General features: G+C 44.8%; 1 protein-coding gene across 1 annotated transcript; it reads right to left on the bottom strand.

The window, feature by feature from the left end:
* Positions 1–42,281: 42,281 nt before the first annotated feature.
* On the bottom strand, positions 42,282–84,404 carry Wdr11 (WD repeat domain 11). The gene is made up of 29 exons (XM_051145404.1): positions 84,218–84,404; positions 83,181–83,292; positions 81,583–81,736; positions 80,202–80,375; positions 77,493–77,679; positions 75,459–75,624; positions 74,751–74,865; positions 73,658–73,853; positions 73,322–73,425; positions 69,467–69,643; positions 68,508–68,592; positions 63,093–63,199; positions 60,353–60,428; positions 57,053–57,161; positions 55,779–55,903; positions 55,331–55,478; positions 51,574–51,680; positions 51,141–51,255; positions 50,587–50,758; positions 49,827–49,935; positions 48,904–48,966; positions 47,852–47,917; positions 47,077–47,254; positions 46,582–46,677; positions 45,937–46,102; positions 45,371–45,468; positions 44,892–45,037; positions 44,134–44,213; positions 42,282–42,639 (listed from the first exon to the last, which is right to left on the bottom strand). The coding sequence occupies exons 1-29, from the start codon at positions 84,301–84,303 to the stop codon at positions 42,482–42,484; spliced, it is 3,675 nt and encodes a 1,224-aa protein (XP_051001361.1). The 5' UTR covers positions 84,304–84,404; the 3' UTR covers positions 42,282–42,481.
* Positions 84,405–141,009: the final 56,605 nt, after the last annotated feature.

The raw sequence follows: 141,009 nt of genomic DNA, 5'->3' as shown, positions 1-141,009 counted from the left end.
AAAAGACTTTGATGTCCCTTTGAAAAATATTTGGTACTGTGACTTCATGGTATTTAGTGTCCTTCTACACACACCCCCCCCACTCGGCCCTCCCCACAACCCCCTCCCATCCCCAGCCTCCAGCTTGATGAACTGCCTGTCAGGCCCATGACCATCACACATAATAAAATATAGCCATCATCAACAAACCTCTCTCCAACGTCCTCCCCTCCCCCAACAACTACGTCAGAACTGGAGGCAGAGTGGCCCACAATGTAAAGTGAAAATGCCGATCAAGATAACCAAACAAGATAAAGGAAAACAGCCTTGTAAACTTTCTCCAAAGCAAAGCTAAAGAGAAGGGGTGCAAGTGCAGGAGGAGGGTGGGGCCGAGGTCATATGGACTGGGCTGCTGGCCAGTCCAAATAGCCTGGGCTAGGAGGGCAAGGCTTGCCAGGGGGTTGCGAAACAGAACAATGCAACAGCCAGGTCAAGAAGAACAGCAGAGAGTGTTGGTCCCAGAATGGATTCAAGCCTTCCTTCCTGGTGTTCCAGTTTTCATTCAAACGTTCTGTGGATAAGGGGGAAGACTTAAGAGGAACAGAGCCGGAAAGTGTTTGGCTGCAGGCCTACAGTGGGTGGGTCAGATGAATGTGACGTGACTGAGACAGGTCAGGGAGCAGGTAAGGTGACTGCATAGACTGTATAGACTGGCGGCTACGTCTAGCCTGCTTGTATTTCAGTGTGTCTGGGCCTCTTCCTCAGCTGGCCTAACTCTTACCTTCATGTGAGGCCTTGTGGTAGGTTTTTCCTCAGTGATGGACAAATCCAATGTCCACTGATGTCAGGGGGACAGAGAATGTGCACGCAGGCTACTCCAGCACCCCAGCTAGAAAAAAAACAGCAGAATCTACACAAGACACCCTGAGACCAGGTTCTTAGCACAAAGGAGATTTATTTGCCCCAGAGGAACAAAGCTCAGGGGATAAGAAACAAAACCAGGAGACAGAGGATGAAGGAGAAGAGAGAAGGAAAAAGGCAGAGGGGGAAGAGATTATTTGTCTCAGAAAGACAGAGGATTGCCACTGGATAGAGAAGAGACAGATGTGGTCCATAGGCAGGCTATACAGAAAAAAAGGGAAACCCTGTGTTAGGTAGAGTTTGTTTGTGTTGACTGGGCGTGAGAGCCAAAGGGGACCAAAGGGAGCTTTTGATTGCTGGACTTCAATACTTTGATAGCTGGACCTTGGTGGTCAACCTCAGGAGGAGAAAGTGGCCAAATAAGGGAACAGCTCTTGGTGGCTAGCTAGAGGAATGTAATCTAACAGTTTTTATGAAGAAGAGGGAGTGGGGGAAGGACCAGGCCTGCCAGAGAGCCATATTTGCCATGCTTGGGCCTGCTGCAGCCCTACAAGAGCAGCAGATGAGGGTTCTGCAGATGAGGGAAAAGCAGGAGAGGCTTTGGGGAGGAGGTGAGATTTCCACAGACTCTGAAGACTCAGTAGGGGTTTGACAGCTAGAGGAGAGGAGCCAGAATTAACTGAGGAAGAAAGAAGAACAAATGGACATGTTTAGAAGCAGGCTGTTGGCCTATTCTGGAAGAAGCCATGGACACCCTGGACTCCTCATGGGAAGGTATGAGGGATGAACAGGGCAGGCTGGGACTGTGGCTAGGGAGAGATAAGCCTGCAAAGTAGCTGACGACTCTAGACTCAATCCTGCCAGTACTGTGGGGTCTTCCTTGGCACTCAGATGAGAGTGAATGCCCTTACTGATGGTTCCAGGCTTTGGGCCCCTTCTCCCCCTATTAGGGCACTTCTTACTCTACAGCACAGTGCCTTGCAGTCTTCCCTATGTGACCACGAGCCCCTGAGAGTTTTGATCACTAATCTAACATGCTAAATCCAGAGCACAGTAGGCCTTCAAGGTGCAGGATGAGTAAAGTTATTAATATGTTTGTGGCAACAAACTGAAGAGCTATAAGATCTATAGCAGATGAGAGAAAGCTTGGAGTCAAAGCTTAGCCCTTAGGTCTGAGGGTAGACCAGGAAGCCATGGTCCAGGGTCAGACAGTGAGGGCTTAGGTTTTGTTGGATGTGAATACAAAAGGATGAGGGGGAGGGTTCAGGAATGGGGCTTGGGGAGAGCTATGACAGTGCCCAAATAGTTCAGGCATGATGGTGACAGATGCTCACAGGGAAGGGGTAAGAGCCTTGGACTTGAAATTGCTGCATTCAAATGATTCGTGCCTCTCCTAATAGATCCCTAGTAGAAACCTAGCCCAGAGCTGCACTCATTGTGCAGAGAGTGCACACAGAAAGCCTAGAGCAGAGCTGAAAGGTAGCCTGTTTGGGGGAGAAGGAACATGAGACACTAAATCTAAACCCTTTTCCTGTGATCTCCATCTTCCTTCCCCATCGCAACAGAAATGTCTTTGGACTCACAGTGAGGCAGCCAATGCTCCCCTGACCTTGTTCCTAAAGCAGCATAAATCAGGAGCTCATTAGAGATGTCAAAGTTGCCCTTTCCAAGTACATTGGGAAACAGCCCCGTCACCAGAAACCTTGAGCTTTGTGTCCCTTTGTGATGAACAGCCCATCCTTCTACGGCCCTGTGAGTTAGCTCTTTTGCACTGATGCCCACTGTCCAGTGTGTGAGCATCATACAAATCATTGTCTGCTTGTGAGTTGGAGCTGCTGGGGAGGGACTGTCGGAGCTTAAGCAGAGGAGTCGATCCTAACTGCTTTAGAGATGGCAGGGGAACAGAAGATGACAGGCAGACGAGACAAGGATAGGGCTGGGATGGAGGGGGGGAAGCGAAGGCAGAGGTTATAAACTGGGACAAGTTGGTCTCAACCTGAGCCTGGGAAAAGAGTGGGACTGAATGTGGGCATCATGAACTGTGTGGGACACACTTGGTTATTGCTAGGACTTCTACCTGGAGACCTGGTGTTCTTAAGAGGTGGGTGGAGAGGGAATGAAGGTCTTGGCTAAGATTTCTCCATATAGCTCAGAAGGCACACAGGAAAGACACACAGATGGTCAATGATGCAGGAGACATTTGTCAACATTCATTAAAGACAGTAAGTCAATCAAAACTATGTAGATTATAGCTTTTCACATCCACTGTGTGGTTAAAAAATTCAAAGCAGGTATTGCGAAGGATGCAGGGGAACTCTCAGTGCTGGGTGCTATAGGAAATGGTACCCTCCCTCCAGAAAACATCCTTGTCACTTTCTCAAAATACCATCGGTAGACTAATCACAGGACCCAGCCACTCCATGTACAGGCACGTTCCCAAGAAAAATGAAAGCAAGTATCCACACAAAATATCATGCACAGATGCTCACAGGAGCCTTATTCATAATAGCCCCATCACAGAAATAACCCAAACGTCCAATCAGCTAATGGGTTAATTAAAAAGTGGTCTGTCCCTTTGGCATCATGTGATTCAACCACTAGAATAAATGATGTGCTGATAAATGTCAGCACATTAGCATTGGAAACACTGCGCCATGTGGAAGAAGCCAGGCAAGTGGCCATGTGCTACATGATTCAATTGATATGGAAATGTCTAAAATAGGCAAATCCATAGAGACAGAAGGACTAGTGGTTGCTTAAACCTGAGAGGCAGCATTATGAGTGAAGGGTGAATATGGCAGTTATTAGTGATTGTTCCTAACAGAGTCTAAGCTCTGGGCATGCCCGGGAGATGGTTTCTAGTGGGTTAAATGAGGAAGACCTCAATACGGGCAGCATAGGCAGCACGTTTCATGGGCTAGCATCCCAGACTACATAAAAGGGAGAGAGAGCTGAGCACCCGCCCTCTCCGTTCTCTGAGCATGAGTACAGTGAAAGCAGCTGCCTTGTGCTCCTGGGTCACCACAGTGTGTGGTACGCTCAGACTGAGCCAAAATTGGCCCTTCTTCCTTTAAGCTGCTCCTTGTTAGATATATTGTCACAACAACAAGAAGGAAAGCTAATACAGTGTTTCTTTGGGGTTGTAAATATGTTCACCACACTGACTGGCTGCAGAGATCCTCGCACAGCTCTGTGAGTGGTCTGGAAACCCTGCACAAGAGCATAGACTAGAATGAATTCCACACTGTGTGTTGTTATCCAAGAAAGCAGTGTTTAAAAGCATCACGCCACAGAGACCAAAAACCCATGATTTAGCAGGATTTTTCCAACTCTAAACACATGCCACCTTCTCGGTTATATCAGACCCACAATGATGAAGGGCAGGAGACCCTCCTGGGAGTGTGTAAATATATAGGTTCAGTTGAGATAGGTGGGATTCAAGATTTATGCCCTTAGCAGGCTTTCCAAATGAGTAGAGAAAGGATAGTCTGGGGCGCAGGTGGGAAAACATGGCTGCTCTGCACAGCTCTTAAGCATCTCAGAGTCCCAGCTGGGCATTCATGAGTTTAGAGGAAGTAGCTGCTTTGGAGCCCGGATGTTCTCTATAGGGCATTCTATAGTCTTTTGAGATATGTATAGAGCAATGCTTCTCAACCTTCCTAATGCTACGGCCCTTTAATGTCAGTCCCTCATGTTATGGCTACCCCAACCATAACAGTATTTTTGTGGTTACTTCGTAACTGTAATTTTGTTAGTGTTATTAGTACTAATATAATTATCTGTGTTTTCTGATGGTCTTAGGCAAGCCATGTCAATGGGTCATTTGACCCCCTAAAGGGGTCTTGCCCCCGCAGGGTTGAAAATGGCTGGTATAGAATAAAAGGGGGAGAGAACCACAGAGGGAGGATGCTAGGGTGGAAAGTGGGCTAGAGACCATCCGAGGGAGGGTGCATATGTGGAGAAGAACGCAAAAGCCTTGTGGAAACGCCTCAAAAGAAGAGAGAATAAACACTCCTACAGTAGCTGAGCCGTCCACCTACACTGGGTTTGCAGGGTACCTTGCTTTATTGTGGAGTGTAATCCTTGAGAGAAAGAGTACACCGGTGAACCTGAGGTAACTTCGGCTCTCTGGGGCTTCTTTAATCTCAACAAGCTTGGAATTCACCCAGCGCTAGAGGTTAAGTTTCAGTCTTTTTGTGCTGTTACATCTTTGTTCCCTCTCCATTCTCCTTGAAGTGGAAATGATTGATGCTTAAGTAACTTCGCCTGTTGAGTAATATTTATTCAGACTCCAGGAGAACAAGATAGGGCTTAAAAACAGAGGTGAAAATTTTCCCCTTTGAACGGCTCAAGTTGAGCCTTTGAAAGTCAAGTGTATTCCCAGTTGCGCAGTATAATAAAGATGGAGGAGCCAGCAGGCGAGAGGTCTCCCGCAGATGATCGATGTACATTGGTTAAGTAGGGGCTCAAACAGTCTCCTGAAGCCACCTGAGCTGAAGCCCCTGGCTATAAATATTGACTGAGTCCTGGATGGTTCTCAGAATATCTCACGTCTTTGGCTGAGCCTTTCAAAGCCAGGAACTGGAGGGCTTGGTAAACACGCTTTTAAAGCCCCGAGAAACGACCCTTGGCTTCTAAACTCTCTTTAGATAACACCAGACCTCCTTCCTCGGAGTGAAGTGAAAACCGGCCAGGAAATTAAAGTGCCCTCAACACCAGTGGTGATGCGATTGTCCCCTTGTGCGTGCATGGACCCTTCACAATTGTCAGCTCAAGTCTCCTATGTGCTAGTGGCCAGGACTCAAACCATAGAAATAGCACAGGACAGCATCGTTGGATTTCCAAGTCTGTATGTGTACACAAGCATTCACAGGAGACTGAGTATGTAGAAGGCAGAGAACACGTTGTATGCCATCTGTCACCATCTACTTTTTATTCCCTTCTGGTTTTTTTTCTTTCTGAGGCAAGGTGTCCCATCAGCCTGGAGCTCACCAATTAACCTGGATGGACAGCCTAGTGAGCCCTGTACCTACCTGTATCTACCACGCCCGTAATAGGATTATAAGTGTGCGCGCCTGTGTTAAGCTGTTTTAGGTGGCCTCTGGGCACACTCAGATCCCCGTGCTTGCACAACAAGTGCATAACTAGATGATCCCTCATCTCTGCCTGGCCTTAAGATCTATAGTTGCCCGCACAATGTCAGGGTGAAGTCATCTTTGCTAAGACACCCCGACCAGCTGCTTGGGTAATCAGTGAAACTGAACGCTGAAGATGAAGTACAGAAAGGAAACAGGAGAAGTTAGGGTTTCCTTCTGTCTTGGATGGTCTGTTATCACCAAGCATTTGCCTTGTGGGGAGGCAGCCCTCTCCTCTGATGGGGCATGTGGTGTGGAAGGAAGAGACAGAATCTTCCTGTGTACCCCACCCTTCCCTCACCCATGCCTCTTTCCCTAGCCCACAAAGGAAGAAAAGACCACCTGTACTGAAAGGACCACCCACTCTCTGCCATCTGTGCCAGTGCATTAGGCCCAGTGAAAGAGGGAAGGAAGCTGAGAAACTTGTCCAGAGCCTCCAAATGATGCAGGCAGAGTCGACGACCACACTCTGCCAAGCCAGGGTAAACAAGTCCTTAATAGTTCCTGCCTCACAAATATGTCTGTCAGATATTGGGCCAGAAGGCTGAAGATGATGCTCCAACATTATAGAGAGTTTTGGGTGACTGCTCAGGCAGCAAACTGTCTCTGCCATCTTCTCATTCGGAAAGCTAATAACCTGCACTCCTGGCACACTCATATCATCAATTTTATTCCTTCTCAAGCCTCTGATGGGATTTAAGACCAGATAGTTTAGTTTTACAATTAAGCTTAGTTGTTTTGGGGTTAAGATGTTTTTAGGTCTAGATAGATGCTTTAAGTTGATAATGACAAGATATGATAGATATTGATTTACATTCAGAATTTTAAACTCACTAAGATAGGAAAGATGTTTTCTTCAAGGCTGTCAAATACAAATAGTCAAAACACTAAGAATGTAACATTTATATAATTCCTGATTGTGCCATGGTTCTTCTTTCTATAAGGAGTTTATTGTGCATATGTGTAATAATGTAAGTGTATATGTAAAAATAAAATATATTTAAAATAGAGCTTCTACATGAAGACTTCAGTGTTGAGTAGTCTGGGCAATGCTAAGCAGAAGGACGTGGGGCCCATGAGCATGAGATACACACTTCCCTGAAACATGTTCTGCCCTTTTATACATGTATAGTTCTGTCTCTCCCGCAACTGCACCCTTTTCCTTTCTATGTTTTTAATAAGATGCTCTTTGAAAACTATCCCAACCATTCATTTGGAGCTAAACAATAAGGAATTTTTCTCTTTCCTTGGGCATGTGACATCAGCAGAACAGAAGAGACATTTCTTAGAAGCTAAAAGCAAGATAAGAGGTGGCCAGATCCATCCACAAGCCATCAGTTTCTGGCTCCCCATCCTCCACCACCCGCTTCAGATAGGTTTTCTTTAATATTGAATCATAGTTCAAGTAGTGTACAGCCTACACTAAGATGTGCACATCTCATAGAATAGTCAGCTGCAGCCACCAATGGCTTTCAGTACATTGAGACGGTTGTGAAACCATTATTCCTATCTGACTTCGAACACTTCCATTGCCCTCGGAGGAAGTCCCTGCCCTTGTCCCACAGTCCCTCCACTCCCTGTAGCTCCCAGCATCTCAGCTATCCATTAATACCCCCCCGGTCTCTCTGGACTGACATCCAAGGCATTCAATACAGCTAGAGCTGTGCGGTATGAGCAATTTTTGGCTGATTCCTTGCACTCACACCTTCAAGGTTCTTTCATGGCATAACAGTATCAATATGACACGTTACTTGATGGCTAAATAACATGTCATTAATCGGGCGATAGACATGTGTGCCTTTCCTACTTTACGGATGATTGTCAATATTACTACTATTAGTGTCAGTGTGTGGCTCTCTGTGACATTTTTATTACAGAATTTTCATGGCACTCCTTAAAGCATACAAGTTATGAGCAGACAAGATGCAAAAATGTAGAGCTGAGCAAGTCCGATCAAGGGCCGCGGAGATACAGCTCAGTTAGTGAAGTGGCTGCTGGGCAAGCCTGAGGGCCTGAGTTTGGTTCCCAGAGCCCACATAATAATCAAGGGGAGGTGGTAGGTATTGGCAATCCTAGGGCTGGGTAAGTAGAGGCTGGCAGATCCCTGGGGCTCCCTGGCCAACCTGCCAAGCTTAATTAGCAAGCTTCAAGTCCCAGTGAAAGGCTCTGTCTTAGGAGTCTAGGTGAGGGCAGTGGGGTGGCTCAGTGGGTAAAGACACTTTGCGAAGGCTGAGAACCTGAATTCAATGCCCAGGAATCACATGGTAGAAGGAGAAAACCAGCGCCTTCAAGTTGTCCTCTGACCCCCACATATGTACATGGAAAGCATGCACCCATACACACCTATAACTACGAACAAACAAATACAGTAAAAATGAAGAATCCTTTCTCTCAAAAAGAATTTATCGTTCTCTCAAAAATCAATCAATCAATCAATCAATCAATCAATCAATCAATAAGCACGTTGGAGAGAAGGCTCAGTGGTTAGGAGCATGTACTACTCTTGTAGAGGGCTCAAGTTCAGTTCCTAGCACCCACATCAGGGAGCTCACAGTTGCCTACAGTTCCAGCCCCAGTGAGATCCATTGCCTCCTGCATTCATGGGTACCTGCATTCAAGTGTATATAATGAAATACAAACACACAAATACATAAATAAATATATTTAAATAAAATAATAAATCTTTAAAAAAGAAAGAAAGAAAGAAAGAAAGAAAGAAAGAAAGAAAGAAAGAAAGAAAGAAGAAGAAGAAGAAAGAAAGAAAGAAAGAAAGAAAGAAAGAAAGAAAGAAAGAAAGAAAAGACCACACGTCTTGCAGGTGGCAGGACCAGGGTTCTGTCTGAACTCTGTCTCCATTTTGGGAGGAAGGAAAGTCAATGTGCCCTGAGATGTCTGTCAATGATTTCTGTATTGGTCAGAACTTGCAAGGTTATGCTGCAGTAACAAAAATCCCCTGTCTTATTTGTTGCAACAGCAGTTTCAGTTTTGTTCACCTTCCAAGCTGCAAGGTGGCTACGTTCCTTTTGTCCTTTCACTCTGAGATACATGTTGAGGGATCACCTCCTGTTTTCTGCAGAGATGAAAAAAAAAAGTAAAAACACAAGAAGTGCAGCCCACCCACATAACTACACTCGGAACTGCCAAGACATGGCTTCTGCGAGATCCGTTCTCCTGCCATTGGCCTAAGCAAGTCACATGGCCACATGCAAACAGGACAAAGATGTGTGCTTGACATCCCATCTCAGGAATGTGGGTAGGTGCACGGAAGGACATAGATGAAAACACTAATACTATCAGACACAGCCTCAAGAATCCATGAGCCTTGGCTTTCTGCAAAGCTTTTTCTATTTCATAATCTTCCCCCCCCCCCAAACACTACAAATGCCCTGCAATTTCCTTGGGTAGGAGAAATGAGTAGGAAAGACCAGGGTCAATGACAGAAAAAATGCTAATGACAGTAGCATTAAGAAAAATTGCATAGAGGAGAAAAATCTGCTCATTACTTGGGGATGTGAGGGAACTGATCTAGTCAAGGACACTGGAGGAGCCCGAGCATCATGGCTGCCAAGCTAGGGAGAGCTGACTGTGCCCTGCCTTCCTTCCTGGGCCCACTACAATGCCTGGCTGTGAGTCAGCATCAGCAACTGGGTCCTCATGCAGCCGTCCAGCATAAGTATGTGAAAGTATCCACTGTTAGGAAGGCAGGAGTCTATCCTCTGGAGCTTCAGGGAGGCAGGGGAGGAGGCAGGGCTTGCAAGAGATGGTGTCAGATTTGGCGTTGCAGGGAGGTACACAATTACACCTCTGCTGTCCAGGACCTGCCAGTCTCCAGTTATGTACCCATGTTTTCATTTGTCACATGGGTGCAGTGCAGCATAATGGTTCACATGGGTCCTGTTAGGGTGTGGTTAGATAGCAGGTGGCGGGGAGCGTGCCTTTCAAAGATGCCCACGTAGAATTCTCACAGTCTCACAATATGGAAGGTGTGGCCTCCCGTAGCAAGCAGGACTTAGCAGATGGGATTAAGGCTTTTATTCTGGAAAAATTATGCTGATGGGCCCCATTTCATCACAGTAGCCCTCAAAGAAAAAGACGTGAGTCAGATGCAGAGGTCAGAGCGACTAGAGGAAGAGACTGTGAACCAAGGGAGGCATCCAGCTTTCTAGATAGCAGAGAAGAAAAGACACACCCTCCCAGAGCATAACCCTGCTAACTCCTCTGCCTTCTCTCCCATTCAGAAGCCATGCAGACCTGGCCACAGTTTGACGTCAATATTCCTGACCTCCAGAACCATCGGACAGTAAACTATTGCTATCTTGGATGCGTGACATTTGTGGTGATTTGTATTACATCAGCAACAGAAACCTAACGCACAGCTTGACATGAGGTCAGGTCAGCATGAGATGCCAGAGAAACGCAGGGTGCTGCTGACAGAAATGAAGCATTGGCTAGGCTCAGAGGCCAGTGGGGAAGGTGGGTGTGTCAGAGTACACCCCAACAGCTAAGTTCTGTGGATGCACCTCCATCCTAGGCCTCAAAGGTTAGTAAAATCCACAAGCAATTGATTGCTAATAGTCACTGTTCTAGCCTGTACTGGTCCCCCAACACAGCACAGAAACGCTACATTCTGTCTGTCCCCTCTCCTCCATCACTAAGGCTTTGGCTCTGCCTGGCTGTTCTCGGTCCTGGCATCATATGAAGCCCACTTAGCAAGCCTTTAACAATGTCTTTCCATGACTGGCCCCATCCTCAGAGAGTCAGTTTGGTCTGCAGTGTAGCCCAGATCCCAACATCTTTAAGTACCCTTTCTAGAAGCATTCAAGTATCCCAGTGTCTTTCCAGGGCTGGGTACACTAGTACGAGAGCCCTGAGACTACACTGGGCTATGAGAGAGGTCTCTCCTCATGGACAGCTCTCTCGGTTTCTCCTTTCTTCCTGCCTCTGTAGCCTGGCTGACGTCAGCCTTGCCCACTAAGCCAGGTCCTCCCAGACAGGCCGACTCAGCCATAAGGTTTAATTCAAAGGCTTCCCCCCCCCTTTGTTATTTTCAAATGTTCAAGGCCATGAATGTGAGAGAACATTCTCAGCCCATGGCCTACACATCGGTAAGAGAGGAGAGATTTTCTCTATGTCCTCACTCTAGGACACAGTTTTATGGCCACAGCGGCAGCTTGGGACTGTCCCTCCCCTGCACATGCATATGCTGGCACAGCCACTATGACAGCACACAGTATTCTCTTCCTCCGTGGACACTGTTCAATCCAAATTCAAGGCCAGTGACTTTGCTCTGCTGAACTCTTTGTGTGACTGCTCCTTTCTGGGACCAGATGGTAAGAAGTAAAAAATCCAGATGATCTCAGGTAATGCAGGCTTGGGCAGGTACCGGCACATGACTCGCCAGCATGGGCCACTTCCTCGAAGGAACCAGCAGAGCTTGCCAGGGCCTCAGTGGTTCACCTGCACTCTATACAGTCCTGTTTCTCACCTGCACATTTGATGCTGCCGTGTGCTGGGAAGCCTCTGAGCTGGCCTGCCTGGCCTCCTGCCAGGAATGTTAGGAAGGCCCAAGCTGAAGGCTTGCTCAGAACCTAGAGAGGACTGGTTCGGCTCCTCTAGGGTCCTCCCAGGCCTGAGTTTGAGTAGAAGGGTGCCTCCTCTGGCAGTGCTGCCCTGGCAGTGTTCGCTCAGGCCAGGAAACTCCATAACATGACATATCTTGCATGGCTCCTGCTTCAGTGGCCCTCGCACAGGCCTGGTGGTGACCACATTTGCAGTAAGTGCTTTTGTGCTACAAGCCATCACCGGGCCTTGAATTGCATCTTGAGTAACAAGGCCTGTTTCCAGCTGGCCCCAGACCTCAGGTCAAAGCTGCCTGGGTCTTTATGACAAGATAGAGTATTCTAGATGGAATTGCCCCAGAGGCTTCTGGGCCAAAGACAGTGTGTGGTATCACCCCCATGGCTGTGACTGGAAAATGAGGATGGCATTGCAAAAAAAGTCATCATCACTCTTATTCTAGTCATTTCCTACTCTAGCCTGAAACCGCAAACGCCCCTTACAGGATTGACCTGTGACTCCCAGAGTTAACAAGGATGGCCACCAGGGCCACAGTCCAGCTCTGAGCTCCCGCTTCCCATCCCAGTCCCTGCATCCAATTCCAGCCCAGGACCCAGGGAACTCTGTCATTACGGAGACCCAGCTGGGCCGTGAGCCCCTGTGAACCACCCCCATCTTTAGCTAGAATCAGGGGTAGGCATTTATTGTGGGGGGAACAGGTCCATGTGAGTGCTTTGTGGGTCTTGGAACCTTCTTTTGGCAAGCCCAGCCCTTGTTCTGTCAGATGGATTCAAACACATTTCAAGATCGGCAAGGTGGCTCGGCGGATAAAGGTACCTGCCGCCAAGTCTCACACCTGAAGTTCAAGCCCCAAGACCCACAGGGTGGAAAGAGAAAAGTGGAGCCCACACACTGTCCTCTGACCTTTAATATGCATGCTGTGGCATATGCTTGCGTGCACATACACATGTACACGCACACTATAAATATGTAATAAAAAATTAAAATTCATTCCAGGTAATACCGGAACACCCTTTTCCTCAGCTGACCACAAACTTGCCATGCATCCAAGGATAACCTTGAACTCCAGATCATCTTCTGCACCCCTCAAATGCTGGGATCACAGGCCTGCAACCCCACACTGGCTCTGCACTTTTATAATACAGATGAAGTATGTGGGTTAACCCTAAGGCAGAAAACACTGAATTAAAAATGATTTCCATTCAGTTAGGAGTTTTCATTACTTGCCTCTGAGAAAGAATGGCATGTCCTTACCCCCTCTGGAGGGCCCAGAGTCCCACCCCAGCCTGTGCTCACCAAGCTGACTGTGGACAGGTGGGGTTCCTACAGGGAGAAAGCCCTTCCCTTTGCTCCTATTAGCGTTGTAAGTCATTGGCCAGCTAATGGCCTCTCGTTTTTGCTTTCAGGATCCTTCCTCCCAGTTTCCTCCTGTACAGGTGGAAAAGGGGTGGCTTCACCTTCAGGGTAGGGTAATATACCTTAGGCAGTCCCTGACAGCCCATGCTTTAAGCCATCAGGAAGTCACAAGTTCCCACAAGTCAGTTCAAGGATTTGTTCTTTTCCTAGAGAGGGGCCCTCTAGGTGTGATTGTGCAATTTTGTCTCTGATATTGCACAAGTCCAAAGCCCTTTTCAGGGGCCCATAGGAGCCCTCACCTCTCTGGATAAGGCTCCTGTCTGCTGCTGGCAGCTGCAATGAGATAACTCTAGTCCCAGGTGCCCCCCATCCTGCTGGGTACCCTTGAAGTATACCTGCAGCCCTCAGTGCTGACCTGGGCTGGGCGCAGCAGGTGCCGCAGCCTCTGGCACCTACCACTGCTCTGCAGCATTCTTGTGTGTGCACCTACTCTCCCAGCTAGCCCAGACAGGCGGCTGCCCTACCTGGAGCTGCTGTGTCCTATTAGCAGAAGCAAGGAAAGTGAGTAGCTTGGGCCTCTCTTCTCCTGGGCTGGGCCTGTTTGCACGCAGCTTCATGTAAGCGTCCGCATGTTAACATGTGCCGCGTGTTAACAAGTACAGCTGGGCGCTGCTGAACTCTTTGGCAGTCAGGCCCCTCATGCCCAACGAGCATGAGGTATAGCCACCGAGACAGTGTGAGGAGGGGAGCTAATTAAGTTGTAAGCAGCCCAGCCCCAGCCGCATTAGAATAGTGCTCTTTGATCCTAGCATCCCCTCAAGCACTCAGAGAAAGGAGAAAAGGGGAGGAGAGGATTGAGAAGTTGACCAGGACTTCCCTGGTGAATTTCCACATAACTCACCCACACCGTGTTGGAAGATCAGCCTCCTTGGAGAGAATTTAAAAGTGTGCCCAATTCTGCCCTGTGCCTAGGAGCTCCAGTGTCCCCCAGGCCAAAGGAAGCTGACTTTCTCTTAGTGCCTCAAGGAATACTCTGCCAACAGTGATTTGGGGAGGCCACCCTGCCCCTGTCCATAACGATGCTTTTCTCCCTAGCCAAATTCATTGATGCTGCAATCTAGCAGTACTCTGGGCACTTATCTCTGTGTTAAAACATTCCAAGCATGAGGCTTTGCCATCAAAGACAGTGGAAAGTGCTGTACTCTGATGTCCAATCTGGGCCCTAAATGCTGTACCCTGACTTGTGTGCGTGCGCATGTGTTTGCGGGCGCATGACCATGTATAGGTGTGTGTACATGTGTGCGTGTGTCTGTAGAGGCCAGAGGACAACCTCAGCTGTGGTTCGTCATAACCCATCCTGCTTTGTGAGACAGAATCTCTCACTTTTCCCTGCAGCCCACCAATTTGGCTAGGCTGGCTAGCCAGCAAGCCCCAGGGATTACCTTCTTTGCCCCTTTAGAGCTGGGTTTATAGGTGTACCTCCACATTCAACTACTTTATTTTTAAACACAGGAACTGGGCATTGAACGCTTAGGCCCTTGTGCTGGCAAGGCAAGTGCTTGGCTTCCTGAGCTGTCTCCTAGTCCCACAAACTGAACTCTTTAAAGCCAATAATCGATCTTAACGTTTAGATCCGACCTTCCAATGTGACACAGGCTAGGAAGCCCCAATAGCGTAGCTGGTCAGAGAGGCAATGTGGCTCAGTGGAGCCAGCACGCCAGCCTGTGCCTTCCACAGCTCGGCTTTTAAATAGCAGCCTAGAAGGAAAACAGCCCAGCCTCATACTGCAGAGGCTGAGACAAGGGAATGACGCCATTGGGAAAGGAGTAGAGCTGGAACTCAGCTCCCATAAACATCTTTGGCCATGTTTGTTTGTCTGTTTGTTTATTTACTATTAGAAAGCACAGGTTGTGTGTAGAACACTGCACTGCTACAAAGCAAATTATAGGCAGCAAAGCACGTCTCCTGCCTACAAGCCAATGTCTGCCGAGTTCATCCCACACAGCACTGGGCCTTGCTGACAACGGACCAGGCTCTGGGCAAAGTACATGCTCTCACAGAGAGCGCACTCCCCAGACAGCCTCATTGCCAAAGAGCGGCCATGGTTTTTTTTCCCCCTCAGGCATTGAAGAAAACCAGATAATATTAGGCTCAATCCAGCTTAGACAGAGGCTTATTTCTTTTAAAAACAGAGAAGGAGACAGACAAAAATTCCTGCCTGAATCTGTTAGCTACGGCCTTGTGGCCAAATCTCAGGAATCCTGGCCTGGCTGAGAAGACGAAGACCTCAGCACTTCTGGACAAGAAGGAGCTGAGCCAGAGGCTCCACCTCACATCCCTGGTCCCAGAACAGCAGCATGATGAGTCAGAGGGAACAAGCTCTCCAGAGCATTCTGAGAAGCAAGGGGATCTGGAGACTTCTCTTTTTTCTATTTTTGTTATTATTACATAGAGTTTTAATAATTCAGTAGTTGGGCTGGGAATACAGAATACAGAGATATGAAATTGCAAAGTTTGATGCCAGTGCATCTCAAAACGAGGTGGATGGCACCTTAGGAATGGCACAAAAGACTGTCTTACGACCTCCACACCTCCACACACACACAAACACACAGAGGCATGCACACACATGTTAGACTAGACCTGTCATACAGTAAGCGTCCTGAAAATATTTGGTATAAAAATAACTTTTTCAAGCTGGACGGTGGTGGCACACATCTTTAATCCCAGCACTCAGGAGGCAGAGGCAAGCAGATCACTGTGAGTTCGAGGCCAGCCTGGTCTACAAAATGAGTCCAGGACAGCGAAGGCTGCACAGAGAAACCCTGTCTCGAAGAACCAAAAAGCAAACAAACAAACAACTCCCCCAAACCTTTTTCTAGTTATAAAAGGGAATCTCAATGGAAACAAATTTTGCAAATACAAGTGAGTAAAGGGACACAGTTGAATTCACCTGCCGTTGCAATTTGTGGACATGGTACCTTATTAAAATATGTCTTCCAGAATCTACCCAGAAGCTGAGTGTGTCTGTATTGCATATCCTAAATAAGATCTTTTTTATTCACAAGGAAGTGGAACTGTGTGTGAAATAGTTTGTACAGTCACGCCTCAGTATTCACTGGCATCTAATTTGCATATGATCTGCATACACCTTCCCATGCCCTATAAATTATCTCTATATTGCTTATAATAACTAATGCAATATAAATGCTAAAGAGATACTACATTGTATTATTTAGAAAATAACAAGAAAATGGTAAGTGCATATGTTCAATACAGATGCAAAAGTTTGTGGTTTTTTTTTTCAAAATGTTTGTATACATGATGTGTACATATGTATGTGTGAGGGCTGGCATGTATGCCACAGTGCTGCTCCTTTTCTTCCACTTTATTTTTTTTTACAGTGTGTGTGTGTGTGTGTGTGTGTGTGTGTGTGTGTGTGTGTGTGTGTGTGTCACAGTATACATGTGGAGGTCAGAGGACAACTTCTGGAAGTTGGTTCTCTCCTGCCACCATGTGGGTTCCAGGGATTGAACTCAGGTCATCACACTTGGCAGCTAGCAGCTTTACCCACTGAGCCATCTCGCCAGCCCAAGGATTCCTCTTTACTGTCTACTGTTATGTATGCTGGGCTTGCTGGCTCAGGGGTTTGCAGGGATTCTCCTGTCTCCACATCTTATCCTGCTGTGGTATCGCAAGCGGGTGCTTCTGTCCCTGCCTTTATGTGGGCTCTAGGAATTCGAACACACTCAGGCCCTCATGCTTGTGTGGAAAATGTTTGACCTGGAGTGATCAGTGCACAAAGGCAGGAGTGGCGCACGGGCAATATTTTCATCTCACAGTAGTTTGTATTAGTAAATATTCATCAATGTGTTCTTCTTATGGCTGCAGTAGTGTTTCATTGTGCTATAGGCAGCTCCTTCCTCAGCAGTGTCCTCCTATATAATTAGCTCATTTAGGTGCAGTTTACCCGCCCCACCCTCAAGAAGGAAGGACAGCTTCCACCCTGAGGTTTCTTCTCTTTCCCCCAAATACCCATGCGGTTGATCCTCACTGTTTGTAGAGTCCATGTTTGCTAATTCATTTACTCCCTATAATTTATTTGCAGCCTTAAAACTATGACGCCTTCATAGTCAATAGCACTTAAGTGCAAAGCAATGGGAACTCTGGGCCACCAGCACACACATAGCTGGCGGAGCCTCACTGAAGTGACCCCCAGTCCTCTCGCTGCAGCCGTCACACTGCCCACAGGTTTCCTTTCACACTCTAGCTGGAGATATACTTCTTGCATTTTTCACTGGCAGATCCACAGTTGAGAACGCCTGCCCCTACCCTGCCCCCAGCCCCACACGCCTAGAGGGCTTTCTAATGTTCCTGGGTTAAAAAAAAAAAAAAGCTCTGATGTGTCTTACAGTAAAAAACGCGTATATTAGATCAGCTTTGTTCAGGCACGAGTTGTAATGCCGCTGGCTTGAGTTCAGTGTCCATGAAATGGTGTGTATTAAATATGATGCCTTTCAGCAAAGGTGCAAACCTGTGTATTCATCAGTGGACAAAAGTGTGAGGGCAGAGCTCACAGGAACCTCCGGCCCCATGCCTCTGCCAGGAGCGATGGCCTGCCTTTGCTAATAGCTCTCAGGGTAACTGTACTCAACGTAACTGTTCTGTCACAGGCGATGTGCCCACCGCTGAGACTGTACTTGCAAGCTTTCTTTGAGCCCAAGTTCTGGTCAGTGAAATGGACAGAGAATAAGCCCTTTGCTTTCTTTCTCCCTAACTCACCCAAAGCCATACACCATAGCCAAGATTCTCCATGAGCCAGTTAGGGTTCAAAGTGCCTCCTGCAGCGACCCGTCTTTACCGGCCAATATCTCAGTATAGGATTGGTCTGTTTCGGGGAGCTTTCCTGGCCCCCTTTGTTTTACTGCTAATAAAAGTGTTATGGGTTGATATTGTTTTTCAGAGTAGAACCACTGAGTAAGTAACTAAAAGGCAGCAGACAAAAACCTTGTTGCTTTTATTTGTCTGCGCTCTGAACTTAACAGGTGGACATACTCCCACACCGATAACACAGACTCATCTCAGGATCAGTGTCAGATGTGGGCTTAGCTCATTAGATGCTCCCTGCATGACCATGGTCCTAAAATCACCAACAGGCCCCAGAGGAAACAATAGTTACAAAGACCAAGTAGCTAGTGTGTCCAAAGGAAGCATCATTCACTGAGTTTCTATTTAGACCTAAGAATCTATTTTCCCTAAAGCAGATAAAAGAGAAGAAACGCCATCCTCCAGTGAGGTCGTGTCTCATAGCTGGACCACCAAAGGATGTTCAGCAAAGACAGGCCACCCTGCCTGCCAGTGTGAAGAATCTGCCAGCTCTAGCCCGTGGCTGACGCAGAGTTCCTTAAGAATCAGGGTTAACTGCAGTAACTAACATATTCTGAAGCCTCAGGGCCTAAGCGTAACAAAGGCTTATTCTATGCCCACTGTGAGTCGGTCAGGGATGCAGGACAGCACAAGGCTTAAGTTCCATAAGCTATATAGCCACTTACCAATAGATGGGAGCTAGCGGCAGCTCTTGTGTCTTAGAGCTGAGTTCTCTGGAATGTATGGCTCCGTGACTACCACGAGAGGGAAAGAGTGCCTGGATATCCCACCCCAACCTGGAGTTATGTTTCAACCTGGAAGTTAGCTATATCACTTCCTCTCCCGGCTTGTTGTCAGATCCAGTCAAAATGGCCCCACCCATCTCCCAAGAGGCCTGGGAATATAGGGATATCAAACATGATATTGGTTAGTAAGAAACATCACGTCAAACACATGCCAACATCAATGTCTGCAGTGGTGAGTCCTTCTTAAAAATATCCTCAGTCTTTGCTGGGGACAACTGAATTTTGATGATTCCATGAGTAAGAAGGCACGGAGTTATACAGACTTCTGTGTGCCTCTCTCTGTCCTAGTAACAAGATAGGTTAGGATCTTCATAAATAGCTGATGGATACAGGCAATCAGTCAAGAGACACCTGGGAATTAAGAGGATGCTCAGTGGTCCAAGCTGAAGTGAGCCTGTTGGTCCGCCTGTGCAGGGCATGAGAAGGTAGGTGCACAGACTTAAGAAGTTTGAACAAGATAAGCTCAAAGCACACATTCGCAGGAAGCACGCTTTCATGTACACTTTGAGTCCTCCACTCGAAACACAATGGAATTCTGTTAAGCGGTTTTGAAGAGATGGGTCAACTGTTTCCCCCTGGTGACCTAAGCGGGGGGACGTCATATTCCTCTGCGGTGTACCCACTGTACATTGATCTTGCTCAGGTAAATGACCTCACATCTGTGCTCATGCAGGTAACCCTAGTTCAGTTCAGACCTGAACAGAAGGACAGAAGAGGATAAAGGAGGAGGGAGCTCGGATCCAAGAGCAGCATTTATGTGTATAATGAACGTCCTGAAAGAAGGAAGAGGCCGCCAGCAATGGATAAGAGTGGATATTTTACAGAGATCTGATGGATGGACTGAATGTTCATTTATACTTTTATTATGCATTCATATGAATGTGTGTGTGTGTGTGTGTGTGTGTGTGTGTGTGTGTGTGTGTGTGTGTGTGTGTGTGTGTCTTGAAACAGGGTCTTGCTGTGTAGGCCAGGCTGCCCTTGAACTTTCCACTCCCCTGACTCATCCTCCCAGATGGGAGTACAAGCAATGCGTTACTATACCTGGCTTTGATTTATAATTTTAATTAACAGGTTTAATGGCTTGTACACATTACTTCCAGGTTTGTATTTTTGTTATCACCCATGCTTTCCCCCATCACTACTGTGACAGCTCTTTTCTTGTCTCGTAATAACCTTTCACTTAAAAACAAGATGGCTCATAATATTTTTAAATTAAAAAATATTAGGATGTGGCTCTGGAGGAAGGATACATCCCACGATGTGTGGGGGCGGGCAGAGGACAATGATGTGGAGTTCCCTCTGTCCCTTCCATGTCTACTGCAGGCTTGTAGGAATCAAACTCAGACCGTCCGGCTTGCATGGCAGGTGCCTTCTCCCACTGAGCCACCCTGCTGCCCCCCCCCCCATTTTGTGACATTTATCACAGATATCTTCTCACCATGACTGCTACCTCATAGTGTCAGTATTTCTATAGCCAAACCCCCCAATTCTTTTACTTTTAGACCTATTTCTAAGCCTTTCTGTCTAAGCGTCCTTGCCCCAGGAGTCGAGGCGTACCTGATGTTAAATGTATGTGGAATTTATTCTGATACATGGAGAAAGCTAGGGATTATCACTAATTTTTCCCACATGGCTGGTCCTCAGATCGCTTATTTCCTAATCTCCTGCTCTCTGTGGATCTTTACCACGTACTAATTTTTCTCCATCATCTCTGTGTCTGAGACGTTTGCTTCTATTGGACCATCTGTTCGTGGTTTCTTTTGGCATCAATGCTTTTCAATACCTCTTCTTTCTACCCTCCACCTCCAGCCCCTCCCCCCCCCATGCCCAGTGATAGAATACTTTAAACATGCTCTCTCAAAATATTCTGGGATGGATCAAGCTACCAGAAATTTCTTAAAAGGAAGATTCTGGGCTCCTACAGGCCTGCTCTGTATATAGTTCTTGTTGACCCAAGGCAGGCGGCTTGTCTTACAGTGCCTCCCAGGAACTCTTCCTTTGATTTCTGCCCCTGCTACTCCTGGCCTGGTGCTTTGCCGTGGAGAAGGCAGCAAGAGCAGAGGGAAGGAGGAGACCCAGCCTTGTAAGGCCACCTTGGTCCATAAGTAATTTGTGCTGTCGTTCTTTTTTTTAAAAAGCGGATGCTTTGCTACTGGCCTGAAAGTATTGGTCTTCATGTAGTCATCGTCACTGTGCCCAGGCAGGGGAATGCCCATAAGTGAGACAAGCAGTTGTTCATTGAAGACCTGTCAGGCTGACTAGGAATGGACTCCACTCACTGCTGGCATGCCATCTGTGAAATGAAGCTTCTGTCATGGGAACCCTCCTAAGCTCCAAGTCAGGCTCCAGGCAGCTCCATCCAGATCCTTCTGGCCTGCCTTTGTTTCCCCTCCAAGAGTGCTTGTCAGAGCTCTTCAATAGCGTCACATCCAGACACCTGTGCGTTTGCTGGGCCATCTTGCCTTGTGAGCAGCCCCTTCAAGACGGAGATAAGAGCATCCTCCATGCATGAAGCAGGTGAAAAGCAATGTCGGTACGAGACAAGAAGAAAGTTGAGGATCCCTTCCCTCCCTCCTTTCCCTCCCTTCTGTCCCTCCCTCTCATTAGTTTAATTCTGACTGATTTAAAACACTTGCTCCGTGGGAACCTGAAAAGTTTGCTTTGGAATGCTGCTGTCAAGTGAACAACTCTGCTGAGCTTCTGAGGCAAGGGGCGTGGCTGCCGATGAGCAGGACTGACCTTACACAAGTAAGAGAGACCGCAAGCTCTTGCGGGGAGAGTGAGCAATCCTAGCATTTCCAGCCACCTCCACCCCCAGGTCCAGCTCCCTTCCATTCAAGGGTGACTCTGAAGATTTCCTCACCAAAGCACATCGAATATTCCTCAGGCACAGAGAACAGTGCCCATCTTCCCAAATAGCCTCCTCTTATGTTCAAGTAACAACAGTAATGGCTGGAATCTCTGCATTGCATGCGCTTGTCTGTGTGTCTCTGGCACATTTTGGAATAGCTCAGGTAAGACTACAGAGTCTCCTAGGTCCTCATTAGAAATTCTAATTTTATGGCATTAATTGGCATTTTTCAAACGCTAAGAGCTCAGCTTGAAGTCTACAAATTAAAAAAAAAATGGGGGCCCAGATGCTGCGATTTCACCAGCACGCATTTAACACTTTGTAAGCACTTCATTACACTGATAACACTTGAAACAGTAACACTGGCTCTTTCAGGATCCCTCAGCCTTCCATTGTCCCCAGACACCCAGGGAATCCTGCCCGGGGTTGAGAACCACAGGAATCCACTTTCATGATGAGTCTCTTAATTGTGGGCACCCTGGCCCGTGACCAGCCCACAGAGACCTGCCTGAAGCCTTCACACCCCGGTGGCCAGAGACCCTGGCACAGGTAAGGCTAGGAAGCAGGCACACCAGGGACATGACAGGGATCCAGACTGAAGGTGCTGGAGAAGTGGGGGAGTGGGGGAGTGGAGGAGTGGGGGAGTGGGTGAGTGGGGGAGTAGGTGGAGAGGAGGAGTGGGGGAGTAGGGGAGTGGGGGAGTGGAGGAGTGGGCGAGTGGGTGAGTGGGTGAGTGGGGGAGTGGGCGAATGGGGGAGTGAGGGAGTGGGGGAGTGGGGGAGTGGGGGAGTGGGGGAGTGGAGGAGTGGGGGAGTGGGGGAGTGGGGGAGTGGGGGAGTGGGGGAGTGGGGGAGGGGGGAGTGGAAGAGTGGGGGAGTGGGGAGGGGGGAGTGGAGGAGTGGGGGGAGTGGGGGAGTGGAGGAGTGGGAGAGTGGGGGAGTGGGGGAGTGGGGGAGTAGGGGAGTGGGGGAGTGGGGGAGTGGAGGAGTGGGGGAGTGGGGGAGTGGAGCTGGCCCTGTGCTCTCTGCAAGCCAACTAAACTGTTTCAGCTGGAATCCAGGCTTTGCCTTTCCGAGGTGAACTCGTCACTTTGTAATGGAATTAAGGGTGAGTGTTCACCACCAACCTAAGGAGGGCGCTCAGGTTTCATCTAGAAGGTGCTGGTCCAGCACGGGACCCTCCCCCCACTCCCCCTGCCATAGTCCTCTGAGACATGGGATAGAGACACAGAGCAGCAGGAGGCCATGGTGTTCAACTGCCCATCCGGGTCCCTCTGCAGGATAAACAGTACAGGGGCTGGCGTTTGGCCATTTACATAGTACCAGGCTGGGATCAGCAATGCAGGTGTCCCGTTCCATAAATCCTATGAACAAAGGGCAGGGGAGGGGGGGGGGGGCGCACATTGCCCTTTCTAGGTGACGGACAGTGAGGCTGGCATTGTGGAAATCAGTACTCACCTGGAGCATTTGGCATGTGCCAGCTAAGGCGTTCTTGGTCTGCAGAAGCTTCTTGGCTCCTTCAAACCTGTGGGCTCCACAGGACATTTTTACCCACCTTCTCCCTGACCCCCACCTCCACAAAAGACAGAATGATGTCAGCAAGACAGGACTGAATTAGAACTCAAGTCCATCCGGTGGTCATCACCTGGCACGCGGCCCTATGGCAAACCCCAATGTAAGGAAATAAGAAGTGTTGGGTATTGAATTCAAATCGCAAAGTGGGGAATCCTGTGGTTTCACCCTAGGGCATCTCTGACCTCTCCTCTGGAGAGGATGAGTAACAGTGATGGATAACTGACCAGATGCTGATTAACCACAGTGGGGGTGCAGGGAGGCCCTAGGCCATGACCCTGTGGCCACAGAGGTGGAAACTGAACCCTACTCCACCAAAGCCACAAGTCCGAAGCCTGGTTCCCAGAGATCCAGCTCGCTGGGCAGCTCGAGGGTCTTCGACCGGCATACGGCGCCATCTCGTGGTCAGAACGGGCAGTACATTAGGGCCGCGCCTCTGATCTTCCCAGGGTAGATGAGACCAGATAGATGAGCCTGGGTTACAGAGACATCCTGTTGATGCCCCTGTTGAGGCCCCAGTCTGCAGTTCAGGAAGTTGGAGGCCTTGGGTGGCTGCATCAGTCAAGGAAATGGTCCAGTTAGATGGTGTTTAGTAGACAGCTTCTATCAGGCCTGGGTTCTGGAGCTGGATGCTGCGTCTCTACGATGCTGCACCTCAGTTGTCAAGGGTGCCTAGAAACGGCCACTCCTTCAAAGACACATGGTCCCCTGACCCAGAACAAAGGCGGCCTGAGGCACTAGAATTTATTCATTTATTCAATCAACAAACTGTACAGAGCGCCTGCTGCGTGTCAGTCAGGTCGGGAGGTGTGAGCTGAGGACAGGGCAGGAGATAGTATGCTGTTAGACGATTCCCCCTTGCCAATCTGGAGACGCCGCGAGTTATGCGAATGTTTGCAAAAAAGCGTTTTAGAGGCAGGAGGAAGGCAAAGTGCACCCACATTATGGAGCCCAGTCTTCAAATGTTTTTAAATTGTGTAGTAGTCACATACGTGCTTTTTTAGACTATGAGTTAATGAGATCTGAAGAGTGGGTCTGTTAACTGCAGTCGTCTCAAAATAGCGATGAGTCCAGATGATATTTTGTGATAAGTGCTTCAACTGTAATATGCCATGAAAGTAGCTAGGGTTTCTGTTGGAGGAAAAGAAAACATCTCAGGCGCTGCTAATACTCCAGGGCACTCTGCCTAGATTTGTAATTGAATCAACTGCTAAACTGCAGTTAGAGGTGAGTGAAAAATAATGATGTCAGTGCTTCTCTGTGCAAGTTTGCAGAGCCTCTTCCCTGGTCTTCTGTCTAAGAAGCCTGGTGGAACAGGCATGGTGGCGCAGGCTTGACATCCCAGGCATGAGGGAAGCCAAGGTAGGAATAGTGCAGGTTCAGGCAATCTAGGGACTCTGTCACAAAAGGAAAGTGCAAAGGGGCCTTGGGATGTATTTCAGTGATAGACTGTTGATCTAATGCAGGAGTCCCTGGACTCAATTCCCAGACCGGTAGAGGGTGGGGGAGGGGGGAGAAGGGAGAAGGGAAGGAGAGGAGGGGAGGGGTAGGGAGGAGGAGGAGCAGGAAACCTTGCTACTGTACCGTCTCTAACTGGTAAAATGAGCAGGCGCACACACAGGTTGGAAGTGGTGCTTCTTTGTGTCTGGACATCTAGTTAGACATCAGGTTAGACACTTGACACTGACACCAAAAAGGAGGGCTTGTGTGGCTGAATTTGACTTCGAGAAGTCCCTACAGAGGTACAATACGGCCACCCAGGGGGCCTCCTTCAGCATGCAAATGCTACACACTTTCTGTAAGTCTGAGTCCTGAATTAAAGGCCCTAGGTTCACACAGTGATCAGTGTCCCCAGTCAGGGAAGCTTGGGTCAGCTTCACTGACATCCCTACTTGGGCCCTTAAAGGCATATGTTACACCTTTACCACCCACATTTTCTACAGCTACTTTTGGGGTAACCCAGTCAAGCCCACGTGCTTTGTACCACTGAGTTCTGGCCCTCTCCGGGAGTTTAACCCTGCCAGAAGGCCAGCACATGTGGGGACCAAGCTCCTTCCAGTCTGAAGTGCCCCTCACCTCCATGCTCTCTGCCAGCTTTCCTACCACCTGTGATCTCCACGGCCCCTTTGAGTCAGAGGCTGGGGACGGTCCTTCTTGTCTCCTCTGCAGAGTTCCAGACCAGCCATAGTGCCATACCACCGTACCACAGGCCGTTCTGGGGTGGTTGTTGAGAGCAGGGAGCAATGAGAGGCAGCCTTTGTAGCTGGGTAAGAACCGGTGTGACAAGCTTGCAGGATGATGTCAGGGCTGGCACAGGCAAAGAACAACTCTGTTGACAAGAAGATTAATTAGACAAACGCCGTGCCAGTCAGCCTCTGCCGCCATCTCCTCCTCAGAGGTCAGCTCTACTCAGGCCCCTGCTAGAGATTCCTTTTTTTTTTTTTTTTCTTTCTGCTTTTTAAAAAGAAAACTTAATCTCCTAACAAGACAGCCCCCAAACAATTCATGGCCTGCCAGCAGAACAAGTACACACAAGCATGCTCTGAGGAGGTTCCAGGAACCCACAGGGGCCTCCCTTCTACCTGTCCAGACAGATGCGGCTCCAGGAAGCACGCTGCTTTCCAGACTGGTCCTTTCTCATCAGAGAGGCTGCTTTAGGTGGGAGACATGTCTGACTTTCCTGGGGGCTTCTCTTTTCATAGACAGGGGTGGGCAGTCCACCTTGCCAGGTCTATGAGCTTCAAGGCTTCCCCCCACTGACCCCTTCCTCTCAAATACTCTCTTCCTCCAACAGGTGCCTGCCCCATTGTCCCATGGTAGGAAGAGAAAAATCAGCCACCTTGTGGTGAGAGAGGCCCTCTCTTATTATTCCACGTGCATTTCTTGTGCATGCTACACCCTAGCAGCCTTGAGGATACACAGAAATCTCAGCACCACAGGCTGTAGCCTTACAGCTTCTATGAGAGAGGAGTGCTGGGGAGGGGGGGGGGGCTGACAGGAGTAAATCAAAAGCACAATGAAGCACGTGCGTGTTTATAGGAAAAGATCCAAGAAGGGATTGTGGTAGAGGGAACCTGGAGCCATTTTGGAAAAACATGACTCCAAAGAAGAAGTGAAAGTGGAGTTGAGGCCTGAGGAAGGATTCTGAGAAGCTGCCTGGGAGAGCTGCCTCAGAGCCACAGTGGCGCAGGGACGGGAGTGGAACAGTGCCAAGGGAGAAAGCGCTTTGTAAATATCTGTCTATTGCAAGAGTAAAAGATTGTTTCTAAATTGTGTTTCTTGCACATAGCATAACAATGGAAGTTGCACATGGGAGTGGGGTTGCTAAATTGTAGATTCCTGCCCCCACTGATTCGAAAGGGTGGCATTGGGCCCAGAAAATGCCATTTGAGCAGATTTCCTATGCCATACATCCCCCTTACCCCCATCCCCCCCCCCACCCCAACACACTTTATAATGAGTTCTCCCTCATGTCTCATCTCCGAGCAAACCACTGGGCCCCAAACTGCTGCTGTCTGACTGGAGGGAGGCCAAAGTCACAGCCGCTGGGTGGGTGATGAGTGTCTCTTCCCCACCTGTACCCTTTCTAGACACCTGCCAAGGCCCAGGGGATGACTGTCCCCGAACACTCTATGTGCCCTGGGTGAGAGAATGGAGCCTCGGCCTGAAGTAATCGGGGGCAGTCCCATACTCCTGTGTTCCAGGTCGCAGGTGTGAGCCCCAGCTGCATGGCAGCACACCTGATCGAAGTGGAGTCCCTGTGGTCGGCTGGTAGAATCCTGCAAGAGTTACAGCTATCAGTGCCTAGTCAGTCGATCTTAGGACTGGTGGAATCAGCAGAGCTGCAAAGAGTGGTAGGTAGGGACTGTGCTGTTTCCCCGGGGGGCCTTGCCCGTCTGTGGGCATGTGCAGACCAGAATGCGTCCTTGAACTTGGAGCTTGCATGAGCACTTATATAACCTCAGGACTGTGTGCCTCTCTCTCCCTGACCCCCTTCAATGTCCTGCAGGTGACAGTCAGCCTACTGTAAGCCTGACCGTGGTGGCAGGCCGGAGGCTGCACACTGCCGACACATGAGAGAGCGACTTACGGAAGCAAGAGGAAGGTTTGTTTCTGACTCACAGTTTGAGAGGATACAGTCCTTCACCATGGGCAAGATGTGTAAGAGAGAGAGGAGGGTGTCATGTTGCCATGGCAAGGAAATGGAGAGGAGCATGCTGGTGCTCAGCTTGCCTTCTCTGTGTGACCTTGTCTGAGATGTCAGTCTATGGGATGGTGCCACCTGCTCTCAAAATGGATCTTCCCGTCTCTGCTAAAACTCTCCTGAGTCCCACCCAAGGGCTGTGGCTCCCAAGTGATTTCAAATCCAGTTAACAATGAGGATTAGCCAGCACCGGGGGTGTGCAGAAGTTGGGTAGTAGAGCCTGATGGACACACGCACACATGCATGCATGCACACTATTACATGCAGACCCACGCATGCACATACAAGCATGCACACACTCACACACCTGAGGTCACATCCTTGTGTCTCAGGGGACTGTAATGTATAGATTCCAGTGCCATTGAGACCAGCAGTGTGGGGCTGCAGGTGGCATTTAGGAAGCTGTATGCTTTACCCTTCTGACTACAGACTTGGGTATGGAGACCCTGACTCCAGGAGAGATGCAGAGACAGATGGGCTGTCAAGGCATGGCTGGGGACCACCTACCAAATGGATCTGCAACAGGCTCTTTTCCCAGCTGCCCGTGGAGAGGAATCGGAATTCCTGACCCATGTGGGAGCTCCCTGCTGCCCTTCATATATCCCAAAATCTGCCCATGCCCCCCTAAGTTCCCACAAAAGGAAGCCCTGCCCCTAGGTACTGGCCCACTTCACTCTTACGGCAGGAAGTGAATAAGGAGTTCTGTGCCCTGTCCTGAGCTGCCACCAGCCAGTGACCACAGGCAATGCCTTCCTTCCCCAGGCCTTTGTTGCCATGTAGGTAAAGGGGCTACAGAATTGACTTAAAACTAACTCAGGAAAGGAAGATCCGTGGAAGGCTTCTCTAGTTACAAAAGAAAGCAAGTGGAGATCGAGGAATGTCTTGCTCCTTTCGCTGATGGCTCTGGAGTGCTGAGCCAGCCAGCAGGGGTACCAAGAAGAGAGATTTAGTGGAGCTGAGCTCTCTTTCTGGGAAGCGTAGAGTGATTTAACTCCATGTTCCGATCTCTGCTGCCCTCTGCTGGCCATGGCTGGCTGGGACACGAGGGCACAAGCGCCATGATTCTCAGACAGAGCCGCAGCCCGCAGAGAGAGAGATGGGCAACCTGATGTTCCGAATGGCAGGAGCTTCCCCCAGGCCACACAGAATCAGCCCCAAGCCTGCCTCCCCATCAGCTAACGCAGTTACCCCTGTACCAGAAGCAACATTTCACTCAGGAACTTGATAGACGTGCCCCTCACCGGGATGCTAGCCCAGGGGAAGGTGACTGTGATGTGTGGGGCAATTTTTCTCTGTGCTCTGACATGTAGGAGGACATGAGCAGTTAGTGGGTTATAGCCAGCATGAGGACTCCCCAGTGCCCATCCTTTCCAGATGAGATGCAGCCGTGGGAGGGCACTGTGCAGTGGCTGAGGACGTGGAAGCAGTCTCTTACAACCAGAGATTGGGTGATGAGCTGATAGACTTTACACAGATCTCAAGAGACAGCTCAGGCAGCAAAGTGTCTTCTGTGCCAACATGAGGACCCCAAGCTCCATATGCAGACCACACTTAGGGAGGAGGGGGAGAAGGAGGCAGTAGTGATAGTGATAGAAATACTAGTTAGGGGCAGAAAGATGCTTCTAGTGCCTGGATAGGGCAGGCTATTGGTTGAGCCATTAACTAGACAGTACACATGAATAAGCAAGTGTTAGGGTGTCTATTGCTGCAAAGAGACACCACGACCACGGCAGCTCTTATAAAGGAAAGCATTTAATTAGGGCCTGGCTTACAGTTCAGAGGTTTGGTCCATTACTGTCACAGCAGGAAGAGAAGTGGTGGCATGCAGGCAGACACAGTGCTGGAGGGGGAGTCAAGAGTAATACATCTTGATCCATGGGCAGCAGGAAGAGACTGAGACACACACGGCCTGGCTTCAGTGTCTGAAGTCTGCCCTTGGTGACACACTTCCTCCAACAAGGCCACACCTCTCAATAATGCTACCCTCCATGGGCTTTTGGCACCATTTTCATTCAAAGCAAGGAAGGAAAGGGAAGGAAGACCAGGGACTGGACACTAGTGCCCATTTCACTTCTGTCCCTTTGGGCTATTCTATGCCCTTAAATGTACTTTGAGGTCTACAAGATCCCTGGAAGAGACTTTTCTTAATAATAATATGGCCACTTTAAGAAGGCAGTGGTGATATTCTTTTTCTCCCCCAAGACAGGATTTCTCTATGTAGTCTTGGCTATCCAGGACTCATTCTGTAGACCAGGCTGGCCTTGAACTCAGACATCCATCTGCCTCTGTTTCCTGAGTGCTGGGATTAAAGGCATGCACCAGCACTCCCAGCAGTGGTGATATTATTAAACTTTATTTTTGTGTTTTTGTCACTGTGAAAAATAATTCCTGACAATCAGGTAAAGGAAGTGTTTGTTCTGGCTCACAGTTCTGAGGTTTCAGCCGAAGGCTGGCTGGATCCATTGCTTAAGGCATCAGGTGAGGCAGAATATCGTGGCAGCAGGTGAGTGTGGCAGGGGCTGCTCACCTTACGGTGCTCAGGGAGCAGAGAGAGAGAGAGAGAGAGAGAGAGAGAGAGAGAGAGAGAGAGAGAGAGAGAGAGAGGGAGAGAGTGGAGAGGAGAGAGAGAGAGAGAGAGAGAGAGAGAGAGAGAGAGAGAACACCATCCAAGCAACTTCCTTCTTCCTTCCCCTTTATTTCTTCTGATCCCCTGCCTGCAGGATGGTGCTACCTACACACATTCAGGGCTCGTCGTCAACAGACACACCCAGAAATATTTTTCACTAACCCTCTTGGGACTTGGACACTTGGACCCTTGGAGCAGAAGGAAAGAAGACAAGGGTTTCTACGTGGGTAGAGCATAACCCAAAGGGATCGAGGAGACAGTGTGTGGACACTGAGTTGTCCAGAGCGATCTAGGGCCCTAAAAGGGAGCAATGGGACAAGGCCGTGGCTCTTGCTGCCTAGCAGACTAGCTGTGTAAGGGATTGACACCAACAACAAGGATCAATGACCCATTCCCACCCCCTTTTTTATCCCACTCAGTGGCCCAGGTTGACCTGGAACTCACTCTATATAGCCTAGGATGGTTTCAAACTCACAATAATCCTCCAGCCTCAGTTTCCAGCCTCCAGCCTAATGCAGGAGTTGTAGGTAGAAGCCACCACACGGGACTTGAAAGTATCCTGCATACACTCGATGATAGTAAGCACCCAGGTCATGTGCAAGCTCCATGTTCTAGAATAAACCTAGCCCCAGGGCTCAGCTCTGGTGACACATGAAGGGAAAGGATTAAGGAGGGAGCTTGCCCTGAGGCTGAGGCTGAGGACTCCAGGGTTACTTGAATCACCTGAGGCCAGCGCTTTCTAGAACAACAGAGCACACGTTTAAGCACTCACAGAGATGCACAGGCACACAAGAACAACCAGAAAGCCCTGCTTTACTGGCTGTGTGAACGCGCTAGCACCAACCAGCAGCTCATGGGATCTAGAATGCCTAGGAAAATGTCTGGACGTGTCCACGAGGAAGTTTCTAGACAGGGCTAGTTAGGGAGGAAAGACTCCCCTGCTAACTGTGAGGCTGGGGTCCTGAGCTGAATGGAAAGACAGCGAGCTGAACGCCAGCATTCGGCTTTCTGTCTCTTGACTGTAGATGTAATGTGACAGGCTGCCTCAACTTCCCACTGTGGTGGAGGGTACCCTCAAAATGCCCCTCCAGAACCAGGCCAGCTGGCCTGCCTCCCTCCCTCCTTCCTTCTGTTGCTTTGCTTAGGTGTTCTGAAACAACAATAACAACGACAATGACAAACTGCTCGTAGAACTTTGCTTTTCTTTCTATGGAAAAAAAGATGCAGAGATACATTTCAAGTTGGCATGTGTCCAACAGAGCCAGCAAGGGGCAGTAGGAGGACTTCTCGTGCCAGAAATCATGTCCTATCTCTTGTCCCGAGATGGGTCCAAAGTGTGAGTCAGGATGTCTATGGAGATCTTGCAAGAAAGATGCTCTTCTCTTAGCTACTGTGGCCTTTGACTACTGAGGCAGCCACCAGGGCCACAGCTGCCCTTGGTCACCATCGTACTGATGGGAAGAAAGGGAAGCAACTAAAAGACAAACGAAAACTGCATTATGGCTGCATATGAAAATAATTTGGGGCCAGGCAGTGGTGGCACACACCTTTAGTCCCAGCACTCAGGAGGCAGAGGCAGCTGGATCTCTGTGAGTTCGAGGCCAGCCTGGACTACAAAAAGAGATCAAGGAAAAAACAAGGCTACTTACATTAATGTGGGAAAGCTATATAGATCCCAGAAGTCTAAGCTGTAGCCCTCATGACTTTAGCTGAACAGATAGTTCAGGTGACAGGGAGCGGAAGCCTATGTGTGCCTAGGATGTCAGCAGGATGCTGAGCATTAGCACACTTTACTTCTGGGAGTACACTAGCATAGGGATTCAAGATGAAGCCTCATGCCTATGCGTTCTGACTTTTATGATCACAGAAGACACAAACTGTCCACACAAGGCTGATCTTGGCTCTGAAGTGTGTTTTGTTTGGCTTGCACTAGATTCTTTTTAGTCAAGCCAATATTTAAAAATCTGATACAGCACATCATTCTTTGAACTTTCAGGCCCCTCTGAGAGATCAAAAGATGTGACACTCGGGGTCTCCCATTTTCCTGTGCTGTCAGCTGGAGCAGAGTGGCTGTTGCTGACCTTCCATCCAGCGTCCAGAGCTCTGGACTCAAACAAGGAGGGAAAAGATACAACACCTTTGCCATGTCCTGCGCACAGGGCTGCTCTCCTCTGCAAGCCCTCGACTTTCTCATTGGCTTTTGAGCCTTTGGATCATAGTTGTCCATAAAAGGATGAGTTTGGGCCCATTGAAACTTTGTGTGCACCGTAATTAGGCAACAGAAATTGAGTTCACGGTTCTGTGTGATACTGCAGGTATGAACCACAGGCTTCAAAGAGACTGATTCCAAGACACAGAAGTCCTGTGTGTCACAGTCAGGATACAGTTGGTATTTGTACAAAACTCCTATGCTCTCCCACAGATTTTCTTCTCCCTAACCCTCTCTCTCTCCTTCCCTCCCTCCCTCCCTCTCTCATGTGTGGAGGACAGAGGCAATGGGTACATGTACACATATGTTGCATGCATGTGGAGGCCAGAGGTGGATGTTAAGTATCTTCTTCAGTCAGTCCTCACCGTATTTTTCTTTTGGACAGAATTTTCGATGAACTTGGAGCTTAGCCATTCCGCTGGGCTGACTGGCCACCATGCTGGAGATCTTTCTGTCTCTGCCTCTCTAGCACTGAGATTACAGGTGCACACTGCTGCACCTGTGTTTGTTTTGAAATGTAGATTCCAGTGACCTAAGCTTGGGTCCTCATGTTGCCCCACAAGCACTTTACACTGAGCCATTTCTGCATCCCACCCCTGCAGACTTTTAAATCGCCTCTACAGTCCTTACAACACCATCTTCGCTGTGAATGCTGTGCAAACATCCACAGTCTGTGCCCTAGAGAACAGGACCCTGGACCAAAAAAACCTGCCCGTGCTCAATGCAGGCTCACCAGTCATGGGCCGGACTAATCGCGGCATGCCAAGCAACAGCACGCTACTGCTGTCAAGGACTTCTCCTCTGTAGTCAGGACCACTGTAGTCTCAATCAGCAGATGTGTGAGCTGACACGCACTCTTCCTATCCCAGGAGACAGCCAAGCCACAGCCACCCAGCCACCCAGCTAACAATACACTGATACTGTATGTTTTTATTTCCACAGCTACTATAATTATTAAAGAAGAAATCAACTGTCGACCTCAACGATGTGGTCTGTCTCGAGGTGCCCTGTTCAGATGCAGCATCTTGCCCTGCTCAGTAGAGAAGTGTGAAAACCTCTGGTGTGACTGTAGAAGCCTTGCCATCTTCCCTCAAGGAGGAGGAGGCTGCGTATATTTGGCAGTGGGCCAGCGGTGCCCTCAGGGCCTCTGTTATCTTCACTCTCACAGCAGGGAGTGGTCAAATGGCTTTTATTGGCTTTGAAAGTGGTGAGTGAGAGGCTGAGCGTTAAAGTGGACCCTTCAGAAGGCGGCAGAGAGCTAGCAGGGCTAAGAAGCTACTTTGCAAATACTAGTGTGGACCAGTACTGTCCTGTTGCAGTAAAATACCATGGTTGAGGAGACTTAGGGTAGAAGCTGTTTATTTGGGCTTATAGTCCAGAGTGGAGAGAGTCCACCATGGCAGGGGGTCATAGCAGGCATGGCAGAAGGAGCAGAAAATTGAGAGTTCATATCTTCAAACGCAAGCACAAAACAAACTGGAAATGGTATAAGTCTTTACAATCTCACACCTAGGCACTCAGGCACTGAGTGACATGGGTGAGTTTAAATGGATATTGGCACCATGGCAGATGTCCAGCTGAGAAGAAAAAAAAAAAAAAACAATACATGGAAATAATGGTGCACAAACCAAAAGAGGGGTACACAGTAGGCTACTCTGAGGGGCTTTCTGCTCTCTAGAAAATGGCCACAGTACTAATTTACATCAGAGTATAATAAGCCAAGGACAAATGGCGTAACCATACAGGCTATAGGTAGACAGGTAGAAAGGGACACCAGAAACAACAGCACAATAAGGAGAGAATTGGGATAATACAAAATGCAAATTCAAAAGGAGGGGAAGGAGGGCAAAACAGAAAGCAAAGAATAAGTTATGGACTCAAACTGACCCACACATGCCTGCAAATGGCCTGAAATGGCTATGGCTGGAAGTCGAAGACACACAACTTCCAGGAAGAAAGAGAGGGCAACGCTAACAACACAAGCACAGGGAGAGGGCATATTCCCCTCATGCTAATTAGTGGAGCAGAAGCAGTGAACATGGCATCTCTTTCTCTGGACCAGCCTCAGGCTCTAGCTGGCCATGGTCTGGGCTTGTCCTGCTTTCTGGCTCATGGAGTCAAGATCAGGTGACTGGGGTAAGGGATGGTGCCGGGCTTTGACCCCCACAGACTGGTCCTCTACTATGGTGTTGGGGCAGCAGTGGGCTCCTGGTCTAGAAGCAGGGGTTGGAGGTGTGAAGTGTTGAGCGCACAGACGCCAGCTTCTGTGTGCCGGACAGTAAGAGCAAAACATGACCACTGACTGCTTCCTCAGAACCTCGGGTGTGTTTCTGGATGATCCCATCATGAGGGCAGGGAGTCTGACAGCATCCAAGAGAGAAGTGGTCTGGCCCTGGATTCCAGAAGCCTTTTATGCCAACTCAAAAGTGAACTTGTAGGGCTGGAGAGATGGCTCAGTGGTTAAAAGCAACTGCTGTTCCTCCAGAGGACCTCCGTTGGATTCCCAGTGCAGACACGGCAGTACATAGCCTTCTACTTAGTGAGTTTGAAGCCAACCTGGGACACATGAGACCCTGCCTCAAAAACCAAACCAAACCAAACAAACATCCACTGAGCTTGCTGCTGGTTGAGAAAGCTGCATTGTTCCAATGGGTATTAGACAGACAGAAAGTGAAGGTGGTTTCCATGACATTCAGGAGAAAAGGAAGAAAAAGGCATTTTTACTGAGGCAGTTCAGAAAATTACAAGACAGAAACGGGCAGAATGTAGAGGGGGGAACCCAAAAACTAAAACTAAAAACTAACAAACAAACAAACAAACAAAAAAAAACCCCAAGAACCCCCCAAAACCCACCACCACCACCACCAACAAAACCCCCACTCAATAGACCAAGAATCTCAGACTATGAAATATCATGTGCTTTCTTTGGGGGAAGCACCTGAATTTGTATTCTAAAGGCACTGAGAGGTTCCGCTGCAAAGAAGCTTACAGAGTTCTACTTTGGCATTTCCTACATTTAGTTGGCCATGATACATGTAAATGTTTGCTAATGCCTCACTGCGTGTCGTGATCCCAGGGAACACAGACTGGGATACACACACTGGCAAAAGGCGTTCTTGGATCCAGAAGTTTGGAAAGCTTAAACCCAGAGGCTGGATTTTTCCCAGCCACTGTTATGGCTCCAGAGGTTTTGACAAACTGGACCCTGGGGTGTGAGTTTGGAACAGTAGGTTTCTGTGATTCTCTGGTCAGCAGCAGGCAACAGGAGAAATGCTGGCAGAACACAGCGGGGCTGTTGCAAATGGCAGTGGGAAAGGAAGGTGGAGAGCCTGGGGCAAAACCTGCCTTATCCAGAGGCCTACCAGGAAGCGATATTTTTTCTTTTTAAAAAAGCGTAGGTTGGAACTTGGTGTACATAGAGAGTTCCAGGCCAGCCAGCCGGGGCCATGTTTGGAGACTCTGCCAGAAAAACAAAACAAAGCAAAGCAAAACAAAACAAAAAGACAAAGTTCTAGCTCAGCGGTAAGAGTTTGTCTCGCACATAAGAAGCCCTGCATTCAAACCCCAGCACAATAAAGATGGGCCACTGAGTGGCTTCCTCAGTTCTTCCTCCTCTCACTCCTGTCTATCAGGCAAATGCAGACTGCCAAAAAGAAGGCCCAGAGGAATAATGAGAGTACGTGAGTCTCCAGAATGTCTGAGGTGAGCAGTGCCTAGGACTTTCTCCAAGCTTTGGTCCAAACTGACGCCATCGCCAGAGGCCACCCCAGTGTAAAAGCCAGACACAGGTTGCTGTTTGTACGGAGCACATAGGCGGGCCATCCACCACAGGTGCTCATCCAGCGGGGCTCCTTTCCTGTGGCCTCTCTGGTGACTGTCAGCTCACGCCCCTCTGGAACTTCAGCCCTCCAGCCCACCTATCTCATTGTCAAAAATGTTTCCTCCTGGATGGTCCCGGAGACACACGCCTGTAATCTCAGCCCTTAGGATGCTGAGGGAGCTGGATTGCCATGAGTTTGGAGCCAGCCAGGTATATGTAACAAAACTGTCTCCAAAAAAAAGTCACACATGGGCTGGAAAAAAATGGCTTGGTGGTTAAGAGCATCCTCTTGCAGAGGACTGGAGTTTAATTCACAGCACAGGTAACCCAAAGACACCTGTGATTCCAGCCTCAGGGGTCCCAACACCATCTTCTGGCTACTGCATACATTTGTATATACACACACACACTTAAAAAAAAAAAAAACAGTGTAGTTGGGACATTAATTCAGTTGTAGAACGCAGAAGACACTATGCTCTATCTTGGCATCTCCCCCAACAAAAAAGTGGGTCCATATTAGAAAAATCCCATTTATCACAATAAGAGCAAGCAGAGGCCATCCCCCACCCTCAGCCAGGGGAGGACAGAAGTGTTTGCATTGTCATTCTTCTGACAGGGACGAGAGCATCTGAAGGCTCTGAGGAATTCCAGGTATCCGCTGTGGGCCAATGTAGGTAGACTGGCTTTCAAGAGCGTGATCACAAAGGGCGACAAACTTGATGCATAGAACGTAGAGCCTCGCCATTCTGCAGGCAGAAGTCCGAAGCTGGAGTGAACAGAGCCCGGCTCCATGCAGAGGCTCCTGTTTCTTCCTAGATCCTTAGGATGTCCTTGGTGCTGCTTGGTTCCTGACGGTATACGGTGAGCCTTGCTGTCTGCCATAGCCACGCCTTTTCTCACATCTTCATGTTCTCACCTTGTAAGGGCATCATTTAATGGAATATGGTCCACATAGATCACAGGTCCCATCTCCTTCCCATGTCTGCTGATTGAGCTGTGCCTTGTAAGGCTAAGGTTGTCTTCCAAGCTTATGCCTACCAGGATCCCCAAACAGATCTGCCCATGGAAGTTGACCCTGGGCCTAACAATCTCTGTGGCCAGGATTTGAATGACTGTCAGCCACTGGGACCCCATCCAAGGGGAAAATGGCCCGTGCTGCCCCTTTGCCACCCCACCCTTCACTGACTTCGTAATTGAAAACAGGGACTCTGCAGTAGCGGAGAAAGAACCAAGCTTCCAAAGTCCTTGACCAAGGAACAGAGCCGACCCTGAGGAACAGTATTGTGGGTTTTTTAAGCCAGCAGGTACTGTTTCAGCTCTCCCTGAACATCTGGTAGTCATTTAAAAGAAAAACAAGGACAAAGATAGAATGAGGGCATGCAGTGGTTTCCTGCACGGAAGGAGAACACCCAAACCACAGCGGTCTCAGCTGTTCAGCTTTGCAAATAGGTCCTGGAATGTCCACACTGCCACACAAAGGTTTGAGGAATGCTCTGCAAGCCCTTTTTTCCCCGCCAGCAGCACACACCTGACCAGCATCCCTCCCGACCTGGCTCAGCTAGCTTCAGACTTCCTGTCTTGCTTCTGCCTCAACTGCCTCCCCAAAGGAGAGCACTGGGTTTTTGTTTGTTTGTTTTTTGGTGTGTGTGTGTGTGTGTGTGTGTGTGTGTGTGTGTGTGTGTGTGTGTGTGTGTGTGTGTGTGTGTTTGGTTTTTTTTCCAAGACAGAGTTTCTCTGTTCTGGACTCACTTTGTAGAGCAGGCTGGCCTTGAACTTACAGAGATCCCCCTGTCTCTGCTTCCTGAGTGCTGGGATTAAAGGCGTGCGCCACCACATCCCAGCAAAGGAGAGCACTATTTCAGACCCTGTAAACCTCCCTGGGTTAGAGTTGGAGAGGGTGGATGGAGATGGCTGGGGCTGGGTGTCAGTGTGTCAGGCCTCGCATTCCCTTTTGTGACCAACCACTCCCGTTTGCTAGAGAACACCTGAATTTGGGGATTGAAAGCCTGGTGTCCCAAGCAACTCAGCATGAGGATTTCAGGACAGTGTCTCTTTACTCCTCAGTGCTATGTGAGTAAAATACAAGTGGGGCAGGCTTAGCCCCTCGGAGGCTGAGATTAGGGGTCAGGAAGGATGTACGTACACTTAGCTGCACTTCCTCCCCTTTGCCTGCCCTATGTCCTGCCATGCCCCTGTGCCTCATGCACTCTCTAGCTGCTTTGAGAGGGAACCCTGGATCCTGGGCACATTCCTAGCAGGGGACAGATACAGTTCTGCTGAAGGAACTGGGCTGTCTCAAACAAGAGGCACTGAGAATATTCTGTGGGACTTCGTGGGCAGATTCAGGACTGGCTAGATTCCTAGAGAAAAATCAAATTGAGTTGATGTTTTAGTTTCAGTATGAAGTGATCCTCATCGGCTTGTGTGTTGGCAGACCCGGTCCCTAGCTGTGGCACAGGCAGCAGGAAGGTTGTGGAACCTTTGGCAGGCGGAGTCTAGTTAGAGGAAGTGGGTCACTGGGGAAGCCCTTGAGGTTTTAGAATGGGGCTCTATTTCCTGTCTATTTCCTGTCTACCCGGGGCTTTCTATGGATGCAGTGTGACTTCCTGCCTCCTGCCTTTGTACCTTCAGATAGTGAGCCCAAACTCTCCCTCCCATAAGTTGTCTTTTTTACTTACCAGATTTTTTTTTTTTTTTTGTCACAGTACTGAGACAAGAACAAATACTTGACTATAGATTTCAGGAAAGCAAGCATCTGTTGAAAGTGCGGGCCTATCTCTGCATTTCATCAACAGCATGTTGTTAAACAACTGAGGCACTCCATTTTCTGCGTATTTTACTTCAGTAAAATACTATGCGCATTTGCAAAAGAAAATGAAATGTAATGAGAAAAGGATGATTACCAGGCAGGAAAAAAATAGAAACTTCTGGAATACGATTATACATCTGGAAGTATACTTTCTAGAACATTCTGCAGAGTCAAAGAACACCTATTAAAACTCAGTCAAGTGGGACGGCTTCATTACCTAGTGCAAGAAAGTACTGATGCTGGCTAGTCTCAGATGTGCACCCAAACCTCCTGATGCACCACTTTCAGCGGTATGTTCAGTTGGGCCCACCCTCCATCAGTGGCCCCTCATCTGCCAATTGAGGGCATCCCAATCCTGACCCAAAGTGCAGCACCCTTCTGCCCCATTCCCCATAAACCCATCACACTAAGTATGTAATAGAGTCCATGCTTTTACTAGGATCTGAGAGTCCTCAAAAGGGAGAGCACACAGGGTATGCACAGCATCAGCCCCAGAAGGCTAGGAACAGGACTGCCATTCAGTTAACATTTCAGACTGAAGAACATCCCTCAAGGGCACTGGGAAGGAGAAATCAACAGGACTCAAATCCTGTTGATCAGGGAAGATCCTTTGCTGTGTGTTAAGGGCTAGTTAAGACATACTTCTTCTAGTAACATACATGAAGAAGCATGTGCGGGCGAGTCCGATGTCAACTTGACACACAGACTAGAGTTCTCTGAAAGGAAGGAACCTTAATTGAGAAACACCTCCATCAGATCTGGCTAGAGGGCATTTTCTTAATTAGTTATTGATGTTAAAGGGCTCAGCCCATTATGGCTGGTGGTCCCGGGTTGTATAAGAAGGCAGGCTGAGCAAGTCATGGGGAGCAAGGCAGCAAGCAGCAGCCCTCCATGGCCTCTGCAGCAGCGCCTGCCTCACGGTCTCTGCCCTGTTTGAGTTCCTGTCCTGACTTCCTTTGGTGATGAGCAGTCAAGTGGCAAACCCTTTCTCCCACAACTTGCTTCTTAGACACGGTGTTTTGTCACAGCAATAGAAACCCTAACGAAGTCATAACAGCAATAACACAGTAAGTGTGGGATAAGTACCACAAAAATCACGACTGTACCTCTGCCACAACCATGCGAACTTGGACTTTTCAGGCTCAGTAAGTTTCTGAAAAACGAGATGCCCACTCCAGAGCTATGCCAATCAAATGTGTTAAGGAGTCAAGTTCTTAAGTATTGACCCAAGAAAGCTCCTTGCAGATAGCAGGAGACAGACACATTAGTTCTGAAGTGTTTCTAGAAAGAAGCAAGAAGTTAAGACATTCTTTGACTTAGTGTCTGTGTCTGGTGGAGTACAGACACTTTTAGGGCTGTCAGTAAGACCCTGGTAGGTCGGACATCATTCATCATCATGGTGGGTTTATAAATACTGGAAGCCAGATGCCTTCTGCTTTTCAATCTTAGGTAAATTAGAGATTAATGAGAAGGGCAGTAATCGCACACTAAGGTTAACGCAGTACTTGAGAAAACAGTGCAAGGCCTCTCCCTATCAGTCTTCAGAAGTCTGCGTGCCCCCTCCACGAGGTGCCTGTGTGGTGTGGTGCCAGTGTCCTCCTTGACCTTGTCCCGTTGGTTTTCCTGCAGACTTGTGAGCTCTGACTGGTCTACGTGCGGGTTCAGCTCCATGGGACCATATGGGGCCCAGTCATCAAGCATGGGGACCTCTCCATCTAGGACCTCTCCACAACGGGCGCACACACGCCTCTGCTCTGTGTTTAAACACAACTAATTTCTGTCTTCTGTCTTAACGTATCTGGGCTTAAAAATGATGGGAGAATGACAAAAGACTCATGGTCAGTCATGGTGACTGTGGAAGTCCAGACTGATGGAAGACCTGGCCCTCGTTAGCTGTGTCACCACCTTCCCGCTCCGCAGCATGGGCACATCCGCAGGAGCCAGTTCCCTGTCCCGTGGGAGCTATGAAGGGAGGCTCTTAGAGCAGAACGTGTCTGGAGTAAAACAGACAGATATGCTTCAAATGTTTCAAAATAGCTCTTGAAACCGAGCCTTTTGTTTTCATCATCTGATGCCTTTTACCTCAGAATTGTCACAAATGACACAAAACTCAGCCCAGGCCATGCACAGACATTTCTTAGAGCCTCTCTCTTGAGAACTTGAGACTGCAAAGGGTCAGATGGGATGAACCTTCTGACCTTCCTCTGAGCACAGGGAGTTGGAGGAAGAGTCTACCACACTCACTGTAACAGTGACAAGGGACCGTGCGTCAATCTGTCACCAGTGGGTCAGTTGGAGCCTTAATTTGGCCCTTGAGTAAGAGTCCTAGACATGCCCTGCTGAGTGCAGGGTAGTGACATTTTAGGCCTTTCAAGGCATCTGCCTTCAGTCCCAAGTGCTCCCATCAGCCCTCCAACCAGAACCACCAACAGCAGTGAGCACGGGGCGGGACTATACACCAGCAAAACTTCAACTGCCGTAACAGGCAGATGTGGGGTGCAATACCCCCACCTACTACAGACACTGCCCCAGCAGCACCTCCTCCCCTAGAGGCCTCCTCTCCAGCCTCCATCCTAGCCAGCCAAGGGCTTCATTTCTTCAAATGCTACAGCGTGGGGAAGAAAGCTGGCACCCCTAGCTACACATGTAGAACAATAACTAAGATGTGTCTTTTTTTTTTTTTTAAACCTCAACTCAGATTTACAGGCATTGTTCAAATCCAGTTTTTGTTTTTTGGTTTCTGTTTTTTTCGCTAAGGTGCCACACGGGGTCTGGACCAAATCATCTTCCTCAAGTGCCCCTGACTTCCGTAACTTCAACAATGGAAGACGGGAGTGGGGAGTGGGGTGGGGGAGGGGGCTGGAAAGCACTTCGAGTTGGGAACTAGTAGTGCTGGGAACTAGTAACTGTAAACACTGACCTGAAGTTGCATTTTTCTACATTCCTGAAAAAATAAATTATGGGTTAAAGGTGTTGTTGTTCATTTAGCTATTTGGGACCAAAAGACCCTATCTTAAAAAGAAAAAAAAAAAAAAAAAAAAAAAAAAAAAAAAAAAAAATCAAAACAGTAGAGTCTTGGCTGGAATTTTCCTTTATTTCTCACTTTTATAGTCACAGATGTTTAAATTCTGAGCAATAATTCATAATAATTATATCTAGTGGAAGAAAACAAAGGCAGAAAATATAAGAGACTTCAGAGATGAGGTTACTGGAATGTGTCCTGGGAGTTAAAATTCAGAGCATCAGAGACCACTAATGCTAAACACAAAGCATAGACGTGCCCTGAGAAGACCATGAGCCCCAAACACAAAACTCAGCAATGCCTAAAGCAAGGAGCTCACTGTGTTCTCACGGGACAGGAAGTGCTGTGGTGGCTTTCTTCAAATGCTTCTGCCCTGCTGTGTCATAAAGAATGCTTATCAACACAGGCACACACAGCAGGCATCTGAGAATCCGTCAGTCCCACAATCTCTTGCTACAGACTTCTTAAACATCTTTAAATTAATGAGAAAGGACAGCAATTCAGTCTCTTGAACTTTTAAGTTACAAAAATTGACAAGTATTCACAAAATTATAGACACTGTACACTTTCCTACTTTGCCCCCCATTCTGAGCTCACATGGGGCAGGGAACTGGCTCCTAGTGCAGATGTGCCCATGTTGCTGAGCAGGAAGGTGGTGACACAGCTAACAAGGGCCAGGTCTTCCATCAGTCTGGGCTTCCACAGTCACCATGACTGTGACCACAAGCACAGTCAGGTCAGGTCCCCTCACACCTTGCTTCCAACATCAGATTTCCTGCACAGAACACGTCAGCCTTCTGTTAGTTCTTCCTTGGGGGATCCAAGATCATTCAATAAATCTCTGCCAGCCGCTCCAGCTTTGGAAGCAAAATGCACCGCTCCCTGTTTAAAACCGAGGCTCTTCAGGCTTCGGGCATAGTCTGCATAGATGGAGGTGATGAGCTTCTGTAACCCTCAGTTAAGGAAGCAAAGAGCAGGAGGGTGGGGATTTCCTCAGACTCTAAAGCCAGGAGGGCAGCCCTGCCCAGGTGCTCCAGGGGACCTGGTGGCCATGAGGAGCAGCATGCCATGAGCATAGGAGTTTGTAAGAGGCTCCAGACAGCTGGGCACTGACTTCTCAGATGGCCCTGCTCTGTCATGGTGAAAACACTGATACCAGTGACTAGGTCTATGGCTTTGTCTAACCTTAGGCTTTAGTTTACTTTTTCAAGGATTCTGCTTTAGTTTAGCTTTCAAAAGTAAGTATGTACAGATCTAAAAAACCAACATATAGAAATAGGGCCAAATGTACTCAAGAAAATAGTACAATGAGAAAAGGTAGTTATGTAAACACAAGGACTTGGTGGCTACTTCTAAAAGCTTGTTCTTTTCAAAAGAAGAAAGCACCCAGTGGTGTAGAAATGGCTAGTAGAAATCCAGTTCCTGACTGCATGCCACATCGCAAGTGCTCAGTCCTACTTCATGTCAGAGGCTCACCTGGGTACACTGGGGGTCCTCACCTGGGTACAGTGCGGGTTCTCACCTGGGTACAGTGGGGGTCCTCACCTGGGTACAGTCGGGGGTTCTCACCTGGGTACACTGGGGGTTCTCACCTGGGTACAGTGCGGGTTCTCACCTGGGTACAGTGGGGGTCCTCACCTGGGTACACTGGGGGTCCTCACCTGGGTACAATGGGGGTCCTCACCTGGGTACAGTCGGGGTTCTCACCTGGGTACACTGGGGGTCCTCACCTGGGTACAGTCGGGGTCCTCACCTGGGTACAATGGGGGTTCTCACCTGGGTACAGTCAGGGTTCTCACCTGGGTACACTGGGGGTCCTCACCTGGGTACAGTGGGGGTCCTCACCTGGGTACACTAGGGGTCCTCACCTGGGTACAGTGGGGGTCCTCACCTGGGTACAGTGGGGGTCCTCACCTGGGTACACTGGGGGTCCTCACCTGGGTACAATGGGGGTCCTCACCTGGGTACAGTCAGGGTTCTCACCTGGGTACACTGGGGGTCCTCACCTGGGTACAGTCAGGGTCTTCACCTGGGTACAGTGGGGGTCCTCACCTGGGTACAGTGGGGGCCCTCGCCTAGGTACAGTGCACGTTCTCACCTGGGTACAGTGGGGGATTTTCAATTTTTTAGCTTGTATTTTCTAGGTAAATATATAAAACATATTCCACAAAATGTCTCATTTGGAAAGAATGCTATTTTAAAGTACCAAGACCATCTGCTTTTCTAACCCATTTACCTCCCTTCTTTCACTGGGCAGCCCCTTGCTTCCCCTCTAGCCAGCGTGCAGAGCAGCAACCCGTTCTGATTCTTTTTCCTCCCCTTTCTCCTTTCCTTCTGGGTTTGGTGACTCACAACATGGATCCTTCTCAATATAATATAGTTCTAAACCTCACTCACATCACCTTTTCTCCACCCAGCGCAAATGTCCTTGCAAAGGATATCTGTGTCCTCACTGACTTCAAATGCACCATACTTGAGACAGGCTTCCACAAACAAGGCAGCTCTATCGAAGTACCTCATGCTGGGCAACAGAACAAAAATGAGTTAGTTCTCAACAAACAGACAAGCTAGTGTTCAAGATCTGCCACAGCTGGGCAGAACCAAGCATGCACTCTGTCTGGAGCTTTGTACACGTTTCTCGTGGAGGGAGAGCTCCATGAGTCACGGCAGCAGCCCTCAGTCCTGGTTTATATAGAGAGGAGAGCAGACTTCTCCAAGTACAAGCTTGACAGTGGATCCTGCAGAAGACTGTTTAAACCACTGCACTTCAGGACCACATGCTTTTCTAGATCATGCTCCCACTGCCCAGAGCTGGCAAGTGACCTGTCGAATCTGCCTCAGCCTGCAATGGTCTCCTGTCAAAGTGAGATGTTCCCCCCACCTCGCCCTACTCTACCTCCCAGTCCTTGGGGCTTCTGCTCAGCTACCCTTTCAAGGCTGAATCTTCCCTAACGCCTGAAGACGTCTGCATTCTTAAAATACGTTCCCTTTAGGTTTGGCAAACATATTGGTGGCAAATATTCCAGGCTCTAGAACAGATGGCTAACGATGCCCTATCCCACTTTAAGTTCTTCGCAAGCCTTAACTGCATCACTCCCTTCTCAGCTCCCACCCGAGTATTTCCTCCTCCATCAGAGCATGAGGCCTGCGGAGTGGCTCACCAGGCACAGCCTGAGTGGCCAGGGCTCACATGACATACCTGTGGAGTGTCTCTGCCACGCTGACAAAGCAACCCAGAGAGAGGAGGACCAGGAGGGCCTTGGACTTCTGGTTGACTTGTGGAGAACAAAGGTGGTCAACCCAGCGCTTCAGAACATCTGCACACTCTTCAGGATTTAACCGAACCTGAGAAAGGGGTCCATGTTAGAACAGAAGCGGCCCGCACGGTACAGAGAAACAACGTTAAGTGTGCTTCTCTGAAACAAGCAACTGGGCTTCACTTTGTTACACAGCCCAGAGGCTGCTGTCTGTCACAAACCGCAGTGAGCAGCACTGTGGGGCAACCGCATCAGACCCCAGCAGACAGGAGTCGGCTGCTTTCCCCTGACAGCTATCAAGGTGAGCTCTGTCTTCCAATAAGGAGCAGCAGCTAATACTCAACCAGAGGTGGAGCTTCAGGAGGCCAATTGTGGAGCAGCTTTGCAGGAAAAAAGCAGGACACCTTCTGGAAATGCCCACCTTTGCAAGCCATGCGGCTCGATTCCACTCGCCATATGTCTGCAGGTAGCGGCAGGCGTCCGCAGCCTTGTCTATCAGGCACAGTAACTGAACGCCCTCTGGAAGGCAGAAGAACAGTCCCCTCATCTGACCCTGCAGTGCTCTATGTAACAAATCATTAAATAGTAAAACCATGTTTGACTTTAGCCTTATACATTTTATAAACGGTGAGTACACTGAATTACTTCAAAAACAGGTATTCAGCCTGGACCTATGGGAAGCTGCTGAACTGAATTTTAAAATGAAGTATTAGAACAGAACTCTACAATGACAACTCTCAAGCAACCAGGGTAGTAAGTATGAACAACCCCAGAGCATCGGTCAGGAAGCTGCACCTCGCTCAGGATTGCAGGACCTAGGCCTACAGTCTCTGCAATCATTAATACGCCTCCTTTTATGCTTAAAGTAAGTTCTAGGTATGCAACTGCGGCCACCCTATAAGCAGCACTAATCTTCTGCAGCATAGATAGAGACATGTCTTCAGCAGCCCAAGCAGCACCAACAGATGCAGCTAGCGTGAGCCTTACCTGCCAGCTTGCCATTGGCGATCATATTGGTTGCCACCAGCTTAATTGTGCTCTGAGAAGGGCCTGAAGAGGTGACAGTGGTGACCAAGCAAGCTTTCAGGGAGTCACAGTAATAGTGCTGGTTATCTGCACTCGTTTCCAACAGCAGCTGCACAGCTCTGTCTGTCTAGTAAAGAAATGCCCCCTTTCATTATGAAAACATTTTCTTCCAAAGGAGTCTTTTAGAATTTGTAATGTGGGATGTCAAAGTCTGCAGCCCACAGGCAACAATCACTTTCAAAACACACTCCTGGATGTTTTATCAACATATACAAACTAACTAAAGCACCACACTTCATCTCTAAGGCAAGTATAAACCCAGCCTGGCAGAGCTGCTGGGGACTGCCCACTTCGACTGTGCACAACCAAGGGCAGCAAAACAAACCAAACAGTTACTTTCTGTGTTTCAGCAGCCAGAGCTGCAGTAAGCTAGCAGCAGTCTTGTGACTCACACGTTCTGACACTGTTAGAGAAAGCCTAAGTGTGTGCACAGGCCATGCATTCAAGTGGGTACATGCACACGGATGCATAAGTGAGAGTGAGCGTGTAACAGTGCTCTGAAATGCTGATCACTAGCAACTCCGGGAAGCACCAAAACTGACATACCTGACCCAAGAGCAGAAGCTGGTCTGTGCATTTCCTTGTGTGATCATAAGTTGATCGCTTTACTTCCTGTAGATTAACTCTTTCTAGCTGAAATTTCTGAAGTAGGAAAGAAGTAAGAGAAAGAAAAAAAAGAGAGAGGAAGAAGGAAGGAAAGAAAGAAAGAAAGAAGTTTTAGTTTGAACTATCAAACTTTTTAAGTCAAATAAAAAATTGAGATTTATTGAAACTTGAAGTGAGTAAATTAAAATGAGCCTTCCAGGTTAAAAAATTTTAAGGCAATATGAAGATTAGTTTAGTAATAATTTTTGTATGTATTAAAATTTTTCTAAGCTTTCAGAGAATCAGGCTTTTCTCAGACAAAAATGCCACAATACTTATTTCTAGGATGTGAACTTTAACTTGGCTTGAAAGTTCCCCAAGTTTAAGATACTCAGGAAAAGCTCACTAATGAAGGTGGTATGTGTGAAAAGTCTTTGCTCTAGAAAGCTGCAGCACCTGGAAGTACGTGTTTTCACAGAGCACGTCGTAGCAGATGTCCAGTGGGTTGTTCAGCCTGTCCCGAGGAGTATCTTCCTTGGCTTCTACTGTGTCCCCAGACTTGGCTTGGGACAAGCTGTGCAGGTAGTGGGCCGCCACTGTCCAGAAGTGCAGCTCTGACTCATCGCCATAAAGCCTGGAAGGGAGGGAAGCGAGGCCTCCGTGAATTCACGAACTGGTCCGAGTGGCCTCGAGTGCCAGGAGCACAGTGTACACTTCAGAGTCCATCAGGGAGAGCGTAAAGCAGTCATCCTCCAGCCTGGCGACTGGGCTCCCAGCCGCACAAGGCCTGACCACACAGAGCCACACATGCAACAGTTCTGTAGGCCTGGTGTCCCACTAGCATTGTGTTCCAGCATCAGCTTCACAAAGTATCAAAACAATCTGCTACTTGTTTTCTGGAACATGGAGGGAAATGTCTTCATGGTAAGTGACTCTACTGAGCACCAGGGAAGTACAGCTTATTGCTTTTAAAAGTAACTCATCAGTATGTTTATGAATACCAAGCTTGTAGCTTGCCTTTTAAAAGTTGCCTATAGGTTAAAGTCCTTGCAGCACAGAAAGCCCAGATCTCCTTTGAGATGTAACTGAATTTCCTGGTTTGTATTTATTCTTAAAATGAACTAAGTCTATTCCAAAGGAGAGAGAGGCTTAGATTTTTAAAACATGTTAAGTTGTAACTTTTACAAAGCCTCAATAAAATAAGTTAACTTGAAATGTCAGAGAGCATTACCTGGAAACAAGCAGGCACCTCTGCAGGAGAGTGAATTCAGGGTCCAGCAGGAGTTTCTTTATGTCGCTGCAGACAGGAAGCCAGACAGAGGGAGGGCAAACATTTCCAACCAAACAAAGCCAAAGAGATGTAACAACACAAGTTCAGAATTTCTAAGAGCGGTTACTTTGTCTTGGCTCCCAACTTCACAAGTGGAAGGGCGCTGTCCATCACCCTGAGCACTGGGGGCCAGGGCTCGGCTCTGTAGTCTTGTTTACCTGACTACAAAAGTAAGAATGTCACTACTGACATTATTCTTAAAGTCTACAGTTTCCCAACTCAGGACAAATGTTAATCTTTGGAAACTGAAGAAAAGTGAATAATTATTCTGAAATTGCCATATTATATGCAGCAGAGTCTGCAAGGCAAAAACATGCTCTATTTTACCAAGAACTTCATGTGGAACCCTATTTTTCTCCTCCCTTTGTAATATAATTCTTAATGTTTATTTTATTTTATTATTTTACTTTATTTTTTATTTTTTTGGTTTCGAGACAGGATTTCTGTTACACAGAGCCCTGGCTGTCCTAGATTCGCTCTGTAGACCAGGCTGGCCTCAAACTAACAAAGATCTGCCTGCCTCTGCCTCTTAAGTGCTGGGATTAAAGGAATGCACCACAATGCCCTGCCCTCTCAATGTTTATTTTTAAAATGCTCATCACTCTAAGAAGCAACAGTTTCTTAGCCAGCATTGTGTAGTCACAGCACCTGGCACCCGCCATTTCAGCGTCACCTGCCTGTGCTCTCTGGCACAGCCCAGAGAAGCTCACAATGGAGCCTCACTACACACAGCTGTCTGAGCGTTGGGAACTGGGTGGAGACCAATATTCTGTCCCTGCAATTACTAAGGTGGGCCTTCTAGCACATAAGACTACAAAGAGGAACAAACCCATGTCAACAGTTGGTCTCTCTGTGGGCCATTAACACTTAGGAAAATAGCTGTTGTGCTTTTAAAAAGTCAAATGAACATGTGTCACTGTCCCACGTTATCGTCTATGAGACAGAGTGCTTACGTAGACAATGCATTCAACTGTTCTTGAAGGAGAGTCTTTACTTCTTCATTTTCTGGATAGTCGCTGTGCAGAAAAAAGTTTGAATCATTCGCTGTCTCTGCATTTACTGCCATGTAGTTCTCTACTGAAAAGTTGTATTAATATAGAAATAACAGTGTATAACCTCTAGTTAAAAGATTTGGCCACAGATCAAAGTAGTAACAATGTGTCTGCAACTCACTGACTGACCATTTTTATGGCTGTCTTTGCCTTATTGAATAAAAACAAGGAAATAAAAGAATCACAGACTTCCAAAAGAGGAGAAAGCCGGTTAGCTGGCTCTGAGAAGCCCCAGGGTTAGGTCCCTTTTAACAGAGACCCTACAGTGACCAATGATGAGTGACTTGTTCCCTGTAGAACGGTCATGATAGCTTTTAGGTAACATACTTATTGCCTTAAAAACAACAACAAAACCCTCATCCCATACCAACCTGTGCATCCACGTGCAATAGGTTCAGTCAACTGTAGATTGAAGTAACAGTGCTAATGTGTCTCTGTGATTTCTTTCCAGCGAGGAGGGCGCTGCTTTATAAGCACACTCCTGGTTCTGGTCTATAGAGAACCAGGGCTGGCCCTGAGCCTCCAACACCCCTCGGCTCTCCTCACAGTCATACTTTCCCTGTCATGATGCACCTCTGTCCACTGATCACCCAGTCCTGAGAGCACCGTCTGAGACCGTGGGTCCTCACTGCCCCATTACACAGAGGCCCCACAGTGGTGCAAACAGGGGTAAAAGAAGGATCCTTTTAGTGTCTCTGCCTTTGCTTAGACTGTTTTTAAGGCTTTGTTCTTTTTAAGCTTTGGACTGTGAGCCATAGCTTTTTCATAAGTGCCCTTCAACCCCAAGTAAAGCATGCAAAGAAAACAAAAATAAAGTAACTTACATGTGAGAAATGTCCAAAGAATATCTCCCATTCCAAGGCTGGTGTAGTAAGAAGGCTTTCAAGGCTAGGGAGGCCCTTGGGACAAGGAGGTATGGGCACCACACAGGCTCTAGACAGCAAAAAAGGACTTCTCAAAAGACATGAACTTTTATACCTCAACAGAGCCTTGGCTATAGACCACTTATAGGGCAGCCAGCAGAGAGCTATGCCCAAACCTGGTGCACCTGGGAGTCTATTCCAGAGCACACTCTGCATTCAACTTTGGTTAGTACATACTTTTTCTCCTTTTTAAAGTTTAGGTACCTGGAAAGGTACAAAGCTCTGTACTACTGAACAAAAGACTCAATGTAATGACTCAACTCAACACATAAGAAGAAGTCCATTTAAAAAAATATTAAAAGCAACTACACTTACCTTGCAATGCCTGTGCCACCAGACCTGTTTTTCTAAGACTATTAATCTAACGTGGTCCACCCATCCACCCACTAGGAGTTTGTTGCTGCAGGGTTCTGGTGGCCTCTGATCTCTGGCATTCCCAGGAGTCCATTATTAAGTCTACTGGATAAGGGGATAACTTCCTACAGGCACGGTCCTCACCCCCACCCCCCAACATGCAGCAGGACATATATAGCTTATTATTGAAAAGTCATTAGAGTCATGTTTTCCCAAGAGTTCTCTGAAATGAAACAGCAGTCACCCTCTCTCTAGGTGCCCATGGCCTGTGATAACAAGCACCCTCTCAGGAATGTGTCTTCCTTACCCGTTAACTCCTGCTCGTCCATTCTAAAGCACGTGGACTTCATTGACATCTCTAGGACTCTGATGCACCCGTCATCAGATGCCAAGATCACCTTATCTGATGTGCACCAGTCCACATCCAAAATCCGAAAGGTCACATTCCTTCCACTTCTTAAGCTGCTCACCATCTGAACCTGAGAGAATGATTGCCAGAGGAGAAGTTGTTTACCACTCTGGGTTAAATAAATGGTCAGAGGCTGTGTGGCAAAGGCCCAGAGCATGTCTGAAAATGACCAGCCTCTGGCAGTCCATCCCACATGCAGACTGCATTCCATTGGCCGCAATCACAGTAAGGACATTTAAAATCAATCAATCAATCTGTCACACTGTCTTGCTTACAAAAGAAATACTGTGAGAGCAAAATTCTCTAACAAGTAATTTCTTATAATTACTTGTGATTATAAGGTGAACATACTTATTGGAGATTCCATTTTCAGGAAAAGTGGAAAACAGAATCCGTTCTGACAGCTGACAGCTTTTTTTTGCTTCCGTGCCAGGCTGCAGGGCCGGACCTACCTCTTTAGTGTCCCACACCTCAGCGCCATCAGTATACATTGCTATTAGCTTCTGGTTCCCTTTGCCAGGGGCAAACCGAATCTTCCTCACCCAACTTCTATGTGTAGGTATTCCTCTGAGGACAAAGAAATGAAAACGGTGACACGATATGGAACGAAACACTGTCAGTGTGTCCACTGTTCTGATAGTATGAGGAAGGGAGAAACACTTTACACTATTGGGAGCCACATTTGACAGGTAGCTCTGCCATTAATATCTGTTGGACCAAGATCCCGGGGCTTCTGCATGGCTACCTACAGAGCAGGGTCTACTGCTGCAGACCAGAGCCTGGCTAACGACAAGCCTTCCCTCCAGAGTGTAGGCCTCAAGGGACTCAAAGCTCTAATTTATACTGCAAGTTTCCATTTGAACAAAGATTTCTCTGGACTCCTACCTGGATACTCTGCCTTTCAAATCCCAGAAGTTTAAATTCCCATCCATGTCTCCAAGCACTAACGTATCCCCTTTCCAAGCGATGCAGGTAATACTGCCCATGCTCCCCTAGAAGCAAGAGCAACAAAACCACACATGAGCTTCTCCACGGAGTGAGCGTCAGAGCACAGCAGTTCCCTGCAATGATCACAATGAACTAACAAAGGCATGACTTATACAGCACTTACGTTCATCTGAGTGCCATCAAATCCTAACACTCTGAACACTGAAAGAGCCACTTCACATCAGCTTCAACTGCACTGAAACACACACTTCAATTTGATGGACATTCAGCTACTACACTACATCTACAGAAAAGGTTGGCATTAGGAAAAAGAAAATTCCAGAAAGAAAAAAATAAACTGCACTATAGAGAGCTGACTCTAACTTATCTCTTTATAAATGTTAATAGTTATTCAAAGAGAAACTTAATCACCCTCACAACTAACTGTGCAGTAGTGTGTCTACCAGAAAAGAAGATTCAGTGCACTGCTGACACACCGCTGACACACTGCTGACACACTGCTGCAAGAGGCAATCGTAGCAGGAGAATCTGCAACCCAGCAGAGGCACAGGGTAGTGATACCCCAGAAGCTAAGAAAACAAAATTAAAAACCAATACTAAAAATGAGCTTAATAACTAAAAACTTACATTAAGCACATGAGAGTCTGTGTAATATGATGCAATGCTTACAGATTTTATTTCCATTTTTCTGAAATTTTAATGGAATGTTTAAGAAGAGTTTGCCTTTAAGTTCACTTTGTCTCAAATATGTTTACATTTTAAATCTTACTTTCCTTTTCACATTTAAAAATGAGAGAATTATAGGTTAAATAAGCCTACAAATTACTGTTGCTGTGTTAATCCAACTGAGCAGACTTCTGAAGTGCTGAGGGGAGTGAGCCGTGAGGAAATGCCAGGGTGTTTCTGGAGGGCCTGCTGTGCACCTCCTGTGGCTCTGAACACCTGTTGCCTGCTGCTGCTGTGCTCGCCAGAAGCCAGGCAGGATGCACAAACAGCAGATTCTCACTGTCTCACTCTTTCTGTTTCCAAGATAAAAGGCAGCCACTGTGGATCTCTCTCTCTCTCTCTCTCTCTCTCTCTCTCTCTCTCTCTCTCTCTCTCTCTCTCTCTCTCTCTCTCTCTCTCTCTCTCTCTCTCACACACACACACACACACACACACACACACACACACACACACACTTTAAAATATGCAGAGTTTGTGTGTCATAGTTTGGGGGCTAAAATCCAGAGTGAAAATTTCAACTCAAAAGCCAATGGTTAGAACTTTACATTTGAAGCTGGGCATAGTGGTGTAGCCTTTAATCCCAGCACTCAGGAGGCAGAGGCAGGTAGATTGCTGTGAGTTCAAGGTCAGCCTGGTCTACAAAGTGAGTCCAGGACAGCCAAGACTACACAGAGAAACCCTCTCTTGAAAAACCAAATAAATAAATAAATAAAAATAAAACCAAAAAACCAAACCAAACCAAAACAAAACATTTGAAAGAACAATAAGGGAAATACTGAATCAAAACAAAGTCCTTTTTGTACATATTAAAAATTCATCTTCAGAAAGAACAATAAACCAAACCAATTTTTACATAGTCTATAGACATCAATCCCTTCCCTAAACACACTATTCTCTGAAGCCGACACCAAATCCACCAGTGGCTGCAGGCTCACTAACAAGTCATTCCTTGAAGGACTCGCATTCATTTGAAATAAAAGAACTCAGCAGAATAAAGAGAATGGTTATACTCTGACTCAAAGGCCCCATTAAATAGAGGCAAAGCCTTCTGAGCTGTGGCATGACTGGCTACCTTGAAGAGACATTTAAAGGAAACCCATGTCCAGAGCTGGCCAGTGCTTGGAAAGTAAAGCCACCAAGCCTGACAATATGAGTTTGAGACTTGGGGTCCATACGATGGAAAGAAAAGATTGATTATTACAAGTTGTCTTGGATGCCACATGGATGCTGTAAATAATAATGCAATAAATTTAAAAATATATACTCATGTCTGAAGTTCAAAGCTTTTGCTTTGGTCTAGTGTTTTGAGTTTCCAGTATGAAGCAATTGGAAAGTGAAGAGGCCAAACTATTTGTAGGTGACTCTGTGTCTCCCAACTTTTAGCAGCATTAGCTACACAGCTTTTCTCTGCATACATTTAAGGTTACATTCCTACAACACAGACGTCAATGTCCCACATTCGTAGTACAACATCCATCCTTTCAACATCCTATCTGTGGCAACAGCAAATGTGCTTTAAAGTAGGTATCGCCAAGTCTTCAATATTATTTACTCCTAGATGTGCTATACGAAGAAAAGATTCTGATGCTAACTTTGATTTTAGGATAGAATATGGTGTTAGGGAAATGCCTTCAAATCTCTGTTTGTTAACTGGGGAGACTTGGTAGCTAGCCCCTAAAGGACTCCATCTATCCAAGAGCCACAAAAGTTACTTCCCAGAGTGAGTAGAACTGACACAAGGACAAACAGCAGACTGAAAAGGTGACAGGGTCTAACTTCCGAAAGTAGGTTGCACGCCCTGGCTCTCTTGACTCACTCACTTGAGGAGAAGTCAGTTGCCAAGATTGGTGATGACACAAAAAGTACTCGAAGAAGCACTTGGCTCTCACCAACAGCAGCTTTGACTTTAAGAGGCCATGTGATAGCACCATCTTGGAAGTGGATACCCATGATGGCTAGTTTTTAAATAAACTTGACACAGGTGAGGGTCAACTGAGAACATGGCTGCAGCAGATTGGCCTGGGGGGATTTCTTGATTGGTGGTTGGTGTGCTATGTCCCAACTCACTGTGGACAGTGACATCCCTGGCCAGGTGGCCCTGGGTTGTATAAGAAAGCAGGTAGGGCAAGTCATGGTGAGCAGGCCAGTAAGTAGCACTCCTCCACGGCCCCTGCTTCAGCTCCTGCCCTGACTTCCCTCAGTAGCACAGTGGGACCTGAGCGGTGCAGGTGGCTACAGCCATGGCATTTATCCTAGCAACAGAGACCCTGACTGAGACTATCTCTCTGCCCCATTTAACTTTGAATGACTGCAGCTAGTCAAGATCCTTCCTGAGACACTTTAAATATGGGATTCAGCTTCCTTCTAGGACATCTATTCTTAGATGTAAGTTTTAATTAAATATGCATTGTTTAAAATCTGCTTTGTGCCTTCATTTAATTGTAATCTGCACTGGTTATCAGTGTATTAATTCATCTATTAAAAGCAATCTGTAAGATGCTGATGCTAATTATTAACTATAATTGATTCCACAAGACCACAAAAGATATTAATACCACTATACTTACAGTTTGATTATAATTATTCCAAACTAACCAAGTATATTATAGACATTTACAGAACAGAAACGGGATAGCTGCTGATGTCAGACAGAGCTAAGTGCCAAACATGCTCTGTCATAACTCAGCCATGAACCCTGGAAAGTCTCTTCCTGTCCTCAGTTTCATAAGCAAATGGAGGTAATCCCCATGGACCGCCATGTGGGAAGATGGAACAGGACACATGATCTAGGACCACAGTGCTGTGCTACTTTGCAGTGGTATGGATCAAGTTCAATCAGGGATGACTTCTCAAATAGTAACAATACTCGGCTTTTCTGAGATGCTTTCCTTAACTATGTCTTTGCTGAATATGGATAATGATCCCTGACCACACTCCTGATAGAAATGTACTCGAAGACGACACTCACGTCTGGTGGGATCCGAGCACTGTCTTTCACAGAGTTTCCTTCAACTGTGAGATGATAAACTTGGCCATCGTTGTCAGTAAACACAAAATGCTCCCGGGCGGAGATGTTCTGACTGAGTTCAGACTTACTTTCTGCCTCCTGTAATAAGCTTTAAGATAGAAAAAAAGATAAATTTCCCCCCTAGAGTGACACCCATTAATACCCACCATAGAGACGCATTTAAAGGAAGTCCAAGACCATTTAAAAACCTCTGAAGTTTAGTATAACGATACATGGTTCCCAGTACATTCTCTGCGAAGGTGACTGACTTATGCATCCCAGTGCTTGCTTGTATTTCAACATCTCACGGGATAAAGGTGCTGGCTTGATCACACTCATGGCTGCTGACAAGTTCTCTGCCAGGACATGAGCAGCACAAGGTCTGCCAACAGGGGACAGAACACAGTACCTGATCACAGACGACTCCACAGCACCCAGCTCTGCGTCTGAGACGACAGTCTGGCGGGCCATGGCCTCCCGGGTGGCAAGCTGTTTCTTTCTCAGGCTCTTCAAGTTGTGAGATGGCGACCATTCCTGCACAGCAGAGACAGACAGACACATCAAGCTCCCTACTATCAAAGCCTGCGTAGAGCAGCGAGGCCCAGCTACTATCAGCACAACTGGTTTTCAAGTAAGGACATTGTTTCATGGCAACCTTCTAGTCACAGGCTTTCATGCTTTCCGGAACTCCATACAGCTCTGTGCTGTCCTGCCCACGCAGGGTTAGAGGAGTGTGCTCTTCCATCAGGTGCACAAAGAGCTGCTCATTTACACGACTGTTCTCACACCCTCGCCTATTCTGATGAGCTTAATCTCATGTAAAAGTTCTTTTTAAAGTTTAGTTTTATATGTGTCTTTTGTTTGTATATATGACTGGGCACAACATGCGTGAGTTGTGAGCCACCACATGGGTGCAGGAAATTGAACCCCAGGCCTCTAAAAGAAGCAGTTAGTATTCTTAATTGCTGAGCCATGCATGTTTCCAGCATGTCACATGAACATTCTTAACATGTAGTTACTGTGAGCATTCCTCAGACAGTTGTCTGGCTTTCTTCTGCTGTCCAGCCTAAGCTGGATGAAATGTGCTGCTCTCCCACTTCTGCCTCCATGGCCAGTTCTCATATGCACGAGAATCCAATTTTCATGTGCTGCGCTACATACCACCCTTTCTTATTCTTTCTTTTCCTTTATTAATGTGCGATAGTTTTTGCCCAAGAGTGGAGGAAAGGGGGAGTGGGGTGGTGCTTAACATATAATGTGTACTTGCACGGCAACTTACAAACTAAAAGGTGAGGCTGTTTTCTTACACCAGCTCCTGAACAGTCTGACTGTTCTCTCTGATTTGTGTATGACTACACTATGTATTTGGACACCCCCCCCCCCCCCGCCACACAAAAACTTCTGTTCTGAACTCGTTTTGATGTTGACCCATTTTCTCTTACGTCAATAGGGCACCGGTTTTATTTCTGTGGCTTTTAAAAAGTACTAATACCAAATATCATGGCCAACTTTTTCATCTTTTCATTTCAAGAATGGCAGCCATTTAAAGCCCATCTTCTTTCATACCTCAAGATATCCAAACATTAACACATTTTAACAAGAAAATACATGGCAGGAATGACGTTAACTCAAGCTACCACACAGATCAGTACTCAAGAAGGCCAGCTCTCAGGTGTGACTTACCAACGCAGTTATAGCAGGGAAGCTCTTAGACATTTCTCTAAGGAGGGTGCAAGTTCTAATATCCCATAATTCCAGGGGCTTGTCTTTGAAAACAACTGCCAAATACTGCCTAAGATAAACAACAACAAAAAGCTATGAAAAGACTCCCTTTTAATAACAACAACAACAACAACAACAAAAATCATCATGAATTAGTTAATAAGCCCCAGGTGGGGGCACACTTAAATGGTATGTCGCATGCATAAGCAATTACACATGGAACCCTGACAACAAGCCATGTTCAAAGTTACATTAAATATGAACCACTGAGGAGCTGGGAGTTTCAGCACAGACAGAACTCTGACAAGTCAGGTGGCATGGACAAAGTTCAGTGGGTTGGGGGCAAGATTAGCACTGACTGGCCCATATAATATAGAACATAACTGAGGCACAGACTTGGTCACAGTTTTAGTGAAAATGATCAGAAATGAAATACAATACAGGAAACCGCCAACTTCACTGAAATGGTAAAATTACTTTTGGAAAGGGAGAAATTACCAACGAGGGACATTTTCTTTCTTTGTTTCCTTTCTTTTTCTTTTTTGTTTTTGTTTTTGCTTTTGTGAGACAGGGTTCTTCTGTGTAGCCATGGCTGTCTTGGACTCATTTTGTAGAACAGGCTGGCTTTGAACTCACAGAGATCCATTTGCCTCTGCCTCCCTGAGAGTTGGGATTACAGGTGTGTGCCACCATGCCCAGCCAAGGGGACTTTTCATTGAGGAGGGCTGAGTTGAGCTGCTAGAGGGTCTCAGTACTCCTTAAGCAAACATGTACAGGAGGGAAGCCCTAGCATGCACTGTCTGGGAGAAAACCACACAGAGCATAAGACGTGGAAGGGTGTATAATAAGGCTAAGCAAATATAAATACTTCAAAACAAGCTGAATTGGCCATTCCAGTATCAGACTCTGCAGGCTTATTTCCAAATGGAGATTACCCAAAAGAAAGGATCCTTCCTAATGATAAAACTAAATGACCAGAACAGCGTTGATCTTACAAGTGCCCAGTTTCAGAGCTCAGAATGCACACCACAGGAGCTTCAGTGCTTCATGAGAAAACTCAAGGAGCCCGTAACTAACTTAGGGAACTGAGCACTCACCTCCAGGACCACACAGAATAACTGCAACAGAAAACTAGCAAGAACACAGCAGAACATTCTCCACAGTTGAGTGGAGAGTGGGGTATGACTTTCACACGAACTCTGGTGCCTCATATTTGACCATGTCCCCTGGAAGGGGAGACCTGGTGGCACTCAGAGGAAGGATAGCAGGCTACCAAGAAGAGACTTGATACCCTATGAGCATATACAGGAGGAGGATGTCCCCCTCAGGAACAGTCATAGGACAGGGGAGTAAGGGGAAAATGGGAGGGAGAGAAGAATGGGAGAATACAAGGGATGGGATTACCATTGAGATGTAACAAGAATAAATAAAAAAAAAATGAAAAAAAAAAAAAAAAGAACACAGCAGACACCAGTAACCAAGTAGAGCCAAACCAGAAGACTGTAATAGCAACACCTTCTCAAGTCACAGGGGACACTCGTTCAGATACCTCAGACACTGAGCCATGTGGCAAGTCACACTAAATCTCAAAAATAACATAAACCATGCTCTCTGACTACAACAGAGGTAGACAACAACAGAAACATGTATCTGGGGGGCGGGGCGGGGAGGAGCCAAATATCTAAATATGCTGTGGGAATGTTAAGATAGCATGACACGAACTAAAATGAAAATATACTGCATCAAAGGCACAGGCCATGTTAAAACGTTGTCTTGCCACAGGAAACGCTTATGGTAAAGGCCATGGTTTAAGATCTTGCCCACAGCAACTGTGTGCTCTCACCACTGGCATTCAACATTGACCTGCAGCCCTACTCAGTGCAACAGAGAAACAAAAGGCCTGGAGATGAGAAAGATCAGAAATGTTTTTATGAGCAGACAAGGCTATTGACACAGAGACGGCTAAGAGACCAACAAAAATATTACTAGAATAACTCAGATTAGCATGGCAAGGTTCAAGGTCACCATCAAAAATTTCACTGCATTTCGGTATATAATAAATATTGGAAATTGAGATAAAAATTCATTTCTAACAGCAGCACAGAAGATATGAAATATTTAATGACATGTTAAGACTTAACATATTGAATCATATACAGTATTGCATGTAATATCAAATTGAAAACTATATACTGCTTCTGGACAAAGAAGACCTAAGTAGGTGGTGGTATATGCCACATTCATGAATTTCAAAATTTGTTAAGATGTCTGTTCTTCCCTACTCTGATATATAGAACAAAACTCATGGAAGGTGTTTTGAGTAAATCAGATGAGCTGGCTCTAAAATTAATATAGAAATCCCAAAGTACACTGCTATCATTTTTAACTGTTTCCTAAAATGATATGACTTTGATGTGAATTTAACATTTCATAAAATTAATAAAGCCAGCTGTTTTAGTTAGAGTTTCTATTGCTGTGATGAAACACCCTGACCAAAACCAAGTTGGAGAGGAAAGGGTTTCTTTAGCTGACACTTCCATATTACTGTTCAGCATCAGGACAGGAACTCAAACACGGCAGGAACCTGGAGGCAGGAGCTGATGCAGAGAACATGAAGGGTGCTGGTTACTGGCGTGCTCCCCATAGCTTGCTCAGTGTGCTTTCTTATTAGAGCCCAGGACCACCAGCCCAGGGATGGCACCACCCACATAGGCTGAGCCTTCCAGCATCAATCACTAATTAAGCAAATGCTCTTCAGCTGTATCTTATGGAGGCATTTTCTCAATTGAGTTTCCCTCCTTTCAGATAGCTCTAGTGGTGTCAAGGTAATACAAAACTAGCCAGCACAGCCAGTTTTATGAATTGATGTGTTTTTCCTGATAAAGACTGGTGTCTTGTAATTCTTGTGCCCTTCTGAGCATGGGATTATTGTGAAAGATCTCATTTTCTTTATTTACAACTTAGTTCATTTTATTTCCAATAGTCTTGTGAATTTCTTTGTTCCAAGGAAAAACACACATAAAGTAGGATTACTAAAAACAAGGAAAGGGGGGTAAGGAGGGAAACAAAACAAGCAGAGCACCTCAAGGCTGTCTTCCACATCTGTGGCCAAATGATGCTTTTCAATAGGGCCACACATAACTATTTGCTCTTATTAACAATCTAAGAACGGCTAGCATAGCCTCACTTTCTTTAAAGTTAAAAACACAACTGTAAGATACCATTGAGATAAAACTACAGTTGGTGTAGGTTGATACTTACTTCAAGTGAGACACTTTGATCATTTCAATGGGTGATTCATCATTGCCCCTGTCACCACGAAAAGCAGTGTTCCTCCCTTTAATTGAAAACCGAGAAGGTAAGCAGTCTGCACCACAGGAAAGAACAGGAAGCCCTGCCCACTTCATCTGGCCAGCCACGCCCTCTGCCTCCTGTTTGTTCAGTCCTTTGCTTCAAAGCCAGTTCTAATAATTACATTTAAAAGGTTCTTGAAATATGAAAAGTAAACCAAAATATATTACTTATATTTGAACATTTATTTTATAAAAAGGCATTTTAATGTTATATAGTTTCTTAAATTCTATAATTCAATTTTAGAACCTTAGAGATACCGCTATCTAAAACTTCAAGGCACCTGTGGCCTGGTAGTGATTCACTGTGCATTTGAAGTCATAGAAGATACACCCATGTTTTCAAATACTGATTAGTTGGGAGGAAAAAAATCCTCTTGAAATAAATATTTAAGATTTCTTAGCCAGCCACAGTGGTGCACACCTGTGATCTCAGCACTTGGGAGGCAGAGGCAAGCAAGTCTCAGTGACTTCAAGCCCAGCCAGGTCTACAAAGCAAGTCTAGGACAGCCAAGGCTACAAAGAGAAACCCTTTCTTGAAAAACCAAAATTAAAATTTTTTCTCACCCTATGTGCAAAATATTAAATGAATAGGTGAGCACATGCCTACCAAAATCCTTTCTAAGAGAAATTTGGAAGTCACGGCTATATGCTGTATTAGTTAAGTGCCAAAAAAGACAACAGTTTTCATAAAAACATAAATTCTACCTTTCATCTGAAGAAGTATATTTTAATATCTTCTTGTGGGATTTTTATTTACATTGAATTAAAAAGGGAGCATAACAGTTGAAAAGTAACTGAACACACCTACACACCACTGATTCTGCAAGCAGCCAGTGCAATCTATGCTCCAAAAATGGGCCTTTCTAGAATCTGCTTTTCTACTAGCGTCCAGAGCAGTGGTTCTCAACCTGTAGGCTGTGACTCCTTGGGAGGCGGGTGTCAAACAACCCTTTCACAGGGATCGCCTACGACCACCGGAAAACACATCACGATTCCTAACAGTTGTGAAGCAGCAATGAAAGTAACTGTATGGCTGGGTCAGCACAGCACGAGGGACTTATTAAAGGGTCGCAGCCTCAGGAAGGCTGAGAAGCGCTGCTCTACAGCATCCAGCTACAGCAACCTACACTCCGAGTGCTCACACTTTCAGGAAATCAGCAACTGCTGGTTATTATAGGCAAGACTATATATACAACGAAGACTCTAAACAACAGTTCCGTTGAAGAAAACAAATGGGATTTTTAAAAACATGGCTGACTAATAACAGCATTGCTCAAACTCTGGATATGAGAGGAAGTCAGAGGTAGTATGTAGCACAGCAGGAGCCCAGGGCCTCAGTCCCCAGAGAAGGCCACTTCCTGATATTACAGTGACACTGGAGTACGGGCACAGCCGACTCTTTATGTTAACACCAACTCTATACAGGAAAAACAGCCAAACGCTTGTTCCACCTACGCATCAGTATTACGTCAAATCATCTGTATGTATTGATCTTACCATTTCCTTGTTTGTTTGGTTTTTTGAGACAGGGTCTCACCATGTAGCTCTGGCCACAATACCCAGTTACTGTATTATTTTGAAGAAACTCACTTATTTGAAATCACCATGTTTAAAATCCATGTGCTATTACAGTTTAAAGTTCTTCCTGAAATTCAATGGGTTCCACATTGTAAGTAATCCTGAATGAGTTTCTTTACCTGGATGCTTTCTTTTCTGTTTATTACATTTAGTTATTTATTGAGTGTGCAGATTTGTGAGTGTGCACACACAAATGTCAGAAAATACTTGTAGGGGTCAGCTCTCTACCTCTCTATTTGGGTTATCACTGAGCCATCTCCGAGATTAAGAAATCCCTCTCCTTATTTTTAAATTATGGGATAGGGCTCATGTGTCCTAGGCTGGCCTTGAACTCGTTATGTAGCTGAGTGCCTTCCTCCTCCTGAATGCTGGGCTTGTCCCTGGTGGTGGTGGAGCTGGAATCAGTGCTTCCCCATGCTAGGCAAGCGCTGAGTGAATAGAGCTGTATCCCCATCCCTGGAATGTTTTCTATTGCCAAGACTTTACATATTCAAGTTACCCTAATTCAATCAGCCTGTAGCTATCAAAAGTTTTAAATCTGAACATTTAAAATAGCATCACTAACCTATACAACTTCTGAAGGCTTCCTTCAGTGTTCCAAACTTTAAGCAGGAGACCTAAAGTTGCAACTGCAGAAGAGCTTAACAACTGATAGAGGGACAGTGAGATGGCTCCGTGGGTAGTCACTTGCCATTGAGTCCAATCCCAGGAGCCAACATGGCTCAAGAACTGACTCCCCCATGTCCTCTGACCTCCACAGGAATGCTGTCATACATAAAACATAGCACACAAAAGAAGACTGGATACCAGCTTCTGTGATGCCTCTGTGGGTTCGGACTAATGGTTTCTACTTACCTTGTGCTACATGAACAGTGTGTACACACACAAACACACAAACACTGCTGTGATTTTTCTAAGGCAATTACTACAGAACCAGAGAAAGACCTAGTGAACAGGATGGAAGAACACACACCACAGTGAAAGAAAACGCTCTGGGTACATTTTATGCAAACTATGTCTTCCAGCAGCACATATGCCACCCCGATACTTCAGGAAGGTGACACACAGACCTGTCGGGAGATCAACCAGCTGAAGCTCATTTCTCACTAGCCCCATGTTGTTTGGGGTTGAAGCAGCAAAAGAGAGGAAACTGGTCAAGCTTGTCCATTCAATACCCCTAGAAAGCAAACACATTTTAGTTTTGTATTCTTTTTTCATTTGAAAAGTTTATTTGAAAAATAAGGGTTTTCCTAAGACTTCATTTTATTACATAATGTAATTGAAAAGGTTATCTTTACCCTTTTAGCCTATATTACTGCATATTCTGACACATGTGAAATTTGGTCTAATTACAATTTTATATCCCAGTTTATCACAACATAGTTATCATAATCCATACTATCGCTAAAATGGATTCAAAAATCCAGCTAGGGAAAAACACTACATAGTAATTTTCAAGATCCTAATGGCTTAAAACAGGCAGCACAGAAACACTCAGAAGATCCTATTAGGGATGTCATCAAAATTCCCACTGCAAAGCTACAGCAAACCCTGATGAAGCAAAGTCTGCCTTTGGCCCTGCGCTGGAGAAGGACACAGAAACTACAAATGTTTCACCATGCAGAGAGAGCACAGGCTCAGCGAGGGCCTCCCCACAGGCCAGCACAGAATGCCTTGTCCATGTGGGCCAGCAGGCAAGGGTGACACATTTTCTTCCATGTAGTAAGTAGTAAGGCTGTAGTAAGGCTGGCTAGGACAAAAGTCTAAAGCTGGGTCCCATTTACAGTTGTTCACCAGTATTCAGAGGAGACATCTGCAGCTAATGTTACACCTATGGCAGACTAGCAGCTGTGAGAGGCTTCAGGATCTACTCTTAAGCCTCAAAACTTTATTATTGATCCTTTACACACACACACACACACACACACACACACACACACACACACACACACACACACACACAAACCCCAAAACCCAAAAAACAACAAAAACAAAACAGTTTGTTGACCTCTGATCTACAGCGATGAATGCAATCACTAGATTTGCATGAGATACTTTTTTTTTCTGTTTTGCTTGTTTCCCAGGCAGTGCAATTATCCCGTGTATACAAGCTCCTGTTTGCACCTTTCAAGACCATCCGACATTTGCCTCATCCAAGCTTCCCTGCTGTCACTTATTTTCTTTTTGAGACAGTCTTGCTCTGTATCCCAGGCTGACCTCAAGTGCAATATGTAGCCCAAGGTCATTCTCCTGCCTCAGCCTCCTGACTGTGGGATTACTGGGCTAAGACACCATAGGCAACTCATATCTGCTATGTTAACTATAAGCATTTTCTTCATTGGTTCCTGTGTATGCATGTACTTGTCTTTTGGCAGAAGGACAATATAATCCATAGACGGCTAAAAACAGCAGTTGATGCAGTAGCAATAGCACTGACAGCTAGGATTACAGCCATTTCAAACAAAGCTGCACCAAAACACTGGGACTAATGGCTGCTTGGAATGAGTACACTTGGGAATTTCCATTCCTGGCACAAGCTCTCTCCTTCTTTTTCCAGATACACTGGAAAGGACTGACTCTAGTGCTTACTCCCCCTCCGCACCCCAGTCTTATTAGAAACACAGAAACAGTACTGAGTGCACACAGGAGGACAGGCCCCTGTCACACTCACAAGGTGAGCCCAGTCATTCAGGGACTAACCGAAGCCTTGTTTCCTTCTTCAGGCCTGCTTCAAATAATCACACTCACAGTGATTATCATATAACTGGGCCAATCTCTAGGAAAGTCCTTTTGTCTCTCTCTCTCTCTTTTTTTTTCTTTCCCTTTTCTTCCAGCAGCAGGTAATTTTTCCAGAGTAAAAGGAAGTAATCACTGCATTTGAGCTACTGTCCATGGGCCTGGTAGTGTCAAACAGATGTTTGCTTATGGATTCCGAGTCCTGCTGCTGGCAACATCAACTCACTAGTTCATAATTACACTTGGTATAGTGGTGTCAGTAGCTCCGGGCACTGGCAACCTGCCTTCCCACTTCTCTTTTAAAATGAATCCAGTAAGTATTCAATACATGCCAGTGGGTCTGTGGTGCACTGTGGATGAGACAGACATATCTGTTGTCCATCCGGAGCTTACGTCCTAGCAGGAAAAGGACAGCGTCCAAGTCTATTTTGTATTATCTATTCTAAAATAGATAGTGCAGAGCTCAACAGGACCTGTGTGAGCCACAGACACTCTGACCTGCTGGGGACCAGGCCAGGCCAGGCACTGGAAACGGTGCCATCTGACCAACAGAGGCAACAGGCTAGTTCTGTGTGTTGCTGGGGATTGAAGCCAGGGCCTCACATGTGCTGGCCCACACTCCCAGGACCCTAGACTGTCACTGAAGGGAGGCACCATGGCATCTGTCTAGCATCCCTCTTCTGTTCAGCAGTGTGACAGAGATTCATGGGCGTGTTTCCCCTGTTCACCAGGAGCTGTAGCAGAGCCTGCAGGGGCTGCTTATCTGTAAGCTGGCAGTGCAACCATGCTGCCTTTGAACAGAATACAGCAGCAGCTTATACCTTCTTAAGTAAAAGTAAAATCAAGCTGGATTTCAAAGTGGATTAGATAAGGAAGGGCTTAGCTGTCAGAAGAAAAGAATTAAAAACTCCTGTCAGACCCAGCTGAGCCTCCCACTGCCCTTGGGATTAGAACCCTGTTGTTGAGTCTTAACTATACTGAAGAAGTGAAGGACCAAGACAGCAGCTCACTCCGGGCTAGGGTTCTCTGATCTTTTTGGGTGGGATCTGTGGCCATGGAACAACTGTAATCTTAGAACTGATCATCGGATGGCTATGGGTTCACAAGCTGGGCATCTAGAGATGAAGAAGGAGGCTGGGAGCACACAACTCTGAAAGACCTTAGTCCTAAGATTCTTCTGCAAATTTCCAGGTAAACAAGAGAGATCATCTCACTTTCCACAAATAATTCAATGTAATCAAAGCACTACTGAGTCAATCTATGTCTACACAAACTACTGCTTGTAAGATCTTCGTAGTACCAGAGTATTGTTTTAAACTCAACCCACTAGACAAAGATACAAACTAATTATCTAGTAGAGTCAACCATTCACTTTGTAGCGTCTGTATCTGCCACTGGGTTATAAGCACCAAAGCCTCCAATTATAATGTTACAGAAAATGTCCAATAGATATCTGTGAAGCAGTCCTTGTAAAACCCTGACATACCACATTCCCTGTCTCCTCTCCCGCAGGACTCTCATCATTATACAGGACCCGGCCAGACATTCAAGTGCAGGTAAAACAACTATCTAAAATTTAGCCTTAATTTGCATGTGAAAAACCAAGAATACAATGGGTTTATTGCTAATTGGTTCAGACTTTTTATGGTACATCTGTGAATTTTTCATAATGGTTTTAATTGTAATACTAAACTGCATTAACTGAAACACAAAAACAGCAGGATTTTTAGCATCCTCTTGGGTAACATCTTTGAATATAAAGTGAATTACCTTCAAAATACCAGCAGAGAGGGAAGCTCATATGGGAAGTGGGGCATCTGCATATGATCATTCACAGAGCTCCTCCGTGTGAGCAGCATATCCCTCAGAGTAGTCAGCGTCCAGACAACATTCTCAGCATGGCTCAGCCACAAATAGTACCATGGTATGTGCGAGTACGTGGCGCTATGCACATCCTGACTCTGTGATGGTATGTGCAAGTACGTGGTACTATGCACACTCCGACTCTGTGACAGACAAATTACTCGGATGCAGAAACTAACGACAACATGCTTGGTCTTCTGGAAGCTCCTGTCACATTCCCAGCATGAGTCTTGCCTCAGTCAACATTTACTGTTACTGGCATCCAGATCCCAATCCACCGAGACCTGGCACACAGACCACACAGACCATAGCTACAGGTACAGAGCTCAGGCTCCACCGCCCAAGGGGCAGAGTGAATCCCATCTACTGTTCTCCCAGACTTTGCATTACTCAGTTTCTTTGTCTGTCCACTGGAAAGGTGACAGCACCTACCCGTTAGGGTTGTGGTGGGGTCACAACATATTGACACAGAACATAATCTTCTTAGAACAAGTGCCAGTGAGCAGTGCAAAGTTCTGATTGGTTGGTGTCAGCCATAAAAGAAACTACTATACACAAAAGACCAGGGTAAAGGAGACGTAGAGAGGAAAGGAAGGGAAAGCGAAGACACAGAACAAGGGCAGCAGAGAACACTGGAACAAGTGTCAGGTGAGGCCCTGAGGCCAAACAGGTACAGTGCCACAGAATCCCAAGTTCAAGGTCTAGAAGACATTACTGTTTATGTAAATGTACTTGCAGAGACACTGGAGAGAGTGAAAGATAGCCACCTGAGCTGCACCACAGACAGTGCTCTTGAAAGAGATCTCTATTATAATCACAGTTGTGATATTCAAAAGGTTAACCTTGCTCCACCTAGAAAACATTTATACTAAAGTATGCTCACTAGATTCACTAAGGCTTTTGATGTACACATGAGACTAAATTATAAAATATAGAAAATACAGAACCTTTCTTATAGTTTCATTAGATCATTAAAGCACTGGCATTTTACACGTACATGTAACTTCTACAGTGTATCACTCTTGGGCAGAAAAGGTCAACAGCTCTGCATTCAGCAAAATAAAGCTATGGAGCATGTGTACAGCGGCACCCTAAAGCAGACACAGGAGCATGTGTACAGTGGCACCCTAAAGCAGACACAGGAGCATGTGTACAGTGGCACCCTAAAACTGTTGGCTCCTAACTTAGCCTTCTCTCAGAAGCCTCCCCACACACTACACTTAGATACAGACTGCATCTCAAAATCAAATAAACGCTTCTCAGTTTGTGTCCTTCCTGGTGACACTCAAACTAACAATTAAAAATGATTTTATTCAAATTTACCCTGAGTAGTCCTGACTGATCTTAATTAAACTGAGAAATAAACTATGTAAACCTGGCGATGTAGTGATTCCCAGTGAGAAAAGCAGCTGGCATTAGGAGAAACTCACAAACATTCTGTCCTGTACAAAGCAGGCAAAGAGTGCCCACTCCTAACGAACCATTAGCTAGATACACACTCGTCACTCAAATGCAAGCAAAGTCACCACTGCACACACCACTGCACACACCACTGCACACACCACTGCACACACCACTGCACACACCACTGCACACACCACTGCACACACCACTGCACACACCACTGCACACACCACTGCACACACTGCACACACCACTGCACACACCACTGCACACACCACTGCACACACCACTGCACACACCACTGCACACACCACTGCACACACCACTGCACACACCACTGCACACACCACTGCACACACCACTGCACACACCACTGCACACACCACTGCACACACCACTGCAGAAAAGCCTCAGAGACTTGATGCAGAGAGTGTTTGTGAGATCAGATGTTTGTAATCTCAGTAACACAGCCATATACTCACTTGACTTCACACGAGTGAACACTTAGCTCCTTGTGCAGCAGGCCACTGGTGAGATGGTACACCAGGACGGAACCGTTACTTGTACCTTTCAAAATGATGACAGAGACGAGTGCTAATTTAGTAGGAGTGCCAATTTCAGCAAAATCTTTTGTTAAATTTATCATCTACAAGAGAATCCAAATTATATACTTAAAAATCAAAGAGAATAAGAAAGGAAAATCTGTTACCGTCCTTATCAAATGGAGCTAATCTCATATACTCTGAAATCTTACCTAACTTCAGGGACATAAAATGTTAAGATATAAATCAACATACATAAAATTTCAACTTTTCTACATGTGAAAGTTGATATTTTTGAGACTCAGACTGTTTATTATAAAAGCAACTAACATGAGCTCATTAACCAGAGTATTCCATTATGTTTTATCTCCTTTTAAACAAGTCATGACAAGACAATAAACCATGATGTGATTACATGTGATTTCTGAAGGTAAAGAAGCTTTGGCTCAGGCCTTGGGGGAGCTGCTTACCCAACACTAATACCCAACACCAAATCTAAGTTTAGAGACTGGATGAGAAACGTGCACAAAGCATGGAGCACAGCACTCGGCTGCTGGTGCTAACTCAGTTAGCCAGCTCCTCTGCCGCCACTGCACTCAACAACAGCACTAGTTACTGCTGCTCCTCAAGCTTCTGTCTGTCCCAAACAGTCCCTGATATTTCAGAAATGTGTTGAAAGAGATAATCAAGCACATGGGCTCACTGCAATTCAAAAAAGGCAGGAGACAAGGTAGAAAAACATATATCAGAAAAATATTTCAAGGAAGTGATTTATATAATTTCCCCAAACCATGTCTTCTTTTAAAGCATCCCCAAAGAGAATAAAGGATTTTCTAGAAATTAGGAAACCTAAGTATTTTATAAAATGAGTTTAGCAAAAGAACAGGCCAAGTACTCACCAACAGCAAGAAGTGGCTGATACATTTTAATGTTTTTTGTGGTCAGTGGTGGGCACATCCGAATGGCAAACTGAGGGGAAGGGAGTCCTGAGAGCAGGCCTGTCAGTAGGAATTTGAGGTGTACTTCCTGCAGAATGGAGCCCTTGGGGTGCTCTTCCCCGGCAATGGCACTCTGCCCTGATACATAATGAAAAATATAAATGATTAATTATAGAGTATGGTGTCCTTAAAAATCTAAATATGTTCACCAGATCTAGAAACAAAGGCATAGGTGTGAGGAGCACTTCTCAACCTGTTGGCTGGGATCCTGTTAGGGGAGTCGAGCACCCGTTTCACAGGGATCACCTTAGACCACTGGAAAACACAGATATTTACAGTATGGTTTAAAACAGTAGCAAAATTACAGTAATGAAGTAACAATGAAAGTAATGTCAGAGTTGAGGGTCACCACAACATGGGGAGCTGTATGAACAGGTCGCAGCGTTAGGAAGGTTCAGCAGCACTGGTCCATACAAGCTCACAACAGCTCTGGAACTGCATGGCTCTTAAGTACATCACTAACCACTCAAGGGTTTGCTTCAATAGATTCAGAATAGATTACTCCACGGTCATGTTACCCAGAATTCCGGGACCCGTGTCTTCTGAGAAATACTGCTTCAGACAGATCCTGGGAGAAGGGCCCTGAGAAGGGGCTTAGGGAGGAGAGCAGGACACCTGGCTTAGAGCACTGTCTACAGTGCGATGCTGCAAGACACCTCCACCTTTCCGCCTTTCTGCAGGGCTACTTGTCAGCTAAAGGGACTGTGAATGACACATTAAACCAGTAAGCACAAAAACCAAAGAGCTCACGGTTTCTGAGTTTTTTTGTTTTTTGTTTTAGTTTTTGTTTTTTGTATTTCTCTATTATGTATACAATGTTCTGCCTGCAGGTACAATTGCAGGCCAGAAGAGGGCACCAGATCTCATTATAGATGGTTGTGAGCCACCATGTAGTTGCTGGGAATTGAACTCCTGACCTGTGGAAGGCGAGCCAGTGCTCTTAACCTCTGAGCCCCAAGCTCACGGTTTCTAATTAAGAAGCCTTAATGTATCATCATAGCACAAAATGTACAGCTTATGAAATACTTTACATTTAAGTAGGTAAAGTAATAAATAACATACTAATAAAGATTATATGTAACATATAAAGTTTTGTTTTGTTTTTTTTGAGACTGTAGTCTGACTGACCTTGAACTGACTGTTTGGGTCCACCTCTGAGACATTATGAGTTTGACAGTTCTGGGATTACAGGCTTGACAGTTAAGTATTAAGTTGCATTATTTATATATGTATTATTTACTCAAAGTAAACAATGGCACCAATAAAAAAACAAATCTAAGAAAATGTAAGTACAATAACTACAATAAAATAAAGACTAAAAACAGACAATGCACAAACTTCCTTCCTGTAATTATCCTTCCTGGATTATCAAAAGTACACAATAAAGAACATGTATGTACACTGTGAGATTAAATTACTAAGAATAGGTGAGTATAATCCTTTGAAGCTATCCAATTATTTTAGTAATGCCAGAAGTCTATAGAGGACATAGGAAAAAATCATTTATTTGTCCCGGTTAGGGGAGTGCCATACAATTGAGACCAGCCAGTAGAAAATTATGAAAAAGGAGGTTTGACAGATGTACCATGACACCAGCTGACTCCTGGGAACTGTCACATTTCAGACATTTTCCCATAAGAGGCCGTTCACACAGGAGGGCAGCTTAGGCCTTAAGGAGCAGCAGCCTTTCCCCAGTAAGCAGAAGCCAGTCTCCATATCTCACTGAACTGCTTTCCATTATGGTGAGTTTCAAATTAAAAGTTTAAATTAAAATTTTTCAACTGACAACATTTTATTTATTTAATACTTAAATAAACTCCACTGTGAAGAGCTGTGCAACAGTGTGTATCTTTTGTTCTAAATACTGTAAGCTGGGTCACCCAGACACTTAAACATAAAATGTCACCTGGTATGGGCTTCAAGTCTCTGGTTAGTTTTGTTCATTTGCATTCATAATTCTTTTTACTTTAATATTTTATACTAACAATAGACAAGTCAATTAACTGAAAATTACTAATGATCAACTAATCCTGCAAAACTTGTCAATGTCCAAACTTCTCACAGAGATTTGTCTGGAAGGATAAGGAGAACTAAAAGATGGTGTAATTGAACAAAAGACTCTATCCCTGGGCAAACCACGGCATGGCTAAGGCCTTCCAGGTCAGAGTCTTGCCCCAGACTACAGTGCAACAGATAGAGCTGGAGACGACTGTTAAGTGCCTTCTCCAGAGCCTGAAAGACAGGGTGTACAAGAGGTGTTTTCATCTACTGCCGTGGTTAAGGGCATATTTGTAAACCTCTCTGGGACCCATTCCTCTACATAGTTAACTATGCTGCAGGGCTCTAAGATGCACTGTCTGGCTGCCGCAGCATTAGTTTTGGTACTAAGCACACAGAAAGCGCCAGATGATTGCTATAATCAGTGAGGTAATGCTCTCTGTAGTGTGTTACCTGGCAATGGAACAGCTTCCTAGATAACATCAATTCTCATTTACATTATGGAAAAATATTGATGCGGAAAATCCTTTATAAGCCATGTTGATAATTTTAAAGAAATTAGATGTCAACATTCCTTGACATATTATAAAGTCTTACAATTCCAAGTTTTATAACATTTGACACTGTTCCTCCTTTCATATCCTAGCTCCATAATCACGTAATGACTGGGTAATTTATTTGTAAGTATCTGCTGAAAGTAAGAATCTCCAAATCACCAATTAAAGAGCATGCATGTGCTGGACCTAGACACCCTGCATGTATGTAAGAGATGTGCAGTTTGGTTATCATGTGGGTTCCCTAATAATGAGAGTAAGGGCTGTCTCTGACTCTGCTGATTGCCACTGGATCCCTTTCCCAAAGCTGGACTGCACTGTCAGGCCTCAGTGGGAAAGGATGCACTTAGTCCTGCTGTGACCTGAGGTGCCAGGGTGGGTGGATACCCCTTGGGCCACTCCTTCTCTGAAAAGAAAGGAGGGATGGGGGTAGGGGGGGTGGGGGGTGGGGGGGTAGAGGGGTGGGGGGGGTGGAGGGGTGGGGGGTGGGGGGGAAGAGAGAAGGGAGGGGACTGGGATCAGGCTGTAAAGTAATTAAATAAATAAAAATGAAAGAATCTCCAAAAGAGAAAATGCCCATCAAAAAGTTTTCTTTTCCTACGGTTGCTCAGCTAATTTATCCCTTCAGTGAGTCTCCCCGCACATCTACAGAGCACAGCCCTGTGCTCCGTCCTGGGGATACAGAGCTCAATCATTGTCCTGGCCCTGTAGCACTCAAGACCTACTAGAACAAAGAGAAAGGAGCCACACTTACAGCACTGTGGAGCTATAAAGAAAGCACCTAAATGAGGCTTAGATCCAGACACAACACTTGGGTTGAATTGTGAATTACAAGTAGCCGGCAAAGGAGAGAGAGGCAAACAGTTAACGCCAAGCCCTGGGTCACGCAGGCTGTGAGGAGGGAGGGCTGCCATGCAGGGCTCTCAGCCCAGACTCCCCACACCTGTGACCCTCTCCTGTCTTTAGGCCTCCTTCAGTTCAACAACTGCAGAGCCTAACCCAGCCCCCTCAGATACCATTATGCTTAAATATTTTAGGCTCCACTGGTTTATTTAGGAAAATAAAAACAAAATGCATTTCTGTACTTGACTTTTCCTGAATACTAACCATGACTTTATAGTAACTGCCAAGTCAGTTACTCTATTAATTTCACATTTCAAAAAGACTATCTACCATGCAAGTTGGAGGGGCGGGACAAGCTTACCGATCATGCTGTCCAGGGAAAGGTCTGGGAGCTTACTTTGCAGCACTCCTACCGGAATCCCACAGAAAGACACTGGCGAGTATAAAGGCGACACACCGGAGCTACTGCAAGGACACAGCGGTCAGGCGGTTACACAGTTACACATCAGGTGCTCAAACATCAAGCCCAGGCCATGGCTTTCTTCCTTTACAGCAGCGGTAATTTATCTTGGACACAGGTGAAGCAACTGCCAGAACATAATCTCCTAGTGATCCTGGGTCTATGTCCTTTAAAAAGGTATTTAAAAAAAAAAAAGGCCCTCCTCTTTTTATATGAGCCCAAACTGCATTCACTCACCTGTTGCGTGCATTTCGACTGCACACAGCAGACTTGAGCTCCCACACCATGACCCTGCCGTCGCTCACTACGAGGGCAGCTGCATTCTCATTAACAGGACAGCACACCATGCTGAAGGGACGGACAGTTTTCGTCACCCTGATTGCATCACACTGGCTCCTCAAGTCATAAGTAAGCTCCTGAACAGGATCTGGATCTTAAGGGAAACTTTCTTTCAGATGCCAGTGAGAAAGCACAGCAAATAAAAAGATACCACCTGTTTCAGTGTAAGAACCTCAATTAAAAGGACAGCATTCTGTCACTAGTGCAAACGGCCCAAACTAGAGTCATGTTTTACTATTACTAATTTCTTCAGATTATAAAGATAATTCACATAAGGACTGTACACAGTCTTCATCTCTAAAACAACAACTAAGATCACAACACTGTGTCTTTATTTGTTTGTTTGTTTTTTGCGACAGGGTTTCTCTGTGTAGCCTTGGCTGTCCTGGACTCACTCTGTAGACCAGGCTGGCCTCGAACTCACAGCGATCCGCCTGCCTCTGCCTCCTGAGTGCTGGGATTACAGGCGTGCGCCACTGTGCCCAGCCGGCTGTCTTTAAATGTTTTAAAGAGTGCTTTGAAGAGCATGAGTGAAGGGTGCACTGCAGCCTGTGCTTCGCAGAAGTCTGCAAACACCTGTGCTTCATGAAACTTTGTCCATCTGTGTGTAGCACTTCATGTCACAAAAACATTATCTATGCTCCCCAAGTGAGCTCCTTGACACCTGGACACCATGAAGACTAACCAACCTTTGTCATTTTACAATGAAAGCTGTTACAGAGCAAAAGTCAAGGAATGCAAGGCTGAAGGAACACAGCAGAGGGCATATTTACAACAGGTTCCATCTACTTGGTTCGTGTATGTATCAAGGAGGAATGACAAAGCGCTGTCTCTCTACTGTACATAGGAGGCGTTAGGTGTTTGCAGTATTCTATGTCACACATGTAATTACATTCTAACACTTTCTCTAGACGACAATATTCTATGTGATGCTTTTTAAGATCATTTTGAAGAAAAACATCGTTAACATCTCTGTGAGATGCGCTCCCACCTGGTTCATCGTTTGAAGTAGTAAAGACGCTATTGTAAGACCTCCGGACACGTAAGGTTATGCAGCCATTTTCATGCAGGCAGAACAGGCCATCGCGCTGAGAGCAGGGGATTACCTTTAAACAGAGACAGGCTGCTTTTCAAAACCCAACAGAGCACTGAATATGTTCCATGAAACTCAAACTCACATTTAAAGAATATGAACAAAATGAATACACACGTATATACACATATTCTCCAAGCTTTAACAAAATGAATATTTAAAATACGCATTTGCAAATATAAAATTAACTTGTCCTTGACATCTGTGTAAGTTGAATTATTGTTTTGGTTGTGTGTGTGTGTGTGTGTGGTGTGTGTGTGTGTGTGTGTGTGTGTGTGTATTTTTGAGACAGAGTCTTCCTAGATCGTCTTGGCTAGTCTGGAAATCATTATGCAGTGAAGACTGGCCTTGAAGTCATGGCCTTGAGTCCTGTCTCAGCCTCCTGAGAGATGATATCACAAGTACACAACACCATTCTTGGCTCAGTATCAATTAGGACAATTTCTAGGTAAGCCTGACCAATCAGAAGCTCAGAAAATAAGAGTGTTGAATGATACCATTCTATCTCAGCTGAAGAGAGAAGGTGACAGACAGCATCTGCAAGGTCATAGGCTTGCTAACAGCACTCACAGTACTGTGGGGCAAGCAACAGATACGTGTAGATACCTGCAGAAAAGGAACTCCTGTTCTTTCTATTGCAATCACACCAACTGTTTGATTCACTTCAAGGTCCAGGATTAAAATCTCCCGAGGGTAGAGCAACAGCATGTGGTTCCTTTTTGAAGGCAGATAGGCCAACTGGAGGCAGTCATTGAGAGCTACAAACTCAGCACTGAGAAAAACATAAAAGATGAACCACCATCGATGTCAGCATCAAGACCCAAACACACAAAAACTGTCAGAATGAACAACTGTTGCCAGAAATGACGAAATGGATTAGCAGCCAAAACTCAGACCTCTACTAACTGTCAGAATTCAAAGTCTGACAATACCATTGTATGGTCAGGGAGGACACCAGTGCTCCTAAATGGCAGATACAATAAACAGCACAGAATTCTGATTATGATGAGATGGTGGCTGTACTGACACAAGACAGTTTTGCTTTTTCTTTAGAATTAGAAGTACTAGACTGCTGAAATACAGACTTAGGATTGAAGCATGAAACATTCAGGGTGACGAGCACCACTGAACCAGGAGCACTGGGCCATCCACGTGGTCTGGGGCGGCCACCTCCTCTACTCTGTCCCCATACTTTAATGTGGTCTTAAAGAAAATAGAGCAGTTTATTCTCTTCCATTTTCTTCTATGCAAGTATAACATGAAACCTGCTTTTTTAAGCTACTAAAGAGTATAAAGATTCATTTCAGCATCTTTCATTAAACATTCACTATTCTGACATAATTACACTGAAAGCTTGGAAAGGTTACAACAGAGCTAATTTGGGAGACTAGAAAGAGAGGAATCCATATTGCATTAACCTCCTGGCTGCCAACCCCATCTGTGTAAGCCTGAGTGACACTGGGACCCAGTTTCTTCTGTACAATGGGAAAGACGCACATGCCCACAACTGGAGGAGACTACATGGGTCGGTGTATGTGAAAGCGGTCAGTCCAGCTCACCTAAGGGACAATGAAGCATTTGCCAGTGCTCAGGACCACATGATAGGAAACAAAGCAAGCATGACTAAACTATTTAGTCTGCTAAATGAGTACATTATTTGCTTGTGACAAGGAATCCACAAAAATATAAGGTTCTAATAAGGCACTTAAAAAGCAATCTTAAACCATTTCAGCATAGGGTGTAAGATAAATTAACTAGCAAATTTAGCCAGACTATGATATAATATACAAAAAACAGTATTTATCCACAAAATCAAAATGTGTTTATAGCACAATCTTTTAACACATACAATTCAATTTATTATTCACAATCTAAGCAGAATAATCTTAGCATATGATTTTTAAAAAACAAATACCAAGAAAACTTCTAAAGCTACAAATAGTATAAAACTGTAATTCTAGCAAAACCCAGCAATCTATTTGTAATGCATACAAATAATTCCTTAATTCCTTAATTTTACTCAGGTGCAATTTCTTAACAGTAACAGCTCCTACTCTCAATGCCTGGGGCATGTCTTACCCTATACTAAGAGCTGATGAAAACAGTCAGCCCTGTGATAACCCTCTAAATACTTTAAAACCCTGAGGCACAGCCTGGGAGGGGAAAATCTAGACAAGGGTAAAGATGTGCTCGGCCACCTCCTGAGCGCCCAGCTCTCAGGCAGCCTGGGCAGTGAAGGCCTTCACTCACACACACAATCGCCTCCTCTTGATTGGGAGAGGGCACAGCACACGTGTGAGCAAGTGTGTCAAAGCAAAAGCCCAGCTTCCCCAGCCTTCATGTTCAGTGACCATGACTTTAGGATGATCTCACAGTTTCACATGGTGAGTTAGGAAGTGATAAGTCTTCACCTGTAGCGTGAGTGAGCAAATCCAGCACTAGCAGAACGATGAGGACATGACACGCTGGGTCTCCAGGGGAAGGACAGAAAGAATGCCTTCACCACTGTACATCCAACATCGGTAGAGGAGAAAAGGGCAGACAAAAGAGAAAGTCTATCTCAACGCAGCTCAAAAGGAACGCTTCCAGAAGGGATGGCGGAGAGCTGCATGTTCCAGGCAGTCTTACCCTTGCACTCACCTAGGTTTCTCCTGAGTGATTAGAATCTTTACTTTGTTGAGGGCCTTCTTGGCTCCCGTGGCTGTAGCCAGCTTGTTATGAGCTGGGCTGGAGTGTGGGCTAGAGATGTACACTTTTTTCCCAGGGCCCGAGGGCGGCTTGGATGGAGAGAAGTCCGAGATGAAAACAATGCCCTCGCTCGTGAGTACTGTATCGAGAGAAGAACTCTGATCAAACGGTAACCGAGCTTAGCACACAGCTCTACGCTAACCCACAAGGGCAAGATAACAAAACTTTAACAGCATGAGCTGGCAATGCTGTTTTCTTCACACAGTGTAATGCTATCCCACAGAAACAGATGGTCCTCTGAGGTCATCAGAAGCCTCCAAGCTGAGCTTCTCAATTACACCTTATATTAAGAAGATAGTGCAATATTACTGGCATAGAGAACAGACACTGGTTCTTTCAGAAAGATGTTCTATGCACAGACTTTCATTCCCACTGTATCCTATAATTTCAAATCCAAGCACTTTTCAGAATCCACAGCCCCCATGTAAGGAACTATATATTACCATCAGCCAGGCTCAAATAGTTAATGATAATAATTTTTATGACTAGTCTGAACTACTCAGTCTAATAAGTATCTTTTTCCTCTCAAACAGGAGCCTGAACCCTAAGATAAAAATAGTCTTTGTATATGTCTGTACCTAATTTTATATACATATAAAATTGTAATTTTATATTGTACAAATACATACACACACATACACACACAGAGAGAGAGAGAGAGAGAGAGAGAGAGAGAGAGAGAGAGAGAGAGAGAGAGACAGAGAGAGACAGAGAGAGACAGAGAGAGAGAGAAGAATGCCATCAGAAGTATCCTGTCCATGAAACAGAAGCACCTCCGCGCCATATTTAGTGTTGCAACTTCTGCATTCTCATGACTTAGAAAAATCATCTACCTCACACCCTGGCTAATACTGGGTAGATGGCAGGGACTGTACTTGTGTTAGAGCCTGACATCAGTGAAGCTGCTGTAGGCGCAGGGATCCAAGCAATGTTATGGCAAGCCTGGCTCATTCAGTGCAAGTTTCAATACAAATGGTAGACAGTAGGCACGTGAAAAGCAGAGGAAATCCTCAGCAGATGAGACTAAGGCATGGGGACCATGGGGTTTAAGGTCAATGGAAACCTTTTCTCAAAACACTACCACACACCACACATGCGCACACACAGTGCCTCCACCAGCCACACCACAGAGACACAGAGCTAAGACAGTGAACTCAGCCTAATCCTTGTCTCCTTTCAGGCTCCAGAATTCATCCTCCATGGTCTCCCGGGCTTCCTTCATGGCATCACCCCCACTGACTACAGTGAACCAGCCTCTGCCTGTGTTGCACAGCACTGAATTTGTCAGCAAACCAGTGAGTCTGTGTGTGTGCACAAGTACACACACAGACAGGCCTGAACACCAGGTACAGACATTATTTTGATAGCCATGTTTTTCATTTTATCTTTTAATTTTCTTTCCCTCTCAACACTCCCACACTGCCTCTCTCAATGAATGCCGACAGAAAAATCAGAATTTTAAAACACTCAAATCCAGGGAAATCACTATAGACCACAGGCAATCCCTCTGCCTCCTTCAAGCCTCTAATCTTTACTAAAATAAAGCTTGTTCTGGCCATTAATATAATGTAACTTGCTACAAAGTGGCTCTTCGCTCCCATTCCTCTCCATTCCTCTCCTCTGATTTTATCTTCCTTATGCCATTTACCACCTTTCAAAGACTTATTTTTCAGTGTGTGTGTGCGCGCGCGCACGCAAATACGTGTGTAGGTGTGGAGACATCTACGCGCACATGTGTGTGTGGGTGCAGATGCATGCCCCACATGAGTGCAGTTGTTGAGTCTCATGAAGCTAAGTTTACAGGAGGTAGTGAGCTTGTCCGACATGAGCACCAGGAACCAAGCTAGAGTCCCCTGCTAGAACTGCACATGTTCTGAACTGCAGAGTCATTCCTCCAGTCCCCACTGAACATCTCTTAATATACCAGAACTTATGAACTCACTCCATTCACAGTGTATAGTCTGACTCTCTCTGACTAGAACACTGACCCCATGAAGTTCGGAAACTCCATCTTGGTTCCCAGAACAGCAATACCAGCTAAAGCATCTAGATAATAAATAATTTCTAAATAATAAACCTACAGATATATCTGCCTAAAACAAGTCTCATTTTTAGATTATTTGATCCTCAAAACACAAAATTTTGGAAAAACCACCTCTGCAAGAAACATTCTCTTGACCTTAATTTGTCTTTTATATAAAATAGCAGTCATTGGAACGATATTGTTAAAGCCAGAGCTTTGGCTACAGATTAAATGAAATTCCTGATTCAAGTTCTGTAAACAGAGGGAGTGTACTTAAGTACGAACTAGACCACTGCAGTAGCTCTCTGTACCAAGCTAGCCCACACTACTCAGCTTATGAACTCAGTGTGCGCATGGCTCGCTGGCATACATTTCTAGCAATCAAAGTACCTGCAAACAGTGTGAGGTATGAGTCAGTATGTATGCTGGGAACTGCAGCTCTGTGACGATGTGCTGGGCTTCGCCAGTGTTCACTTTCAAGTTACTGAGGACATGCAAAGCCTGTATTTTGTGTATATAACACTAACTTTGTTTTTAGTGCCTCCTAAACTCATTTTCTACAAATACTTATTACTTACAAGTTAAATGCGAGGGGTCAAAAGGGTCAAAAGAAAAAGACAGGATGTTATCTGCATAGCTCTTCTTCCACAGCTTGGTGCCAGTATCTGCATTCCAGAGCACGATGTAATTTGGCGGGTGAATAGCAAGCAGTAAGTCCCGGGAGGCGTCCTGACTCCACAGCCACTGCACATCTGTAAAGAGCAGAAAGTTAGGGGCAAAACCACAGGACACCACTCCAAAGTGCCTGGCCACCTTGTCCTTCACACTTTGTAGAGTGTATAACTCTTAAAATGTAATGCCTCCCCAAATGTAATATAATTTTATATAAAAACAAATTGTTTGGTTCAAATAAATTAACCTGAGATATTATCTTTAAAGAAAATGCACACTAATTATTACCTGAGACTATAAACTCAGGATCTCAGACTTCCCTAGGCATGGTCAAGATGCCACACGTCACTAACGCTTTTGTGGAGTTACTTGATAACACTGATAATAAAGCCTATCTTGGAACAACAATGTTGCTTACTACTTGGTAAGTACTCAATAAATATTTTTAAAACTTATCAACTGAAAAATCATTCAGGGCTCTAGAGATGGCTCAGTAGTCAGTGCTTGCCCCGCATGCATGGGACCTGAGTTCAGATCCCCAGAGCCCATGTAAAGAGCTGGGCACAGTTCCTGATGCCTGCAATTGCAGCACTGCTGTGACTAGACAGGGGCAGACAGGATCCTCTCTGGAAGCTTACTGGCCAGCTAGCCTGCTTGTGTGATAAAGTTCTGGACTCAAACAAAGGTGGGAGGCACCTGAGGACTGACGTCAGAGTATCCTCTGACATCCACACCGCAGGCATGTACCCGTATAAACATATGCACTCAAATCTACCTACTCACATTCCCCTCACATGCATGTGCATATGTATCTTTTTTTCAGCCAAGCAGGAGGCTTTCTCAAAGACTTGACTAAAGAACACTGTAATAATTTTAGATGAATACATTAAAAGAAAAAAAAAACAAGCAATTGTTAAGAACATGAGACTAAAGTTTGTTAATATCTATTACTTTATGGTAAGTACTGGTTGCTATTTTACTGTAATCATTCAGAGAAATATACTTGACAGTATATACTTTGGAAGCTCAAGAGTCTCACCAATACAGCTGAGGCTGATACTGAAATCAGTGAGTTTTACTATAGTATGAATCAGTTAAAGTTTAAAGAAATAATGTCCAAAGGTACACTGGTAGGGAAAAGAATGTTAAACTCCTATCCATAGATAGACTAAACACCTTCAAGAGTTAACGTGGCAATAACAAAATCAAACTCATGGAAAGAGAAACAAAGACGGGAACATTCTAAGAGCGAGCACATTAACAAGCCCCCGGAACTGGGCTCCTCACCTTGGATGGGCTTGGCATGCTCTTGGATCTCACACTGAGCGACTCCTGTTGCTACATCCCACACAATGATCTTGCCGCTGACGTCAGCAGACGCCAAGCGCAGGCAGTATGGTGAGCCAATGTTATGGTGATAGTTCTCCCTGGCCCACTTGACCTGGTGTTGAGGAGAGACCTGATCACTCACACGTACAGCAGATGACACTAGACATCATTCTCAGAAAACATTAGCCATTCAGATGATAAAAATATTTTATGTCTACTTGACACGAGCTAGGGTCGTTTTAGAAGAAGGAATTTCCATTGAGAAAATGCTTCCATCAGACTGGCCTGGCCTGTGGTACATTTTCCTGATTGATGGTTTCTGGGGTGGGCCCAGGCCACTATGGATGGTGCTACTTGTAGGAGGGTCTTGGGTGCTGTAAGAAAGCTGGCTGAGCAAGCCAGTAAGCAGTGCTCCTCCATAGCCTCTGCATCAGTTCCTGCCTCATGTCCCTGTACTGACTTCCCTGCATGATGGGCCACAAGCCATAAGATGAAATAAGCCCTTTGCACCCCAACTTGCTTTTAGTTATGTTTTATCATAGCAACAGAAATCCTAACTTAAGCAGGCCGAAATGTGCCCAAATATAAACATCGACATACACATGCACACACAGTACATACAAACATGCCAAATATATTAAAAATATAAAAATACAGCTTGGCCTGTTGGTGCATGAGTAAATCCTGAAACTTGGAGGCTCAGGCAGAAGGACTCCAGGCTCAAGGCAAGCCTGAGCAATGCAGCAGCACCCTCTCTTAAAATGTTTTAAAATTTATTTATTTACTTTACACCCCCAACCCCTCCCTCTTCTCCTCCCAATTATACCTTCCCACCTTCTTCCCTCACTCCCCCTCCCCTTCTCCTTAGAAAAGGGGAGCCCCCCCCCCCATTATCCACCCTGGCACATCCAGTTACATCAAGACTAAGCGCATCCTCTTCCATAGAGGCTAGACAAGGCAGCCCAGCTAGGGGCAAGTGATCTAAAAGCAGGCAACCAAGTCCATGTCAGAGACAGCCCCTGCTCCACTGGGTAGGGGACCAACATGAAGACCAAGCTGCCCATCAGTTACGTATGTGTCAGGAGCCTAGGTTCAGTCCGCGCATGGTCTTTGGTTGGTGCTTCAGTCTCTGTGAGCCCCTGTAGGTCTAAGGTTAGCTGACTCCGTTGGTCTTCTTGCGGAGTTCTTGTGCCCTCCAGGGCTTGCCATGCACACTACCACTGAGCCACATACCTAGCTCTTATTTTACTTGGTTAAAATTTTGAGACAGGGAGTCCTGTATAAAAGCTAGGTATGACACTCATGTATGCATACTGTCTGCACGCAGGTACATGGACCGAATTTTTATTATATGCAGTTTGCAAATGTGAACTCACTTACTTGCACTTAACCATGCCTTCTGGGTTGACATTACTTCATGTGTGCCTAAATGCTAGGCAACCGTAAATAACTGTGTCTAAAGGCAGCTTGACGTGTATACCTATGACTCAATGAGACCTGATGATGTATTAAACTTGAGGCAGACTGTTCTGGAACTGATGTGCTACTTGACTTACCTTAACGATATCAGCTTTATGTTTTTCTAGAACTTGCAGAGTTTGGGCAGTATTGGAATCGATCACTACCACAAGCGAATGACATCCATAAGCAATTAAACCTTGCCAGCCCCTGGCAAAACAACAGTGTTAAAGCGTAAATATAAAAAAAAAAGCAACTTTCCGCCTGCCTATCATAAACGACTCTGGTTAATATTGCCACTATTAGTAGTATTACTTGTGATATTATTCCATTCATATAAAGCCCTAAGTTTATAAATATTTGAAACTCATTTTCACTCAGATGAACGGTTCTAATAAGAGCTTTGATGTGCATGCCAATCTGTCCTATTTTTGCATGCACAGGCTTTGTCTTATTCAGTGTCAACTTTAAAAATAATAAAAAAAAAACAAATAAACAAACAGAATCCACAATGTGCCAAGGAGAGTGACGAGTCTTAAGTCTTTCACAACCAGATTAAATAAGTAAATAAACACAAGAGGTTTCCAGCCTCCAAAGCAACATTCCCAGCGCCACAACAGCTATAGAATTTGAATTCGTATTCCCAGAATTTCAATTCGTTCCCAGAACTCGGGTCTTATTTTACTGTGCAAAGAAAGCGGGCCGTGGAGAGGGATGCGCTTCATAGATGCCAGGAAAGACAGAGGTGGGAACAGGTGACTGACGGGACAGAGTCCGGGGCACTGTTGAAAAGAGGTCTATGAGGAAGTATGAAAAAGTCAGGACCAGAAAGTGGAAAGGAGACAGAGTGGAAGCCCTCCCAGGTCCAGGTTGGGAAAAGAGGAAATGGGGGCAGTAAAGGAATGAGATGCGGAGAAAAGGACACAGGAAAGAAACTTGGGTTTGCACCGAGGAACTGCCCACTCGGGGCATTTGGGACTTATATGACGACAAAAATGTCTCAGCTAAAAGAAACTCTGCGAACTGTGAAAGAAGGCCAGCCGCAGTGTAGGAGAGGGAGACCGGAAGCCCAATGTTCTTCCCCGTGCCCTCGTGAACTGCCGCCCAGGCCGGCGGCCGGAAGCGCTGCCCTCACCAGTCCACCGCCGCCTTGTTGTGCGCGTTGAGCGCCCCGGTGAGGGTGCGCGCCGACACCTTGAAGTTCACATTGTAGGGTAACATCGCGGCGGCACTGCGGCCCTCCCCACCGGCAGGCAGGAAACGACACGCGCAGCTCTTCCGTTCCAAAGTCCGGGTGGCCGCGTCTGCGCCGCTGACAGGTTCCGTGGGATTCCCAGGTTCCTCCTTCCAAGAGTCCGTCGTCTCTCCAGGAACTTGGACTTCTTGGTTCCTCCCACGGCAGAGTTCCGAGACTCAAATGAGTCCCATGCTCTGTTTCCATTGGAGCTACTCACCGGAGACCGGTTCTGCTACTAGTCTCATTTGCTTTCTTTCTTTTGGGAGAAACGTTGCTGAAATCGAGGAAACAAAATAAAGTTCCAGCTTGCCTTCCTGCCTTTGGTTTGTTAGTTTAGGGCAACTACCATTGCCAGGCGCTGTTTGTTGTAGACATGAAGACAGTGTCTTTGTTACCATAAAGTGTATGGAGAATAACTGGGCACTGTACAGCTCTCACTTCAAAAGGAGTAAGTTTTTAAGGTAACAGAACAACAACGACGACGACGACAACACATCTGGTCGGTGGGTTAGGGCAAATCAGGGAAATCTGCTATAGGCTTCAGATGCCGCTAGGACATACGGGTAGTGTCATTGTGCCCATCTTACCATTCTTGGGAAACTACTTTCTCAAAGATAATGTCAAACGTCTTAATTGTTAAAGCCAGTGAAACCTCTGGCTCTTAACTGACTTCTTGCAATTGTCCTCTTGCTCCTTTTGTTATTTCTACTAATACCCTCGGGGTCCCCAGAGAATCCTGTAACTGCAGATCTTATGTGTATCAATCTCTTATCAAAAACCACGAATTTCTTGAACTTCTCAAACATGGATTGTTAATTGGCTCCCCAAATACATTTCCCTTCTTAGGAATAGAACAACAGTGTATGTCTGAGCAGAAAGCTAGTCCGTTAAGTGAGTTTATCTTGCAGCTTCCCTTGTAACTAGAACAGGCCACTGAAATAGAAAAGAAAGTTCCTCTAATAGATGCTGAAAGGTAAATTTCTGTGCTGATCCTGTGTGAACACTGGACGCCATTTCAGTGTTCAAACTCACACAGTTGCTGTCTTCAAATGTATCTGCGTCATAGATGCGAGCAATACATGTTTATGGGACTATATTGCAGAGGAACAAACAGACTCCATTAGTCTAAGAACACTTCTCAGAAAGGAACCAAGGCCCACATTTCCTGTTTCCTTCCTTTCCAGAGTCTAATACCCAATTGACCCTCAGTAAGTGACCTCAGTAAGTGATGGGCGCCCACTACGTGTTAGGTCAAACAGGCACAAGGTCACAATCAGGAATAGTGCAGAAGCTCACAGAAGAGGTGGGCACCAAATCATCATATCTTCCGTGCTCATGTTAAGAAAAAGGCTCTTGAAGGAAGATACTAATTAACTTCAGTTTCTGTGTCACCTTAAGGAGATGAATGATGAATATTCACAGCAAGGGCTAGCTGCAGTTGGGACAGCACTAGCAGCTGTCCCATCATGCAATTACATATGCTTGTAGGCTTTTAAGGCCTCTTTGCATCATTTTTCTTGGACCTTTGTGGAAGACATTGGGCAGTTGATCTCTTATGACTTGATATCATGATCTCTCAAGCCTGATGATGTGCAGTCAGGGCATCCTGCCACTGCTAAATCATTTGTATTTCTAGAATAGAACATGTTTTCTCTTTTGTTCTGCATTCGCGTGGATTTCTGATATCTACTGTGGGTGCACAGGAAGCGGGAGGAAGTGGTGAGGAGAAGGATAATGTATAGCTAAACAAATTATTTCTTAGATCAGACTTCAAAAGTCAGAGACAGTAAGATTTTGAAAGGTTTGAACATGGAACCAGTAGCATGGCTGCCCTGCATGCAGGTGCTTGCCACTAAACCTGGCAACCCAAGTTCGATCCCCAAGACCCATGTGGCTGGATGAGACAATTGATTTCTGAACAGTGTTCTCTGTCCTCCACACAAGCACCATCACACCAGTGTGCATGCACACGCGTGCACACACACGCGTGTGCACACACACGCGGGTACACACACACTAAATGAAATGAAAATAAAATTTAAATTTAAACATAGATGAAAATATAGAAGTAAACTAATCATTTACTACTGAGCATTCGTAGCTGCTTATGATAACAAACCCTTTATTTCTCATTTGCTATGCTCTCATCACAAGACTATTATTACAGGACTCTTGTATGTGTCAAAGTCAAGGCTCACAGAGGGCCTCTAGTGATGCAGTTGCTAGGAATCACTAGGTGATTATCGAAATTCATGCATCACCTGTGGACTGCACAGCATCACCTTCTGAGTGACCATCCACTCCTCGGCCTGGATGGACTGAATGCAGCTTGCCTGGGAATCATGAGACTTAGAACAGCTGCAGCTTAATTGAGAGAAAAAACTCAGGAGTCCCAAAATTCATGCATTTCAGCAGGGCGGGCATTGGTATATTCCAAGTTTTGTAATAATAATCAATTTTAGAATATTTCATCACTTCCAGAATAAACCCCATACATATTAGCATTCGTTGACTGTTTATTTTCTTTTTTTTTTTTCCCCATACTCCCATCCTCACCTCAACCCCAAGAAAACACACATCTATAGATTTGATGATTCTGGTCAGTTAGTGTAAATGCTACCAGATCACTTGTGGTAGTCTGTCCCTAGCTGCTTCTGCTTATACAACATTTTCAGTTTTGTCCATGTTTTGTCTATCTGCATGTTATTCATTTTTACTGCTGGATACTATTTTGTTTTGTGGCTATACCACCTTTCATTTAGCCATTCCAGTGAACAAGCATTTGTTTTCTACCACCCCCTAGTTCTGAATGCTAAAACATTGCTATAAAAGGTTCTCTGCATGCTTTTGTGTGAATTTATGTTTTCCTATCCCTTAAGGATGTATTGAAATTAAACGTCTGGCTCATATGAAAACTCAGTATTTCATGTCTGGTGAACTGTGCTATTGTTTTATAGAGTCAAGGCATGTGTGAGCAATGTAAGGATTATCTTTATATGTCTACTCACTAATGTTTATTTTCTATTTTTTAATGATAGCTATCCTGGCTACTATGATTTGCATAAGTAACTCCCAAAGGACCACGTGTTAAAGGCTTGGTTTCCCCCACTTTTGGAGGAAGGGCCCATTGGGAGGTTTTTGGTCATTAGGAGGAGTGCTGGTGTCCTTGAAGGGAATTGCAGGACCCTGGTCTGTTCCTCTTTATTTTTCTTGTCCCAGCCATGAAGTGAAAAATTCTGACATGTTACCCCTCACTGCTACCATGATGCACCACCTCACAGTAGGCTCAAAGGCAATGGAGGAAGCCAGGCATGGACTAGAAGCTCCGAGATACTTCCTTTAGAGGCTGAGAGCCTCAGGCGCTTGTTACAGATTTGGAAATCTGACTACACACTAGTGAGGTGAAGAAGGCATTCAGGCTGAAGTTCTGGTTTGCATCTTCTCAGTGACTAAAGACGTTGAGTGTCTTTTGACAGCTGATTAGCCATTTGTATATACTTCTAAAAATACCCCAGTGGGATGTTTGAGCTCACTTTGTCTTTTCACTCTCGATCTATAAGTATTCTTTGTTTATTATAAATCAAAGTTCCTTTTCATTTACATAAGATTTCAATAAAAAATACTCTCATTCTATAGGTGGCCATGTGGACCTTGAATCACTTGGCTAAGCAAATGTTCCCAGCAACGTCAAAGGCTGTAGTCAAAAGGACTTGAGTGTGGCCCCAACACCAATGTTGGTTGGCTCACAACCACCTGTAACTTTAGCTCCCAGGGATGTGACACCCTCTTCTGGACTCTCGAGCTCCTGTTCTCACACCTGGACATACCCTCACAGAGACACATACAGTAAACCGTAGAAAGTAATAAAATGAAGCCAAGGCAAATTTTGTGGATTTTTCTTTTGTTATACTTTACTATATATGTAGATTTCGTCTGTGTTTTATTTCTATTCACTGAAATTAGATAAAACGAGCAACTCCTGGCACCCTGTGGATAGTCCTGTTCGATGCCTGCACCTGTGAAATGCCACATATCTTCACATATCTTCAAGAGACTCTTGGAACGTTAGTTCTAACTAAAACAGGTGTTCGCTGCAATTTTGAGAAGCATCTTTAACCCCATTAAACTCCTGTGGTGCTTTGAATGAGATGCCCCCACCACCATTTTGAGCATTAGAAATATTTGGCTATCTGTTGGTAATGTTGATGAGTAGATTTAGGGGGTCTGGCCTTGCTGGAGAAAGTGTGTCACTGGGGACAGGTTTTGAGGATGTAAAGACTCACACCATTTCAAGTTTGTTTCTTCTGCTTTCTGCTTGTGGTTTGAGATGTGAGCTCTCACACGTCCTACCATCATGCCTGCTGCTACAATTCCCTGCCCTGATGCACACTTATACCTCTGGAACCGGGAGCCCAGAGAAACTCTTTCTTCTATAAGTTGCCTTGATCAAAGTATTTTATCACAGGCATAGAAAACATGCTAATGCAACTCTCCTTTCTTCTTCTGTTATTGTGACAGGTCTAATTTAAGCATTAAATTAGATCATATTTTACAAAGTCTTAATGTAACTCTTAGCTTCCTATAATACCCTGTTTATTTACTGATAGACATAAAATAAGGCCTTCCGTCATCAGCGATAGCACTGGTCTAAGACATCCTTTTAGTGAAGAAAGACCTTTCTTTTTAAAGATATGGCTTGCAAGAAAAGAATTTATAAGAATTTGAGTAAAAATGGAGTTGAGTTTGCTCGTGAGCTACCAAGACACAAACACCACTCCAGACAGCTTTTAAAAAGGAAGGCTGTCTGTCCTCACAGTGACCACAGGGATGGTGTTTGGGAAATCATTGCTCTATAAAGACAATTAAATTACCTCCTCCTGCTCCTCCTCCTCCTCTTCCTCCTCCTCCTCCTCTTCCTCCTCCTCCTCCTCTTCCTCCTCTCCTTACCTTCTCCTCCCACAGGCTGGCTTAGAACTCACTATGTAGCTACAGGCTGGCTTCTAACTAATATCAGTTGTCCTGCCATAGCCTCTTTCTAAGTGCTGGGATTACAGGCACTAACCATTATACCCAGCTGCTAACTGCCTTTTCTAAAGGTCAGGCCGTTCTCACACAACCAAGAACATACCAGCTGGAACTTGAACTGCCAGAGTGGCCCCACCTGTGCCCCTGCTAGAGCCCTGGGCAGGGATAGTTAGCCTGACAGTCCCATCCCGCAGACTCCAGTAGGATGCTGAGGGTGTTCTGACACTGGCTGCAAGGAGAATTCTGAGAGGAGAGAGATGCTCAATTCAGCACGGAGCGGACTCTGTCTGCTCCTAGGGCCTCACTCATCTGCACTTCTTTGCCCTTGTTTTTATTCAGAACTTTCTTCTGGTTCTTGACTCGCCCAGTTTTAAGATCAAAATGCACCCAGTCACTTATTGTACTCATTAGGTGGGTCCCCTTTATCTGTTAACATTTAAGCTGGCAGGTCCCTAATTGTTTAGGCAAAAGCATGTGTCTTGTAAGTGCTGCAAATCACCAGGGTCGTTGTCTGGATGAAGACTCGGCCTTAAGAAGGTCCAGTGTTTTGCCCAAGCCATGTATCCAGCCCAAACTGAGACAAACCAACCAGGTCTTCTCACTCTAAATCCAGAGCTCCGTCCAGAATAGACAGCTGCTGCGTGTGAGGTTAGCCGTGCGGTGGGACTGGTGTCCGGGTGATGCGCAGATAGGCAGGAAGGGACTTTGTGCAACTAAAGGAACATGGGCCACAAAGCCAGTGGCACATGGAGGACTAAACTGCCAACTTCAACCTGACTTCAGCTTGTAACAGTCTGTGCGACAGACAAGCCTCACTCTATTTTGGCTACCTTCAGTATTTACTTCTTTTTTCACATCTGTACACATCACAGTAGGACTGACTTGTCAAATGAAATCTATTTTAATCAGTCTGTTGTGAACAGACTGGAAGAAGAGCTTTCCTGGCCAGTGTTGGACTGGAGCTGGGACTCAGACCGCCCTGATCTATACAGACAACCTTTTGAAATATAAGGAACAATATGGCTCAGGAGTATGCATGACTGTGTGAAGTGTGTGTGTGTGTGTGTGTGTGTGTGTGTGTGTGTGTGTGTGTGCGCATGTGTGTGTGTATGGGACTGAACCCAGGGAATTGTCTAGATATGGGGCAAATCCTCTATTTGAGATAATAAACATCTCTGAGATTTTTTGGTTGGCTTTTTGGAGGAAGCACTCCTCTGTAGCCCAGACTACTCTGGAATTCACTATCCTCCTGCCTCTCTCTCTCTCCAGTGATAGGATTATAGCTACCATGCTAAGCTCTAAGGATTATTTTAAAATGGAAAAATATGTCCATAATTTTCATTTGCCAAGTTATCTATATTTCCCCAGTTACTGTATAGCTAAAGATATATTTTTATAATATACATCTTGTTAATATTTTTCGTTCAACATTCAGTCACAATCACATTTATCATAAGTCATAATTGGAATGATTTGATGATTTTTAAAGATTTATTTTCTTGTTATGTATATGTGTGTACTCAGTGGCATCAGGGGCCAGAAAAGGGCATCAATTCCCTGGACCTAGACCTCACAGTTGTGGGCTGCCACGTGAGCGGTGGGAAAGGAATGCCGGCCCTCTGTCAGAACAGCCAATGCTCTCAATCACTGACCCGTACCTCTCCAGCCCTCAACTAGCTTTTTGTTTTACAGTTAATTTTGTTCTAAATTTAAAATAAGTAAATGTTCAAAGTGCAAAAGATCTCAGAAATGAATGAACACACGAAGTTGTTCTTTTAGGTGTCTGTATATCTTTAGAAATATACACACAGTGCTTCTATGAAATCAAGGAAATATTTATCACTTTTTACTCTTTTACCTTAGTATTTTGATGTAACCATTCCTAAGCTTCTTTTATTATATATTCATGCTCTATCTTTCTATTACAGAGATACAGTGTTTTTACTGGGAAGATGCATGGCTGTCACTGATGAAAGGTCAGACTATCACTTCACTCCACAGTGTTCTGTGTGATAATACTCTTGACAACGGGGAAGGTGCCAATTACAGAAAATAAAGGAAAGGGGCCTTCTGGGGGGTCTGGGTGGTTCCCAACCAGGAGCAGAGCCAGGTACCAGGCCCTGGAGGCATTTCCTTCCTCTCTCTGCCTGTCTTTCCCACCTGTTCTCTCCCCACAGTGTGATTCTCTCACAGAATCTACCCACAATATATTGGAGCCTTTAGGGGACCCGATACTCCAGCCACACTCTGTCTTCCCTGGTCCCTTGCTGCTACGCTTAAGCTTGACATCTGGGTGACTCCCTGACTCCCCACCAGCCTCAAGTGTCTGTCTCCTAACACAGGGGCAGGTGACTGCCCAGTACACCAATTACTAAGAATTTGGCTCCGACTGTTTAAAGATGCTCTTTTGAGGTAAAGTGAATTTTCCAGGAGTTCCCAGCCAAATGAATGAATGGAGTGGTGCCCGAACATGCCATGTGCCAAGTTTCCTATGTTTGTTTCATTAATGCAGAGAGTTTCAACAGGAAATAGAGAGTGAAAACAGTAATTAACTTCCCACATTCAAAGAAGAATTTAGCAGTTATGAAAATTAATTCTGCATGAGAATCAGACTTAAATCTTCCTTGTCTTTTTTTTTTTTTTTTTTAGGCGGAATGCTACTAAGATTCTTGCATCATGGTAGAAAAGAACACCTACAAAACTAGATGGTTTGAGTAAGAATACTATTTACTGAGAAGCAGTGTGATAAGTGCGATTTTTTAATTGTGATTGTATGTTACATACATAACATATTTATGTACTATAGATATATATTTTATGTGTGCATTTAGGTAAAAGCCACAAATAGGAATCACAAAAAAATATATATTAGTAAAAAAAAAAATCACAAGTGTGAGTCACAAACCCAAAAGCTTATCTTCAGATGAAGTGTTTTAGTTTCTCCTGTAACTTGTTGTGCTGGAAAGACTAAGTGGTCTCCTTTCACGCCCTGCTGTTCCTAGCTTGGCTTCCCACACTAGCTGACTGCTCTTTGGCGGCTCAGAAGTGGAGGGTGGGAGTCACTGCCTAGAGCCCCAGAATAGGCCAAAAGAATGGCCCCTGGTGAAGACACTTAAGCTGCCCATGGCTGAGGAAGCTGTCCTTGCTCTTCTGTGCTTGGCTCTCTGAGCGGTTGTTTCGCGGCAGCCTGCTCCCATCAGAGGCTATCGGGATGGCAGGCTTTGATCTGGGTTCATTAACCCACAGCGCCTGGTAGTAAGTGTCTTACTTAGCATACGTTTTGGTGGTTTGGGGGCGGTGATAATTAGGCAGCCTCAGTTTTTACGCTGTGAGGGGATTGCCTGTCCCTGAGCAGTACCCGCTCTTCTATACCAGAGTTTCAGGAGCAGACGGCATTTCTCTCATCTCTGAAAACGGCGGGGACTCCTAGGATCTGCTCAAATTTGTCTCTTGAGCACCGCCCTTCTCCTTTACCCCATTCATCCTCACCCTCGTCACACATGTTCACGGGGCATCTACTGGGTGTAACACTTCAGAGTCATCTATGGTTCACGTGCCCGACAGGTTTCGATGAGGACATACCCAAAGAGCAGACAACTATAAAGGTTGGCATAGTAAGCCTGTGCTTACGCAAAGTGACACCCCTTTCGCCAATGAAATCGGTCAACAATGGGAAGACTGGGGGTTTGAACAGGAATTGAAGAGAGATGAACTCTAACTAAAGGTCAGGGCCCCATCGCTCCTAAGCTGGACACTGGCCAATGCTGGCCCATCACTCCAGAACATTCGTTTTTCAATGCTGATCTCACCCCACATCACTGGTCCCTATTTCACAGTAGCTACCATAAAGGCATTCTGACTATCTCACTCCTTCAAGGCAGTAGGTCCCAGGCAGAAGCACCTGCAGGGCTGGGGCTTGGGTACGTGTGTGGCATTTCCACAACACAGAAAACGTGCTTGGATTCTGGTCAGTAAAAAAAAAAGTGAAAGCAGTATTATGGTATGTTCCCTTGGATGTCCATAAATGGTGCTTTCTCTTTATACTTCCAACTAATTAATTCCTCCTAAGAGTTTCACTTTTCTCATGCCACAAGATGTAATAATAGCCTGGCCTAGGAGAGGCTCATCAAAATCCACCAGCTGTTGGGTTGAGCCATGTGAAAGTGCTATTTCTTTGCACAAAAAAAAAAAAAAAAAAGTGGTTGAACATCACCCTTTCCATATGATTCTACCCAACAGTGGACCCAGCCCCAGGTCTTCTCATCTATTAAATTCAGAGCATGGCAGGATAGTGGCTTACAAAGACCAGTGCTGACATGGGCACTCTTTTTACTACCACTAGGCTGGAAGTTTCTAGAACAGAGATAATGCTGTGTGGGCTACAGTGCAGCCAGCAAGTCACGGAGCACAAAGACACTGGCAAAACCAATCCAGGGTGAGCAGAAAAAAGCAAAACCAAACCTGGAAAATAGAGCCTATCTCTGTGAGGGAGAACCTTTGCCCACCATGATGGGAAGAGTCTGGCTAAGCTACTACCAGTAGGACTTAGGTTTCTTTGCTGTATGATCAAATTGGATAACCAAGTATGACATTGCCAAGGTCATTTTTAAGCACATGTATGTCGCACAGTGCATGTAGCCTCTGCTTCACAGACAAGACCTGGAACGGCTCAGAAAGGAGGGCCACTAACATCATCTGAAAGGAATTTTATCTTCTTTTCAGCCTCCATCATTGAGAATCTTTATCTCGATTTGGTATCTTTTGATAAGAAATCTCATGACTCAGATTGGGAGTCCAGCCATGGAGGTGCCTACATTCTTGGCCCCTGATCCTCCTCTGACCTCATTTTAGGATTTCTCAGCAGACTACTATTTTTCTCCCAGATTCTAGCAAGAAATGGCCTTCAGCAGACTGACAGGAGCCTCCGAGGAAAGCAGATTTGAACTTCTATTGGCCATCACTGAGCTTCCTCCCCCATCTGTCTGAGCAATTCTTCTATCAGTCTCTCAGAAATTGTCTGAAGAAAGAGGTCTCCTGGGAGACCTTCCTTGATATCTGTTGGACTTGGGCTTTTCCTGAAGCAGTTACCGAGCCAGGGTTGAGAATTCCAACTGTTTTGTCAGAAATATTAAGAAAGTAGATCCGGATTAGACAGAGGCAGGTGTTGAACTATCCTACAGACCTGGGGTGTTAGTTCATTCTCTCACTGCTGTGACAAGATGCCAGGAAAAAGCACCTTAAAGAAGGATTTGCTTTGGTTCATAGTTTGAGGTGATCTAGTCTATTGTGGTAGGGGAAGGGACGCTGATAAGCACTCAAGGCAGCTGGCCACAGTGCATCCACAATCCAGAAGCAGAGGGAGAGAGAGAGAGAGAGAGAGAGAGAGAGAGAGAGAGAGAGAGAGAGAGAGAGAGAGAGAGAGAGAGAGAGAGAGAAAGCCTGGTGTTTAGTTCACTTTCTCCTTTTTATACTGCTTGGGACACCAGCCAATAGACTCTTCATCCTGACATTTGGGAGGCTGGCGGAGAGGATTCTTAGCTCAATTAAACTTCTCTAGAACTGTGTTCACAGATACATCCAGAGTTCTGTCTCCTAGGTGATTCAAGCTAGAGGTTGCCATGGGGATCCAGGTAACCGGGAATCAAACCAAATTAAAAAGCCACAAAACAAATGAGAAGAGATCATTCCATCCCCTAGTCTCTTAGCATTGTTCACATATATGTGTGTGTATTATTTGTGTGTGTGTGTGTGTGTGCATGTGTGTACGTGCATACTGTGTGTTCTGTGTTTGTACACTCCAACACATACTATTGGAGAAGGGAAGTTGATTTGGGGACAACTTTTGTGAGCCAGTCGTTAAAGCCCCAAGCTTTACACCTGCCATCTCACTGAACTCTCATTGTGCAGAGAAGGGATGATCACCCAGTGCCTAAGGTGGACAGAGAAGCTCTGGGCAGGAAAGTTGACTTGACTAACAATGCCTATGGAGTCTTCTCATCAGGTGATCCGCTTACCAACCCTGCTGCACAGTTCGCACTCCAAGGAGAGACTGGGGTCCCTTCAGTTGTTCTGAATAAAGAGCGATTCAGCTTCCGGAGATGGCTGTCTGCTTTCTTTTATGTCCACTTTGCCTCCATCGGTCCAACCCAGTCTAAACCAGAGAGAAAAAGAATGCATTTATTCTCTTCACAGGCCACAGAGTTAATTTCTCTCATGTCATCGTATAGCAAAGCTGACAGCCCTGATAAAATAAGCCTTCTTCCCTTTCCCATACCCCCAAAGCAGCCATATCTTATAATCCTAAGTCCTAAACTACTCATTAAAATAAAAAACCACTCAGAGTATTTGTGTGTATTGGCTCTCTCCTGCTGTGATAAAGACTGTGACCAAAAGCAATGTGGTGAGGAAAGAGTTTATTTGGCTTCTAGGTCCATTTCATAGTTCGTCACTAAAGGAAGCCAAGGCAGGAACTAAGTCAAGCTGGACAGGAACCTAGAGACAGGAACCAAAGCTGAGGTCATAAATGGATGCTGCTTACTGACTTGTTTCTCATGGCTTGTTCAGCTTGCTTTCTTATAGATCCCAGGAATGCCTGCCCACAGGGTGGGGGAGGGTACCACCCACAGTAAACTGGGCCCTTCCATGTCAGTCATGAATCAAGGAAGTTCCCCCTACAAACTTGCCTACAGGCAATTTTGTTAAGGCAATTCCTTTTTCAACATTTCCTCTTCCCGGATGACTCTAGCTTGTGACAGGTTGACATAAAGCTAAGCACCACAGTGCTGTTGAGGACTGGGTTGTGAAGATGGATTTGTGCTCTGAGTGTCAGAGCCCATCTTACACTTTCTCAGCATCCATCTATGTGGAGGGAGGCATTTCCAGCCCTCTTTCTGCAGATACAGACAGTATGGTCACTTGGCCCGCAGTGACCTGGAGCTCCCAGGACATAAACAAGAAAACAGGCTCTGGGATCCTAGGACTCAAAGACAGCCTCTGTGTCATGGACAGGGTGAGTCCCTTGGGAAGGCCCACGTCCAGACTTCACATCCATGGAAGGCTCTTTTATGAAGCATCCTTCTCAGTATAGTTCTGGACTCTGTTCAGAACCGTAAATGGCTGGAGTTTTTCCTTAGGAGATTGCCAGTCTGGCTGGGATAATAGCTTTACCCAAGCAATGTTAGAAAATTTATTGCTGCTTTATTATTATCGCTTCAAAGTCTTGTGTAAGAAGAATTTGCAGAAAGATTCCAAGTCTCTTTATGCAGAAAAAACAAGAGCTGGCTCAAAAACGGGCCATCAAAAATTACTAACTTAGAACTAGCGGGAAATTCGTTCTGATGAGGAAGTAAACAACCGAAGCCATAACTGAGGCTAATTATAGAAATTGAGGAAGAGCCAACACTGTGGTTACTGGCGTTTAACACCGCACAGCCCTTGCTGCCCCCAGTGATTTATATAAGAACTCTTTTCAGTGTTAACAACCTGAGATGTCAGGTCCCACCGTTCTTCTCCCTTTACAGATGAGGAACCTAATGCACAGATGCTCACTCACGGTCACACAGTGGGCTGTGCAGCCTCAGCTGCCTATTGACCTGTGGATTGCCTGCTTTTGGTAAGAAGGTCCCATGTATCTCAGGTGACCTACTTACCCCCGGTATCTGACTGTACCTATTTTCTTGAGGCTCCAAACTTCCTTCCTCCCTCTTACAGAGAGAGTTCCATGTGTGATGCAGGCCTAGGCTAATCAGAAGACCACACTGTGATGGTTTATGTAGACTATCAGTGCGGTGGGATCTAGACTCATTTTGGAGACACATCTGTGATGTAAACTGTGGTGAGACCCCCTCCTCCAGTATGGGTGGCACTGATCCGAGGGTTGGTTCGCAGAATGAACTGTGAACTGAATGTTGGCATTCAGTGCTTCCTCCTTCCTGACTATGGGCACCATGTGATCAGCTGCTTCCCACTCCCGTCACCAGAATTTTCCTGCCATGATGACTGTACCCTCAAACTGCAGAGCAAGCTAAACCTTCCCTCCCTCAAGTTGCTTTTCATGTGTTTTGCCACAGCAACAAGAAAAGTAATGGTGGCACGCACAGACCCCGGTTACAATGGCTGGTTGGCATGGCCACGGACAGTCAAGCTGAACACTTGTATAAAAAGTTAAAAGCCTTTCTTTGGGGCTTACTTCAAAGCTGGATGAATGTAAGCCTGGTAGAAAAGGCAGCCTGAGGGCAGTCACCTCAGAGGACAGGAGAGCTATACAGAGGGAGGTTTGGCCTGATAGCGTACATCACTGAGTCCTTCACTCACTCACTTCCAAACATTACCCTGCACTTGTCACACTTAAAATATAAATGCACTTGAGGTGGTTTGTTTGTTTGCTTGTTTGAGGTTTTTTGGTATATTTTTTCAAGCCTGTTCAATAATCCACACCATCTAATTTGGAAGGTCGAATGCCTTAAAACAACCCCAGGACTCACTAGCATCCACATGCTCTTTTTTACTAATCTACTTTTGACCTCTCCTATACCAGACATGGAATCACACAATGTGTGACTTCTGAGGTTGGCTTCTTTCATTTAGCACGTTTGTGGCATTTTATCCATATAGCATATGCCAATACTTTATTTAGCTAGAGAGATGGCTCAATGGTTAAGAGCACTGACTGCTCTTCCAGAGGACCTGGGTTCAATTCTCAGCACCTACATGGCAGCTCACGATTGTCTATAACTCCAGGATCTGACACCTTCATACAGACATACATGCAGGCAAAACACCAATGCACAGGAAATAAACATATATAAATGAAAAAGAATACTATTTTTCTCTGTGTGTGTGTGTGTGTGTGTTCAAGTTGTATTGCACTGAATAGCAACACCACATTTGTTTACCCATATACTTTTTTTTTTAATTGATTAAAGGTCTGCTTTACTTATCAGTATCAGTGTATAGACATGCACACATGTGCGCGAAGCTTCTGCAGGTCAGAAGGCAACGTTTAGGAATTGGTTCTCTTCTTCCACCATGTGTTCCAGTGAATGAGCTCAGATCCTCAGACTTACAAGGCAAATGTTTTAGCCACAGAACCATCTTCATGGCTCATGGTTCCTATCAGATTGTTTTCCAAACTGATTACACTATGATACATTTTACCCACTAGTGGATGAAAATTGCAGTTTTTCTTTCACATTGTCAACTCTTGTTTTCTTCTTTTTCATCATAATCCTATTAGGGGGTATGGAATAATATCACACTATAATTAGTTTGTGAAATTTCCTCCCACTCTGTGCCATTTTCTTGTAATTCGACTCATCTTTTTTTTTTGTTTGGTTTCTTATATGCTAAACCAAATTTTAATTTTAAGGATAAATTGAACTTGGCCATGGTAAATAACCCTATTACATGTTGCTGGATTCAATTTGCTAAATGCCTGTTGTTAAGAGTTCATATTCAAACACATGAAGCGTATTGGTTAGCAGCTTTCTCTTCTTACACTGTCAAGTTTTAATAGGAGGAAAGTACTGGTCACTGAAGATGATTTGGGAAGTGTTCCAGCTTTTTCTGTTTGGTAAAGCTTGTCTTCAATTCGTCATTTTTCCTTTTGGGAGGGTCCTGTATGTGAGCATCCTGCACTTGTTATTGCTCTACTCATATTTTCTATTTCTTCTTGAGTCAGTTTTGCTTGGTTGTGTTTTAGGAGTTTGTCCATTTCATCCAGGCTATCTAATTTGTTGGCATCAGATTGCTCATATAATCCCTTTCTATCCCTTTTATTTATATAAGTAATAGTGTCTTATGGGGATCTGGAACCAAGGGGAAAGGGGACAAATGGCAACGGAGCCCACGCAGAATCCCAGGAATCAGACTCCAGAGACCAGACTCAGAGGTACAGATCCAACTTCATTGTCCAGGGTAAAGTCCTTTAAAAGGTTAAAGGGCCAATCAGACTATCCCATACTAGCTCCAAGCACCAATAGCAATCAATCAGGTTGGTATAGCTTTGAGGAAATGTGGGAGATGTGGGGGGGGGGGCGCAAAGTCACCTTAGAAGACTTCTGTAAAGAGGGGGGAAGCAGTCATCACCCTAGCCTCGGATCCATTTTGAGACTTCACTAGTGTTCCAGGAGTCCCTAGGAGATCAACACTGTGTGCAGTGGATCAGGACCCTTCGAGGAGTTGTAGAAGCTGCTATCTTCAGCGTCTCCTCTCTAATTCCTAATATTAATGATTGGAGCCTTCTATCTTCCTCTTTTTCTTCATCTTCTTCCCATTCCTCTTCCTCTTTCTCCTCCCTCGCTCTTCTCTCCCATCCCACCTTTCCCTTCATGACTTTCATCTAGCTAAAGGTTTGCCAGTTGTGTTAATCTGCTTAGCTAGTGAATTTTATGCCCAACTGTTATCCCTTGTCTTGGGCAGCTACAAAGTTAAATAATTCCATGGAAATGTTTTCAATAAAACACCCTTGGCTTTTACACTGGGAAAACAGTAAACCAGGTTCAATGCAGATTTTCCTAAGTGAGGTCTTTCAAACAGGCATCATACAGGTTGAATAGTGGCAAGAGAGCTGAATCCCTGCTATGGTCTGCATGTATGTGCACCCCCAAATTCATGTATTAGAAACTAGATTCCTAATTAAATGGAGTTAGGTGATGTTGGTTTTTGTTCATTTTGTTTCACTTTTATTGAATGTCTATGATTTATACGTCATGCACCAAAATTCCTCTCCTCCCCCCAGTAAAATAAAACAAACAGACAAACAAAAAATCTTGTCACAGAAGCTGTAGTGTATCACACAGTATAGCCTTTTGTCCACATATGTTTACTTTCAAATGTTCATTGCTACAAGTCATGGTCTGGTTGGAGGCCTACACTATTGTTACTAGATCCTCACTGGGACTGCTGTCGGATATCCCGTTGTTGCCGTGTGTCAAGGAGATTCTTAATCTTTTAATCTGCAGGTCTGGCCCTTTCATATGTTCCAGCAGGTCACACATGGGGTAAATGTTGGGGTTAGGTTCACTCAGAGCCCTGGATCAGGGCCCACTCCCTTGTCCTCAGGGCAGGGCCCACTCTCTTGTTCTCATGTCCTTGGGGTTGGGCCAGTTCTCCCACTTCCATGTCCTCAGGGCACGGATGGCTCTCCAGCTCCTGTGTCCTCAAGGCAGGGCCAGCTCTCAGGATCTCATGTCCCCATGGCTGGCTCACTGCTCCCACATCCTAAGGGCCGGCTCTCCTGCTCCCATTCAGTTTGCCAGATTGTTGCTGGCCATCAAGGCCTGGATGGCCTCCTACTCCTGTGGGTACTTGATCTTGTGGGCCATCAAGCACGTGACAAGTGGAGGCCCCACAAAGTCTTCATTGAGTAGCTTACAGAAACCATTGATGTTGGCCCAGCTCAGCTTCTTGTCCCAGGGAACTTGTGGCTCTGTTGATTCCTGCCTCTGGAGTCTCTGGTTCCATTGTGTACTCCATCTGCCATGGGCCCTGCCTTGGTGCTGCCCTTAGTATCCACCATCGCATGATCCAGCTCTTGGCACTGAGCATGGCCCTGGCCAGTGAGAGGAGGTCTATGAGGCCTGTGGTGTGGGTGGGGCAGTCCTCGATCAGGCTCAACTCAAACATCATCCCCTCCTTGAACACCATCTCCTTGGCCCACACTGCACCGGGCTGGCCACAACCTGAAAAGTGGCAGCAGCTGCAGCAGTGGCATCCTGGGGTCCCTAGGAGCTCACCTGGAGCATGGTCCCATTGTCCTGTGGTGAAAAGACATGGATGATCGACATGACAGGATCTCTTTCTTTCTGGGAAACACCAGCACTGTGTTTTGGAGCTCTCAGTATGGCCCTTTGGTGGCTGTGCAGTCACTGCTGTTCTGCAGATCAAACACAGTGTGTGATCGACGCCATCTTGGATGATCTCGGCTTGGGTATTTCTAATACATTGCGCTAAGCATTTCCTCCCAATCAGGCCACTCTCGAGGGTGAACATTTCTGTGTAGTTCTGGATCACAATCACCCTGCTCAGAATGCATTGAGGATCTCATCCTTCGAACCCGGGGACCCGAGCCCACCTTTAGGTGATGTTTAAGTAATGAGATCTACACCCCATCAGTGGATCAATGCTGCTATGAAAAGGGATTATGGAGGTGGCTCACTCTCTCCTGCCTTGCATTATAGCATAGACATTATAAACCACTTACCTCACACTGACACCCTTATTTTGTAGCTTTCAGCTCCCAGAAGAAAGAGAAATGCATTCCTGTTCTTGATAAATTGTCCAGACTCAGACTTTCTGTTAACAGCAGCATAGAACTAAGACGATGCCCACTCCACTCTCTCAGGTGGTTTCCGGTCTGTGACTGGGAATATAATCTGTTATTTTTTAAGGATGCTGAAGGGCTAGAGAGTGGGAAGTTGATTGGGATGGGCTGAATGCCATGAGGCTCACTGTCCTCACCCAACTCACCAATTCAACTGTATTCCTTCAGCAAACATGTGGTGTGCTTCAAGGCTTCATTTCGTCCCCAGGAGGCTGACAAAGAACATCAGGTTTGCTTCTCACTGTCATTACCAACAGCAGACAGAAGCCTGACTGCACCTACACATTTTGTTTTGTTTACTAACTAACCCCTCCTTTCTTGTATTTTGAATGAAATTGAATGTATCATGACTGATAATTTGATATAATTTAATTGGCAACACTTTAGCGACACAAAATGATGGTACATGTTTGGCTTAAACATTATTTGCATCTTCAAATTCACTTTTTGCATCATTTATCTTGAGATACGTTTTCATCCCTTTTAAATGACTAAATATCAAGTATCTATTCCAGAGACAGAGACAGCCACGGAAGGATCTGAACTGAGACCCTGGGCCTCTGAGCCAGGCTAATCACCAGCAAATGTCGCCAGGGATGTAACCGTGCCTCCTTTTCCTATTGTGAGGCAGTACATCAACACTGGACTGGATCCAGGCTGCCTGAATTCCAACCCTTCCTCTTTCCCTCACTGGCAGGATCTTTCATGAATCATAAAACTCTGTAGAACTGAGAGTATAATAATAATCGTGGTCCAGTAAAGTTTCAGTAAGATGGTCTTTCTAAAACATATGGCACACTTAGCTGAGATTATTCTAATGGTCGCACATGTACTACCAAGCAACATCTCATTTCAGTAAGAAGGTAATGTTTTCAATTTCTTTGAATCCTTTTCAAATGATTCTCAGAGGAAGTCTCAATTTCACAGAAGCAGCTCCCCTGGTTCCATTAGTGTCCTTGTCAATGGAGAGAGCAGGGATGGGACTGATTTACTGAGAAAGCAAAGCACATCTTGGTACCAGAAGCTGATTCTAAAGTTAATGAGGCATCTCGGTGGGTGGTGAGACCAGTTATCTTACCTCATAAACCAGGGCATAATGAAAGGAGATGTCATTTACAATTCTGCCATGACAAGAGTCATCACCTGGACACAAGTCCCATCCCCTGCCCCATCCTCATGGTACAGAACCACAGAAGTCATCAAATGCTGCAGCAAGTGTCTTAGCAATGTGTCATATTCCTTCAGCCTAAAGATGCCCTACCTTCACGAGCTGGCCAACAGGGTACATCCCAAAGGCCTTTGCTAGCTTATTCTACCCTCTGTAGCTGACCCTGGCACTGCCATCTGTTGGTGTCAGCCTCATCTGGAGGTTTTTAACTCTGCAGATAGATTTGCTGTTGCATTTGAAAATTCATCACCAGGATGTGGCAAATCAGGGCTTGCTACCATTATCTTTGCTAGCAGCCTGAGAGGTAGGCTATATGTCCCAGGCATTTTTTTCACAAGTATAAATTGAAGTACAGGGAGGCTGGGACTAGAAGGTGGATAGACATGGCACCTGGGTTTCTATGTATGGCAATTACAATAATTCTTTCAGTTACAGTAATAAGACAGTCTAACCCACCCCAGATACACCTAGATTCCAAGGATGACATGACCAATATGTTTACTATTAACTATTTTTAACTAGCATAATTTTGCAGCAAGATGAACAAGGTTGGGTGCATTTGTACCCCCTCCCTTTTTTCATTCACATCTAAATGTAAATGAGTAGAAAGTTTTACTGTAAAGGCATCCTTGAATACACTTTCTTTCAATTAGAAAGAGATTTATTCACAGATTTTAATTAGTAGCAGTAATTGCCTATGGCCCGGCTTTCACTTCACCATGGCCCACTAGGGCATGGAACTCCATGTTTGGGAAGGGGTTTCCCTTCATAGTGCTCTGTCTCTGGGGAAATAAAAAAAAAAAAATCAAACAATAAATGAAATCATTAGCTGGTCTTATACGGGTTTTTTGTTTTTTTGTTTTTGTTGTTACTGTTGTTGTTGTTTTTTTTTTTTTCTTTTCTGCTTTTAAATTCCTCTTTGGAACTCAAAATCAAATCTTCTGGTTAAGTCTCAAGCTTTGAGAAGATAACAGAAGCTAATTGGGTTAGTAGTGGTAGGAGGTATAAAAGTCTAGCTAAATGTGGGCTCTCATGGCGCAAAGACGCGAACATCAAAGAGGCTTTAGGAAGACCAATGTCTTTAGAAGGGAATTGGCTTTCTCTTGGTTTAGAGGTCATGTTATTGATAAAATAAACAATCGGGTTGTGAGGTTGAAGTATGGAATATCTCCCATCCCATCCTCTAATTCTTCAATTCAAATGAGAATGAATGTGCTATGGGTGCCCCTTTCCTTCAGAGCACCGTGGTGGCTGTGGGTGTGGAGCGTCATCCTATGGCACTCACCAAGAAGGATGGTTGATCCCTTCTTCTTTGAGAGCTTCTAATAGGGTTTTCTCTGCCACTGAACCACACTTTTCTTTGCCATGGTCCTAAACTCTCCATCTTAGTGGCAGAAATGCACTTCTTTCTCTTTACACCTGGTAAATCTGACTGACGGCACAACAGGCTGTACTCCAGTCTGATAGGGACCCTGGGCTGCAAGTGGAGAAAGCCAGAACTTTCCAGGTGTTAGTTATAGACCATAGATTGGCAGAGGCTTCTGGAGTCATAGGGGGGCCCGAAGGTCTCTGGTTTGTAAGTTGGCCCTCAGGTAGCCTCTCTAGCACCCCATTTTTTCATTCTACTCTCCCTTCCATCCCAGCCCACCCTATCCTCACCATCCACACTTCAAATGTAGACTTGTGGAGTCCCCTAAATTCTGGACGTCAGTCTGGGGAGTTTGGGAAGAAGTGTCTGTTTCCAGGGCTCCTGTTTGTCAGGTGGAGTCAGAAAATTGGGAGAGGGCCCAGCATGCCCTGGGGCCTGGCATATCACAGTTCTGGTCTCTCTATCTTGGCCTCCTCTACTTGCCATGATTCTGAAGAGAGAAGCATTATTCCGAATAATTCCCCCATAAACTGAAGACTCCAAATATAGAATGTATAGAAATCGGCATTTAAACTATGCTTAAAACACACACTTCACAGTTTGGACACACCTCTCCAGGCATGACTGATGGCAGTGAAGATGCGGAATGCTGAATTTGGAGCAGGAATGCAGTCTTGGAAAAGAGGGCCTCCTGGTAGGAGAGGGTCCCCACCCTCACAGTCGCCAGCTATTGCTGCCAAAGAATTGTGATTTAGGAAGCTTTTGCCAACAAGTTCCAGGGGGGGCCTCTGTTATTTGCATGATCTTGATATAATTTCCCTCAAACCAATCTACTTAATTACTGACCCAGCTAATAGAGAAATCAAAATAAACTCCCAGAAGCTATGGCTGTGCTATGTAGGAAAAAATGTATGCGGAGAAATGACTTCAGAAATAAAAAAAAGCAGTGAGCTTTGACTAATTATAGCAACTTCTCTTGTGAGATAAACAACCTCGTTTCATAAGGCCAGGGCTATTCCACTGCTCAGTTGAGACAAGCTGATTAAAGCAGCTTATTTTCCTGCTCATGGTCAGGTGACAATTCCTCAAGCAATGATTATGTGTAGGACAAGGTACATGAGAAGTCCAAGTACTTTAAAAAGAGATTTTCCCTTTATCACTAGAAAAGTGTGACCTTGTCCATACTGCTGTCAGCCCAACCCTAAAGCACAGTTCCTTTTAAAAACATCATCAGACCTGGTCCATGGCAGTGAAGTGTCCTGTTTCACAGATGGAAACACAGACGTACCTAGCCTTTTACAGAAGAGTGATTTGGAGACTGGGAGGGAGACAGAGCCATCTCTAACTCAGCCTCAGAGCTGCAGGCTACCAGCTCCATCTGCCCGTTGACATGTACAAGGATGTCTCATTTGACGTCTGCAGGTCTCAGACAGTGCCCCCTCAGCTAGTGGCCTGGGGCCCTGGGGTGTTCAGCCTGGCCCCCTGTGCGTTTTTAATGAGTGAACATTTGGCTTTGCGTATTGGTTTTTGAAATTACAACGGCATGCTTTTCTCTCTAATTAGCCATCACCACCTGCTGTCAGGAGTCAACCCAAAGGCTCTGGCTGGTGTTCTGTCTCCATGCCACGCTCCATGAAGTGGAAATACCTTCTCTCTAAGAGTGCTCCAGGTGACACCCCCATCCTGCCCTTCTTCATCACTGCATTTCTTCCATGCAGCAAAAGTCACAGAGAGAACCTCTGAGGAGGCCCAGGATCCAGAGAGCCAAGATCTTCCTGGTGAGAAAAAAAAAATCACTTGGGGCCTGACGGCCCTTGGATACTTCCGTTTTGCTGAATGAGTCATTCTAGCCTGGGCTTTTCTAACTATTTATCTGTATTTTAGCACTTTTCAATTACCTAGCTATTCTCTATCAATCATCTATCTGTCGTTCTTTTTGTTCTTTTGAAATAAAAGTAACATCATAAAAGTCCCTCTGTAAGTTGTAGAATTGCATGTATTTTATATTCTCAGAGCTGATCAATCATTGCTTCTGATTCCAGAATGTGTCCACGGCCCACAGAAGACACCACATTTATTTCTATTTCTTCATTTCTCAGCCCCTGACAACTGTCAATTCACTGCTGTCTCTGTGGCTTTGGGCATTTCCTTTCCAATGCTCTGCTAAAAGGTTCAGTTGGCATTGATCAAGTATTAGTCACGAGAAAGGAAATAATGAAAGGCCACGGAAAGGAGGGAAAGCCAGAGAGCTAGGCAGTGCTCTAAGACAGACTCTTAACAGATGGAGAAGTCATGTAACCACATGGTCATGTGTCATCTAGCAACAGGAAGACGTGTGAGAACTGCATCACCGTGTGCTTTCATTCCTGTACAAGACCACAGAGCACACTGACACAAACTAAGATGACTACAATGTCATCTTAGGAGATACAAACTTATAGGATGGCAGTTTATTATTTGACTATTGAGCTGCCCTTGAAGAGAGAGTGTGATAGAAACTGAGTGCAGTGATACGGGAACATCTCAAGTTGGAGGACATCCCGGGTGATGTATCAAGCTCTTCCCAAAACAGACAAACAAGCACTTCCAAAAGGCATAAGGAAATCTCACTGTCAGGCATGGGCTACCATGATATATCTCTATGGGCTAGCATTATATATATATATATATATATATATATATATATATATATATATATTATATAATCTATTAAGATATATTTATACATCATCTCCAAAGCCAAAGCTCACTGTAGTCTGTAGGCTCCAGGGGATGCAGAAGTGATGCTGATACCATGTGTGAACTGCGCACCTTTGACAAGAACGTGCCAGCTACCCCCTGTAAGGGGTCAAGTATTGATCTCAGAGTGATTCCCTAGGTACGCCCTCCTGCTATGATGGTCAGTTAGAACATGTTCACTTTCAAGAGTCAACATTCATTTATCTTAAACAAAACAGTAATCTAATAGGCAAGAGAACCATTAGCTCAAAAGTCCCTGCTTGAAACTTACATGAAAATCAGCCAAAGAACCGGGGCGTTAGAGACACTCTCTTTGAGGTTAGACCTCAAACTAATCACCCTCATTCTGTTCAGCATGGGGCAGAAAGTTCTAAGTCCACTCAGTAAAATAAGAAAAATAAATAAATAAGTGAAACTCCCATTATTTGCAGTTAAATTTCTGTTGACACACAAGGTTGGAGTGTATCAGAAAAGTGTATGTAAAAACAAAACAGTTCTGAATAACTGATGGACAGAGGATCAATATAGAAACGAATGCTATTCTTATGATGTTCTAGGAACCTACTAGAAAATATAAATAAAAATAGACTTTGGAGCTGGGGAGGTTCTTCATGAGTAAGAGTATTATCTGTGTAAGCGTGAAGCCCTGAGTTCAGGTCTCCAACATCAAGATTTAAAAAACAAAAACAAAAACAATTGAACATGGGCCATGTGTACCTGTAACCCCTGCACTGGGGAGAGGAGTGCAGAGACAGGAGGATTAACGGGGCTTGCTGGTCAGGCATCTCAACGAAAACCAGTGACCTCCAGGTTTACTGACTTAAAGGATAGGGTAGACAGTGATAGCGCAGGACACCTGATACTCCTTTGGCACCCATGTGAGTGTGCAGAGGTGAGTACACCCAAGCAACTGTGCACACACATGCATACACCACACACACACACATACACACTACACACGAACTATACATACACACATGTAACACACGTGCATGATACACATATAAAGACATACGTACACACATGCAACACACACACTTAAGGCATCATCAAAAGATGTCAAAGGGGACCTAAGCTTCTGCTAGTCACAGACATTACGAGGAAGACACTTCCCTGCTAGTCTAACAATACAAAGTGCTAGCCACTCTTCACAGAATTTGACAAGCTGGTCCCAAAGCCATGCGTAAGAGGGAAGGACAGAAACATGTCAACAAAAGACATTAAGATAGGAGATAACCTTTACCTTTGACAAAATTTGCCTTTTAAAAGATATTTGTGTGTGTGTGTGTGTGTGTGTGTGTGTGTGTGTCTAACATGTGTCCAGGTGCCTGTGGAGGCCAGAAGAGAGCATCAGATCTAGTAAGGATGGTGTTATAGACAGTGGTGTGGCACCCATCACCCCATATCTGTGCTGGGAACTGAACCTGGATCCCCTACTGGAGCAGCAAGTGCTCCTAATCACTGAGTCACCCTTTCAGCCCCTAAAGATGTCTCTTGATAACAAACCCCACAAGACACGTTGAAGGGACCACTTAAGCTTTAGCTGTAGGCTTTTACAGAGGACAATGAAATGAACCCGGCAGCCTGGACACAGAACCATAGTCCACGTGCAAGCTTGGTGTGTAGGCGGGGTGGTTTTAAATTAGTAGGGAAACACTTAGCCAATAAGGAACACTAGCACAATAGTGAATCTTCACTTTGAAGGAAGGCAGCATTATGTCCCACCGCTGTTGCCTTCCTATGGGATAGTCATATTAACCTCCCAGCATGCTAAATCTAATTTGCATATTGTAAAATATATAAGCATCAGCCACAAGAGGCAACAAGAGCATGTCTTCAGGAAAATAGTATAGACAGACTTCTTTTTAGCGATAGGAAAAGCATAGGCCGCAGATAAAAGTGATGAAGTTGTACAATCAGAGTTATTAAGCGTGTGCAAAGAGGCAGCAAAAATGGGAAAACGTAAGAGAACTTTTGTGATTATGTAACCGACACAAGTATCAACAGGCAAAATTTATAAAGAATGTCTCTTTTAGGGGCTGGAGAGGTGGCTCAGTGGTTAAGAGTACTCGCTGCTCTTCCAGAGGCCACGGGTTCAGTTACGAGCACCTACATGGCTGATTATAACTGTGATTCCAGTTCCAGGATATCTGATGCCCTCTTCTAACCTTCAAGGGCACCAGGTATGCGCATGGGGCACATACATACATGCAGACAAAACATTCACACAAGACAAAACAAAATAAATAAAGCTTGGTAGAGTTCCTGACTGGAGTACACAAAACCCAAGGTTTAAGCCAGAGGGCACTGCATACAGTGGTGTGATGACCCATGCCTGCAGTTCCAGAAATCAGGACTTGAAAAGCAAGCACATCAAAAATTCAAGATCATCAGCTGCATAGTGAGTCGGAGGCCAGCTTGGATGACACGCAGCTCTGACTCAAAGGAAATACAAAAGGCAAATCCAATAGAAACATGAGGAAAATAAGACACATGGCCATTCCCGGAGTCCTTACATAAATGAGTGAATGTTGCAGTGAAACTGCAGTGAGAACTCGTCACACTCCTGAATTTAGGGTACTGACAAGGCGCTGGCCAGGACGCATGAGGATGGGGACTCTGCTATGGCATGGCCACTTATTTCACAGAGCACTATGGCTCCTCTCAGCCCATTCTCTGAGAAGTTCACATTTTAGTGGAGACCTACACCCACCCACGCTCAGTGCCCCGTCATGCCACAGGAGGTCAGTGGAAAACACACACAAAAAGGAGGAACAAATAATCCATGGTCTTGGAATTTCATGGATGCCTCCACTAGGTCTAGGTAGTGGTAAAGAGTGTAATTTTGAGATGAATAGTATTGTATTATTTATATAAAATTTAAAACACACAAAATCAAAAGTATATCTGCTATGTAGGGACAGAAACCACTTACTCATGGCTGTATGGGCATCAACATCAGAGCAGCGCTCTGAAGGAGGAACAGAAGGGAAGAAACCTGAGAAGGGGAGGCTATAGCATTTTTAAGGCTGTATTTCTCGGGCTGTTGGGAAGAGGCCAAACACAGACAACAATATATTTTCTGCTTGTTCAGGCGGAAGGTGTTACTTGTTCCTCTTTCGCGTACCGTAAATATTCCATCATCAATCAAGTAATATTTAAGAAGAAGGTGAGTAGTTTCTGTCTGAGGTACCAACAGTGTGTCCTCCCCCAAAGAAATTCATGTCCCGATTTCGAAATCTTATCAACCTTTAACTGCAAGTCGAATCTTGCAGATGAGACAAAGGGTCGTGAGATGAAAGTATTACCCAGAATTATCTGCATGGGATCAACGCAATGTTGAGATACAGGAGAGCAGCCATCCCTTGAGGATGCAAATAGCCTCTCCTGGGGTCTCCAGAATAAGCGTAGCTTTGTGGGGCCTGACTTTAACCCCTAAAACCTCCTACCAGACTCTGACCTCCAGAAGTTTAAAGAATGAAACTGTGTTGTTTTCACCTATCAGACTCATAGTAATTTTCCATAGCAGCAATAAAGAAAAAACTAACACACAGGCTCACCCTGGCTTCAGTTTCTAAGATTAAAAGAAGATCTGAATCTTCCAGGTGTTGTGTGATGTGTTTGTACTGCTACTGTGATATACCACAGGCTGGTTTGTTTGTTTATTCATTTAGTGGTTTTGAGACAGGGTTTCTCTGTGTAGCCCTGGCTGTCCTGGAACTCACTCTGTAGATTAGGCTGGCCTCAAACTCAGAGATCTGCCTGCCTCTGCTTCTCGAGTGCTGGGTTTAAAGGCATGTGCCTCCACCACCACCCAGCTCAGGCTAATTTATAACTACAGAAATGTACCTTCAACCATTCTAGGAGCTGTATGCCCCAAAATCCTGGTGCTGGCGTTCACTGTCTAGGGGGAGTCTTCTTGCCTCATCTTCATGTAGAAGTAGTGAACGCTGTGTGCACATCAGAAGGAAGAAGGACAGACAGAACCTGTCTGTTACCACAGGACTCTTTCAAATGACACTAATCCCATTCCTGGGGATGGAGCCCTAGTGCCTCCCTTGTCTCTGAAAGGCATCACCTCTTGGCATCGTGTAGATTCAGGGGCACACTAGCATTCATGAGGGAATGTCCCAGGATGAGGATCTATGTGGAGAAGATATATGTAACCAACAGTTATTTACACAGTGCACATTATATGTATTTAGGAAAATGATTTTTAAAAAGAGATAGAAGAATCTATGCTCTCACAGGGAGTAAGTAGATAGAGAAAGAAAAAAGAGAAAGAGAAAGAGAGAAAGGAAGGAAGAAAGAAAGAAAAGAAAGAAAGACAGGATAAAGTTAGAAAGCTATGTAGAATTAAACAGACCTGGAGCAGGGCCTTGAATGTGTGGGGGGTGTGAAGGCATGAGAAGTAAAGGCAGTTTTCAAATAGGTGCCCTGAAAGTCCTCATCATTCGAGCTAAGACCTGAACAGGGTGAAGAGAGTCTAGCTATGTGTCTGTGGCTCAATTCTGACAGACAGAATGGTCCTTCCAAGAGACCTAGGCACAAGAGTGCTCAGTGCATTTGCAGGCTGACCACGAGGCCTATGGGGCTGGCGTGGGGGTATCAATAGAAAGAATTACAATGGAGAGAGGGAGGAAGTGGAGTGAAGATATCGCCCACAATCATGGCTGCGCCTGGTATGAATGTAATCCCAAGAAGACAGTGGGCTCTAAGGCTACTTTTCTACCTATTTACAAAAGAGTAATTGACCTCCCTGGACCTGTTTCCCTTATTGTCAAAGGGGCACTCTGACTTCTCAGAGATCTGCAGCAAGTGGAAGAGTGAAGGGTGTGGGTGAACCGTGGTACATGATAGCACCTGCTCTGTGGATAATGAGAATACAATCAAAATGTGACCAGCCAAGTACCTGGATGGCCTGGGGGAACACAAGTTGAGGGAGGGCATCCCCCCCCCCAGCTGGAGAAGTCAGGGAGGCTCCTGGGGTGGGCAGCTGCTGAGCTGGCTAAAATCCAGGTGGGGGCATGGCGGGGTGGGGGTGGGGGGGGGTGGAGGTTTCTAGAGAGAAGGAAAAACAAGGGCAGCAGAAAGTGAAGGTTCACATCCCAGGGCGCAGCAGCACTAGTATAGAGGAGATTTTGTGGCGAAAAGGAAAAGGGAGGAGGGCGACTGGAAGGGTACAGGGAAGTGCCCTGTGCTAACCTCAAGCCAGCACTAACCTCTGTTAGAGTGAGGGGTTACTGGGTACCACAGGAGGGGAGCGATCCCGAGGTGAACAGGATGCTGCAGAGGAGACGCGGTTAGACAGATCAAGTTATGTAATCGAAGTCATTCTTTGGGGGCATTTTGTTTTCCTAAGAAGTCATGTGTCCATCTGAGCTGGGGAGCTAGTCCAGCCAGTGTAGTGCTTGCTGCACAAACACAAGACCTGAGAACTCACGTGCAAAATGTCAAGCCTATGCTTGGGACCTCACTTCTAAGGAGGTAGAGACAGGTCCCTGGAGCCTGCAGCCCAGGCAGCTTAGCTGAGTTGATGAGTTCCAGGTAAAAGGAAAATACCCTCTCTCCAAAAGTAAGATGGAGAACAACTGAGAAACATACACACACACACACGCACGGACTCACGCATGCACGCACGCACGCACGCACGCACGCACGCACGCACGCACATTTACTCTCACATGTACATAGTTTGTCCCAGTTTCATTCCTTTGATTACTCAACCCAGGCTTTGTTTTAGTAATATATGTTCATGTCCTTTTCAAATGTGACCAGGTTCATACAACAGTACCCAGAGGGAGACATGCTCTCTCGTGATTCTGGATGTAAATACTTCTTTTCTTCTGGTTGGTTTTACATAATTGAAAGATGGCTTCATATGCTCTTTCCTTCTTATATCTATTTCTGGTTGTCCTGATCTCATTTAGATCATACTGAGGTTCCCCCCCCCCCCCCGCCCATCTCTGAGAGCTGTGCAGTGTTGATAATTGAGACAGCCCAGATGCAGCACCATCCATCCAATTGCTGGACTTTTTCAAGAGCATCTAATTCATGTAATTGTGTTTGATTAGGGAAGAATGGCTAAGTCTTGGATTGAATTGACTCGGGCATGACTATTTTAGGGCTTGTTATTAAGCATTTAAACATTATTGGGCAATTTCCAATGGCCATTTGAAGTGTCTATTTACTCGTACAATATAGATGTCCTGGTAAAACCTTTTTCAAGATAGCATGTTACGCTTAATAGGGGGATAATGTGCTTTACTGGATACCATTACCTTAATGTCCCAAATATTTTTCTATCATTTCCATTATAAAGCACAGGACTCAAATGACCTGTGCAAAGCCATAATCCTGTTAGTTGCAGATGACACTGCTGCTCAAGAATTCACTTGCCTTGAAAAGCAAGGTTGCTATGCTAATGCCAAGACTACACATTATCCCAGAACTTACAGACTCCCAGAAGTATATTCTTGTTGTACAAGCCCCAAAATAAACAGGGCTAGTAAAGGTTCCAGTAGATAATGATAACCCCAGTACCGTCTGTAAGTAAGTTTCAATATTACAGACATCTAGACCAAGCTTTTATTGTGGAGTGCTTTCTGCATTGTGAAATCAATACTTATTTTCTTTTTATAAAATTTATTTTATTAATTTATTCAGATTACATCTAAATTGTTATCCCCTCACTTTTATTTTCCCATTCCTCCCTCCCTCCCTCTTTTGCCCTTTGCCCCTCCCCTAGGTCTGTGACAGAAGGGGACCTTTTTCCCCACCATAAGGGGGTAGTCTGCTTATCCTTTTTCTGAGTGCCACCAGGCCTCACCACCAAGGGGAAGTGGTCAAATATGGGGCACCAGAGTTCTGTCAGAGTCAGTCCCTGGTCTCCTGCAACTGTGGAGAATGTCCTGTTTATTGGCTACCTCTGAATAGGGGTTCAATGTTTACTGTGTGTATTGTCCTTGGTTGGTGCAGTAGGTTGAGCAGAGCCCTTTGGGTTCAGATCTGTCTATCATGTTTTTCTTGTGGGTTTCTAGGACCCTCTGGATCCTTCTATTTCCCCATTCTCCCATATTTCCCTCACATAGAGCCCCAATACAAAGTCCTTGCATCTATCCTGGTCTCCTGGTAAGTGAAGACTTTCATTGGACATCTCTTTTGGGCTAGTGTCCAATTATAAGTGAGTATATACAATGTGAGCCTTTCTGCTTCTGGGTTAACTCACTCAGGATGATCATTTCTAGATCAATCCATTTGCCTATAAATTTCAGGATTTCCTTGTTTTTAATAGCTGAGTAGTACTCTATAGTGTAAATGTACCAGAGTTTCTTTATCTATTCTTTGACTGAGGGACATTTAGGTTGTTTCCAGGTTCTGGGTATTATGAATAAGGCTGCTATGAACATGGCTGAACATATGTCCTTGTTGTGTGCTGGAGCATCTTCTGGATATATTCCAAGGAGTGGAATAGCTGGGTCTTGAGGTAGCCTTATTTCAAGTTTTCTGAGAAAGCACCAGATTGATTTCCAAAGTGGTTGTACAAGTTTGCATTCCCACCAGCAATGAAGGAGTATTCCCCTTGCTCCACATCCTGGCCAGCATGTGCTGTCACTTGAGTTTTTGATCTTAGCCATTCTGATGGGTGTAAGATAGAATCTCAGAGTTGTTTTGATTTGCATTTCTCTGATAAATAAAGACACTGAGCATTTCTTTAAGTGTTTCTCAGCCACTTGATATTCCTCTGTTAAGAATTCTCTGTTTAATTCTGAGACCCATTTCTTAATTGGGTTATTTGATTTGGTGGTATTTAATTTCTTGAGCACTTTGTGTATTTTGGATATGAGACCTTTGTCAGATGTAGGGTTGGTGAAGATCTTTTCCCAGTCTGTAGGCTGTTGCTTTGTTCTGTTGACAGTGTCTTCTGCCTTACAGAAGTTTCTCAGTCTCATGAGGTCTCATTTATTAACTTTTTACCTTAAGGCCTGGCTTTTGGAGTTCTGTTCACCAGCTTGTCTCCTATGTTAATGCATTCCAGGCTCTTCCCTACTTTTTCTTCTAACAGATTTAGTGTCCTAGGTTTTAGGTTGAGGTCTTTAATCCACTTGGACTTGAGTCTTGTGCATGGTGATAAATATGGGTCTAATTGCATTTTTCTACATGTAGACATCCACTTAGACCAGCACTATTTGTTGAAGATGCTATCCTTTTTTCCCATTGAATAGATTTAGCGTCATTGTCAAAAATCAAGTGTCCAAATGTATGTGGATTTATTTCTGGGTCTTCAATTTGATTCCATTGATCAATCAGCCTGTTGCTGTGCCAGTACCATGCTGTTTTAGTTACTGTTACTCTATAGTACAGCTTGAGATCAGGAATGGAGATCCCTCTGGAGGATCTTTTATTGTACAGGATTGCTTTAGCTATTCTGGGTTTTTTGTTTTTCCATGTGAAATTGAGAATTAATCTCCCAATGTCTTTAAAAATTGTGTAGGTATTTTGATAGGGATTGCATTGAATCTGTAAATTGCCTTTGGCAAGATGGCCATTTTTACTATGTTAATTCTCCCGATCCATGAGCAAGGGAGATCTTCCTGTCTTCTGATGTCATCTTCAATCTCCTTCTTCAGAGATTTGAAGTTTTTTTCAAACAAGTCTTTCACTTGCTTGGTTAGAGTTATTCCTAGATACCTTATATTGCTTGTGACTATCATGAAGGGTGTAGTTTCCCTAATTTCTTTCTCAGCATGTTTGTCATTTGTATACAGGAAGGCTATTAAGTTTTTTGAGTTGATTTATCCAGCCACTTTGCTGAAGGTGTTTATCAGCTTTAGGAGTTCTCTGGTGGAATTTTGGGGATCATTTATGTACACTATCATATCATCTGCAAATAGGGATAATCTGACTTCCTCCTTTCCCATTTGTATCTCCTTGATCTCCTTTTGTTGTCTTATTTCTATAACTAGAACTTCAAGAACTATATTGAAGAGATATGGAGAAAGTGGGCAGCTTTGTCTGGTCCCTGATTTTAGAGAAATTTCCTTGAGTTTCCCTCCATTTAATTTGATGTTGGCTATTAGCATGCTGTATATAGCCTTTATTATATTTTATTATGTGCCTTGTATCCCTGATCTCTCCAAAACTTTAAACATGAACAGGTGTTGGATTTTGTCGAATGCTTTTTTGGCATCTAAGGAGATGATCATGTGGCTTTTTTATTTCAGTTTGTTTATATGGTGGATTACATTGAATGATGTCCACATATTGAACTACCCCTGCATGCTTGAGATGAAGCTTACTTGGTCATGGTGAATGGTATCTTTGATGTGTTCTTGGATCCATTTGCAAGTATTTCATTGAGTATTTTCACATCAATTTTCATAAGAGAAATTGGTATGAAATTCTCTTTCTTTGTTGGGTCTTTGTGAGGTTTAGATATCAAGGTGACTGTGGCCTCATAGAAGGACTTTGGTAATGTTCCATCCATTTCTATTTTGAGGAGTAGCTTGAAGAGTATTGGTATTAGTTCTTTCTTAAAAATCTGATAGAATTCTGCACTAAAACCAGCTGGCCTTGGGCTTTTTCTTTTTTCTTTTTCTTTTTGTTTTGTTTTGTTTTGGTTGTGAGACTATTAATAACCACTTCCATTTCTGTAGGAGAAATAGACTATTTAATTTGTTTATCTAATCTTGACTTTGGCAAGTGGAAATGCTCAAGAAACTTATCTATTTCCCTTAGAGTCTCAATTTTTGTGGCGTATAAGCCTTTGAAGTAGGATCTTATGATTCTTTATATTTCTTCAGTGTCTGTTGTTATGTCTCCCTTTTCATTTCTGATTTTGTTGATTTGGATAGTGTATCTCTGCCTTTTAGTTAGTTTGGCTAACGGTTTATCTATCTTGTTTATTTTCTCAAAGAACCAGCTCCTGGTTTTGTTGATTCTTTGAATTGTCGTCTTTGTTTCTAATTTATTGATCTTAGCCCTGATTTTGGTTATTTCCAGCCGTCTACTCATTCTGGGTGTTTCTGTCTTTTTTTCTAGGGCGCCCAGATGTATGTCATTAAGTTGCCTATATGAAATGTTCTAAGCTTCTTTATGAGGGCACTTAGTGCTATGAATTTTCCTCTTAGCTTTCAATGTGTACTATAAGTTTGGGTATGTTGTTTCTTCATATTCATTAAATTTTAGGAAGTCCTTAACTTCTTTCTTTATTTCTTCCCTGACCCAGGTGTCATTAAGTAGAGAGTTGTTTAGTTTCCATGTGTGTGTAGGCTTTTTGTTGTTTCTGTTGTTGTTGAAGTCCAGCTTTAGTCCATGGTTATCTGATAGGATACAAGGTATTATTTCAATCTTCTTGTATCTGTTGAGGCTTGTTTTGTGATCAGTTTTGGAGAAGGTTCCATGAGGTGCTGAGGAGAAGGTATAATCTTTCATATTTGGCTGAAAAGTCCTGTAGATATCTGTAAGATCCATTTGATTCATGACATTGGTTAATGTCGTTGTTTCTCGATTTAGTTTCCTTTTCATTGACCTATCCTTTGGTGAAGGTAGGATGTTGAAGTCTCCCACTATCAATGTGGGGGTCGATGTTTGGAGTAAGCTTTGTTAATATTTCTTTTACAAATGTGGGTGCCCTTGTATCTGAAGCGTAGATGTTCAGAATTGTGATGTTATCTTGGTTGTTTACCTCTGATGAGTATGAAGTGTCCTTCCTCATCTCTTTCGATTAATTTTGGTTTAAAGTCTATATTAGATATTAAAATGGTTACACCAGGTTGCTTCCTGTGTCCATTTGCTTGGAATACTTTTTTCTAGCCTTTTATCCTGATGTAATGTCTATCCTTGTGGCTGAGATATGTTTCTTGGATGCAGAAGAATCTTGAGTCTTGTTTATGCACCCATCCAGTTAGTCTGTGTCTTTTGATTGGAGAATTGAGACCATTCATGTTGCAATATATCAATGACCAGTGACTGTTAAGTCCTTTGATTTTGATGTTGGTTGCCATAGAGTGTTTGTGTGGTTGTGGTTTTGTGATGGTGTAGTTATCTATTTTCCATGTAACTTTGGTTGCCGTTTGTCACTTTGGGTTGTAGTTTTCCTTCTAGTAACTTCTGTAAGGCCGGATTTATTGTTAGGTAGTGTTCAAATTTGTTGTTATCATGGAATATCTTGCTTTCTCCATCGATGGTTATTGAAAGTTTTACTGGATAGAGTACCCTTGCCTGGCATCTGTGGTCTCTTAGGGCTTGCAGGACCTCTGTCCAGGTCCTTCTGGCTTTTATAGTCTCTGCTGAGAAGTAGGGTGTAATTCTGATAGGTTTGCCATTATATGTTATTTGGCCCCTTTCCCTTGCCGCTTTTAATATTTTTCTTTATTTTGTATATTTTGTGTTTTGATTATTATGTGGTGAGAGGATTTTCTTTTCTGGTCTATTCTATTTGGTGTTCTGTAGGCCTCTTGTATGTTTATATGCATCTCCTTCTTTAAATTAGGGAAATTTTCTTCTATGATTTTGTTGAAGATATTTTCTGGGCCTTGGAGCTTGGCATCTTCTCTTTCTTCAATTCTTACTGTGCTCAGATTTCGTCTTTCATGGTGTCCTTGATTTCTTGGATGTTTCGAGTCAGGAATTTTTCAGATTTAGCATTTTCTTTGATGGTTGTTTCAAGTTCTACTATAGTATCTTCTACTGTCGAGATTCATTCCTCCATCTCTTGAATTCTGTTAGAGAGGCTTAGGTCTGCATTACTGGGTTGCTTCTCTGAGTTCTCTAGTTCTAGGCTTTCTTCTGTCTGTGCTTTTATCATTGTTTCCATGTTCATCTTCTGATCTTGAACTGTTTATTGATTTCCTTCATCTGGTTGTTTGTCTTTTCCTGAACTTCCTCCAGAGCCTCTCTATAGGCCTCTTTAATGTCTTCAATCTGTTTGGCTGCATATTCCTGCATTTGTTTATGAATTTTATTAGTTTCCTCCATTATCATCTTCATTACTATGGATTTGAGGTCATTTTCTTGTGTTTCAGTTTCAGTTCTCAGGATTGATTTCTTTGGGATAGATTGGACCTGGAGATGCCATAGTGTTTTGGTTTTTGCTGTTCATGTTTTTACTCTGAACTCTAGTCATCTTGCTGTCTCTGACGTTGAGAGGTAGTTCCTGGTGTCCTTCCCTGGGTCAGGCAGGTGAGTTGGTTTCAGTTCCAGAGGACTTTAATCTATACTCTGGCCTCTCCTTTTGATCAGCAAAGGCTGGTGCTGGTGCTCTGGAGCCCAACAATCAGTTCGAGGTAGTGTAGATAAAGCTCATTATCCTGCCTTTGGCTGTGTTTGAAAACCTTGCCCTAGGGCACTGGGGCTTTGGGGGCCTAGGCTCAGTCCACCCTAGAGTGCCAGAATCCCTGCTGGCTTGTGGGGGTTGGCTAGGATTCTACCTGCTCTGTCCAAGCTGTGCGGCCTAGGATCAGTCCCACTGAGAGAGCAGATATTGCCCTCTGGCATCTGGCAGGTGGCTGGGTTTCTTCCGGATCCCTTCAGGCTGGTTCAGTCCCCTCTGGTGCACTCTCGCTGAGTAGTAGGAACTGGTCAGGCTCTGTCAGAGCTTGTTGGAATGGCTCCCTGGTTTGGAACTGGTGACTAGTTTTCTGCATGATCCCTCTCAGGCCAGTACAGACCCTCTCGAGAGTGTGGGAGCCCCAGATGAGCTGTGCTGGCTGACTAGGCATCTGCCTGGTTCATTTAGGGAAAACCAGTTCTGCCCAGGTGTGTGGGAACAGATCGCTGGGATATGGGTTTCTGCCCAAACCGATCAGGAAGAGCGGCCTCAGATCAGTCAGCCCAAGTGTTCAGCTTTGGAGCTGTGTCTGGAGGGCAAATCAACAGCTGCCTGAGCCCCCGTGTGGGCCCTGGGTCCCTCCATGGACTGGTGGCCTCAGCTCCATACTTTCTAGTCTCCCTGGGCCAGCTGTCCCACAGATTAGTCAGAGAGGGATACCGAGAGCTGCAAGCAACGTTGGCTGCGCTGGGCTTTGGATTTTGTGCCTGTGTGGTCGCCAACCTCTGGGGTTTTCTCAGGACTCATGGGACAGTCTGAGGTCAGAATCCCTGCCCCCGCCCTGTTTTCCTGCATTCTTCCCAGGCCCACAGTTCCTGGTTGGAGTTACATGGCCCACAGTTTAGTCCCTGGGTATACAGTTACCGAGTGCCCATGGGCATGCAGTAGCTCCTTGGTGGCTATGGGTCCTGTTTCTGGGGATTGTGCACTGATCCTCCGTCGGCCAGTTGGGTGGCCCCAGGCCAGTTCCACCTGTGCTCTGTACTTTGCAGACCCCACTCACCTAAGGCTCTTTAGGCCTTGTGGTCTGTAGCTCCCAGCCTGGTCCGTAGGTTCCGTCCTACAGATCAGATATCCTACGTGTTTGGAGGCATCATCTTGGATCTTCCCAACACTTACTTTCTTATTACCATTTGCCTTTTGTTGGTAGTGTTATGAAATGAAATTTCTCGGCCTTGGAATTACTGAAACATAAAATGAATTTTAGATGTGTTTATATTATTTTATATGTATGAGTTGTCTGTCTGTCTGTGTACCATGTACATGCTTGGTGTCTTTGGTGTTAATAAGATGTTAGATTCCCTAGAACCAATTGTTACCAGTTGTCATGAGCCACCACGTGGCTGCTGAGAACTGAACCTTTGGACTCTACCAGAGCAACATGTACTCTTGGCCACTGAGCTCTATCTCCAGCCCTACCACTGGTGTTTAGAGCCCAGTGTTTATTTTGTGAGGAGCGGTGTGAAACTTAATCTGGATTATCAACTTGATATTTAAGATAATGATGAAAACCAAGCTTGGGCCTATCTGGGAGGAATTTTCTAGATCAGTTTAATTGATCCTAGAATATCAACCCTAAATGTGGACAGCACCATTCCCTGGTCACTGGGTTCCTGGATTTCATAGAACAGGAAGCCAAACACCAGCAGTCCCCCCTTATCTGCCTCTTGATTATAGCATATGGCCATTGCTTGTCAACATGTCTTCTGCATTTGACACCAGGTGGAATGGTTCCTTCACTCTGTAAGCCAGGATAAATCCGCTCACCCTTAAAATGCTGTTTGTCAGGTCTGGAGAGATGACCCAGTGGTTAAGAGCACTGACTGATCTTTCAGAAGATCAAGATTCAATTCCCAGCACATGGCAGCTCACAACTGTCTGTAACTCTAATGTCTGACACCCTAACACAGACATACATGCAGGCAAAACACCAGTGCACATGAAATAAAAACAAATAAAATTTAAAAAATATTTTTCAGGTTTATAATGCAATGGGAACAGTAACAGCCCACTTGAGACCATCAGTATTTCCCAGGGTTCCCAAGGAGCAAAGACACCTGCCACTGAGAATGACCACTATTGATGATCCAGGCAGTGGAAGCATTTTATTATCCTGGATTATTGAGTCTTCTAAACAAGCACGATTTATTACTTAGGAGCACATTTACCTATCAATCACCCCATCATCAATAGAAACAAACTGAGAAAGCTTTCTAGTAAAGAAAAGAAACCAACTTTGTCTAAGTCAAACAGAACCCCTGGGACCAGGTAATTAAAGACATTCTTAACTGGCTGTGTTACCAAAATCAATTCAAAAAGCATTTTCATCCTCTGAACCACACAGCACATTTTCTTCTAACAGTGCTCCCCCTCAGAACTGAGAAAGTGAATCAGGACCAGTATCCTTTTCTGCACAATAAATGTGTTTGGCATATATCAACCTGGTGATTTGACAAGTTCGATGGCTAATGTTTCTTCATATAATTTGAAAGGAAAAATGGCTTATGGTAGAGGAGAAGGAGAAAGGCATTAATGAGAATGCAAGGGTGAGTCAACTTTGGAAAAAGCCTACCGGAAGCAGGCACCCATGACTCTGCATTCATATGCAAGGGTCAGAAGGAGGTGGCTGTTAATGGTGTACACTCTAGAACTGACTGTCCAGTTCACACCCCAGTTCTACCCAACAGCCACCCTGAGCACTGTGAGTTTCCTTGACTGCCTTAGTTCCTTCATCTGTCAGTGTTGCTGCAAGCGGTAGGTAAGCTGTTTCAGGTAATGCACTCGGAGGAGGATCTGCACACAGTATGGACTAAGGGCTGACTGTAGTGGATGCAAACATGTTTTTGTTGTTATCTCAAGAGTGGGACGTGAAACAGACTTGTGAGATAACAGGTGATGTTTGTCCACTAGAAGAGGAACCACCTCTTGTGGAGGCGTGGCCTTTGCCAACTGATAAACATTCTAGTATGGACTCTGAGAGGGTATGTATGTATGTGTGTGTGTGTGTATACACACACACACACACACACACACACACACACACACACACACACATGCATATACAAGAGGCTTGACTTTTTTTTGCATTTTGGTTTGGCATTGCTTCTTATTGTTTGACTATTCATAGCTCAGCTTCAAGACCTCCTAGAGAGAACCACTCCAGCAAAGGCTTCTAGGTTCCCACTGCTGCTCCAGGTTCCAGCTGCTGCAGTTGCAGTTACCTTTGCTGAATTGCTGGCTTGCTGCTCAACAGGTCTCCTGAAGTCCTGACTATGAAGAGTGGAATTACTCCGAGCAACTGAGTCTAAAAAGGTCTACTTCTCCGGTCCCATTAACCTCTTTTCTTACCTACCTAGGATAGGTGGTTTGGAACATAGGTATAAGCATTAAAAAACCCCAAATAAAGTAGATTTGAAAAAGTTCAAAGCCTATAGCAGATGGTCACTAGGAAGGACATGTCATTTTACACTTAGACTCATGTACTGATGTGAGCATGGAAGAGGAGCATGGTCTCTCTGGTCTGGGTTTGGATCTGAGTATGGCCACAGAGCCCAGGGGTACTGACCTTTCACAGCATAAGTCTGTTGTAAAGACTAAGGAGGCTTTTACAAAAAATGAGTTAATAAGATATGAATCTCCATTTCTTCTCCCTGGGATGTCCTAATGCTAGCTGGTTATGAAAGCCATGCAAATTCATTCATGTCTCAGATATGCAGTCATCTTTCCATCTGTCCACTCAGCAAACTTTAGTTGACCTCATGAAGTTGGCCTCAACTAAGTCCTTAAAAACTTAAATCTTTCATTTATTTAAAATGATAGAAAATACTACATATGTGCAAATGTGGATGCAGTGGAGCCATTCACCCACCACTTGGTTGCAGCAGTTATTGACGCCTACAAAACACTTTTGATCTTTCAGTTTTGGAGATCTCGTGGAGATATTTTAAGCCACCATGTGGGTTCAGGAACTGAACTCTGGTCCTCTTCAAGAATTGCAAGTGTTCTTAACCACTGAGCCATCTCTCCACCCCAACTTTCTTGCCCTGTCTTCCCTTTTTACATAACCCACCCAGTCAAATTTGTGCTGCCATTAAAAAATAGCTCCTGAGCTAGGGGTGGGAGCCTATGAGCCTCTCTGAACCCACAGTCTTTTAACATTTAATAAAACAGAACATATTTTAAGCTTAATCTTGCTTGCTACACTTTTATGCCAATTTTCAAGATAGAAGCTGATAAGACTTGATAAGCTGGGGTCAGTTGGTGGGAGAGAAGGCCCCCCCCTCTCTGAGGCCTAGGAGAGGTGAGTTGGGGGAGAAAGTAGGAGGGGGGGAATAAATGGGAGGAGACAAAGGAAGGGGCTGCAATTGGGATGTAAAGTGAATAAATTTTTTAAAATAAGCTTAAGTAAAAAAAAAAAAAAAAAAAAAAAAAAAAAAAAAGAAGAAGAAGCTGGTGGTGTCTGTAGCATCACAATAGCTACCAGCACTTACTGAGTTATTGAAGCAAACTTAAGAAATGATTGTGTGACATCACCACAGGAGGAGCCATTGGAGGGAAAGGTCACCAGAACCATAGGGTTTTGCTTTCTTTCAGTGGATAGTGGTTCTTCCCTTACTGGGGAAGCTGGGGATGCTCTTGAGAGATCCTGCTCAGACCTTGAAGCATCTGCAACAGGGTTTGGTGCACAGTGAGTGTATCCAGGACACAACGGCTGTATAAAGAAGACCCTGGGGTGCTAGGTACACCCCAGCTCAGCAAGCACCCTCCAGCACACTGCAAAATCTAATTCTATTGTGCTGTCTTCAGGCTTTGTTGATCATTTATCTCCCCTCTACCCTTCCTGGCACCCACTTTCCCAGAAAACAATGAAGCAGTGTGGGATAGAATACAAATTACATTTTTAATTTTCTTTTAGTAGAGCGCATTAAAAAAAAACAGTATAGTGGTGGCAATTGGCAAAACTGGAGGCTGAAGCCAATTAGTGGGATGGCATGAAGTAAGGCGGAAAGAAATGGAGATTTAATTGAAGAAAGCTGTAATATAAAATCAAGCTGTCAGGCTTTCACATTGTAATTAATTCCAGGAGAAGAGAGGCTTATCAAATCATTCTTGCAGCTTCCCTTGGAGAGTGTTTGCATAACTTCCCACCTTGTGTGAGCATCCCTGTTCCTGGCACTTTCTAGATGCTTCTCATCTGTGACAAGTTGTTCTCCAGATGGTGGCTTTAGGATTCCACAGCTAGGGAGGAGTTAGCTTTTCCCCTGAGAGCCTTTCTTAAGCTTTCTGTTGGAAACTGGCACACCATGACTTCTGCCCAAAGACGTGATACTAGACACCATCAGGCAGGTGACTAGTGTTCTGGGTCTCTCTGGAGTCAGAAATAATAGCCCTTTCAGGTATGATAAAAAGAAAAACTTCCTGCCAGAGAACTGATGACAGATGGTATGTAGGTAGAAGCAGAGGCTAACTCACCTACTTATGAGATTCCTAGCTATCCACGGAATCTATTTGAACAGTAGTGGGGAGGGAGGGAGGGAGGGAGGGAGGGAGGGAGGGAGAGAGAGAGAGAGAGAGAGAGAGGAGAGAGAGAGAGAGAGAGAGAGAGAGAGAGAGAGAGAGAGAGAGTGGTCCCAGAGGGAGAAAATAAGAATTGTTAAAAAAAAAAAAAAAAAAAAAAAAAAAAAAAAAAAAAAAAAAAAAAACTAAACTAAACACTGTCTTCACAGAACCCAAAATTTCTTGCCAGGGACTGTCTCAGGCAGACTCTGAGAAGGCACCTCTTTATTCCATGATGAACTGTTTGATCTTTACCAACAAAACAGCCGGGCGTGGTGGCGCACGCCTTTAATCCCAGCACTCGGGAGGCAGAGGCAGGTGGATCGCTGTGAGTTCGAGGCCAACCTGGTCTACAAAGTGAGTCCAGGACAGCCAAGGCTACACAGAGAAACCCTGTCTCGAAAAACCAAAAAAAAAAAAAAAAAAAAAAAAAAAAAAAAAAAAGAGAGATAGAAACAAGTGGGAGGATTCAGTAAAAGTCTTTGTTCAGGTCTTCGCTTGCCTAACTCCTTATGGACTTCAATACATGCTGAGTTGCATGAGAAAATGTCATAATGAAAATATAATTCTGTTCTCCTTGCATAAATAGAGAAAGCAGAAACTCAATTGTCAGTCCCTTTCTCATGACCGTTGTGTGCAAAAATTTCATCAGAGTGAAAATTTTTGAGCCATAAATTCCAGATGACAAGAATGTTTCAAAGTGCTATTTTAAGGGCATGATGGAGCTGCAGCATGTACAAAGAAAGGACAATGTCTTTGAACAATAAACGGGTCTCATGGTAGTGCTCAGTTTCCATTGGAGGCCTGTTGAGAAAATCAGGGTTCTTTTTTAAAAATATATTTATCTTCATCTTTCTGGATCCCAGTCCTAGTCTGGGTGTTTTACAGTTGGAGAAATACACAGTAGGACTTCATGCAAGACACCTATGTTGGATGCTGAGAGGTTGTGAAAGATACAGCATCATTGTTTATGGTCCTGCCCTGTATTGCGTCTGGTCCTCTGGGGTTCCAGTGAAATCCTTGGGCTCTCCTATTTCAGGTCTAGGTTTGTTCCTAACCGATGACCTTGTAGACTTCAGACCCTTAGACATTGGTGTGGTAGTTTGAACAAGATGGGCCCATAGACTAATATATTTGAATGTTTGGTCCCCAGGTAGTGGAACTGTTTGGGAAGGATTAGGAGGTGTGGCCTTGTTGTAGGACGTGTCATTGGGAGTGGGCTTTGAAGTCTTAAAAGCCCATGCCAGGCTCTCTCTCACTGCTTGCAACTTGCAGATCAGATGTGAGCTATCTGCCGCAGTGCTTCTTGCCATGCTATTCATGGACTAACCTTCTGAAGCAAGGCCCCAATTAAGTTCTTTATAAGTTGCTCTGGCTGTGGTGTTTTGCCACAGTGATGGTAACCTTAGCCATAACAAATGGCTTAATTCATATTGCTCAACCAAGTCTTTCCACTGGAGAAGATCAAGATTCCTGTAATAAATCCTATATTCTATGTGGCACATATTGCTCCAGGTTCTCTGATTGTCTTCAAGCAATGAGCAGCTAGAGACATAGCTCAGCAGGTTGCTGTGTTTGCTGCTCTTGCAGAAGACCAGAATTCTGTTTCCAGCACCCATGTTGGGAAGCTTGCAACTGCCTGTAACCCCTACTGCAGGAACTTTAAAGCCTTTTTCTGGCCACTGTTATCACTAGCACATACATGCACACAAACTCACACACACACACACACACGCACACACACACAAACATGCACACACTCTAAATCAAATCACTCTTGCTGAGAGATTATCAGTGTTCTCATCTTATGAAAAAAAGGCGTTTGTTGTCCTTGCTAAATCTTCTATTTTTAGTAAAATTCATTCACTCATTCATTCATATTTCCCTAGTTTGACTCTTTACTTTGTGTTGCTTTTGAAATTCACACATGCTTTGCATTGTAACATGTCCTGATAAACTGACCCTTCAATCACTACAAAATGTATGTTTCTTTCTTTCTTTCCTTTCCTTTCCTTTCTTTTTCTTTTTTTGTTTTGTTTTGTTTTATTTTGTTTTGTTTTTTGAGATAGGGTTTCTCTGTGTATCTCTGGCTGTGTCCTGGACCTGCTTTGTAGACCAGGCTGGCCTCAAACTCACAGCGATCCACCTGCCTCTGCCTCCCAGGTGCTGGGATTAAAGGTGTGCGCCACCACGCCCGGCCCAATGTATGTTTCTAACATATATTCTTGCTTTGAGATTTACTTTTTATTTTGATTTATCATGAACACATCACCATATCTTTCTTATGCTTACACTGTGTATGAGATATCTTTTCCCATGCCCTTTTGTTTTCTAGCCTATTCGGGTCTTTTGAAAACCTCCATATATGTGCATGCCTGCATATACATTCATACACATGAATGTGCACATGCACATGCCACCACATATTTGTAGAGGTCGGAGGGCAACCATGTGTATCAGTCTTTGCCTCCCACCTTGTTGCTGGTAGGGCCGTTTGTTGTTCACTGCTGTCTATGCAAGGGTAACTGGACCAGGAGCTTCTGGGGATTCTTCTATCTTCACTTCACACCTTGCAACAGGACTGGCTTGCCTAGATTCATGTAGATTCTGAGAATTCAAACTGAAGCACTTTTACCCACTGAGCCACTTTCCAGACCCTGAGACACATCTTTTTATACTACTCTTTTTTTTCCTTAACAAAACTATTAAAAGAAAACCCATAAACATTGCAGTTGCTTTGTGACACAAAAAGCATTTCTAAATAGCATTATGTCTGGGTAACCATAAGCCAAATATTAGTTTTCATGACTTTCAGCTGATGATTGATTAAAAACATAATTTCTCCAGAATGTCTCGGTTGTTCATCTTACAAAGATCCTTCTGCAGCTGATTCTTAAATGAGAGAAATATGAGACACCAGAGCAGTTGGGGTGGCTGGTGTCTCATCTCACACAAATAACATCATTTGAATGAAATGATATTGTAAGTGTTTACTGTGAATGGTGAACACATACCATCATCCTGCAGCTTCTCTGAGGATCTGTCCTGTTGCTTGATGACTCTTGCTGAGGCATTTATTGCATGAACTGAGGTAAACAGGAAGAGAAAGAAGAACAAAGCAATTATTCCCCACCAACAAAAGGTACCTTGAAGTTAAACAAGCTTTTCAGTTAAATGGCCTCACATACCCACTCTTTCTCCATCATTCACTGACTTATACAGTCCTATCTTTCAACTTGCTAAACTACTAAGACTTTTTAGAGTCAGAAAATGTGAAAATCAAACAACACTACTGTGTTTTGATGAGGATGACAATGATGATGGTGATGGCCATGATGATGGTCATGGCCATGGTGATGGTCATGGGCCATGATGATGGTGATGGCCATGATGAACTTAAGGACCATGATGGTGATGATGGCCAACGATGACGGTGAGGATCATGATGATGATGAAGACCATGATGATGGTGATGGCAATGATGGTGGTTATGGTCAATGATGTTGTTGAGGACCATGATGCTGTTGAGGACCATGATGATGGTGATGGCCATGATGATGGTGAAGACCAATGATGATGGTGAGGACCATGGTGATGGTGATGGCCAATGACATTTGTGATGGCCAATGATGATGGTGATGGCTATGATGATGGTGAAGACCAACGATGATGGTGATGACCAATGATGATGGTGAGGACCATGGTGATGGTGATAGCCAATGACATTTGTGATGGCCAATGATGATAGTTAGGACAATGATGATGGTGATGGCCTGTGATGATGGTGAGGACAATGACAATGGTGATGGTCATGATGATTGTGATGGCAATGATAATGGTTATGACCAATGATGATGATGAGGAGAATGATGATGGTGATGGCCAATGATGATGGTGAGAATAATGATGATCATGATGGCCATGATGATGGTGAGGGCCATGATAATGCTGATGCTCATGATGATTGTGAAGACAATGATGATGGTGAGGAACATGGTGATGGTCATGGGCAATGATGATGGTGAGGACCAATGATGATGTTGATGACCAATGATGATGGTGAGGGCCACAGTGATGGTGATGGCCAATGATGATAGTGAGGACAATGATTATTTTATGGCCAATGATGATGTTGAGGAGCATGTTGATAGTGAGGGCAACAATGATGGTGAGGACCATGGTGATGGTGATGGGCAATGATGATGGTGATGGGCAATGATGATGGTGATGGGCAATGATGATGGTGATGGGCAATGATGATGGTGATGGGCAATGATGATGGTGATGGCCAATGATGATGGTGACGGCCAATGATGATGGTGAGGACAATAATGATGGTGATGGGCAATGATGGTGTTGAGGACCATGATGATGGTGATGGCCATGGTGATGGTGACACCCATGATGGTAATAATCTACACTTACTTTAATTTGTGCTTTTACTTTGCAACCAAAGTTCACTTGTTTAGTCTCAATGACCTCTCCTTTTTTTTTTTTTTTTTTTTTTTTTAAGATTTATTTATTTTATGTATATGAGTGCTCTATCTGGATATACACCTGCATGCCAGAAGAGGGTATCAGATCACATTATAGATGGTTGTAAGCCACCATGTAGTTGCTGGAAACTGAACTCAGGACCTCTGAAAGAGCAGATAGTGCTCTTAACCACTGAGCCATCTCTCCAGCCCTGACCTCTCCTTTTATTTACATTCTCTCACCCCGCCCTCTCATCTCCCACCCCTGCTCTTCCCCCACCTGATCCCCACCCTTCTTCCCTTTCTCAACCCCTCTCCCATCCAATTCTCTCTATTCACCTACTTCTGATATCTATTTTATTTTCTCTTCTGAGGGAGTTTAAATTAAAACATCCTTCCGTAGGCCCTCCTTAACTTCTTTGGGTCTGTGGATTGTAGAATAGTTACCTTGTGCTATATTGGTAATATCCACTTATAAGGGAGAACATGCTATGTGTGTCTTTCTGGGTATGGTTTATCTCAGTCAGGATAATATTTTCTAGTTCTATCCATTTGCCTGAAAATTTCATGATGTCCTTGGTTTTAATAGCTGAGTAGTATTCTATTGTATAAATGTAGCACATTATAAAAATACCTTCTTCATCCTAGGAACATCTATGTTGTTTCCAGATTCTGGCTATTACGAATAAAGCTGCTTTGAACATAGTTGAGCAAGTATTCTGTTGTATGGTGGAGCATCTTTTGGGTACATGACCAGGCATTTTTAATTTGGATTTATACCAAAGTAAAATGTTACCCCCAAACCCCATATTAATTTAACTTCATCACTTACTCTCAATATCTAGACATTAATGTATAAGATTACATTATATTGAGCAACAATGTAATAGACATTGAGCAAGTCTTGATTTTCTTTGACTGATTAGTATTGAGACTTGGGTGAATAAATTCTCTTAGGTTTATTCCCTGATGACACAGATACAAATCCTATCAGAAAGCTTCCATAAGAAATCCTTAAATCCTGTGTATAAACAGCTTCTCCTGGTGTTGGATACATGCCATTCTATAATAAGCTGAAACCCTGGTGTTTGAGTGAATTCTGAATCTAACAGTACCTGCTCAGCTCTTTCATGCTTAATGCATTCCATTTGCCCATGGCAAAGGACTCTTGGCTGTAACTTTAATCAATATATTGGTGGTATGAGCTCCTGAAAGAGAGAATTGTATCTTCTAGAATGAAGGTCAGAAAGTATAAAAAAACCAGCCAAATAGCCACAGTACCCACCAAAGGGAGAACAGATAAGCTATGGTCTATCCACACCATAGGATATTTTCTAGCTGTAATAAGGAGTGAAGTACTCATAGAGGCCAGAACATGTGTGAATCCTGGAAACATCCTGTTAAGAAGCCAAACACAAAGGACATGCCTTTTTTTTTTAATTTCACTGACACACAATATGCATCATAGGGAGAAAATGTATTAGTGGTTGCCAACGTCTGGAAGTAATCCAAAATGAGAAGGGACTGTGAATGTGTTTTTGGATGTCTTTTAGGGGAAATGAAATGTCCTAGAATTAGAAATGTGGTGGTGGCATCCTATTATCAATAATCTTGGTCAGCTAAATTGTATGCTTTAAAAAAAACCACTGGGCTGGAGACGTAGTTCAGTTGGTAGGGCATTTGTCAAACATTCAGGAAGCCCTGGACTCAAGTCTCAAGCACTGTATTAACTGGAGATGATGGTGGATGTCTGTAAGCTCAGCGCTATGAATGTGGAGACAGAAGAGCCCCAAGTCCAAGGTCATCTTTTACTTCATTGTGAGTGGGAGGTCAGCTGTGACTACATAAGACCATGTCTCCAAATTTAAGAAATAAACCCAAATAATATGATTAAAAGATAAAATCATATGCCTTATGGAACATGACTTGTAACTCAACAAAGAATCTAACCATAAGAGTCAAGCTAAAGCAGCATTGAGGGGAGTCCATGCTCTAGCAGAGGGGCTTCTTTCCATGTGTTATGAAGAGGCTGGCACAGCTCTCACTTTGGGTGGGGGGGGGTGTGGCTCCTCTAGGCTCACTACTATTTCACAGAATAAAAACACAGCAAGGTATGCACTGGAAGTTTATTCTCTTACAAATTCAAAAGGCACCAAGTGTAGCCCCCCAGAACAGACCAGCTCTGGTCTTCATCATTGCCTGTCTTGACCTCCCCTCGTACATGCCAGCTCCTCTCCAAATTGCACCAGGGAGCATCCGATAAACTTCTAACTGTCCCTACAGTGCCCACTGAGAGGCACACATCACATCTAATATCTGTAGGAGAGATAAACATGTTTTTGTGTTGATCCCAAATGTGGGATTGAGAACAGACTAGTGAGAGAGCAGGATGTTTATTCCCTTAGATGTTAAACTACTTCGTGCGGGAGCTTGGATGTTGCCAGCTGAAAACTGTTGCCAGTCTCCTAGTAGAGACTCTGAGAGGATATATATATATATATCCAAAACAAGAGGCAGGAGAAAGAGGACTGGGGTTGTTTGGGCTGTTCATCAGCACTTAGAGAGACGTGACACGCAACACTCCTAGAGAGAACTGCTCCAGGGAAGGCTTCAAGGCTTTGGGCTCTGACTGAGGCTCTGGGCCTCAGCTGCTATTCCAGGTTCCAGCAGCAACCTTGGTTGAATTGCGGCTTTGCTGATATGCTGCTGAGTACACCAGGAGAATCGTTCCTCCAAACTGATATCCTTAAGGTTTCATTGTTGTGTTCTTTAATCTCCTTTTCCTAATGTTTGGGTTAGTTGTGTTGTAAGGGAGGTACACTCTGTTAGTGAGTTCATAAAGTATAATTGTTAAGAAAATTAGGCCTACACATATCACTAGTTCATTTTCTGGAAGAAGTGAGCACACCCATAGAAATTAATTTTGTTATAATAGTATTTTATGAAATGCCACTTAAAAAACATGATGGTTGAAACAGTTTAGATAGTTAGAAAAAAGAATATTTTCATGACAGAAAAAGAGGGGCAGTAATGGGGAAGAACGGGACAGAAGTATTTGCTGTGCATGATTCTTACCAAGAGACACAACAAGTTTACATTTTGACAGATTATTGATGCTGTTGCACCATAAAACATCTCTAAAAGCAAAACATTCATGTCAGCACAGTCTTGTGATGAGGGATGCTTTAGAAAGAGAAGGGTGCCACTAGGAAAGGAAATTCCATGGCTATGGAAAGGGCGTCCCAGGTGAGTGCCAGGCTTGTTTCCATTGATTACCATTTTATCCTGGATCTGAGGCCACTGGCTGGTCAACTGGGTAGTGGGTCAGGGCCACAAGCTTGTCTTGGCATTGTGTCCTTTAGAAGACTGAGGGCAAAGTGTATAGTAGGTGCACAGGACTGCTGATCACTTGATTGGTTGAGTCCAAGCTAGGTTAAAGATGTTTGGTCCATTAACAGCAACAGCTAATATTTCTATCTTCTCTGAGCCAAGATCAATAAGAATATTAATAGCCAGCAGTAAGCGCAGAGTAAATAAACCCAAGTGTGATGAGTTGGGGATGTGTTAGATTGAATTTTCTTTCTTTAATTATAAACACTTGCAGGATGCATAATTCATTTCTTTTGGAAGGAAGAAAGAAAAGAGGAGAGAAAGAAGAGTAAAGCAAACTCCTGGGAGGCCTACCCTGCAGCTCTGAACAACACTTCTCAAACAAGGAAGAGTCAGATAGGAGCACTCCCTGGTGTGGGGAGTAGGGTGCACATGAACGACACCTCATCTTGCCTCTGCTCTCTTGAGTGTATTCAATTCATCTCACCAGCTCCAACGGAAGGCAGGTATTAGACCTATGGACACAATAATATTAAACACAGGTGTGAGATATAGAGATGGTGCCCAGCGTCAGTCCTAGAGTAGGAGTCTTGAGTGTATAAACTGAGCTATTTCTAACCCCTTGGTCAAAGTGTAGGATAACCCAAGAAATCCATGAAATTTTATTGAATGAATAGTTAGTATTGAAATGAATGAATTAATTAATGGATGAATTAATTAATTAATTAACTGTTCAAATTTCTGATTTTGTTTGAAAAAATTCCATCTTTCATTTTAGGCATCATTTTAAGGTGTGTGTGTGTGTGTGTGTGTGTGTGTGTGTGTGTGTGTGTGTGTGTGTGTGTATACTAGTGTATGAAGGTTCATACACCTGTATGTCTGAAGGCCACAGGAAGACATCGTGTGTCTTTCTGTTGATCTCTGATTTATTCCCATGAGATAGGGTTTCCAACTGAACCTATAGATCACAGTTCTATTTTTTTTTTTTTTTTTTGACTGAGCCTGGTGGCTAGCAAGCCTAAGCGATCCTCCTTTTTAAACTCCATATCAATACTGGAGTTACAAGCATGCATCATACTTAGGCCCCTTACATGCATGCTGAGGATTTGACCTGAGGTTCTCATGTTTACACAAGTGTTCTTACCCACTAAACTATCTCCCTAGCCCTCGTCTTATCATTGCTGTTGTTTCTTTGAGTAACTTTGTGGCAATCCAAGGTAGAACCCTATCACACTCTGAATTCCAGCGCAGACTGAAATCCTGTGCAACAGTACAAAAATTGTTTTAAAAGAAACATCCCTAAGCCAACAAAAGTCTATTCATCACGGCTCAGAGGGAATGAATGAGGGTGGGCCTGGTATTTGGATATTATCCTAATTATTTTTCTATTGCTGTGGAACAAAACAAAAACAAGGCAAAAAACAAACAAAGAAACAAACAAAAACCACCACGACCAAGCAACTTAGAGAAAAAAAAGTTTATTGGTGCCTTACAGTTTCAGAGGGTGAGTCCATCACAATCATGGCAGGGGACATGGAAGCAGGCGGTCAGGCAGGCAGACATGGCACTGGAAATGTACATCCTTAGAGAGCTAATGGGAGAATGATGGTGTGGTCTTTTAAAACTTCAAACCTCACCCCCAATGACCACACCTCCTCCAACAAAGCCATATCTCTGAATCCTTCCCAAACAGTTCCACCAACTGGGTACCAGGTAATCAACCCTTTGAGCGTCTGGCAGCCATTCTCACTCAAATCACTACAGAGATCTACCATGTTATATTTCAAATACTGTTTATCCCTAAGTTTCTGGCTACACGCTGAGTGTCCTCGCTAGGTTTCTATTGCTGTGACAAACACACCACGAGCAAAAGAAACTTGCAGGAAGAAAGAATTTATTTGGCTTACACTTCCATGTCCTACTTCATCATGGAGGGAAGTCAGGGCAGGACCTCAAGGCAGAAACCTGGAGGCAGGAACCTGGAGGCAGGAACCTGGAGGCAGGAACTGAAACTGAGGGTTGGAGAAATGCTGCTTATTGGCTTGCTCTCCATGGATTTCTTAGCCTGTCTTCTCATATAACTCAAGGCTTCTGGCACTACTCACAGTAAGCTGGGCCTTCCCACAATTATTATCAATCAAGAAAATTCCCACAGCCTTCATTGGAGGCCATTCCGATGGAGGAATTTTCTCTATTGTGGATTTTCTACCCTGAGAACTCTAGTTCACATCAACTGCATGAAAATACCAACCAACACACTGTCTATGGAGAGAAAACAACCATTAAAAATTGCCTCTCATGGCTGTGGGGCCCATTCTCTAGAGTACAAACCACCATTAGCCCCCAGGTGAGAATTTTGAGCCTCTGCCCTGATGAGCGTATGGGTGTTACAAACTAAAGTTATCATAAATTATGGATGAGCAATACCTTCTAATGAGATTTCTGGCAAGCTCAAGCGAGATGAGCAGTGTGAAACGGCTGGCATTGAGTCAGTGCACTCTAAGTGTGGAGTATGACTATTACTATTAAAATATCCAGAGGTAATTTCTGAGAAGTGGCAGTTTTAGGGTGACTTTAATATCTCAATTTTATTTCTAAAGGATAAGAAGGACAAAATGCTTTGGGTTGGATTAACATAAGCTTGTGATGTTGCTGGGTGTGGTGGCACACACCTATAGCCCCAGCTACTAGGGAGGGTGAGACATGAGGATTATTTGAGTCCAGGAGTCCTGGGCTGTAGTGCACTTTGCTGATCAGGTATCCATACTAAGTTCAACATCAATATGGTGACCTCCCAGGAGTGGGGACCACCAGGCTGCCTAAGGAGGGGTGAACCGGTCCAGGTCAGAAACAGAGCTTGTGATGTTACCAGCTGGAGGGTTGGGAGGTGGTGCGCTGAAAGACAGCCCTTAGAGCCAGAAGCCCAGGGACATGTCAGCTGGTTTCTCCAGTCCTAGTTTGTTAATAACACCAGGTTAGTAGTGAGATTCTGTAAAGTTGAGTTTATATGCGAGCAAGATCTCCACCCAAGCTTTACCTGATGTCACAGAACATTAGCCACCTGGAGGAATCCTTTGTAGAATCCTTCCATGGATTGAAGTGTTAGCTCATTAAGTCCTCAGGACCCACAGACTTGTCCTGTCATCACTGCCACAGTATAAAGAAGACGCTAAGACCTAAAGTGTTGTGAATAGATAGTAGGGCACGGAGAACCCTGGCAAGGTCATGGTGCTTCTTGTCACTGCACTGGCTCTGTTGACTTTGCAGCTGTGGCCTTGGGCCTCATGTTGGCACCTCTCTGATATTCATTACTTCTGTTAAATGGGGCATCATTGAGTAGAAACACCTACTTCATTAGGTTGTGAGGAAAATGAGAATTAATAGCATCTAGTGATGCTTGGCCTGTGGTAGTTGTTTGATAAATGGCATCACTATAATTAGACTTAAGGTTGGAAATTAGCGACCCTTGAGTCTAACTTGTATGAAGTTTAATTTCCTTTATATAAAGTAGATTTGACTAATTAAAAAGAGAAATACGCTTCTGCTGACTTTCCTTTAAAAATAATTTTATAAGGTGGACCTCACAGGGCTATATTCTGTGACACATAATTGCCAGGACAGCTTTGGATTCCAATAGCCACTCATCTAATGTATCTATGTGTGTTTCATAGACACAGAAGGTTAATAACAAACTTGGTATTAAGTCATGGTGGGACAAGGGGCTGCTGTTACACATGGGAAAGAAGTCAAATGGACTGTGTTCCAATGAGAGGAAATTCCACTAACTAATCACCCTGGCTTCAGATCAGATCAGTGTATATAGCACTTCTTGGCACATGCCCCAGGTATGTAAACATGTGTATATATGCTTATATGTGTGGGGTGCATGCATGTGTCTGTAGGTGCACATGCATGTCTGTCTACCTGCCTCCTCCCCAGTGCTAGGATTACAAGTGTATTCTACTATGCCCTGCAGCTTTGTTTTGTTTTGTTTTTAAATTTGTGGGTTTGGGGGATTGAACTTAGTTCCTCATGCTTACATGACCACCGCTTTCCCAATGAAGCTATCTCCCCGTCCAGACTGCTCACAGCTTTGTATAGTTTCCTCATTTCCTATTACAGAGTGAGATCCTGAATCTCCCTGGGCTAATAGGTCTTGTTAAAAGTCCCCAAGATGAGGGCTGAAGAGATGGCTCAGAGGTTAAGAGCACTGACTGCTCTTCCAAAGGTCCTGAGTTCAATTCCCAGCAACCGCATGGTGGTTTGCAACCATCTATAATGAGATCTTGTGCCCTCTTCTGGCTTGCAGGTGTACGTTCAGACAAAACACTGTATACAAAATAAATAAAATCTTTTTTTAAAAAGTCCCCAAGATGTAAGTTGTAGGGCCTGGGTTCCAGCTCCTCTCACTTGTGTGTACTTTGTACAGTACACCGGAGTTTAACATTAAAAAAAAAAAAAAAAAAAAAAAAACTTTAACATCTAAGCCATTTCTTGGCTAGAAGTCTTGGAAAATTGCTAACCATACACCTTCCCCTGGTAATGTAAACATGAGCAGCCCCTCCCCACTTAGGATCGCAGCAAGAGTGTCCATCACTGGATGAAGTTAGGAGGTTTGGGAAGTGGAGGTGGACCTGGAAGGAGTGAGGCAGAAGAACTAGGGGAGAATATGGTTTAAATACATTGTATACAATTCTCAGAGAATTAATAAAGATACTTAGAGAGAAAAAAAAAAAAGAATGTTCAGAGCCAGGTGTGGTGGTATCTGCCTTTAATCCAGGCACTCAGGGAAGCAGAGGCAGGCAAAGCTCTGTGAGTTCAAGGCCAGCTTGCTCTACAAATTGAGTCCAAGATGGTCAAGGCTGCTCAGAGAAAGACTGTCTTGAAAAAGACCTCCCCAAAAAGTTCATCATGAGGGGGGGGAAGGAAGAATGAGAAGGATATGTGGGATTGAATTTGCTTAAAATACATACCTAATATACTTGGAAGAAATTGTCTTTATGAAACCCATCGCTATGCACAATGAATAGGTCAATTAAATTCTAACTTACGAAAATCCATCAGAGCTTACCACACAGAGACCAGAAATATTCTCCTACTATGAATATTCGTTTATTATCACCTTGAATACTTTTGCCCTTATTTCCCAAAATTTTCCTGAGTTATTGATGTAAATTATGAACTATGATCCGTCAATTCCTAGAATTTCAGTATGTGCCATTCAAAAATAAGGACACGTTCCTATATAACCACAGCCGTGATCACATTCACCCATTGGATGGACACCTTCTAATTGCACACCTATACTCTCCAGCTTCTTCAGACATATCCAGGAAATGTCCTATAAAGGTGACCAAATTATCTATTAAAAGTTCAGCCCACAGAGGAAAGCAGCTGGTCATGCATGAGAAGTAATGCCTGACGCCTTGTCCTAGGCAGAGAGTCAGAAGCTAGCGGCTGCAGAACAGGCTCATCGCTGAAACACGACACATCCAAACTTCGCCACCATATCTGGCACACTAATGCCTGAGCAATGTTTTGGGAAGGCTGGATGTCACAGCCAAGCAGATATAATCCTTAACCCCAGATGGCAGGTTTTCCGCTGGCTTGCTATCTGCCGCAGCTGATGTTGACATAGCTAACTGTTCTTGTTGCTTGAGGGCTTAGAAAGGTGTCAACCAGCAAAGCAGACAGCCCAATCCTGGCTCTTGACTACTGCAGGGAAGGAATTAAAGGACTCCTAACTTTGTAAGTGGTGAAGGCAGGAGGCACAGTTGCTGCGCACAGCTACTCTTGCGGGGGAGGGGCATGTCGAGTATTCTGGTTTGCCTAACACTTTCAGTTTTGCAACCAAATAAAATGGTTATTGGGCTCTATTGGTCTACAAAGTAGAATCTGGCCCCTCTGAGCTGCCCATCATGCCGCAGCTCTCTACAGAACCCCTGGTGTGTGTTCAGCAGGCTCATTTGGGGAAGAATGAACTAGAAGCAGACACCACTGAGAAGTGTTGGGGGTTGGTCTGGTGCTATGTATTCTAATGTTAATTATCCGCCTCCTCAGGTCCCCTTGCTGTCTTTTATGAGCAGTCACTCTTGAACTCAAAATGATGTTTGTAACTCTTGCCTCCCAAATTATCCCTGATTGGATAATAAAGTTGCTGATTCTGGGCTGAGAGAGGGAGAGGGAGGCAGAGCCAAAGTGCATGGTTTTGGGGACGGTGGGGGAGGGGGGAGAGCACAAGGAGATAGAGGCAGGAGGAAAAGGAAGGTCCCATGGCTTTAACATAGCAAGCTGGGGACCAAGTTTTCCAAACATGAGCCTGGTGGTACATTTCAGATCCAAAGCATACTAGATACAGATGCACTTACATTCGGAGGTACTGAGGGTAAGGACTGTAGCATCTCGTAGCGGGGTACGGGCACCCACAGCAGCTGAGCTGAGAATACCAGCTGATTGATATAGAACAAAGGGAGACTCTGACTTCATGGTCTGCACAGCGAGGACACTGCGTGTCAGTGAGTCAAGGGTAGGCGACACTGGCTTCACAAGGCAAATCTGTCTGATGCGCCTCAGAAGCATCAACATGTCTACAGGTCCAGTCTCATCTGATCTCAGCTGCGCTTGGATGGGAGGAGTGCATCTGTATAGACAGGACTATCTCTTCCAAAGAGCTCCTGAGAAGCTAAAGTGGGTCTTTGAATAAGAATCATTTGTAAAACACAACCCCTGATAGGCAGAGCCGACATTTCCCACTAATATGTATACTAAAAAATGAGTTAGTAGCCAATCTCTCATAAAGAAGACATGGTTTCCTCATAATTACTAGTGATTTGGGGGCAGTCACCCTCCTAATTAGTAAATGGAGTAGTCACATTTTTTGTCTTAAATTAAACAAAATGAAATCATGTTGATGATATTTGGCCAACAGAAAAAGCAAAATAAGATAGTTTTTTTTTTCTTTTTAGTGTTTTGGGTGAGTAGGTTTACTTTAACACAATTTCCTAGCTTTTAGAAGGCTGACAACCTAGGAGTTTTCATACTAAGTATAGCCCAGCAGTACTTAGAAAGGGTAAAATTTGCTAGGCAAATTGTTGAGTTACTGAGGCTTGGTTTTAGAAGCCCCCTTTAAAGTGTTTTTGTTTTGCTTTTCAGTAAATACTCAGAACTTCAAAATGTTTGCTTTATAGGACTCGTTGCTTTGAAGAAAAACTCATTTTAAAAATGGGTCTGGGGGGAAGGCTCAGTTGGTAAAGTGCTTGCTGTGCGAACATGTAGAACTAAGAGCAGACCGACCGCCAGTATTCACATAAAACACTCTGTGTGCCTGTAATCTCAGTGCTAGGGAGGCAGAGACAGAGGCATACATGGGGTTTGTTGCACAGTTAGCCTCAGTACATTCAAAATCAGCACCTCCAGGCTAGGGTTAATGGAAGACCCTGCCTTGAAAACTAAGAGGAAGTGAATTAAAGTAAATACCCAACATTTCCTCTGACCTACACACACACACACACACACACACACACACACACGGGGTGGGAGGCAGGAGGGAGGGATTTAGTAGTAGTTCATGAGTCAGCAAGACGGCTCAGTGAGCAAAAGAGCTTGTCATGGATCCCTGGGACCTACACAGAAGAGGAGAGAATTAGTCCTCTTAAGTTGTCCTCTTTCACCACCCCAGAGCCATGGTGTGCACATGGTACATGTCCACATATACTACAAAGTCAGATTTAATGAAATGTTGATTTTGGAAAGTCCCTCATGCTCTTTGGCTAGTTTGAGAAGACACTTCAACAAAGACTCAAACAGTACATGTCAGGTGTTTGGCTCTCTGTCTGTCTCTCTCTGTCTCTCTCTCTCTATCTCTCTGTCTCTGTCTGTCTGTCTGTTTCTCTCTCTCTCTCTCTCTCTCTCTCTCTCTCTCTCTCTCTCTCTCTCTCTCTCTCTCTCTCTCTCTCTCTCTGTGTGTGTGTGTGTGTGTCTTGCCTTTTGAAAAGTCTTCATCATTGATTTTTATTTTGTTTTTTTGACTGATTGATTATTTAAAAATGTCTGACTTGGGTTTTAAGTGTCCCATGAACTGGCACCTGATCCTGTAGTTTGTGGCTGGCTATATGAAATTACATATAGACTTAGTTTATGTGATTTTTTTTTTACTTTTGTATTGTAAATTAGACCTTAAATCAGGCTTCTCTCCAGGGGTTGGATGGACATATGGTGTTCTGTGTTCTGAAGAGTGATGCTCCTTCCCCTTATTTGTGTTATGTCAATCACGCTATGCGGAGCACACTGACTATAGACTCGGGCACTATCTATAATGTTGTGTGGCGCTTCAAAAGCAAATGTTCTAATTTAACCAAATTTCCATTCCTTTGTAT

This window comes from Acomys russatus, chromosome 5 (genome assembly GCF_903995435.1).
Source record: "Acomys russatus chromosome 5, mAcoRus1.1, whole genome shotgun sequence".
Classification (NCBI taxonomy): domain Eukaryota; kingdom Metazoa; phylum Chordata; class Mammalia; order Rodentia; family Muridae; genus Acomys; species Acomys russatus.
This window is presented reverse-complemented; position numbering and strand designations above follow the sequence as displayed.

What these genes read in the sequence shown, in the direction of transcription:
- Wdr11 (XM_051145404.1), bottom strand. Translation starts at nt 84,303, where the DNA reads ATGTTACCCTACAATGTGAACTTCAAGGTGTCGGCGCGCACCCTCACC. An exon ending in CAGGAGTTCCTTTTCTGCAG is followed by an intron (nt 74,866 to 75,458) that starts GTATCTACACGT and finishes CTCTGTTTAAAG; the next exon opens with GTAATCCCCTGCTCTCAGCG. An exon ending in GGACGAGCAGGAGTTAACGG is followed by an intron (nt 49,936 to 50,586) that starts GTAAGGAAGACA and finishes TTTGCTGTCTAG; the next exon opens with AGCCTGTGTGGTGCCCATAC.